Below are 110238 nucleotides of genomic sequence, written 5' to 3' on the forward strand. Positions count from 1 at the left end.
AACCAGACCCTGACCCATTCCTCTCCAGCCTGCAGGCTTCTCCATTGTACTCTTAATTAGCTTCGACTGTATTTAGCTTAAGCATGAAAAGTGGAGGACATACAGAGAGACGGGTACTGCTGCTGTGTTTTTTATCTTTGCAGGTCCAGCTGAGGTGGACAGATTCTTTTACCACGACGCCTGTCAATTCTTCTCATTATACGTGAACAAATCCCCCAGTTACTGTATTTCATGCCAGACCTGGCACCAGTCGTATATCAATATGTCTCCGCTGGGATTGTGTTTTTAGTGGTGCAGCCTGAACAGTTATCGTGGCTGTGGTGGGAGGAGGGGAGGCTGGAGCCCGAGTGTCTGTGTGCAAAAACTCTATGTGCCTTTGTTTGGGTGAGTGGTCTCTATGTCTTGCTGAGTGTGTCTGCATATGTGGACATGCATGCAAAAATGAGTGCAGTTAGGGTTTCTTTTTTTAGATCATGTGACATGTGTGTGTGTGTGTGTGTGTGTGTGTGTGTGTGTGTGTGATGGGCTCAGTGGGAGACAGGCGGTCGTGGACGCACACAGCTGTCTGACATTCCTGCGCTGGTCGGAGGACGAGCTTCTCCTGCGATTGTCTGTGTGGTTCATTAATGCAGAGAGCTCTGCTTCGCACGAACACACGTGTGTCATGTATCCGCAGTGGAGCCGCCTCGGCAAAACAAAGACAACAACAAACAGAATTAAAAGTGCAAATTATCTGTTTTAACATATAGAAGGCTTGTTTGTGTTAATGCATGTATTCATGTATTTATTTTCATACCTATAAGCACTCGTGTTTGTGTGTGTACAGCATGTGTATGTGCATTATCGACTTTATCTGCATTTATACTACAAATGAATCACCTCTCCCTCCTTTGTACAATTAGAATTGATAGAAACGGACATTCCTATTGTGTCATGTGTCCTCTACAGTGCACATTTGGTGGCTGACACATTTGTTTTAATGTGGTGGAATTAATGTGTTTGTTTTTTTTTTTAAAAGAAGCAGAGGTGCTTTTTCAGACATCTGGAAGGCACAAAGGGAGGCACAGGAGAAAAACTTCGAGGCCAGTTATAGGGAAACTGTAGCTCCACAGGCACTGTTGCATTATTTCACATGAGCAATAAAAGTTCTCGCAATGAACGGGGCCCAAAAAGGTGACTCATCCTCGGCTTTTCTAGACTTTAGCACTGTGTCGAAGCTTCTTTCCACCGCGCCGTTAAGTATAAATTTGAGACGCCAACGACTGCACCAGACAAATGATGAATACCCGTTCTATCTCTTCTAATTCTGTGCCTCACACCCAGTCCTGCAGCGAACGTTTGCAGTGCACCAGAGCCCTCGGCGTCTCTTTGTTCTGCAGAGTCCTGAGGATGCCGTAGATTAGGGCGAGGATGCACAGGATGAGCACCAGAGGAACAGTCACCATGATCAGGGTCATGACCTTTGATTCGTTGTCGGCCACCGTCACGACCACGTTCACCTCTTTGTCCTGCTCATCCTCTGTGCTGTCGGGCTTAGAGGTTCGGTCTCCCTCTGAGTTTGTGTCTTTGTCCGGCTCCTTGTGCTCATCTCTGCCCCGGTCTGAAGGGTCGACGGGTTTATCTTTGGGTTCCTGCTCAGTGTCCGTGTCGGGCTTTGGGTCGGGGACACCCACGCAGCCCATGAAATCTTTCAAGATGGAGCGAGGGTAGCCTTTATCTGCTTCAGTCCTGTGGTTGTCAAACCTCCAGTAATTAGTGCCTCTGTAGAAATAGGTGTAAGCTGCAGGAGAGGAAGACAAGAGAGATTTAAGTCAGCTACTCATGTGCGACAGACTTTTATATGAATATACTGTAGAATATGTACAGTGTTGATATCTGGTGTCTGGGCTCTGACTGCACACCTCAGCACAGCAGGGCGTGTGGGGTGTGACAAAAATAACGCCCAAATAGGACCTACAGGAGGATGCTAGAGTCGAGGTGGGGCTTTTGAAATGCAGCAGCAGCCAGCAGCCTGCTAACTTAGCTTAGCATGAAGATGACAAACAGCTCCCAGCACCTCTTAAGATCACTGCTTAAATAAATGAGATAAATGGGTTTTATACTGAAGCATAAAACGAAACAGTCCCTGTTCCCTGTGTAATGCATCAGACTACTGATGCAAGCAGTGGAGACTCCAAACGTTACTGGTCCTGACAACAAAAATAATTCAGCACATAAAAACACGATGCTTCAGTTTTTATACAGACTAAACAAACGAGCTGTAACATGAGGTGGCAGTCACCTTTGGACAGAGTCAGGCGAGCTACTTCCCCATTTCCAGTCTCTATGCTAAGCTAAGCTTATTGTATGTACGACACAGGCATGACACCGTCAATCTTCTCATTCAACTCAGCAAGAAAGTGAAAAAAAAATGTCTCCCAAAATGTCCAACTTCACTTTTGAAGCTTTTGGAGTGGTACATTTGGGCTAAATGCAAAACACAGCAAAACTGTTTGCCTTTCTGTTTGGTCAATGACTCTTTCAGCCCTTGAGTCATTTTTTCAACTTTGTTTGTAATCAAAGCCATAAACCTGACAAACCTGCACTGTTTCTACAACATGTCAGTTCATTTGTAAGGACTGCCTCGTCTCCATTTGACGAGGTAAACCTGAGTTCAACTTTTGTGCAAACAAAGAGCAGACTCAGGAATGTTTCTTAAGGGACCAGTTTAGCCTTTGCACTCTCCCTAACATTCTCACATTTTGCACCAAATGGAGTTTTGCAGGGCTGATTAGTATAATACCAGAGTATAAATAAAATGTGTTTATATCAAAGTGGAAGAAAGCTATAAAACAATAGGATTAGTTGCTCACATGGAGGTTTTGGCAACGGGATGCAAAAAGAGCCACATACAGTCTTCTTGGTCTTCCTGGGTGTAAATGTGCCTCTGCAGTGCAAACCAGGCTTGCAGAGGCATCAGAACAGTTTGGGTGGAGGTGATATTGGACTGTTACAGAGTGCATTTGGAGCAGCTCTGCAACAAATCTAATTTCCAAAGGAAGGACGGGCCAAGCCTCAAACCAGAGCTCTCATTCCTCCCTTCTCTCTCTCTCTCTCTCATCCCCTCACCCTTCTCTCTGCTCTGCTTGCTCCAGCCTAACCAGCCTCAAATGTATTTTTTTCCCTCTCTGTCAGTTACACACCCCATTTCACCCCTCTAACCTTTCGTTCTTTCTCTCCCACCTCTCCTCGCTCACGCTGTTCTCCTGCTTTCAACACTGTGTGTGCAGCAGCTTTTGCTGTCTGTTGGCGATTCTCAAAAACAGCTGTGGATGCTAACGTTTTCTCTGAATAAATGCTGTATTTGCTTTACTTAAAGTCATGTTTTTTTTTTTTTACCGCCATCATCACTGAGGAAGGCTCCTTTGGGCGAGGGAGGAATATTGCCCCATCTGCTGTTTGGCTTGGGAAAGTCGCGGTCTGAAGTTCGGGTCTCCTCATTGTATCGCCAGTATCTGAAAACAGACAGCGAAATTCAAAAAGTGCATGAATATGGTTGTTATTTTTAAATGTGTTAAAATGCACGTCATACCCCTCTCTCTCCACCGTTTTTACCGTCGCTGTCTCTGTCCAATAAAGGCATGTTGTGTGTATCTGTGTGCGTTTGCGATATACTGTACCTGTCTCCAGAGAAGAAGTATGTGTATCCGTTGGGTTCCCACCAGATTGCTGTGTCAATCTTGTGTGCAGGGATTCCGCGTCCATACTCGTGCAATGGCTGCGGGTATCCTGGCAGCACATCAGCCTCCCTGAACACCCAGTATCTATCATCTGCAGGGACAAAGGGATATGTGTTTCTCTTAAGAGACAGTAAAGCCAACAATATAACCTTACTGTACAGGTAGTCTTTGTTACCTTGCTAAAAGAGGGGAAATATGAGGGAAAGCTAGTGGGGGGAGGAGAAAAGCGGGAAGAAAATGCGACGGCCAGAGCATATGCCACATGTCACAGGGTTTACTCACTCCAGAAGAAAAGCAGAAAGGACAGGCAAGGTAGAAATGGTAGGCATAACACTTATTTTCCAAGATTTCCTCATGTGGGTGCCAATTCTTTCTCTAACCCTGACCTTTGGGCATACTTTTCAGCCATTTTCCACCCCCGCTGCCAGGGCACTGCTGTGTTGCGACATACTGTACAAGACTGAACCATAATAGCTAACTTTGTGCACAGGGGCTTTTACTAATCAGCGCACACTTACATTTTGACTTGATGTCTCTTGGGGTCATATAGCCAACATTTTGGCTATATGAACTTATAGAAGCATACATATACTGATGCATACACTGTCTACTACCTTTAGATTAGAGTCAACTCATGAAGCTCTCACGCACGTCATTCTAAGTGATGTGAAGTCAACATTAGCTAGAGTCTTCGACGGATGTCAGTGAGAATAAACCTGTGATCAAACGCTCAGAAAATCCTGAAAACGCGTGACAAATCATCATTCGGCCTGACTGTAAAAGGGAAAGCTCTGCAGCTGTTAACATCTGGAGCAGTGCGCTGCAGCGAGGGCTGATGCAATCCTCCACCTCCCTCATGACGCCTTTAGGGGCTCAGCTGGAGCCGAGTCGTGCTGGGCCAGCAGCAGCCGCCACGCTGCACAGGCCTTGTTCAAAACACCCAGTGAAGTCAGTAACACACACACATGCAGTCGAACACACATGCAAAGACACAAATACTCTATCTGCAGCCATGTTGTCAGAATGTTTAAACAGTGGATCATTTGGCTAGAGGAGTTCTTTTCTTTTTCTCATAACTTCTAGTGTTTCTAGTGTTTCACATACTTCTGTGTGTGTGTGTGTGTGTATAACTCTCCCTCCGATCTGCCAGATCGAAGAGTTATAGCTGTGCTGAATTATTCCCAAATCCTCATAAATCACATTGTGTGGGGGAAACACATGCTGAGCTTGCACTGTTTCCTTTCAGTCTGACCAGTTCATATCAAAGCACAGGTTTGTGTTTCACTCTCCATTCTGTGTTTATAGAACGCGCTCTTAAACAGCTCCACGCTGGCCTCAGCTTTGCTCGGGGAAGAGTTGCTGAGAAACTAACCAACCCTTTGTTGTGCCCTCAACCACGGCGCCTAAACCAAAAAAAACCTTCCAAGAAGGTTTTGGTGTAACACATCGCAGCGTGCTCAGCACGTGGGTGCCATGTTAGCTAAGTAACAGGTTTCATTGGTTCTAAACAGCTTTGGCATACCTTTAAAGAAGACAAATTTGCCATCGTGGCGCTCATAAGCTGCGTCGATGTCACTAGGCAGGCCGATCCAGAAAACAGATATCGGCATGGGGTAGTTATCCAAGACCCGGTTCCTCCGCACGCGCCAGAACCAGCTACCCTGCACAGGGAAGCAAAACAATGTTTATCTTTCATCAAAATTATTTATTTTTCACTTCCTCTGAATGACTTGAATGTTGTTCAACTCAGGAGGTACTTCATAGATTTTTTTAAATATTCTTTCCTAAGTAGGTCAGGGGGAGTAAAACACCAGTGACGCGCTCTGATTCACAACATGTGGAGATTTAGTTTACAGAGTTTACAGCTGTCCAATCACACAGGATACAGCTGAACATACAGGATCAACAATTCTTGAGTTCTCACCTTGAAAACAAACATCTCGCCCCTCAGCATGGTCACTGTGTCAAAGTGGCCGTCACAGATATTGGGGGCCTGGTTGGGCGGCAGCTTGGGAGGTTGGGAAGGAGCCGGGGGTCGAGGAGGAGGCCGAGGATGGGGGACGTCTTTTCTAATGTATGGGGTGACTGGTTCTGGCTGGGAGTCGGTGGGGTTGGAGGTAGGAAAGTCGGGAGGTGAGGTCGGGCTGGGATCTGGCTCCGGCCCGGCTGGGTGATCTGGGCTGCCGTCGGTCGGGTCGGGTGATTCGGGTAGGGGTTCGGTGGGAGAAGCACGGGAGGGCTCATCCTCAGGAGGAGAAGGGGAAGTGGGGGAGTCATCGTTGGGCTTGTCGTCAGGGGAGGGAGCAGTGGGTGGAGCATCAGTGACGAGGGGAAGACCTGAGAAGGAAAAGATGGAGAGCTTGATGCTTAGAACAAATAAAAGCCTCCACAGGTTTTTCCCTCTCACATTTTCACCTCAAATGCAAAAACAACTTCCATCTGAAAAGAAATAAATTCTTCCAGCCTCTCTGTGTGGCACTGGACATCAATAACGTCTTTGATTCTCTCCTCCCTTTCACAATATCCCCTCTATCTCTCCATCACACAAACAAAACTTAATTTTCCATTTTGTGCAGCGGCTAATAGCTCACTTGACTGCGCCTGTGCAGCTGCTCTTTGGAAAAATCTGCCCTGCTGGTTGCTAAGAGGAGAAAACACACAGATACAGCCAGTTATGTAATAAGTGCGGACAGCTGATGGGCTTGAAGACGTATCAAGTTACACTGAGCCAAAAATATTGCGAGGCATCTATGAAGGCTGATGTTGGCTGGTGATTCTGCTATCGGTATGTGGAGAAATTCAGCATCTGCAGCATTTTAACCTGCAATATGATTTAAGGAGATATAAGTCTTTGTTTGTCTCCAAGCCTTTCTTTCCAATGTCTTAGGGCATTGGAGAGGCAACATTTTTCAGTTTATCCAGGATTATTAGGCACTTCCTTAAATCTGTGTTTGATTCTGTGTCCTATGTGAGCCACTTTTTTCTAATTAAAGTCCCTGTACGTGGGCAGGCAGTTCTGTCGATGTGACAAAAATATAGTGCAAGCTTAAAGCTGCATTCATTGATTTTTTTTTTGCCACTTTGGTGCAGCAGGGCTATAGTAACAATAAACATAACATTGACATATCATACCCTTATAAAGTCTTCTTGCAACATCAGCATTCAGAGATCCATTCTTTCTTTTTATAGCTCTGCTTTGGTCTCCACCAACTCCTGAGGGAAATTTGTGGTTGTTCAGCTGCTAAATGCGCCACTTTGTTCCAAAGCTAGCAGCTAACTTTGTCTGTCTGCAGGTAGTGTAGGTGGGTTTTTAAAGCTTGGTAGCTAAAAACAGCTGCCTGCTCTGGCCAGAGAGGAGATTGTTGAGAAGGAACCAAAACAGTAAAGTGGGGGGCTGTAAAACCAAAACAATGTGCTGAAAGATGCTAAAATGCTGCGGAGAGCTGAGGAGAAGTGCAGAGTTGGTACTGTGATCATTCTCTGTGGGGGCTTCACTACAAATGACACCTTTCACATTACACATGGTCATTTGATCCATTGTTCATACAAAATAATCATGAGTGCAGCTTTAAAATAAACTAAATACTCAGTTTTGGTTTCACTTTTCTTTCTTTTTTTTTTTTACTTTTAAATTTTCCCTTTTTGTTAGATGCTTCATGCCACACATGAACAGAAGGTGTATTTAATTAAGTATTTTACCACCTAGTACCAACTTATACTGTCGTTCTCAAGTTTGTGATATAACTGTATTAAACTTTACATAAATGAACTTTAATCTTCACATAAATAGCTGATGAGGAAAAACTGTAAAACTGGTCTCTACAAAACACATTACAAAGGAACCCCGGAGTTTACTTCTACCAACAAAGTTTATGCTGTCCTAGTCTCTATTTAAACTCCTCAGGACCCATTTCTCCTCCAATCTGAGCTTTTCTCTAGCGCAATGCTTTAGATCTGTTTAATAAAAGGAAACTACTGTATAATTTCACTCAAAACATTTACTTTACAGTATTTACAGCAGAAAACCTACAAGATGTTTCACGTCTAATTTGCCAAAACTGTAGTTCGTTCTGGTGCCGGCGTCTTGTGTAGGAGTATCAATAGGCCAGAGTTGTGTGGGTGTGGAAAGATTTGGGGTTTGCTGGTTAAACTAAAACCACGGACAGCATTCCCAAAATGAATCATATTTTTTTATCTGTTATGTGATACCGGAGATGTGACCAGGACAAAACAATGGAGAGTAAGGAAGTGCATAAAAAAATGGGGAAAACATGAGGCTTGTTTTTGTCTAAAGATCATTCAGTGTAAACATGTCTGTAGGTTAAGAGACGTTTCGGCCTGTAATTACAGCTCCTATAACAGCAGGGACCAGCACATACATTCAGTATACACATCTCCTCTTTCTCTAACCAACACACATACACACACACACACACACACACACACACACACACACACACACACACACACACACACACACACAAAGATGACATCAATCAGTTAACAATGCCATCCATTCACGCAGGGAATGACATCACAACGGCATGCATGATTAGCAGTTTAGAGGGACGTCTCACTGGTGTCTGTGCACTTGTTCACAAAGCTTCTGTACAAGGTTTCTTGTCGTCCTTTGTCGAGGGTCCAGATGTGATATGAATGTGATATAACCTCAGATCACTGCTGACACTCTGCCCTTCAACCTCACTGTGATTTTAAAGCCAAAGCAATCTGAGTATGAAGCCAAAACATCAAAAACAAGTTCACTGGGTTGTTTTGAACTGTGCGTCACCTTCGTTGTTGATGTGTTTAAGATTCTAAAGATCACTTATGGCTAAATGTCATTTGTGTGGCTGAAAGGAAAATGAACATTCAGTCCAACCTCTGCTGGTAGAGACTTTAAATAACTGCACTGTTGAAAACAATGATAAGATTCAGTGACTAAAACAGGTGTATCAGTGCAGTGTGTGCGTCGTACCGTATATGTACTGTATCCCTTTAATATCATCCTCATGTAGTGTGAAGTTGTGTGTGTGAATCCACTGGTAGAAAGGTGCCATTATGGCACTGGGGTTATCCGAGTGCTCCAGACCCAAAGCATGACCAAGCTCATGAACCGCAACCAGGAAGAGGTCCACGCCTGCAAAACAGACAGTGACACACGTACAGGATCACCATACAAGTATTAACTTAACAAGTGCCCACACGACCCTTGCCCTTGATACTGAATAGATAAAATAGAACAACAACAATAGAATGACTTGACCAGGAGAGACCACAGTTAACGTGCTAATAGTTAGAGCTGTTATCACAGTTTCATTTGCCTCAAGTTGAAAAAAAATCTACCCACAAACCTTCTGGGTTTTGGTTGTCCAGTGTCCAAGGCTCATCAGCATCAAAGTGTGTATCCCCACCTATTCCTGGTCCGGGGTAGTAGGCGTGGGCCAGCGACCCGCCCTCGCCATCAAACAACGACATATCACCATGGAAACCAGAGGCAAACAGCAACAGGATGTCAGCGAGCTCCGCCTGGCTGCTGTTGATGCTGATGTTGTTTTCAGCAGGTAGCTCCTCAAAGGTGAGCGGTGTGGCGCGCCTCCACACATCAAAGGCCTTCCGGATGGCATCGAACGTCCGCTCCTCGCCCAGAGAGGAGGGGACGCGCTGGTCCATTATACTGGAGCCACAGGAGAGAGCATGTTAGAGTGGGTTTGCTTCTGCTTTAGTCTTAGTGTTACAGTTCAGTGTTACAAACCTGTAGGTGATCCGGTCTTTGTCCCACTGCTGACCGGTGAGAGCGTAACGTTTCTTCCTCGAACCATCATCCAGGTCCGACGCTCTTCTGTCAGGGAGGCCACAGCGAGGCCGACGCATGGCCCTACACACACACACACACACACACACACAGAGCAGATCACAAACTGTTAGCTGGAGAACTTCCTCAGTTCTACCAAATGCATCAGGTACAGGTTGTATAATGACCACTTCCTCGTGGCCATCAACTCAAACTTTCCACTGCTTGCTGTAGCTTTTCAAAGTTTTTCTTTCACTACAATACTTTTTAATCTCTTTTTCTAGATTCCTCACAAAGCTGGAGAACAATTTCTCTCTGCCAGGGCTCAAACAGTGCAGCTTCCACTCATTTTATCCCTTTTCAGGACTAATCTCTGAAAACTGAAAAAAAAAAAAAAAGACTAAACCACTAGGAAAAAACTCAATTTGTCAAATTAAAGGAATAGTTTGACATTATCAGAAATACACATTCTCTTCTTTGTCGAGAATCATACGAGAAGATAGCACTCAATTAGACCTTGTAATATTACCATAAACCGGACACACAGTTTAAACTCTGAGAACAAAGGCTCAACACAATGAACCAAGGTCACAGTTGAATGTGAGGATATTACATAATAGTCTGAATGGCCTCATTAGTCAAGTTGTGAATGAAAATGAAATGTCATCGCCAGAAAAAGTCACTGAAAGCTGGCACTGTGTGTGATGTTGAAAAGCCAGCGCTCAGAATCTTCAAACAACAAACTGAAATCCATTTATCGCATGGAATGCATAAAAAATGAGAAACTTCATTTTAGGGAAAGGAAAATAAATGAAAAAATGAATTCCTAAGTGCTTTAAAACATCCAACAAGATCCCTGGATTCAACTTGTGGTCACTGCACCCAAATGTTAAGTAATGCTGCGTGTCTTCGAGACAAACATCCTGAAGACTGTATTGTGTTGCTTACGCGACGGTGGCGGGGTCCATCTCTCCGGTCACCTCTAGGCCGTAGAAGCGCTGCATGTCGCTGATGGCTTTGGACAGAATCTGAGCCGACTGCATGGTGGACATCTGTCTGCTCGCCTGGGACAGGTAGCCGAACTTACGCAGCCATGCCTGTGAGGAGAAAGCGAGACGTCAGGCTAGCTCGGGAAAAAGTTGCTTAACACGTGTTGTGTATGTGTGTATGACAGCTACAGCTGGGAGGGAGACACTGTTATTCTAATCAAGGAACAAGCCACTGGTTAATGATGGACGGAGCATCTGAGGAGTTAAAAGAAAAGAGAAAGTAGAGATAGAAACCAGATGGCTGCCATTAACATTACGGCATTCCTGCTCTCTCATTTGCTGCTCCGTCTCCTCACTGACAGCCAGGATGAGGAGAGGAGAGGAGAGGACGACCTGGACTCAGGACAAATAAAAGGACAATAAACAAACTGTATAGAACTTCTGTAGTACACAAGACACACACAAACTTTGGCACGTCTGCACTTCAAACGACAGTTAAAGACAGTGTGGCTGACAGCGCAGTGACACATGCTGGATTTTCCGTCTTTGTTTCATGTTTGCTGACAGTGTAACTGAGCGTGCAGAGCCACGTAGCCAGGCACACGGGACTTTTTGCTTTAAGAAGCAGCACCACCACAGGGCCCTCGCACACAGCTGGATCATGGGACCTGTACGTGCATGCATGTAAAATATGAACACAGGCCGGGGGCAACACACACACACACACACACACACACACAAACTCATCATGCGTGCACACACTCAGAGACAGAAAATCCTCAGATAATTGCTGCATAGCATAGCAAGTCTCAACCGATGGAGCAGTGGAGAACAAAGAGAAGAAAAACCTCGTACACATTAGGGCAGCAGGATATGTCTGACAATCTTGACTTTCTGATATCATTACATTTATATCATATCAAAAACCTTCAGCTACAATAGTATAGACACTTACTAACACACTATAAAGTGATTGTAAGAAGATATAAGGACATCTTTAAGCATTTATTAGTGCATTTGTGAACAATTAGAACTTCCATCCACCTGTAACGGGTGCAGCCTATGAACCTGTTAATGATGGTTAACATGGAAGCCAATTACATTTGATCACATACATGAACTAATCCTGACAGTGTAATAAAGCATCAGTTGCCTGTTTATACACAAACAGTCACAGGTCAGTTTTAAACAGTCTGTTTAAACCTCATGAAGACATGCTGAGCTCCAAAGGTCATTCTTCACATTGAAAACAGCTCTGGGGAAACTTACTAGATTTCTTCTGAGCCTTTCATCTGCGTCTCATGGCCGTGAAGTATTCATATTCACATACTTTGATATTAAAAACTGATAAAGTGACGCATTAACACTTAAAATGTCCTTATTTTTGCTTACAACCATGTTACAAAAACAGTTTATATTCAGCCGATAAGTTCTGCTCATGCTAGAATAAAGAGATAAGTGTGAAGTCTGTGAAATCTCACAATGACATTTAATTATTTTTCAACCCTGGACAAGTTTTACCATATTGCACAATCTTCATGATAGGTAGATAGATGTGCACGCTTCAGTGTGAGCACCACATGCTCAGTGGTATGTGGAAAAGGGTGAGGAGGTGAGCTGACCACCTGATTCTTTGACGCTTCACCAAAACAAGCATGAAGATTTCATCCTATAACCGGCCTCACAGGAGCCATGAGCACATCACAAACTGAACACAGGACTTCCTCAGACAGATTTAGAGCAAGAATAAGACAGCTTTAAAGTCATGAGCTCCTGACAGGCTCCAAAGTGGACTTTTGGGGCCATCTGCATGGGGACCACAGCCCACAGACACGACTGTACCTCAGCACTGAAGGCCTCCTCCTCTGGGACATCTGCGCACAGCACCAGGGACAACAGGGACGGTAATGTGATGATGAGGAGAGCCCAGGGTTGTTTGGGTGCCATCTTCTTCGTGATGTTTTCAGCCTGTGGTCCCCAGATGGGAGCACAGAGTGATGAAGAGGATGGTGAGGACGGAAAACAGCCCAACAAGCTCCTCCGGCAGGAATGCAAGACAAAGTGCTGCTTTTTTTTTTTTTTTCCCCCCTTCCTCCCCCCTCACATTTAATCACAAACCTCCGCAACAAGTGAGCGATCTGCTCATTCTTGGAGTTGGCGCATCAGGAACCTCAAGAAAAAGTCACGCAAATAAAAAGGTGCATTTACAGACCGTGGGAAGGAAAACCATGAATCAAAAGCCTAATCCATCCCGGGTGGCAGGCAGTCCGGTCTGATGAGGGCCAGCAGCCTCATGGCTCATCAAGTGTTCACACTCAAGTTTCTCTCACGCACACAGCTCAGTGTAGCCAGCGGGCACATCAACTAGTCCTTGCCCCTTTCCGACGTCCACAGCGGCTGATCGGCAGCAGTCAAGTCCTGCAACAAGTCTGCCTCCACTTTCTGCAACACAGGCGTCCGTTAAGTGTCGCAGTTTCTGAACTTAGCGCAAAAATATTGCACACGAGAAAAAAAAAAAAAAAAAAAAAAAAAAAAAAAAAATTCAGAAGTCAAGTTCAAGGCTTTCAGATTTCACCTGCACCGTTCAGCACCAGAGCGCCTCTTGGCTTTTCTGTCAGACGCGTTGTGCAAATATTTGAGACCACCAACACACACAATCGTGTATCTGATAAGGTTTCACATGCAGAGAAGAACCCTCCCCCCTCCTGATAGGCACACCACATCAGAGGGCCACTGGACCAGATGTCAGTGCGCCATCTGCTGCTATTATGGGGAACTACAGGCTGCTGGACCACATGATCACAAGCAAACACAATAAAACCCTTGCTTTTATTTGTGAAACCCTACCTAAGGGGAGGGGGGGAAAGAAGTTTTGGTTGGTCCACAGGAGGGGCAGTAGCTACTGCAGCTCAGACTGAAAGAGTCCTCAACAGTCACATTCAACCCAGAAGAAAATTACATGATCACATTTTGCTCAGTTTGAGTCTCAGAACACCAGGTCGGGGCAGGAATTTTATTCAAGTTTCCAACAGCAGCGATTTTACTTTCAGTGCCCTTGCATTTGTCTCAGCCTCCTGCTGCCTGCCTTGGCCACAAGGATGAGGATGACGACGAAGAAGCCCACAGTCCAGACGGCTGCAACAGGCAGCACCACCGCCGTCAGTATACCTGAAAAAGCAACGTCAGATCATTGTGGCACCAACATTGAATGTGGAAAGACGGACAGCTGGAAGGTCTGAACACAGCATCAAGTCACTGGTCGTGCAAGGGCAAAGAAACAGGGGCTCACTGGACTGAGGTCTGTCTGGCATTTCGATCTTGATGGGTCCGTACGACAGGAGGCCCTGGGTAGGATGTTCTCGAACCGCTTCTCTCTTACTGATAGAGTTACAGTTCTGTAAAGAAACCAAAAATGAGACGTGACTGCAAAGACAGTAAATCCTGTACATTGTACAGTTTAGGTCATCAAGTAGAGGTTTGTTAGTGTGTTTGTCTCAAAGAAAACACCGAGGCCCAACGTCATACAGGCATCTCAAGGCTGCCAAGTGTGACAGTAAGGAGCTCACCGGTGTGCAGGACTGTTGGTCGTCTGGCTCACACAGCTGTACAGTGCAGTGCAGGTAGAGGTTGTGAGGCTCCGTTGTGAAGCGAAACATGTCGAAGCTGTAGTGGATGGTGGAACTCTCGCCATTGCGGCCAGGCTGTCCCACGGTGGTGTTAAGAAAGGACACCGTCTCGTCGTTCACACACCTGTATAACGGAGGTGGAGTGGGAACAGGACGAGGGCAGTTAATGGGGAAAGAAAAAAAAAAAAAGCCAAGTACTGAGGTGAGCCGTCGATACAGAGAGCTGGTCTGACCCATTCAGAAGCAGAGTGTGTGTTGATCCCTCCGTTGTGTTCGGCTGGGGGAACTGTGTGGCCCAACACTCGTTAATCCGGAGCAGAAAGAAATCTGCAGGCTCCGTGACAGTCACCTCCACATACACCTGGACACATTTCATTAAGTCATTAACTCTTCTCACTGACATTTGAGTAAACCGGTCGACGGACATTGACCTACCTTGTCTCGGAGTTCGATGGCGGGGGCACTAGTGTAGGCATTTGTGTAGGACTCGTCCGTGTACAGCAGCATCTGTATCGTGGCGTCGAGATCATCCACGCGCATCACCGTCTCACTGTCCGAGAGACAAGATGAGAAAAGGAGGCCGTCAGGGGAGCTTCCTGGTTTGGTGGAACCAGATAATGTTCACATGCATGTTGTAAGCATCCAGGGCACGGCGCAGTTATAAGTGCACTGGAGTGGAGCAAATAAATGGCACTAGCGTCATAAGTCCGTCAACTCAACATCCGTCCTTACGTGGAAAAGGGGATGACTGGGAAAGGCAGGCTGACTCTTCTGATGTATGGATAGACGCATGTGTAGTCGATCTTAATGACTGGGTCTCGGATGATGTTTCCAATAACCTGAGGGTCTGACCGGAGACTCAGGGAGTAGGAGATGTGAGTAAAGTTTTTCTGTAAGGAGGGGGGGGACAGCACAGTTGACAGGGATGAAGCAAAACAAATGTCCCTTGAACAGCAGTGACAGACTTGTGCTCGGCATTTAAAAGCAGACAGAGCACCAGCCGTACCTCCAGCGGCTTTCCTCCACAGGCTAGGTATTTGTCTTTAGAGATCCTGGAAATGTAGAACGGCACACCTTTGATGACTTCCTTGTGAGCACGGCAAGATTTGTTGGGCAAGTGCAGGGACTCCAGCGGGACATTGTAATATGTGAAGAAATCTGCCTGCGCGCCGATTGTTATGTAGTCTTTGCTGCACATAACTTTAATGTGTGCATCTGTAAAATACAAAAAGTTATTACATTAAGAGATTGCTTGGAACTCACATTAGGGGAAAAAAAAAAAAATCTAAAGTGGAAATTAAAAAGTGATGCTACTGGTTGCATTATGGGAAATATAGGACCCAATAAATCTGGGGGGGGGGCAGATGAGCAAATGTCACAGCTGTTTTAACCTCCTTAAGTTAGCTGCAGTACCAAATTGCTTAAGTGGCAATTTAGGCAAATATATTCTTGGAGAAAAAGATTCACTCTTTCCCCATAATGACCAATTGCTTCCAGTCCCTTCTGTGACAAGCTAGTTCTTCATATTAGGCAGCGTGTATAAGAGGAACACATCTAGTTTAGAGAAGAAAAAGGTGCCTACTTTTGTCACACAGGTCTCCATAATATCCAACGACACATTTGCAGCTCTTTTGGTCCTTAGACAGCAGACATCTAGTGCTGTCGGTGCAGTGCTCCACGCTGCAGGCTCCTGCACGGCCAGGACATGACTCGTATCACTCCGCCAGGTCACCACACATTTTACACTTTTTATTAAAATACAAAAAAAAACAAAAAAAACTTTTACCTTCAACTCGGTGGTACACGAAGCCGAAGAGAAGCAGGAGGAACACGCTCTGCTGGTTTGAACAATTGAGCCAAATTATTTTCAGTCTGGCTAAGCCCGGCCTAAGTTAACCTTTAGACTAGAGGAGCTACACAAACATTAGACTTAGCTTTCTTATATTAAGAATCAATTATGCTCTTTTTTTTTTATAATTATTTTTATCTCCACCCACCTTTAAGCCGAATAACATCGTTGCTGCACTGTTTTGCGTACAAAAGTGTAAGTGTTCCTTTTAAACGGGGTCTCTCCAGTCAGACAGAGGTCTTCTTCTCCTCCTCCGCCGCCCTCAGCACCTGCTGCTCTCCAAGTATGATGATGAACACCTGTGGGTACCTGCGCTTCTTAAATGCGCCAAGTCCACCATTTTATCCTGATGAATCTGAAAATTAGAATCTTTATTTATAGCTGAATACGTTGTAATAGTTTCGGCTAATTGTATTAATTGATACAAAATAAATACACACATTCAGCTCCATTTATTTTTTTATCTTAAATTTATAGTTTGGAAGCTCCACCCACAGATCTCAGGTCAGTTCCACGTGCTCTTTTCACCGTGGCTCTGTGGGCTTTAACTTCTCAGTCAGGAAGGAACAAGGAAGCAACATCTTTCAGCAGGTTCATGTCTTGCAGTCAAACGTGTTTTTATAGGACATGAGAATATGATGACTGGCACTCATCGACCCCCCCCACACCTGCATGCTGTGATCAAAAGGGACCAACACAATCGTCCCATTTGACTGAACCAAACATTAAGGTGGAGCTGGAGACAGATTTTGGTAGAGAGGGAATAGAAATCAGGGGTGCTGCGCCATGATGGTTGGAAAACTGTCTCATCGGAGAGCCATAAGTGGGTCACTGTATTTCCTACAGAGCCAACTGGGCCCACCCGGAGGCCCGGCTCCATTCTCTCCAGGGTTTGGGTGCAGACCATCTGTTTCTGATGGGACAGATCAGAGCCACAATAAGCTGCTGATCAGGGAGGCACCCTGATTGATGAGGCAGGTTTGCAGCAGTCCGTCTCCGGTGACACACTCGCATGGCCTGAGATCATGACGTGTGTGGTGTCTGTCTCTTTTCTGGAAGCTTACAGGAGTCAGATTATAGTGCAGATTTTAAAATACAGTCTTTAAATGTTTTAAAAATCTCCTCTCTCTTCTGAAGCGTCCCATTATCCACAACAAAGGCATGTGGTGTGGAGGCTCTCTGTTCACACACCCTGAGACTCCTCCGTCTGCCAGTGGATTTAATTAGCATATCAAACAGTCACATCTCTCCATTGAAACCACATTTCTGTCCTCACTTGTCCCCACTAAATTTGATCGTACTGATCAGTTTAATATCTTGTGATGGCAGCTTTTTTCCCCCCTTTGAAATTAAAATGAGCTTTAAATGCTAATCTAATTGTGCCTCTACAACCTCAGCTTCACACGTAATTTGAACAGCAATCTTTGAACAAATCTGAGGAAATATTGTTATTTATTAACACACCAAGGAAACAGTGTCAGTGGTTACAAATGTGAAGGCAGTCTGGTTCACATGATTTCATTCAATAAGCTGGAGGGAAAAAAGTCTGACACTGATGTTATGAATTCGGTGCAAAGTCAGCAGAAGAACCAACACTCATGTCAGGTGGCGAACACATAATAAGAGTCCACCTGGTGCATGTTGTACCCCTGGACATTGGTAGGATAACCCTGATTTATCTGATTGCTCAACACATTTTGGCTTCCTGCAGCCCGTGCATCACCTGAGCAGCGTCATGTAGTGGTTCTTCGTCTCGTTGGCAGTGGTGCGGTGCCACCCTGGTGTTGTGAAATAGCCGGGTTATAGGAGGTGTCTGTCATCGGCCTGATTCACAACACCAGCTGCAGCACACACACCTGAGAGAAAGGTCTTCTGCTGCTGGACATTGTTAAATACACACACACACACAGCGCTGGCAGGCTGTACAAAAACCACAGGAAATCATTCAGTAGAGATGCAGACAGGTGATTTTCAGTGCTGGAGGGGGTTTTCGGTGGAGAGTCTCTGTTTGTAGCACCGGGGAAGAATAGGACAGCATGGGTCCCACAGCACTTGGCTCAGCTCTGTCTGTGGCCGTGGATGAACTCAACATCTCCGCACAGTTATGTAGAGCAGCCAAGACAGAATGAGCCTCCATCTGTGTTCTCTCAGGCCAGACTGAAGGACAGAGAGTGTGGGCCACACATTTAACAGAGAGGATGATGGGTGATAATCTCTGAAGACTTTTGCGTGTTCTTGGTGGCCAGCAAACCTCAGCTAAAGTCAGTTATTGTTGCTAAAACAGGCTGAATTCCTTAGTTTGTGAAACACTCACACCCTTTTTCCCCCCAAACAGTCAAATATTGAAACCTAATACTACAAATCAAGAGGAATGTTATGCAGTTTGTGTGGGAAAAAAAAACAAACCCAAAAATCTCCTTCCTTCATTACCCCAGAAATCTGATACAGAAGACAGACAAAAATATCCCTCCAGTCCTGTAGTCGAGTTCAAGCCAACCAACCATCTGCCAGCGGACAGGACGTGTCACAGATACTGCAGCCTGTGGAAACAACATGGCTGCTTTCTGTAACACTCAGGATTGAAGATAGTAGACGATAACTTGCACATTTTAAAGCAGAGGGATTGCTGGAGCTCAGGATCTCTCAGATAACGTCAAGATTTAGATGTGCATGTTATGTCCACAATGTTCCAGCAAGACTGCAGCTTCTCTTGCTGTTCCTCTAATCTAACAATCAGACCGCTGACTGTCCCTGTGAACATGAACGTGAATAATCAGGCACAAAATTATGACAAAACAGCTGTACTCTAATTATGGCCAGATGTGGGTTGTTTGATCATCATTCATCATCATAAATTTAGGCTAAAAGAATGTTTCTTTAATTTACAAATGGGTCAGTTCATACTAAACACGGGAAAGTGGTCAAGTCAAAGTCAACACATATTATAAATGTCCAGTTTAAAAGGGACATGGGCTGGAAATGCGCAGGACTACAGGACTTCACAGTAGATGCAGAACCGTTCTGTTGTTCTCCAGACTTGACCGCTCTGCACATGCAACAATTACTGTGAAAATATGATGACGTTAAACTGAAGCAACGTGAAAATAAAATAAATATAATGGACATTTAGTGGTTTAAAATAAAAAGACAACTGAAAAGTAAACTTATTTTTTTTATTCCAAATCATCAAAGATACAAATATGAAAACACAAAATGGAAAAAGAACAGAAAAAAACTGAAAGACAGACAGACTCAGGAGCTCAGATGGGAGATGTAAGGACGTGTCTGTAGACACAATGATGAGGGCAGTATTTTATACACAACAAAATGGTGGACGTGTGTGTGTGTGACAAAAAGGTTTCTAGTTATCGGGAAGGGGACTGTGTGTGTGTGTGTGTGTGTGTGTGTGTGTGTGTGTGTGTGTGTGTGTGTGTGTTTGTGTGTGTGTGTGTGTGTGTGTGTGTGTGTGGACACTGTCTCAGTTCATCAGTAATTCCATCTGCACCAGTCTTGCGTTGGTGTCCCCGGCCATGTTGTAGGGAATCATCCCAGCAAAGGTGATGAGGGCTCTGGCCTGGCTGCGAAGTTGCTGTTTGAAGAAGAGGAAGAGGAATAAGATGAAGAAGATACATACTGACACTGTAACAAAAGACTGCTTCTGTACATTTCTGTACAGTGCAATGTAAATATCTGTAACATGTATTTTAAATGTAGAAATGAAAGCACCAGGTACCACATCACAGGACTGGTCGCCTGTAATTATCCTACCAATTACTCACAGACTTGGCCAAACTAAAATACAACAATGAATTGTGATAATAACAACAAATCTATTCATATTAGAACCTGAACAATACCTCAGCTTGTCACAGACATATTAGTATGTCAGTAATTGTAAAAAGGTCAGAACAAAAAATTAGGTTTTAATATGCAAATAGTTTCACGTTACATGTTTTTCTCCACCAAGTGACAATGACAAGCTTATCTTTAAATATAAAAATGTCCCACTCTGTTCATGTTTTGGTCACAATTCATGAACAATAGTTATGTTAGTGTTAGGCACTATATTGTGAAATCTGAAACTCCAAAGTATCAATATTGATATCGGCCTTAAAAATCCAGTATCTATCAATCTGTGATTTACTATTTCTGTCTTTTGTGTATTGCAGTTTGTCCCTCTGCTCTAACAGAGTCCGTCCTCTCACCATGTCTCTGTCCTCCATGGTCCTCTGTGGTCGTCCTGGTGTGCCTGCTGGCGCCCCCTTCAGGCGCTTGTGCTGAGTGAACAGGATGTTCATGGTGGCCAGCAGCACTTCAGACAGGTTGTGGCGCACCTGGAGGACACAGAGGAAGTTCACAAAATCTACCCACTTAGAAAGAGTAAAAGAAGAACGCCTGGATCTTGATCCTCACCTCATCACTGAAGTTCCTGAAAGCAGACACTCTCTCCTCCACGCTGTCCTGACTGAGAGGGAGAAGCTTTAAACGCTCCATCACCTGACACAGAAACACACACAGGGACGACATGAACAGACGAGCTTCACATATTCAGCACAGCACTCCTCTCCCTGCATCATTGGAGCCGCACTCACGTCGTAGGCTCTGTCAACGTGACTTGCATGGTACTCATCGAAGAACGTCATCAGGTCCAACAGCAGGTAGAACGTGCTGTCGACTGACTTCTCTCCTGCTATGCCCTGAGAGCGATACCTGCAGTGGAAAGAGGAAATGATTCAGTGTTAGGCATTTATATGGTTAGATTTAAACAGGTGAGAGTGTGTGTGTCGTTACCTCTCAGCGATGGCCACTGCAGTGTTTTTTAGCCTCTCCTTGTTGGACTGCGGAGCGCTGACCTGGGCAATGACTGGACTCAACAGCCTGTTCATCAGCTCCAACACCTTATCTGGGTTCTATACAGAGTCAAACAGAAAGAGACAGTGAGACAGCTGCCAAACCACAGCAGCTTTGCAGGGATCTGGGAAAAGTCTGCTCACCTTGGCCAGCTCGTACAGTTTGACCGCCTCCTCAAACAAGCCCTTGTTCTCGGCCTCTAGAGCCACTTTACTGATGATGGCTCTGGTGTCTCCGGCAAACTTGTCAATGACTCCAGGCTGGGGGGAGGAGGAGAGGAGATCTGTGTGAGACAGAGAGCACTGCACGTCTGATGGTACAGCTGAAGGTAACCAAACCTAGTCCAGAAATGTAAGGACCACGATTTCACTTCCCTGGTTTGACCTTCAGCTGGAGATCTCACCTTCTCCACATGTTTCACACATATGATGTAAAACATCTGTGGCACTGCGTTGAATCCAGAGATATTGCAACATGAACACTAAATCAGCTGCACTGTAAGTGATGGTGGTAGAAATTCGAACCTTTTTCTCAGCAAATGAAGTGTTAGTACAGAAGAGCATGTCTGTGAATGGATAATATTGGAAAAGTACTTTCATAAATCCCATTACCAAAACAGCAATAATGCATGCCCTTGATCTGGTATTGGTGACAGGCTGATTAGCCCTTAGATACAGTAACTGCTCCAGAATGGCTTGTTTGAATTTTTTAGCTAACCAAAATCTCCAGGGGGCTGGCCTAAATTGCCTTTGCTTGATAGTGGGTTCATTGCAATGGGTTTCTCTAATCAGGTAACTTTTCCTGTTACAAAATGCAGCCCGGCAAACAACAATCCTTCAGTACGTCAAAAACTACTATTCCTAAGCAAAATCACAAACAATGAACATTTTTAAACTCTAATTCTTACTGTGACAGCTTCCACGCTGTGTCTTGGCCCCACCAGAGCACAGACCTCTATTATCAATCTTCTTCTTTTTGAAAAACCTTTGTGGTCCTTTGTGCCACATTTACTGCATTACAAAACAAACTTATTGAGTTGGATCTTGGTCCCACTAAGGTCCTATTCTGTTTCAAGTCTGATCTACATGACCAGCATATCAGTGTTAAACCTAAACATATGGATAGGTCTAATGTATAGTATATATTCCTTGTATAAAATTAAATAACAAAAGAAATGGAATTGCTTTCATAATACTGAAATCCAGCAAATTGCCATCTGCAGTGTTGTACTTGGCAATCTTCTAGTGATATACTGTATGATATAATCCCGATCAAAAACCTTTAGTTAACCTAAGTTAACACAGTGTGTCCATCATGTGGGTGGGATGAAACATACAGTGACGTGAGTTTTAGGTGGATAAAAGAACCTCAAATCTTACAATGTGCAGCAGGAACAATAAGAACTGTCAAGAGACCTTGGAAGCAAAGGCTCCAATGAAGCACTGTGAAGAGCTTTTTGATCCATGTCAGTGGAACCAAGTGTCAAAACATGTAGGAGACGTAAAGATCTGACTAAAACCCCCATGTAGAGCTGAGACAGAGAGTGACTGAAGAAAAATGTGAAGCAGAGAAAGAAGAAGAGAACGGCATGGCAAGAGGACAGGTGAGAGGAGGAAGCATGTAATGAAAGAGATGAGGGGGGAGATAGAGAGATCAGACACAATCTTCCTACCTTCCTACTGCCGTCCTTCTCTAATCTTCCCAACAGCATGTCAAACTGTAAAAAAGACAAAATTACATATCAAAAACAGGTAAAGAGAAATAGGTACACCTGAATTACACAGTATAATGCAAACCAAGACCACAGCCCGGAAATAAATCCTGTTATTTAAAGCTTCTCATCTTCACTTTCTTTTGTGGTGATGTTTCACTGGATTATAGTGAAATTTCTTTCTAAACCTACATTTTGTCCACTTATACTTACAAAGGAGGCAAATTCTGGTAAGATAATTCATGTTTTCCCTTTTAAACCAAGGGAAGTGGACATTTTTTAAACTGGTATTTTTACTGTATGTTTGCAAAAGATAACAACAGATTTATAAAACTAAATCAAATTCTTTGTAAAAATGTATTTTTCAAAATCAATATTTAATACATTTTGCAACAAATATTGTTTGTCTGACTTAACTTATTTTTCTTGATGTACATTTAAACAAAGTTGAACATTTACTTGCACTACACATTTCTTCCTTAGCTTAACTGTTTTAGTAGAGAAGCGTTGGAGGTGTTATCAGGATGTCTGAGACCAGGTCAGGAACAAAGGAACAATTAAATGGAAAAACCTCTGACTCTGAAATGAGACCTCATCAACTGACATGCAGATTCTAAAAACTCATCTCGAGCCGCCACATCAGCTGCCTCGTCATCTAGTGGGCACTCATGTTAGTTGTGGCTGTATTGACCGTGTTAAAAAAGGCGATGAACGACTGTACAGGCGTTTTTTTTTTCCCCCAGAGGCGTTCTATGCACATGTGGGTCACTCACCTCTCGACTCTCAATAACGAGTTCACTGACGCAGCGCATGAACATGTTTTCTCCCTGGCTGTCTTTCTCGTTGCTGCAGAACGACACACACAGGAATTAGGAATTAGAAACACTAGGAAGAAGCTATAGTCGCATGTCTTCTTCTCCCTATACATCTATCAGAATAGTATAGTCACAAAACTTTGTTTCAATCCAACTGTGAGTGTAGGATTACCTACCGTAAGAAGTAGAAGTACTGCAGAGCTTCCCGTGGATCAGTGGACTCAAACTTGCGAGTGTACAGCATGAGCAGACGGATAAAGTTGAGGCGACGAACCATGGGAGGGTCACCGGGCTCCTGACTCACTATGGAGAAGAACACATTTGATTAAGCTAAAGGCTCTTTCTCAAGTGTCTGCACCAACCTGCAAATTAGAGGTGACTCCACTCACACAGCTGAGCGCTTTGGCCAGACGACTTCAGCAACAGCCGTAGCTCATACAGGACCAACGCCACGTGCACAGCATGACTCCGAAGTCTCTCAACACGAAACAAGAACGCCACCGCCGCCTCAAACTGAGCTGTCAGGAACAACACCTGGACATACAGGAAGGGCTGCTGGCTCGCAGAGAAATGGGACTCTCCTGTTGGATAACAGATGAGAGAGAGAGAGAGAGTTGGTTTAGACTGAATGCCAATATTAAGACTTTCATAAAGTTATGAAGGTTGCGTATTACTCAAACCTGTCAGTGAGAAATGCATCTAATATTTATTATATATTTATTTCTACCCGTTTCACTAATGAGAGACAAACACATCACATTTCAGTATTTTTCGGGCATTTGGGTGACAGGAAATAAGGGGATGATAGAGGAGGGATGACGTGCAACATGGGTCATCAGTTGGGCTTGAACTTGTGTTAACATAGTCAGTATCTTACATCTATATGCCACAAGGACAATCCCTCAAAAAGAAATCTCATTTTACACCATCTTGGAGCTCCAGTGTCTGTAAAACATGAATATTATGTTGCCACTGTAGACGGGTCTTTACAGTCCATACTTCGGTGTTTGTAAAATTAAGCTTAGAGGGAGGAGGAAACTCAAGTTTTACTTTGGTACAAATACTCTATTGACAGAAACAAGCAAAGACCAACATGGCAGCAATATTCAAAACCTTGAGCTGAACCAGCTCCTTCTGAACTGATCAACAAATCTCATGGCAGCAGTGGGATATTAAATTCTTTCACAAAAAATATTACAGCAGTAGAAAAGGAAGAGAGAAGGAAGGATCTGTTAATCAAGCACACACTCTGTACAAGACTAGACAATCCCGAGTAGAGGTGTAATAAAGGAAAATAATTGAAATTACCTGTGTTTTATTAAACTGTAGCAGCCATTTAATGGCACCAGTTTAACTCTGGGTCTATATATGCCAGGACAATGTCTGGCCGTTTCTATGGCAACTAACATGTAAGAATTTGAAAACATTTTGTCAGGCGCAGGTACTTAGTCATCAAGTTTACTTTTTAATTATAATCCTTAATCCTCTTGCTGGCTGAAAACTTTGCGGAGTAGTACAGGGTGGACCGTGTCAGCCATTTTCTAGCCTTATCTCAGACTTACAGCACTTTAGTTCAAAAAGTGAAAGCGCAAGAGAGATGAAGAGAGGGAGAGAGAGAGCAATGAAGAGGAGAAAAAGGACGCAGGAGGAGAGATAAGAGTGGGGGCGTGGGGGAGGGAACATGTGAAAGAGGGAGAAAAAAAAATCAGTGGGAGGAAAAAGGGGAAACAAGGTGTAAGGAGAAGGAGGGATAAAGGATGAAAGGAGAGGACAGAGATGCAGCGAACGAAGAACAGAGAACAGACGAGGCTGGCGAGCTCCGGCAGTACGCGAGAGAAATGAAGAGAGGCTTTGGGCTTTACGTCCCGCTGTGAAGCAAGATGGAGGACAACAAGGAACAGTGTGCCAGCAAACCGAGGGAGCCGAGCAGCAGAGAGGAAACAGAATGAGGCTTCAGGCTGTACTTCCCACTGAGCAGAGGGAGTGGGAGAGGAGGAATGGGAGAGGGTGAGGGCTACTGAGGGAGGAAAAGAGTGCAGTCTTATCTGAACGCAGCAGGATCGGCCCGTGGAGAAGGCAACACCCAGGGGAGAAAACTGTGCTTTCTCAATCTGTGGGAGTGAAGGCCTAATGCCCCCCACGCTCCGCTTTTTTGTGGATCAGGACGCGTGTGGTTGTTTATGGGGGGAGTTTTATTTTAAAATGAGTTTGGGTGGAAAATGAGAGTCAAAGTGTGTCTAACGGAGCACGGCTTCACTTCTGTTGTCGGTAAGTTAAAGGGCACAGGGTGTTTGCTCTAACGTACAGGGATGGGACTGACCAGGAGAAAAAAAATGTACACAGGTTTTGAACTTCTTACTCAAGCTCTTTTTTTTCCACAGAACTACTTCTGTCACATTTCTTGCATAGAACTCCACGTGCAACACCATGGATGCCTTTGAGGAGAGACTGCTCAAAAGGGTGCCCCTTGTCCCCTTTTGTAATATTCAATGTGTTGAGCCATCAAGGACACTAAACTGTTGGGGGGGATCAGGGAAGCAGTGTGATGCGGCCAGGAGGAGGTGTGTTTGGACGGCACACTGGATGACCTAGTTTGTTTCATGCATACTAAATATGTTTGTCCACTCTTTGCTCCCAGTTTAAGCTGCAGCTGTGTCTTTTTACTTCGCTGAAGGCATTTGATAAGGCCTATAGAGAGACGATGTGGGAGGCCTTATCTAATTTTCTGCACAGACAGCAGGTGACTGGCAGTTGCAGCACTTCCAAGCAAGAAACTGTCTTAGCAGAATTACAAGAACAAAAAGAGAAGAAACTGCCTTGCTATTTCTACATTTGGCAGTTTAAAAATCAATTCACACACAGATTCTGGCTCACTTTCCCACAAACTCATGAACTTTTGTTCCTGCCCACAATGACAAAGCTCTCTAAATTTGCTACCGCTCTGAGTCACACTTCTGGCTGACTCGTTGTCCATAGCAACAGCTGAGGCTTGTGGGTATTGTAGTGTTTAGAGACATACCTTACTAAAGGAAAAAACATGATTTCTCTCAAATAATGTTGAAATATTCACAGCTGTTTGCCTGAGTATCATTAAACTACCCAGGAGACTCGATATTATCATTCAAAGGAAAATTTCAAGTGAGAATTCACAGTAGGGAAATATATGTCATATGGAAAACACTTTGCATAAATGTCAGACAACAGGATGCAAAACAGACGCACCGCTACAACCCACCAGCACTGGTAATAAACTGACCTAATGAAGTGAATCAGGTTATGAGCCATGATGTGGCTGATCCACATTATATAGAGAATTTCTATGACTGTCAACAAAAAATTCAATGTTTCAGTTGAATTCCTTCAGTCATGGCAGACCATCAACTAGTGCCACAGCAATCCCTGCCTTCATGTACCATTATGTCACAAAATGAGGTATACACACTTAAAATTTGAGAAAAAGAATCAATCAATCAAATCAGATCAGTTCATCATTAAGTATTACGGTAGAAAGATAATGGAAAGAGCAGTAGGTGGTTATTTGTGAGTTTTTCTAAAGCTGAACCAGAAATGCAGTTCCATACCATAGTCCTCCAGCAGCTGTTTCTGTAGCTGTGGCAGGGTCAGTCTGTCCTGAGGAGAGCTGCTGCCGTCATCATCAAAACACACCTGGTTCAGCTGTGGGGACAAAACAAGTAAATAAACACAACTCCAAGTAGTATACTTACAGTGTACTGTAAGGCAATAAATGACCACACAAGTCCATAGTTTGCCAACAGTGGAGCTAATCAAGTGATGATCTAACTTTAAATGATGATTATTAACAGGGAAAAATCCAGCGTCTGCTCTAGTCAGAGTGCCAATGCTTGAACTTCACAAAAGACACCAAAAAGAAAAGCCACTAAATAAAGTGACTGTACCTTAAGCCAGAGGTAGTCTTCAGTCTTGTCTGCCACCTCTCCGTGGTTATCGCTGATGTCACACTTCCCAATCAGGCAGTACACAGCTCTCTTGTAGGGGTCGGCGCTGTTTCTCAGCACTCTGCGGTAATGGAGGCGAAGCTTGTTCTCTGAAGTCGGGGAAAGGCTGAAGGGACGGATCAAGAGGCAAAAAAGATGAGAACAGAAAGGAAAGATTACAATACAGTTTGACCTTCCTTGACCTATGTGGGCATCTCAACAGACACAAATGCTTGTGGACAAGGAGCTGAGGCGCTCTCACCGTCTGTCAGGGCTGTTCATGTACTCCTGAAACCAGGTCTTGAAGTCTCCTAGCTGATGCTGCACTCTGTTCACAACCTGCATGGCTGCATTCAGGTCTCCACAGCGCAGACAGTAGTAGATCACAGCCCACACTGGGTGACCCTCTATCTCACCATCCTGTTGCACACACAAACACACACTCTTGATACAGTGGTGACTAATTTCTTAGTTCTTCAGAATACATTTCAAATAAAGAAAACATAACCAGGATTATTGTGTCAATTACACAGTTTGTTCAATAACCGGCTTCCACATGCAAGCAGCTCTGCTTCGGTAAGTTTGGTAAGACCATGCGTGTGTGTGTGTGTGTATGTATTACCTGCATGCCTGGCAGGGGCCCTGGTAGCTTAATGTTGAGGAAGCTGCGGACTAGTTGGTAGGTTCCTGGTACTCCTCCTAGCTGGGCCTGATGGAGGTTCCCAAACACAGTCACCATGGTGTAGTTTTTATAGCTGAGAGAAGGGCGACACACACATAAACATTAAGTTCATCATCTTGGCGCAGTTCAGTTTAAAGTCTTGTTTAAAACTACTGCAAGTGCACTGAAACCTTAATCACAAAAAGAGAACTAACCACTGTACTTGAATAAATAAAATAAAAACATAATAAATTATAAGAAATAAAAACAGGCACAGGTGCAGACCTGTTCTCGAGGAAGCTGAGTGCCTGGCGGACGAAGGCCATTTGCATTTCAACGGAGGTGCGACTTTTTAGAGTGTCTTTGGCTGGAACCAGCAACACATCTGTCATCTGCTTCACCATCAGCCACATGTCTGATACATTCTGGAGGGAGGGGAGATGGTTCACAGTCACAGTTACATAAAGACATGTGTAGTGCATATTTGCACAGGACAAAAGAATAAATCTGGAAACAATAGTTCATTTCACGGTGATAGCAGATATAAAAAGAACAATGTTCTTACCTTGTCGTCCAGGCTTTCTGCTACAGAAGCACATAAATCTCCCAGATTAGGCTGAATGTGACCATTCACTATCTTCTCATTGAAAATGTAAATCTGAAGCAGGACGAGGTAGTGATAAAGAGCAAAAAAGACAAAAAAGGGAAAAAAAAGTTATAGATAATAAGCTCCCCATACCATCATATGCTCAATTATTAGGCTTAAGTTTTACATCTGGAAGTTAATGTTTACATTTCTTTTTTAAAATCTGCATCCTCAGCTTCAAAAGTAAATGCAATCACTATGACCACCGAGTGAAGTGGTTCACAACAAAAAATAAGAAAAAAAGAATCAAAATGTTTAAAATGTCATCAAAGAGGATGACAAAAACTAAACAAATGACTCCACATGCAATGTGTCGACACATGGTCGGAGGAAAAGCCACTTTTAAAGCGCTGTGTCAGGTAGCAGATCAGAGACAAACAGCGAGAGAGAGAGCGAGAGAGAGAGAGAGAAGGTTAGACAGGGTGATGATGGGGAGGAGGGGTGGTAGAGAGACATGGAGACAGAGAGAGAGAGAGAGAGAGAGAGAGAGAGAGAGAAAGAGAGAGAATTACCCCCCCCCCCCTCCATAGCCCAATCAATCCATATGTTTGATCTGCCACTTCCTGTCTTGCTGTGACCCCATTTTGACTCAACAATCAGCCAGAGGGCATCACAGACTTTGACCACAATTTACACGCCTGTGTTCAACTCACTTTAACTGCACTCAGTTCAAGAGGTGGCTTTTCTTTAGATTTAAGCATCAACACAATTATATTGGTACTTTGTTAAGTAGAAACATCTGAGCACTCTACAGCAAATTCATTTAACAGATTAAACTGGGGTGATCTCAGTTAGATACGTCATTTATTGTACCCTGTTAAAAATGTCTTGAATTTTGAAACAGATAATTATTCTAATAAAATAATTCTAAAAATAATTATTACTTTGTGAGTTTGTGACAGAGCTTGCCTGTCAATCAGTGGTATTATAAGCTTACCAGAGATATGTGATATCTGTATGTCTCCTGTTAGGTGATAAGAAAATGCAGTGCATAAATGCCAAAGCTGCATTTGCAATAATTTACAGTTAGTGTCACCATTACATAGCTTGTCCATCGGTCAGCACTCGCAAATTTATTTTTCAAGTGTAAAATGCTCCGCTCGGTACATATCTTGATCACAAATGATTCTTAGCATTTTATTTTTTTTATGAGAAAATATCAGCAAATAGTACTAAATGTTTTCCCTCAGATGAATCCCTGTGGTATGATAAGAAAAAGACACTGTGACACTGAGATGAATGGGCTGAAAACTATTTTGCACTGAGTGAACATTTTTATGTGTCCTAGATTTCAGAGTACATCAAAATGGTCAGACTGAGGCTGACTCACCTGTCGTCCGTAGGCCACCTCCACGCTGTCCAACGCACTCCTTCCTGGAGCCGTTACCTCGCTCACAAAGCTGGGCTACAGTTAACAGACAGGCAGGAGGTATCTTAATAAATATTCTGAAGACAAGCAAGAGTTTCTAACGGGAGGTTAAATCAAGCTAAAAACAACGGGCACAACAGTCACGTACCAATGAAACTGTCAATCATGTCTAATCAATGAGCATCTTATTTGAATCCTACTTTTTCCTGCTGAATATCTCAAGCCCAGATAGAAGGACAACCTGTCCACAGTATTGCCATGCCTGTTGACCAGTGCATGCTGGGATAGGCTCATGCAGGATGAGAGTCTTTTACTTTACTCAGGGAGAAGATAAAAATAGCGTCTTTGATTCTCACATGAAACACTTATTCTGGTTAGTTTAGATGTGTAGGTTTGACAGGTAAGAGTACACAGTGTCTCGAAATCAGCTTCACAGACTTGAGACTTGCTTTTAAGTTGACATTTTCAGTACAAAAACTTTAAATATATTACAATATGGATGTTTTTTATCAGTTTATATGTTGCTTAATCATTTTTGCACTAAATGAAACAATCTAATATTATATATGTTTTGTTCACTATTAATTGCTGAATTTAAACTGATTTGTTGGAAGTTAGAAACAAGCTCTTTAATTCTAAAATATAAGAAGGTAGAGAACCCGCTCGCTCTGGAAGTGAACCCTGTAAATCTCGATCCTACAAAACACTAAGGAAGGCCAAAAGCAGACATTTCTTCAGCCCTCTTCATTATTAAAAAGAAACCTGCAGGTTCTTTTAGGAATCTTATTCATTTTGTATGAAAGAGCTTGTCGAACAGAAAGTGCCTGTGCAGGGCCGAGATCACGAGGCAGTGAATTCTGCAACCTCAAATTGGCCGAATTTACTCTCAACAAAATAAATAATATTAACTTTTACAGAGGTATTTAAACCTCAGTAGTCCTAGAAGAAAATATTCTGCTGAATTGAAATTGGCTTTCCGATTAGGTATACACATTTTTTCATTAGTTGTCTCCCCTTGAACTGTGGAGGCCCTTCTTCCCACAGCATTGTGAGCTGTGTGACCTGTACCTCCACATCTTGACTGAAGTCCAGTGCGTCCTCTCCTGCTCCAAGCAGCGTGTGCAAAACTCTCTGCTTCACCTGCTCCCACTGGACCAGCATGGACTCGCGGTGGTACTCTTCAGCCAACAGGAACGTCTGAAACAAAGTGGAAATTAGGTGCCCAGTCGTACTCAATGTACTATAGCACGCAGGTTAAGACATTCTTACATCTTGCGAGTCTGCATACGGCATTCAAATTGATCACGGCAGACTAGGAGTGATGCAGCAGGATTGACTCTAAAGGCAAGCTACAGAACTTTTGTAAGTACCATGTCCATGTCATTCATTTATGCACCTATTTTCCAGTGTTTCTGGATGTGTCAAGAATTTCCTGGGGGTCTTACCTTGTTGAAGTTCCATGTATGAATGTTACCAAGTTAAACACTTCATCTTGTGCCCTACAGCCATAGTGTTGGCACAGAATAATATAATGTATATATTATGTGAACAGAGCTTACCCATGGCGTACCAATGACTGACACACACACACACACACACACACACACACTCCTGATTTAGCAGCAGCAGGCCCCTGTCAAGATTGTACTACGCCATCAGGACACAGTGCAGTCTATTTTAACCCTCCACAGAGACTCAACGTGAGATAATGGGAACAAGAGATAATTGAATCCTTCTAATCTCCAGCTCAGGGTGACACAAATGTAGACTAGAGCTTGAACTAGAGCTACTATTTACTTGGTTAATTTGGTCACTGCCTGGATGTCAAAGTGTTTATTTTTAACATACATCTCTGAGTCTCATAGCTGCAATTTGTCATCAACTATGGTCGAATGAAGATAAATGTGTTATAAAGTATGAATTTATAAATTTGAGGTCATTTTGTCTCCATCAAATAAACTGGTACTTATCTCTTTAGCAATCAAATGTAAGGGATTCTTATCAAAAATTAAAAAAGAAAATTAAAATTGGCCAACATTGCATCTTCCTTAAAATATCACAATTGAACAGGATCGTATTCATGTCAAGCTGTTGCTGAAAGAGGAAAGCTAAATACGTCATTTAACAGCCCAACAGCACCCGTTTCATGAGATATAAAAAGGTAAAGCAGTCAGATCTGAAATCTGCAACAACATCTTTAACATCCACTTTCTTCTTAATCTTCAGTGCATTTGAGTTTTCCTCCCTTGCACACAAGTCCTTTTCTCCTCTCTCAGGGAGCAGAGAGATAATGGGAACAGCAGCTAATTAAACGCAGGGCCTATTAGCTCTGCACATCAGGGAAGCCATTTCTAAACCATTCCCTAAAGGTTCACACCAGAAGGACTTTTAGATCACAGCGAGTAGAAATTACTAAAATTTGGTTAAGTGTTCTTCTATTGTGATGCGCTAATATTCATACACATTGCAGCGTGGAAAACTCATCTGATTTTGTACAACTAAATATGCATCTGTCTGCGACTGTATAATCCATTAACTGTATCTTGTCCTTTAAAATGTAAATTAAAGGATGAAAAAAAAATCACAACAGTGAGGTGTGGGTTTTGTAGACTTGAATGAACCCGTGGGTGCCTTTGAACTGGTTTCCAACACTGTAGACTTTATATATAGTCACTGATTCGTAGTTTTCTCTCTTCAACCTGAGAGAGACTCAGACACTGGGGAGATACTGACCCTGCGGCGGGACTCCTCTATGGCTGACAGGAGGGCGTTGTCCCTCTCGTTCTTCAAGAAGCCCTGTGGTCAAGACAGAGACAGACAAAGGGAGAGGACGAGACATGTAACAAAAGCAGAGAGAGAGAAACAGAGGGAGAAAGCAGGAGATATTAGCTTGAAAACTGAGAACAAATGAAGCAGAGATAAACCGTATGCAGAGAGTTCTAGGGGGACAGATTTAGCAGGCGCACCATCATTTGCTCTACGGGAGATGGAAGCTGCTTCTCATTTTTCCATCCCGTTTTTCTCTTGCCTTCCTAGACATGCAGTCCCATCCACTGTCAGGATTAGTCAAACGTATGGTCGCTGTTTTATACAGACGTGAAGGCAGGCCAGAGAACTGTCCATACGCCATTTTGCTATGAGACAGCAGGCAGCATAGCCTCCATTTTGGTGTCATCTCAAGATGGCTGCCCCTGCACGCATGCATATATACAGCCCCCTCCTCTGGTCCCCTCCTATGAAAACGATAATTATTCACATCCTACTCAAGTGATAATGAAACTACTTATCTTGTACACAAAATCAGAGCTATCAAGTGAGTGAGTGGCACTTGTGCAACAACTGGAATAGCAGGAAAGAACACGACAGCACTCTTCACAAGGAAAGTCAGCGGGCGCGGACATGCATAAGGGACAGATATGCACAGATATCTTGAGAAAACACCAAAATGGTGCCACACTGTACGAACCTTGTTACTGTCCTCTTAAAGAGTAGGTCACGGAAAACACATGGTCTCATCTCCTCATTCAGAAATATTGACAAAAGAGCCTATCCTGTTATCTTTTGGTTATATCGATAGCTACATCTGGTTTGATACCAGGAGGAGAGTATCTCACATTAAGGTGGTCAACGTCAATCACTGAATATGTTTGACCTAAAAAAAAAAAGAAACACTTGCTTGTCTTTCATCACAGCCAGGTTCACAGTTAATTGACATCACCAATACATGAGCAATGTTAATTACCACTTAGCATTACAAATCAGAGTGATATAATCGGCATGTTAAGTGATTGCTTAATCCATTCTTTTTCCTATTCATCACAAAGACCACAAAAATAATGCCAAATTGTTTTAATACTTTTACTACTTTAATGTTTTATAATAAATAACTAATGATTACTTTTATTATCAATTAATCTGCAGATTTTCTTTCTCGATTGACCATTTTGTCTACAAATTGTCTGAAAATTATTGGGCATCACAGTTTCTGAAAGCTAGTATGATTTGTCCGACCAGCAGTCCAAAATCCAAAGATATTCTACTTATCAATAAAAACAGTATAAAGTAATTAGTTTATAATATGAAATGGAGAAAAGCAGCAAATCTGCAAATTGTAGAAATTGTAACCAGCAAATAATAGTTGACCATCTAGGTAAAAAATAAATAATGAACTAACCACATGTGGATGTTAAGTACTTTGCCACACAGCCAAAAAAACAAACGGCATCATTATAATTTTAAATGAGCATTGTGTAAAATTGTTTAAGGGGTTGTTAAACACTTGCATGACACACTACTACGTTTTAGTGCTTTTCTCTTATTTTGAGACCTTGACTACAAAACGCATACAATTTAAAAGTAATTTTGCTAGCAGGAAATAATAGGAAAATTCAAACATTGATCAGGCAAAAGATCAGGACAAAAGTGGGTAATAAACCCCAAAAAGGCAAGCTTTTAACAGATAATATTGACTTTTCTGTGTACGTTGTCAGGTGAAGATGCCATTAGCTTTTGTATACCTTTGGTCATGTTCAATATCACACAGACGTAAATGTCACCGTCTATGATGCCTCACTTTTGCTTGTATCATAAAGCTTAGCTTAGATTTTCTGTCAGCTTTGTTGACTTTGAGGTCGTTACACCAGCTGAGAACTGCTGTGTGCAAATTTACATTCCTGAGATGTAAAGTAAAATACCGCCGCTACTTATTATGCAAGAAAGCCCAGAGACAGGTTGCACTCTTAGAGTTTATGTAACTATAGGCCGCCTACCTCTGACATAATAGTCTCTTAAGTTGGTGGAAAGTTATTCCCTCTGTCAGATAATGGCATTTTAATTCACTGATAACCTCTATTGCACCATTTGTCTTTGAAGGATCTTTTTTTTTTGCTTGAAGAACCAGCACCTGGTGAGAGACGCACCAATTCTCTGAACTGAATAAGGATCATTCTGCTCTACAGGGATGTGAGTGCTCTTGGCTTCCCTCCTCCATCTATTGCTCCTCTCTCATCACCTCTCTTGTGTCCCCCCCACCCCACCCCACATCGTGCCAAATTGGAACAAATTGAAAGCACAAAGGTTCATTGTGAGAAGGAGTAACTTCTTGAAACAACTTGAAATGTCAGTAGCAAAACACAATAGAGTAACTAATGATTACTGCATTTTTGTTTGTGCAACAATGAGCAATTAGGAGTTATTCTTAAACTGGATCACCAATGAGTTTGATACTGACGAAATAAAAGCTTCCACAGGCGCTGATCTGAATACACCGGTGATTCTTAACATCCTTTGGATGGCAGGAAGGGATGTGATGTGTTTAGTCCGAAACACTGCTGCAGTAGCAGGACTGGTGGACAAAATATCAAGCATAATGCATAGTATGTAAAGTAAATTTGTAGTAGTGATGTGTTTTTAATACATTCTTTACGATGATTAATCTGATATTTTTTCTCTGAGTTAACCATGTCTATTGTGACAGTTACAAAACCACAGCGGACGACGTGTGACAAGAAGAAGTCAAAACACAGTGGCTGACTGGCCAGGATGAGACACACAGAAGGAAGTCCAACCAACTCTGATATTGTACTCTGGAAAATAGGACACTGGTATATTATGATGCAGCATGGAGTCTGCAGGTGTGTGGCTCTACATAGAAAATAATTCGTGGCTAATTTCATACTGCATACTTCAAAGACGTAAACCTCCAACTTGCTCAATCATGGTGGACAGCAGGTTGCTCTTAATGGATCAGAAATGTGCCTTAAAATTTAACAAGCAGCATTAAATCTTTTAGGTCACAAAGCAGTCCTAACAGGGAAAGACAACAGGACAAGTCAAGCTTCTTTACATCTTTGCTTTAAAGCCAAAGAGAGTGAGACTGAGCCAATTCAGAGGTTCAAATATTAGGTCTAATACAACTTATTACAATTCTACTAAACACAACACTAGTTTCTGTCTAAGATGGCAACATCATGAAATGCAGTTTACTTGCAGTATTGCTGTTGCATGATATGATAAACCTGCCCATTTACCCCACTGATGCATCCCTCATACCCTTGGTTTACCTCCACCAGCCCGTCCACACCCTCCCTTCCTTCCACCCTCTGTCTTTCTCTCTCCATCTCACTGTTTTTCCCAGGAGAGGCTGGGAATAGGTCTATATTTAACCACTCTAACCAGAGGAGAGCTCAGGTCAATGCTCACTGGAGAACTGCACTGGAAAGAGGAAGAGAAAAGAATAGAAAATAAAAGAATAGCTGTAACAGAGGCATATGGTATTTACCTACTACAAGAGCACAGGCAAGTCATTGGTGATGACTCCGATTGTTATTCCAGTAAATTTGAGGAGGGGAAACAAGACGGACATATTCCAGATACATGCGGGGTGGTGGTGGGGGTTTGCTCTGCTCTTTCCAAAAGCATCTAAAGCGATGGCAGCACATTGGGCACCACTGGATAACTCTGCTGGGCAGCGGCCTCAGCATTTTTGCTTCGACTGAGGTACAACAGGAGGCAAAGATTTTTCATTGCTGTCATTTTGTTGCCCATTGCCAGCTGCACTTACACTGCCAACGACTTTGCCTATACAATATTTTTTGTGCCAAATGTAAACTGACAGCTGAGCCAACAGCTATGGCCAAAAATCCCATTTGTCTGAGATGCAAATGCTTGTTATTTTCACAAATAAAGTGTTTTTTGCCTCCAAATGTTAGTCTTAGTCACTAACACAACCCTTAAGGATGGTGTTTGATGAGGATGGCTTAGTAAAAAAAAAAAATGAAGAAACTGACCACCAGTTTTACTAAATCTGAGAAGATAGAAAGCTGCAATCAGAAAGGCACAACATGATTGCTGCTTACTAACTAACAAACTGCTGTGTCATTTTGATCAGCACAAAACAGCTGAAAGACTTGACATGTCATTTAGCCTGAGACACACTGTTCCCAGCATTGCACAGCGACGAAGCTTCGATTCCTCCTTGAATTCATTTCCAAATGGCAAAAATAAACATAAAATAGAGAAAATGCGTCGTGTTATACAGCCCTATGGTCAATTCAGTGCTGGGCAATAGGTGTATCTAAAGATGTATGTTTTCCGTTGCCCCACCCCTGTATTGTGTATCCTCAGAGATCTGCAACCCACTGTGAACACCCACAGCCTGCTGGCCAGACAGCCCAGAAGCTTCTACAGCCCAGAAGCTTCTACAGGAGCAGGAGCACAGCCACTGAAAATTATTTAATAATCAGAGGTATATCAGGAAATACTCCATTGCTATTGAATACAAGTACCAGACATGCGTCAAGAAATAAAACCTGAACTGGGGAGAGAAGGAACAAATGAGGACTAGTCTGCTTTCAATTCAAAGTACAAGTACTGCTACAAACATACAAATATTCTAAAAGATCAGTGGACATCTGAACGCCTCTCAAAATATACAATTTATTGTAAAGCAGGGGATGAAAATGACCATATTTTAGGAAATCACAAAAAAAAATCAACCATTTGAAATAAGTGTGTGTGCGCGTCTTTGAATACGCATGTTAACATGCATGTGCTCATTCTCTGTGCTGGCACATGGAGGCCCTCGCTCTATGAGCTTTGGTCAAGATAGTCACACTGTCTGCGCCTGAATGTAATCTTACAGTATGTTAGGGGAAATCAGCAAGTCTCATTTTTCACTCTTTCTGGCTTAATGCTCATTACACACTCGGAGATCTGGTGTAGAGATACATGGACTCTAGGAATCTAAAGGCTGCATAAGGACACAGTCAAAGAGCAGTTAAAGGGGAAATAAAGACAAGGGAGCCTTGCTATATGTGCCAGTCATTGTAACAGTAAGAGTGGGAGGCTTTCTGTCCTCATTTGCCGTGACAAAATGAGCCAGCCTGTGCCCAAGAGTGTGAGTGTGTGTGTGTGTGTGTGTGTGTGTGAGAGAGAAACCCCACCCTTCACTCCTTCACTTCCTGTGTAGCAAAGATATACATAAACGTAAAGCAAAACAACATATAAATGCACATATGTGTAAATATATGAAGACAGTTGCTTCCAATTATTAACAATTATCATTTTATACAATCATCATGATCTCATTGGGCGTCATACAGTAAAAGACAATGGAGCATAACCACAGAAAGAGATGGAAAAAGACAGACAGGTGACAAAAAAGTGTGACAGACAAAGCACATGCCTGTCTATGAGTGGGTGTTTGTGTGTGTGTGTGTGTGTGTGCATATCCATGTGTAAAGGCAATACTCACTCATGCTGAGTGCCTGCCTGGCAGACAGACTGACAGATGAGAAGAAAAGATGAGACAAGAAAGAGTAAAAAATAGTTTTTCTTTTCTTTGTCTGTGCCCAGGTATCTGGGCTTTGACAGCCCAGGAGACCTGCATTGCCTCTCTGCCTCTCCATCCCTCTGAGTGACTGTGCCAGGGCTGCAGCAGTGGACGCCATGCTGGGGCGTGTTCCCTGTGCCCTTTCGAGCCGGCATGGCGGTCCGCTTGCAGCCTTTCCCCGTTCAAAAGCAGGCCAGCGACTGTTGCGTGTGAGCCGGAGTACTGAGTGGAAGTGCCACATCAAGACTCACTGGAGGTGGTTTTATTGTCGGAGGGCCGTACCAACTGAGTGCTCAGACACAGGGGGGATCCACGAGGAGGAACTATGGATTCATATAGAATATCAGTTCCTACCATCAGCTGACACCCCCACCCTCATCCACTCTCTCTCTCTCCTCCTTCACTTCATCCCAGCATCTCTGACAGCCCTCCGCCTCCTCCCTCCCTCGGTCCTACTCATTTTCTTCCTTTTTTATCCATCTATGCATCCTTCCTTTCTTCCCTCCCTCCTTCCTCCCTCCCTCAGCTCAATGCAATTATAGTAATGGATTTTTTCCCCCTCGGTTGATGGCTTCCGACATCCTGTCTTGAAATGAGGCTAATCATGCTCTTAAGGGTCATGTTTAGTTAATGAAGGGTTTGGGAGGCACATGTGGGAAGGATGGGGGGGGGGGCATTCCTATATGCAGGCTGACTATCACAGCACACACAAAGCAGGCATGTTAATACACACACCTCCACTTGTAGTGTTGTGCACATGGCACACGCTCATTCACACACAGGCACATGCCATGTAGCTGCATTCATATGTGCAAGCCAGCACAGACAAGATGAGAGGAAAGCTTCCACGTGCAGCCAAATCTATGCTACACACACACACATTCATTCATAAGCACACGGAGAGACACTGCATACGCCAGCAATCCATCGCGACTGACACAGATACAGGCAAACACAGCACAAGGAGCCTGTGTACGACACACGCACACACACACACACACACACACCCTGTGAAGCTATGTCAGTAATGTTCGTCTATCTCAGCAGATGCTCTGGGCTTAGCCAACTGCATCCGTTGAACGCATGCCATCGCTGCTGAGGGATATGTGTGTGTATTTAAGGAGTTAGGTGGGGGGGGGCAGCAGCAGAATAGAGAGGGAGGGAGAGGAAGGATGTAAATGGAAAAGAGAGGAAAAAATCACAGAGGAAAGAACGTAAAGAAGGTAAGGAGAGAAGGAGCGGTAAGCAGAAAGATCAGCTGAAAGAAATGAGGAAAATGAGAGAGCAATCCCTGGCAGAGAAAGATTGAACGGTGAAAAGTGAGACGAGGACACAGGGACTGAAAAGATTGCAGCCCGCCGCCATTTTTCCACCAGCACAGCTCCCAGCCTTCCGCTTCTACAGTTTCATTTTAATGTTTTTATTCATTTCATTGTCTTGTTTCCCAGATCTTTCCCTCACCCTTTTCTCTTTGTTTCAGCCTCTCTATATTCTATATTTGTTGTCCTGCTTTGTTTGTGTGTACCATTGGAGACATTATTTTATCACATAGAAAACAAATAACCCTGAAGTGCTGAATACCGACCCACAGCGATTCATCCGAGACAATTACAAACAGACAGAACATACGGTGCATAGAGCAAGGATTTAATTGTAAAGAAATATACTATGTGGCGACACCTGGTAGTAATTCTGTACACAGATGTGTCGACAGCATTGGAGTTTGGTGTTGAAAACTGGAGGCGGAATGCCATAAGAAAAATGCTTTTCATTTACATTTTCAGATCCTGTTAGGACCTTGTGCAATTCTGTCAAAATCCCTGTTTATACACGCATCCTGTGGATAAGAACCAAAATTCTGTTAACATAATCATATTCAATGAAATCCAAATGATATCGGCACTGAGCATAAATTCAGATTCAAAATGGATGCATGTATCTGATGGATAGTTTTACTGATATCTAAACAGCCATGGGGATGACAGCTTTGTTGCAACAAATCATTTGTGCTAGCTCAAGTCCAGCAAACATAGGTCATCGTCAGATGGATGCATGGTGCTGCAATAGAGCATTACGCATTGGAATTTATCCTAGCTCATTGGTTAATAGCTTAATTTAGCTGCCAAGGTGTCAGAGGATGAACTGTGTCTGCAGTCAACAAATATGTGTTTCATTATCATGAAATGTAATCATCTGCTCCATCTGAAATCTGAAATCTGATGATGGGGTGAGACATAGATGTATCCACCTTTGAACTATAAACCAAGAGATACAGGATGAAAACCTAAATTAACAAACCAAATCCACTGCTACGTCTGAACACGTTGTCAACTGGCTATGTTGTCTGCACATAACTAACCCACTCCCCCATCCATGAAGTCACAACAACCCGGGACTCTTTACAGTCTTCTATAGTAAGATCCCAACTAATTTGCGTTCAGCCATACATGCAGACACGTTATTCACACACCAATGCCCTCAGTAAGTGTGTGTCACTGTGCGTCTTTCACAAAGGAACCACCGAAGAATTTATCAGCTCACTCATGCGAAATGCACACACAGACACACAGGCACACACAGCACGTTTACATTTTCTTTGTGTCCTGTCCATCAATCTCCTGTACTCTCCCAGTCTCTTTGCCTTGCACCATTTAAAGCAAAACTTAACAATCAAAATATGCAGTGCATTACTCCAATCTTAGCTCAGGTGAACAATGCTGGTGCTCCTCAACATAATTTTGAACATCTGGAAACTAGAGAGTCTTTTCTGTGATTTCCTCATCAGACATACCCTCAAGCTGCTACACACTGATGTCAATTCTAAAATGGTTACATTTTCTACTCAGTGTCTGTCGATTACAGTTCTAACATCCTTTCTTGTGTGAAAAAGCCACGAAAGCAATCACACTCAGTTTTGACATCTGACATCTCTGCGCAACAGCGTGCCTGCAGGTGCTGAATTTTCAGTGATTCAAAGTATCTCATACAGACCCGTTTTCCAGCCCAGGGGCCAAATATCTGACATCAAAATCTGAACCGCTACGTCTTTGAAACACAAGGATTTCATTTAATATGTCTGAGGAAACAAGATGTCTACTTGTTTATTTTCATCTGGTTACTTTCTAAGCGTTTATCAGTATGAAACAGTAGATGAATTCCCTTTGATCTCCAACATGTAACTGGTAGATCAATGCCTTTGCGGTGTAATGGATGTTGGGGCGTATAAGGCTGAGTGTGCATGTTAACAATACTATAACACTGCTTGTTCTTACTGAAAATGATGCTGTTGCCTTTAAACACGTAGTAGGTCAATCCTGTATTTTGTTGCTGTATTGTAATATCTCAGCACCAATTAACCAGTTTTCTCCTCAGTGTACTCGGTGATGTAAAGTGACTGCAACTCTCCCAGCAGGATGCTAAATGGAAATCTGTGGGAGGAATTAAAAAAAAAGTGGGCTGCAGAGTGGTTTGGTGTCGGTCAGAACTTGGCTTAGTTTTCTTTCAGCAGTCTTACTTTCAAACATAATTCACAACAAGCTTTCCTTGTTGTTCTCTCATTTCTTGCTGAGCAGGCCTCCTGAGTCTGAGTAATTTGTTGGCTCCTTCTCAACACCCAGTTAGATTAAGAGTCAAAATTAGTCACAATTTGCAATTACAGTCAACTGTTTGTATGTGATCGCATGATCTTAATTAAAAGAAAACTCCCAAAGTGCCAGCAGCCAGCTTATTAGATGAAAACTCACCTCTATTTATACAGCTGGTGAGATACAGAGTGACCAGAAAAACGCCCCATACCTGCAAAATATGACAAATACTACCTACATCCTTTAATTTAGTTGACACTGCGCTACAGAGATGTTGATTCAACTCCATTTAAATCAACACGGAGTGTGTGGTATTGCAGGTTGTTTCATTGTTGTTAATATATTTGTCAATATATGTGAAATATTAGGAACACCTCTCAGTATTGGCCATAATGCATTTAATCTACAACGCTGTTTTTATCAGAACTTCACCTTGGTTCTCCAGAAAAATTTAATAATCATGCACATAAAATATTGCTGAATTTATGGGCCTTGAGCTGAATGCCAGTGCAATTCTACTATCTCAGCTAACTTGATTCACACCACCTTCCTGGTCTTTGTTCAAATGAAGCTGCAGTTTTGTCTGTGACACAGCAGAGGAAATACCCTACTGAATGCTATGGTGGACATTTCTTCTGAAAACAAATGTGTAATGTTCTTATAAAGCAATAAAGTGAGAAGGGAAAGACCGAGAGGAAGTGTCCGTGCGTGTCCGTGCGTGTGTGTGTGCGCACGCCTGTGTGTCTAAGCTAAGTGCTCTTCCAGTCAATCAGTCAAACCCATCCAGGCTAGTTTGCATCCGGCTGACTGAGAAGAATGGAAGACATGTAGATGAAAATTACCAGTAAATGCAAAAGAATGAAAGGTGAACAGTGAGGGAAGAAAAACAGAAATACATAGAAAGGAAAACAATGAATGAGAGGTGGTGTTAAACAGCACTGACCAAACACGTTTGGGCAACAGTTCTTGTGGACAGCAAAAGAAGAGGAATGCACGGGCCAACATGCAACCGCGGAACCCATCAGCTGTCCTCTGATGACAATTTAGCTTTTAATCATCTTTCTTTTTAAATTCATCTGCATACATATGGAGATATCACATCATCATAGGACATGAGCAGAAATGTTGTCTGGTCATCTGGTATACTCTTATGTCCGCTGGCTGCACCACAAACCATAAACAATCAGGTAAAATATTCTTCAGACAATAGCTGATGGGTTCTGAGATTGTGCCACTGACATGGTCTCAAGCGTCAGGCAGAGTTGACGTACAAGCTACAGAGGTGCAACTCTACAGATTCAGATCAGTTTGAAGGCTTGAGTTCACTGTTAGGCTTAGTCCTGTTACATGCCTCCACATCGATAGTTACTAAGTTAGTAAGTAAGCAATTAACTAAGTAAAGGGCAAAAATATCAAAGTGTTTCACAAAGAAAGTAAAGCATCCAACATACATACAGACATAAATAGAAATAAATAGACAATATAACCATCATGGACCAGGCGCTGGTCCATGATGTCTCTTCTGGAGGATTAAACTGATGAGGTAAGAGACCTTAGACCAGTGGTCAGCAACTAGCGGCCCGCGGGCCAAAATTGGCCCGCCGCCAATAATACCTGGCCCGCCAGGTGAAATTAGGCGGTCACCTAGAGCGCCAGCTGCTGGAGGGGCGCTGCCGGTAAAAATTTGCATCCCCGAGTGGCGCCCCCCGTCCGTCCGCAGCTGTTGAGACGCGCGCGCACCTCCCCCACCCCCCCGTCCGGCGCTCCTCATTTTGGCCCGCCATTGAGTTGGTCAGAAAAAATTTGGCCAAACTTAGTTGCCGACCCCTGCCTTAGACCATCCCTTATCTTAGGGACAAGACTGAGTGGGGCAGAAATAAGGACTCTGGTATGACTCTGCATTTAGCTATATGAAATTATCTGCCATCCAGTTTTGTATAGGATTTAGGTAGTTTTATTTAAAACTGAATTTAAATAAACTATTTCTAAATGGGCCTATTTAACTAACTGGTGCGTTTGCACTTACATAGCTGTTACCCCTTGAGGCTCAAACTTAAAGACATTTTCCAGACCCACACGAATACTCTCTGAACGTTATTTTCAATCTGGTGGACAACCATTGCCAGCAGATTTTATCATTTAGTTAATTAATGTTACTTATACTTAAATTTTAATTGTTAGTTATCTGGTTAATGCAATCTCTCTGTAAGCCGATGTTTTTACAATGTATACTCAACCAAAGCATACATACCTGTATGTCAGTGTCCTTAACTGGCTCCAGCGGCTCGAAGGTGGTGGCAGCACTTAGACTTTCCAACCTCTGAGAAATGTGGAAGATGTCTAAACCTCTGGAACCAAGAAGGATTGACCTGAAAGTAAGACAGAGAGGTGGTGAGAACAAATTGATGTGATGGAATGAACTTAACTGAGAGCAATGAAGTGTAGTTTTGTTTGACAACCACTAGAGGGAACAAGAGACTTTTTTTTTTTTTTAATTTTAATTTAGGAATTATAAACTGAATCTGAAGACTGCATCTGTTAAACATGCTATAGATTTGTGTCACAGTATGTATAGGTTTTGACAGCCCACACAGAAACATAGTGGAACAGCAGAGATGTTCTGACTGTGAAGTATGGGACATATTCCCTTACGCTTTTACGTCAGCAGCATCTTGTGAAGTGCGGGTCAGTGTGCGGGATCGAAGCCGCTCCCCCGCCTGCTGGATCTCCTGGAGGTTCCTCTCAACGTGCGGCAGCTCTGACACGGCTTCTGTCTCTGCAGCAAGCTGCTCTGCTTGCTGCAGCAGCTCCCCGAAACCTTCTGCGTCCATACCTCTAGACAGAAAGAGTGTTTAAATGAGTAAATACAAAGACAGTACATTTGGATTACATTTAAATACAGCTGGAAGATGCAGTATACAGGTCTGTAACTTAGCATACAGTGATGCTGTTCTTCTCTGTTGTGTTTTTGAAAGCTCTGTGCTCAGAACATCTTATTTCACATGAAACAACAAGGTTAAAATGCCAACTTTCAGCTTAATTTTGAGGGCATTTACATCCATGCTGGGTGAGCTGTGATTTTATGGATTCTACCCCAAACCTTAGTGGACCACAAGTACTTGGATCACTAACTTAGCAAAAGGTCTAAGTGTTGATTCTACAATATTTGATTAAAAAGAGCATGGCCAGGGAAGTATCTGCTGATATTTGTAGGTTGTAGACTTCAAGCTGTCAATGAGTTCTGAAAGGAAGAATTTGTAAACATGTAAACAACCTCATATTCAGACTAAAAGGTACCACCATGGTCACAGCTGAAAGCCAAACCCAAGACGCACGAACACAACAAAAACACATGCCACTGTGTGAATAGATACACCATATATTGGATAATGAGGACTGCAGGAGAAAAAGTACACGGACACACCAGAAACATAACTGCATCACGTACTTTAACACACAGAACACTGATTGACCCATGTTAGTTGTTGGTGAGTGAAAGTATTAGGAGTGATTAAAGGGCATTTATGTGTCAGAACATCTTTTGACAGCTGACATAAACACAGTGACACCTGCAGCGCGCGCAAGGAGTGTCCTGGCTGTCACATTAGCTTAATGCACAATGCTAACACCTCAGCTAGCTAAAGTAGTTCAGAAACTGCCCTTACGTGACAGGAAAACACGGTCTGAAAGGTTATTTCAACTGTTGAGAAGGGGAAATGAGATACTTAAGTTACAACTACCACGACAACTTCGTGTTTAGACAGGTTTCCTTTCCGGCCTAGCTTTGTTAGTACGCCAACACTAGTTAGCTTTACGTCAAAATGAATGGCGCTCAACTGTTAGCTAGCAGGCTAGCTAAACGGCTAACGCTGCCTCGCACGCTTGTAATTGTATCAACTTAAAAAAAACGTAATATTTGATCGACAGACACGCTTCATACCTGTTGTGTGGGACAGGTGAATGTGTGGTCCTGTCTGTATTCCGTGGGTGTATGCGTTCACAGTTATAACCACTTATTCGTTTTCACTCAGCATCAGTGTAACATGCGCTGCAGTGTTATTTGCCCCGGCACTTCTGGAGCCGACGCTGATTGGACGACAGCTGCCCGGTACCGGAAGTCACACTCACTCTCCTACTTCAACACGTGACAAACCCACTGCTCTGCCAGCTGGACTGGAGGACTGGGGCTCTTAGGCCCTATTTGGAAATTTACAGTAATTCTTTCTCAAGTAAAATAGATTGCACCTTTGTTAATCACAATTTGACTAAAAGCGCATCGAAGTTCAAGTAATTTTTTCATATGCAAAACAATTACAAGTAGAAGTTATTGGCTCTTCGATCTCTGACTCCCTCTAACAGCGCTTTTACCCTGGTAACATGTAGAAAAGATATAAAAGGAAAAGTCTCAAGTGGAAAAAAAGCTAAGACATGAGCATAAAGACACGTATAAATTAGTGCAGCCGCTAAAGTATAGGAACAGTATGGTAATATATATAGTATGGTAAAATACAAGTATTTATACAATATGATGCTTTGTTAGACAGGGAACAATTGTGGTAGGCAGGTGAATAATAGTAAGATGTGTAAACTGTACGCAGCTTGTATAGTAATGGTGTAAATGTGTGTGCACATGATTAGATCAGACAGGGGATATAGAAATATAAACACTGTGATGTGAGAAGGTTGTGAACACAGCAGTGCATGAACAGCGCCAGTGTGTAGAGTACAAAGTATAACTTATAGAGTATATTAGGCTTATGTTTACAGCCCATGTCCATACGAGTAATATAATTCCTCCATCCTCCATCCATGTGCTTGCATAAATGCATTGCACTGAAGGCAGCGAAAACATTGTTCCTTTGCAGCGCTGAGATATGAATTCGCTTTCACGCTCACTTACATTCACACTTTTCAAAGAAATCTAACATGTTGTGAATATCATAACTTGTATTTTTACTATTAACCTTTTCACTGCAAAAAAGAAAGATAAAAAAGTCCCACAGTTGTTGAACTGTTTGCCCTATAAATGTTCAGAGTCCGAAATGTGAAGCAACATTGCATCACTCTACTTTGAGGTTAACTAAGTCATGTGAAATAACTTTATGGAGGCTGAAGCCATTAACTTAGGGGTCAAGGGAGTTTAGATTAACTTGGGGGTCAAGAGAGTTTAGATTAAGTTAGGGGTCAAGAGAGTATAGATTAACTTAGGGGTCAAGAGAGTATAGATTAACTTAGGGGTCAAGGGAGTTTAGAGCAATGTAAATCAGTAAATTAGTGGACTGACTTTATCTCTGGTGAGTGTCTGCTTGCAAACACTGACATATGACGATTAAAATGTTTGTTTCATATGGTGCCAGCAGAACCACCTCCAGATCAACACAGGGAAAACCAAGGAGCTGGTGGTGGATTTCAGCAGGCGCAGATGCTCTCCACCCACACCAGTGAGCATCTAAGGAACAGACATAGGGATTGTAATATCTTACAAGTATCTGGGTGTTCACCTGAACAATAAACTGGACTGGTCAGACAATACAGATGCTTTAATTAAAAAGGGAAACAGCAGACTGTTCCTACTCAGGATGCTGAGGTCCTTTGGAGTGCAGGGCCCTCTCCTCAGGAGCTTCTATGACTCTGTGGTGGCATCTGCCATTTTTTAATGAAATTTACATGATTTGATAATAAATATACCCATTTTTAATTCCTCTGCTTAGACTTAACATGGCTTAGCTATATATACCTGTTTTAAAATTCTTAATAAATAAATAAGATAATAGTTTTCTTAAAAATGTCAGTCAGTGGTATTCATTGATAATATCGGTATACCTTTTAAAATTTTACAAATCTTTCTCCTATTTATGTATATCTCATGTGAAAGATGTCATTGTTACCACTACAAATGTTTTAACACCCGGAGTTTAAGTTACAAAAAATCTTTAATGACTACATCTACTCAGCATTTTCACTTTGACTTAATGTTGTAGCGCCTTATTCCATCCGGCCCAAATGCTCGTTATCAAACACACTTCACACCTGGATTAGCACTTCAGGCTAGCTGTGTTTGCTGGACGACCGTCTGCTGGGTCCCCACATGGAGAGAGAGGCCGTCATACCAGTGCTAGACATGAATTTCCTTTGCTTTAGCTCTTGCTGTCGCCTCATGAGAAGAAACCGCCGTCTGCAGTTTAAATCACAAATCCCAGATGGCTGCTTCCAGGCTTCAGTCTGTTACTTGGTTAAGACAGATCTGGTCATGTGGAGTGCAACCCCCCCCAGAGCCGCTTATTATATAAAAAGTACAACTGTTTTCTCTCTTATACAAAACAGAAAACAAACACAGAAAGAGTGCCACAGTCCTTTGACCTAAACTGACTGGATGTCTGGTTCCAGGGCCTCTGTGATCACCAGTCCACCATGTGATAAGCTCGCTCTGGTGCCTCTGGATAGCCCCACACCATCGGGAAATATAATAAATACATAAGTCCAATGCTGTAAATCTAAGAATATATTTGCTCCAAAAGAACAAAATACATGTCATAATAAAACCTTACTGATGATTAAAAAAAACACCTTTAAAGGGAGCCTTTAAAACAGTATGACGTTAAAAAAATAATTTAATGTAGACATTTGTGGAACATCACCTACTTTCATTAGTGTCTCTTTGGTCTGTTGTTCACTGAGACAAAGAAAGGCCTAAATACTTTTAATTATGTGGCTGTAGTTCTCCAGTCTACAAAACACATTGTGCGCCTCATTTGTCCTGTATTTTTGTGACCCAGATTAAGGGTCTGACCCACATTTCCCATCCTCTCCATCATGAATCACTGCCTGTCACAGAAAACCTCAAACGTCTCTCTTATACTGTGTGTATCATTACAAATATTACATAATACAAAACCCTCTTAGTAATGTTAACTGGAATAAATTTGAGGAAGTATATTCGCATACGATTTCAAACAGTTTGACTTATTGAGGGAAAATCTGTATTTTGTGATTTCACTTCTGATCAGAATTGAAAGTATATCTCCTTTACAAAATAACTGATGTTAACTTCAGGGGCATCAGAACATGATTTTAGCCAGTAAAGCCACCAGAGAGTGACAACGTACACAGCCACCGATGATTTGATTAATTACACCCGTGCTTTTCCCACCGACAGGTCAAAATGACTTCTGTGAAAAAGGTGTAGTCACCAGCAAAAGATTATTGTCGATATTGATTAATCCTGGTGATTATTTTTTATCATACTTAGATAATGTCAATGAGAACAATGCTCATCACAAGTTCCCAGTGCCTCAGGGGATGTCAATTACTTGTTTTGTCACCACAAAAATCCAAAACCCAAAGATATCCACTTTAGACTAATATAAAACAGAGAAAAGCTGTAGAACTTCGTATTTGAGGGTGAAACCAGGCTGTTTTCACATTTTCTTAGTGGTTAAATGAATAAGTGATTATCAGAAATGGTGCAGATCATTTCTCTAACAAATGATTAATCACTTCAGCTCTGGTAGGTTTACACACAAATTCCCTTTATTCAAGTGTCTGATTGATCCGTCATTCAGCGAGTCATATTCTAGACATGTGCACCAACACACATTTTCAAGACCTGGCCGTATTTAAGATCAGCGATCCTGAACTCACAGTGTCAAACACCTGAAGACACCATAATGAAGAACCAAGAACAAAAGCTAAAAAAAAAAACATACCAAGCAGGTTCATTTGGTCTTTTAATTTTTGTACAAAATAATATTTTTAAAAAGTTTACTGAATATGCAGCGCCTACACTAGTCATTAGTCCCGCACTGATATGTCCAAATCTCTCTGTGACCTGGAGTGATGAGTGGTCCAGACAAACTAATGGACAGATACGTGGATCCACCAGTGACCTCCACAGGACAACTCTGTGTCACATTGTCTCTCACAAACAGAGTCCTCTACTTGAACTGATTATCAATGAGAGTGCCCTTCATCTTCGCCTTCTTGGCCTCCAGCTCGGCCAGCTCCTGCAGCCTCCTCTTGCTCATGCCCTTCCTCTCCAGCTGCTTCTCGATCACTTTGGCGTTTTGGGCATAGGAGTCCGCCACCTCCCGGGCCTCGATCTCCTCCTCCTCCTCGTCGATGGTGGACACAGTGACGGAGCTGAACTTGCCCATGTCTTTGGTCCTCTTGGTCATCATCACACGGACCTTCTTGGGAGCCTCGGGCTGCTTCTGGCTGTAGACGCTGGTGTTGCCGAAGCCTTGGCCGAACTTCACCACGGCTCCGTCCACGATGAAGGTGGCCGGGTTGTTCTTCTCCTGGTGCTGGTAGAAGAGCCGCAGGCCGCACTTGCCGCACTTCTTGCGGTACTGTCTCTCGATGCCCTCGGGTCTCTTGATGTACGTGTTCTCGTCCACCTCCACGTTGCAGAACTTGTGGGCATGTTTGGCCGCATCGATCACCCTGGCTCGGTCCCGGGGCCTCATGGGCAGCTTCTCCAGCTGGCAGTCCAACACCAAAACCATCTGTCCGCACAGGCAGTAGTAGACGTGGAGAGGCTTTTCTCCGTCATCGTACTCCTCTCGGTCTCTGGTGTCCGAGCACACAACACTTCTAGACACGACCTTCGGCATGTTTACACCCTTAAATGTGCTACAATGATAGTACCGTCCGGAGAAACGCTAATGAAGAGACGCCATGACGACGAAAACACGGCGAACTGTTTCTTTGAACACAAACTACGCAACGCTTCCTGTGTACGTCGCTCTTACTGCTCCCACCAGAAACCTAAAGTGTCACATGTTGTTCCGGGGGAGCCCGGGTCCAAACAAACCCATCGTGTTGTGTGAAAATTATTTAATCCCACGCAGTCCGTTCAATCCGAGATAAATCTCAGGATTCACAAAATGGAGGGGACGAAAATCTTTAAATGTACGTTTTCTTGCAAAACTCCTAACCATTGACATTCGAGGTAACTAATGTTTGATCCAGTCTTGCATTTACTTCCTGAACAAGCCTCGTTTTAAAACAGGAAGCCTCATACAAACCACGTTACGCATTTAGACCGCTTTAGTGAGATTGCCTAGTTTGATTTGTGAGATGGTGCGTTTAAAGCCTCTCAGCACAAGCGCCATAATACTGAAACAGTGACATGTTCCCACAGTTCATGTACTTTGAAGAAACGTGTAACTGAACCCAGGACTCTACACTGCAGCCTCAGAGGGACCTCAGTGTCCTGAGCTGACCTGATGAGTCTCAGCCCCGCACAGCTTCTCCCTGGTGGACTCATGGTCGGGTCACACTTGAGCACCATTTTGATCTGGGAGGTTTGAAACCAGTTCCACCGTTTAGAAACCAAACCAACGTCCAACATGAAGGAAACTGTTTTATTTCATCATTGAGAAAGACAAGTACAAAACAAATACTCAGACACTTGCAACTGCAATTAACAATGCACAGTAGCCGACACGGGCGCCATCACATGGTCGTGATGGAGGGCTGATGCTGCAGACTCCTCACTGACAGCAGCTCGTGTCGCAGGTCTTCCCTTTGCACACGCAGCCGGAGGCGCACTTGGTGCAGCCAGAAGGGCAGCATGGGCAGCAGCCTGCAGAGACAGAGAAGTCTGGTTAGTGGTAGACCAGCACTGAAGTAATCGGTAGTCTAGGGAGAAAATAAGACGATTCCACCCATAATCCCAACACACTGAAGGTCAGCAGCCTTTCGGTCATCTTGGTGGAGTCAAGGAATTGGCACCTCTTAATTACTTCAATTGGAGCCACCTGGGCAGCTGCCTACAGTTTGTTAAAAATCCTAATGTACAACCAGGCATCCGTGGGTTAACTTTACATAATACTGACATTAAGTCAAACATTTTATGAGCTGGGTTCTCATCTTTTCGACAATAACTCAGGCTGGGTTCGGTTTAAAATATCCCTCTCCACATCATGCTGTCGATAGGAGGAGGGATACTAGACTTACTCTTCTTGCAGGTTGTGCAGGAGCAGTTTGTGCAGGTGCAGGATCCTCCGCAGTTGCAGGTTCCACCTTGAAAAGAAAAGTCAAACTACATCAGCTTCTCCTTGAGCGCGTTTGTCGGATTAGCACATGATACAATTGGCACAGCGGAGCGGGGAAACACCAGACAACACTTACTCTTGGAGCAGTCGCAAGGGTCCATTTTTCTTTTGAATCGAAGTAGCTGTTTTCTCAGCGAGAAGAGGATGTCTTCAGTCCCAGGTGGGTCAGTGTTGTGACTGGAGGAGGAGAGGCGGATCTTTTATAGCGTCCTGGAACAACAGCACCGGGTGCAAAAAGCGCCAGTCACTCCGCACGCAGGCACGTAGTGGATTCATACGAAAAGGTTTGTGCACACGACTTGTTGGTTAATCACCCATGAGCGGTAACAGAAATTATTAGGAAAGGAGGAGTTGGCTTGTTGCCTGAAATTACACAAGACCCCCCCAACCAGAACTGTTTTCTCCCCTGGGGACGCTAAACTCCGGAATAATTAACATGTTGACACGGTTAAGAACATCATCATATATGGCAGTAAATAGAAGACCTGAGTAACCTGAGATCCACAGATTGATCTTCAGGCACATGGGGACCCTGAATGCCACCTGTTTGTCCCATTTGAGTTGCGCATCCTAACTTATTTAGCATACATACAAACGTGTGTGAGGTCAGTAGTGAGTTAAAGATCTGGGAGAAAAATAGCCTTTTAAAAAAATGGAAATCAATGAGCGCAAATTGCGGTGCGCACGGATCGATAAATCACGCGCTCAGTTTGCGCACGGATTTACGAAATGAAAGGAGAAGTGTGTGAATGAGTGTTCAGTAGAGATGTACGAGAAACAACCCCTGGGGACGAAAGGAGGTGAAATAAAATAATATAAAATCATAAAAGTATATTAAACTTATATCATAAAATGCATCATGTAGCATATATACTGCACACAATGAACAGTCAGCCAGTTAGTAAAAGTCCTGTTTGTTTTCTTTTTTAATTCTGGTAAAATTGTTTTCACAAATAAACTTCTGCTTGATTAATCGGAGTCAAACAGGAGTTGTTAAAATGACTAAAAGCGCCTATACACTGCTGTGTCTGCCTCATATGTGTATTAATGCAGTTTAAATACAGGATGTCAAAGGCTATTTTTTTTTTTTTTTAATTAAACATTTCCATTAATAGTAATTAGCCCGAGATTCGTTTAACAACCGAATACTGAATTACATTACTTAACATTTGTAAAATTATATTCCCGTCCTTTTATTGTGAAAGCATGCTTTATTTCCACAAATTAGCTTTAAAAACACACAGTATACTTACATTCCTTTATGACTAACTAATATTAAATGTTGTTTAATGTACTATGTGACACGTGGTTTCATGTACAGATTACTGATCTTATGGGTTCTTTATATTAATGTCAAACTCATCAAATGAACAATCAGGAAAAACATCACAGAGTAGTTTGAGCTGAGGGACATTTGTCTCCTATTTTCTTATTTCATGCACAGTCCTCCTTCAGCACCGTGTCGCCAGGACTATGCACACGGTACCGATCATCTGCTGTCTGCTGCCGCCCCTCTGCTCCCTCGCGCTCTGCACCCGGCCTCTCCATCCGGCGCTCGTGAGCAAACCAAAGTAAATAGACTATTGTGGTGTGCTGCCTTTAGGACCGTGTGCTGTAGGAAACATCCAAACCATGTGGCGAGTGCACACGACAACTGTGTCCTTTCTCTTTGCTTCATGCTTCAGAGGCCACTCGAGGCATTTTTGGAATCGAATCCAGCGAGGTTTTTATTAATATGTGTAAATATTATCACTGTTTCATGATGAAAGTGAGCGAGCTAGTCTGTGACGGCGAAGTTAGTGGACAACTAGGGTATTCCGATTTGTTTGGAGATTATTAGCATGCTCACCTCGGCGAAAAGACACTGCTGTAGTTTTACGAGAATTACTGTACGCTTATATATCAGTTTTATACGCTAATCTAGCGCACATTTCCACAAGTGAGTGACTCTTCACGCTCACCGTCCTCGGATGTAGGAGGTTGCTGTGGGACCATGAAGGCAGCACGCTCTCTGTTTTTTGCGCTCGCCACCGTCCGGCGGTGTTTTTCCTCTACAGAACAAGTCAGCAAGTTTTGAGCTGAGTCATTTTAAGATGTGACAAATGTGAATCACCGGGTGTAACAAGTGAAGTAAAAGATATAGAGCTGAGTGCAACTTTCTTAGAATCAACTGGAATATGATTGCACAGTAAAAACACAGCCCACAACACAATCTGCATGAGGCAGCATAAAATGTGAGAAATAAAAGATATATTCATACCTGTTGCATGTGTGTATTGTTGATGTTAATGTCTTGTTGAGCAGGTCAGATCAGATGGGGACAAATGACCTTTTACACTGAGGAAGAACCTCACATGTTCTGTGATGTTCAGACACTCAGAGCTTTGTTTTAGATTTAAAACATCCTAAATCCTCCAAAGATGTCAAAAAGTGTATAAATGTCACACATGTAAAATATTCCACTCTGTGTAACACAAACATGAAAAATGTATCCCTGAATCTGACTATTTCATTCAGTTTAAGTGCAGTTTACATTATATGTGATGCTGTGATGGAATATGTTGTCTATGGTAATCATCAGGGGTGATTACTGTTTACAACAGCCTGGCCTCCTGCGCTCAGCCTTTCTGTCATTTCTGATTGTGCAATCAGATATTTGATTGTGTGAACACACATGATTATAGATAGTGTGATTATTCACACAGACTCATCTGTAGTGATTGTGATGGGTTATTTAACCCTAGAACACTAACGTTAAAATTAGTAACACTATCACGGGTATATTTTACCCGGTATAATATCCCGGATAAAATACAGTTTTCATCAATTTATGTAAAAGTGCAACATTGTATGCCAAATTGTAGTATTCTTCTTTAATTTCCCAATATACAATATCACATAAAATTAAAAAAAAGGTACCATGGGGGACCCTTTAAAAAGGCAGCAAAATTATTGAAAAATCAGGTAATCCTAAATGAGAAATTTCCAAACAAAAAAAATAATGGAGCTGGGAACTTGTTCTTCAGTCCACCCATTCCTGGGACATGTGAGCCTTGTCAGGTGAAGGCACAGTCTTCCTGCATCACTGACAACTGTGGGATTTAAACACATAAACACTAACATCGGGTAAATTCCACCCGTAGAATATGTTACTCTCTATCACTAACGTCAGGTGAAAATCACACGAATGCATGCCTCTTGAAAAAACCATAGATGGGAGGAGGGAAACAAACATTCCATTAATAACATCAGTGAGCAGCCTGAAGCTACCCAAGGACCCATGCAACTCAGACAGCAGCAACACAATGAAAATCACATGACAAGAATTGTGTGGGTGAAAATCACCTGACGTTAGTGTTCTAGGGTTAAACAGTACTGGGTGATGAGTGAAATGTTCTAATTATGATAAGTGAGTCCTGATTTCTCTGTTATTCAATTACTTTCAGCTCGAGTTGTGGCACGGGAACTTAAACACAAAGGTATTCATTTGTCATTCATCCTTCGTTAATCACTCCTGTGGAAGTGGTGGGTTAAGACATTTAAACTTGAGGTTTTGATTCAGAAATTCTAACCAGGGTCCAAACTGCAATGATTGTCTCTGTTGTTGTGGGCCGCTGGAGGTAATGACGTATATAATTTTAGAGAACGACATTAGGGCATATTACTCAGAGAGGTGCTGTTTGTATGGGAGAGCTCTAGAGGGAGACATCTGCAAATTTTTAAGGAGAGAGATCTTTGAACTGTTTGCTTCTTAATGTCCTCATCATGTATTTGAGCCATTTGTTTAAAAAAGGTAATCTACATTTTACTTTGTGACAAATAGCAACCTTTTAACTTACTTTAATATGCAGAGGTTAATTTATGGAAATCCGAAAGGACGCAAAACACTCAAGTAAAGTGCTAGCAACACAATGTAGTACAATTTGTGCTTTTACTTTGAAGGGGCATATAACAAAACATATACCAACACACACATTTAGTATATTTTATTATCAGTTGTTGGCAATTCAGAAAACTACAGGCAATTGTGTGCATATGTATAAAGTAATATGAATAAAAAAAGGAGCTCTTTGCATGAAAACATTGATCATCTTGTTCAAATTCTCTGTGAAGGTTGGGGAATGACAAGAGGCAATGACATCATCCACTTGTATTTCTATCTCATTGACAGTTCGCACGTCACAAGATGTTTGTGTGTGACAGGTTGGAAGAGTTCAGACGCCCCACAGGTCAGGTGTGATGGGATGTTTTAGGGTGATCATGAGGTGATTAGTGTCTTTTTCATGACTCACACGTCTTACTTTTGCTGTGTGTGTGTGTGTGTGTGTGTGTCTGTGTGTAAAGGGCAGACAGGTCAAGGGGAATTTGATCTTACAGCCAAGCACGAGACAGAGCACATGCACTTCACACTAATACATGCACAACCTTGCAAGTGAATTTATTTAGCACTAAAAGAGATCGAGGGTGGCTTACAAATAGGACATTTTGAGGTTTAATTGCTATAATGTCATTTCTGATGACTGAATGTGAATATATGCTACATAAAGACATCCGACTGGAGATTATGTCACTAGTTTCATATCAGTGATCTAATAAGATGAGGTCACTTCCATTATCAAATTCATTAAGTCAGAATAGATGGATTATTTCACTGAAACTCTGAGTGGAGGATCAGGTCTTCTGTCACTGAGCTCCTTGTTATTTGCTGAGCATGCTGGGATCTTATTCCACCAGGCCCAACACGTGTGTGTCTCCCTGGGCTCCCTCAATATACTTACTGCCTCAATAGAATGGAGCGAGGAGGAGTTTCTCTCTGAATCAGTTTCTAGGAAAAATAATAAATATCCACATTTGTTGGGAACCTACTGGAATACACGGTGAGTTCATATCAGCGGCGTGTGGATTCATCAGCTTTCAAACAGCTTTCTACATTAGGTCATGGTGTGTGCGGAGGAAGGAGGACTCATCCACTTTACAGGAAGGCCGACACACTTTTGACGTCCTAAAGCGGGTCAGTTCAGCAGCAATAACCAAATCCTGACAAAATGATGCTCGAAAAGCATGAAACACCCTTTTGGAATATTTTAAGAGTGACCACAGAGATTAACACTGAAATAATATCAGTTTAATAATAAAGCTTACACCAGGCTGAAAAGGTTTTCAGTGCATGTGGTATGTTTGCTTATTTAGTGAAGCATGATATTTGTTTCCAAACCAGTTATATTTGTAGGCTATGTATAACAGTTCATGCTAATGGTTCTTATTTATTATTCATTATATTTGGATTAAGCAAAACTAAGTTATTCTGCATTTGAAGCATAAATAAAACGTGTCAGGCATTAACACATCATAAAATGGGATATAAATCGTTATAAAGAATGTAAAAAGGTCAAGCTGGGAAACTTCTACAATGTCACAGCAGCACTTTGAGACAGTTGTTTTCTGTGAACAAATTCCTGTCGAATGAACACGTAAATCAGTGCTGTGTTCATAAATGTGGCTGCTTTACAGCTTCCCCGTTTCCACGCTGATTAGCGACAAATGTCATTCGACAGCGAGACGTTGGGGAATCGTTTTCACATAGTCTGACTGGGTCTGAGAAAAGCTCATCAATCAAGTTAAACAGAAGACATCAGATGCAGCTTCTGATAAGCACAGAAACAAGCACAGGACTTTGGTCCAATCATCATCAAAGTGCTCACAGAGGCCTCGTATGAACAGTCGGTATTGGTGCAGGACCGCAGCAGCCAGGGTGAAGAGGTGCTGGTGTCACTTTAGTTAACACAGTTGGATTAATAGAGGGGTGACACAAGGGGAAATTGGAGAGTTTGAGTCATTATGGTGCAGGAATAGTGTCACATCAGGTATGATGCTTCAATTTGATTGTTCTATAACAACTCTTGAGTTTTTCTTCTCCGTCCGTTTTGCCTTATCATGTGTTGCATTGTTAAAATGTGTGTGTATGCTGCCTGTTTTGGACAAGTTAGTCTCAGTGAAAAACAACTAGCTCAGAATAACCCAAAGAAATAAAATGAATGAATGCCACACTGACGTATAAAACTGCATAAGCTCTCGCAGAAGTGGATCCTAGCATGTGTAGCACAGACACAGGACCTACTGTGGGTTTAAATTACAAAGCTGTTCAGCTCTGATTGGGATTTGAAAGCCTCTAAAAAATATTTTCACAAAGAACAGACTGATAAGCGCTAGCACAATACTAACTACCTTTGCCTGTATGTGGTTTTTTTTTAGTCCTGTGGCTGGTTTGTTCTCTTTCACTCACATCTTTAGTACGCTGCGTCTTGGTGGGGAAACACTGGATCGGTCATACTGTGCATGTCACTATCTTCACAGACTATGCCATGGATCATGTGCTGAACACTGCAGACCATTACATCTTCACTCCGTACGTTTACCCGGCCTCATGGCCCGAGGATGGGGCTCTGCGTCAGATCATCAGCCTGTGGGTGGTGACCAACCTTGGTGCAGAGCTGATTTACCTGGTCTTTGGTGCGCTTAACTTCTACTATGTGTTTGACCATAAGCTCATGAAGCATCCACAGTTCATTAAGGTAAACTGTTTATTGGACCAGACCCTCACATTTGTAGACCAGTTATAGGTCAATGAATAGAGTATCATTATTATTCAATTATGCTCAATTCTCTGACAACACCATCACAAACTTCTCCCAAATCCCAACTTTGTGTCTTTGATCATCACAATAGAACCAGATAAGAAAAGAGATTCAACTAGGAACTGTCTCCATCTTCTGGATGAGCTTCCCCACAGTGGCCCTTTTCTTCTGGGAGGTCAGGGGACACAGCAAACTTTATGACAACATCAGTGACTCTCCTCTGGGTGAGACAACGGTTACCTGAACACCCAGGCCAGGGCTCATTCCAACTTCAGTCAACTCAAAATCCAAATGGAAGTTATTTGATTACCTGACTAAAAGTGAGCTGTCAATAGACATCAATCAAAGACAGCTCATCTGTTAAAACAGGTTGTAAAATAATTAGTTTTAATTAGATCGGTCTAATTAATTAAAGTGGTTTGTCTTTGTTTCAGGGTGGTCCGGGGTGTTCCTGAGCATCTCTGGTTTCCTGTTCTTTACGGACATGTGTATCTACTGGATACACCGGTCCATGCACCATCAGAGCATTTACAAGGTGAGCTTCACCGTGTTTATGGCTAGCTTTAAAGCTGCTCTGAACAATATCTTTATGTTAACAATGAACAAAATAGTTGTGATGGGGAAAAAAAATTATTGCCTGATTCTGCAGTTTTTTTAAACAGGTGTAGGTTTCCTGCAGTGATGTTTTATGTGACCTACTTGGTGTTCTGGGTGAATTTGAAAATGAAACGTCTTTTATTTTAGTCAGATCTAAACTCACCTCTCAATATATGAAATTAGTACAGTGAGATCATTTGATATTAATAAAAGTTACAAAATAGGTGATGATAGATGATTTTCCATTTGAAGGCTGTTTTTTTTAGTCATACTTCCTCATTCTGGCTAAAAATCACTGTCAAGCTTTGTGCACCTTGTTTACCTGGGGCGTTTTGCACTAAAACAGTCTAAATATGTAGACCCTTTGTGTTTCTCCCCCTCAGCACTTACATAAGCAGCACCATATATTCAAGATCCCTACGCCTTTTGCCAGCCATGCCTTCCACCCACTGGATGGCTTCCTTCAGAGCTTACCCTATCACATCTACCCTTTCATCTTCCCCCTCCACAAGGTGCTGGTCTACTTAAACACACTTTTCAATACATGTTGATGTTAAATCAGAGGAGTAAGTGTATTGCAAATGATGCCTCATTTCTTTTTTCACAATGCTGCTGTTGTCAAGACAACTTTTGATGACAAGTTGCGTATAAAAGCAATAACTTCCAAATGTATATTATTAACATGATGGTGTTTTTAAATGATATTGGGGATATTTACATTACAGGTGGTCTACCTCTCACTCTTTGTCTTTGTCAACGTCTGGACCATTTCCATACATGATGGAGACTACCGCATCCCCGACCCCCTGATATGCCTGATCAACGGTGCTGCTCACCACGTAGACCATCACCTCTTCTTCAACTATAACTACGGACAATACTTCACGCTCTGGGATCGTCTAGGGGGCTCCTACCGACACCCCTCAGTCCTGCTGCAGAAGGGGCCACATGACCACATTCGCAGGCTCAAGGCAGAGGCTGCACAAACGCAGTGATGATGGAGCTACATGGGTGGATGGATTTTCTTGTCTGCGTTGAAGCTCTTAGAGAGGTTTCTACAGAGAAGCTCAGCCTGGGCCGTGACGCAAGAGACGATTGCATTAGATGCAAAACAGAAGCAAGGATGAAACAGTGGATTGCCAGCCACAGTCCACCTGCTTGTATATCAGTGACTTGGAAGAGCATATTTCAGTAGCTTTGACCATCGCGTTGGTCAAAATAAATACGTGTGTGTGTGTGTATCTTAGGGGTCTCTTCTAATTGACAGAAACTAAAATTAACATTATTTGCCATTTCCCCACAAATTGAGCTAAGAGAAAACATAGGAGTGATGGTAAGCTGACAGACAGATTTTTTTTAATAAACAAAAAATTGTTTTACACGGAGCCTTGTACAGGCACACACTTTATCTTTGTGAGTGTCTACCATCCTTCTGCCTTTTTGGATTCAACACAAAATAAGTTTAAGATAAAGGAGTATTTATGAGGACTGCCACCTGGACTACAATCAGCACTGCAGTCTCAAGACTGCTTTAATCACACAACATACAGCTGACAGAGGCAGGGCATTTGTCCTTCTTTCCCATTTGTGTTATTAAATGATTGTTTTTTCCACATTTAAAAAGAGTATAAACTCAATACCAATACAAAATCTATTTTTGCATCATTTCTGCTAAGCTGGACATACTGCAAATCTTCCACTGTCCACGTGCTTGTGTGTTTTTGTCCCACAGTCTGATTCCAGATCAGTCTCTCAGCTTCCAGTGTTTGGTGTGTTTTCGTGCAGGCTCTGCAGGGCGAGGTCTGTCCACTTCATCTCCTGTTCTTTCACTGACTCTGTGGATCCTCCGTTGTCCTGCTCAGCCTCGGGCAGTTCACTCTGACAGAGAAAAAGGGGAGACAAGATGGTATTAAAGACAGGAATAGGTCACTGAACTTTGTATCGACAGTATGATGGTATCAGGACAAAAACTGAATGTTTAAGGGAGGCAAAGATGAGCCTAAATTAAGATAAACTGGAATGCTTTCTGTCTGTTAACAATGGTTGTTCCTTCTTGACAAAACTGCATAGCATGTATGCAACAAATCTGTGTCAGCAAGCTTGTATGTCCAGAAGAACCTGTGAAAGTATGATTCAAGATTCAAGATTCTTTATTTGTCACATACACAGTTATACACTGTCTAATGTATGTCTGTAAGGCCAGAATCGCAATAGTCATCCATGTCTTGAGCCTGAGAGAGGACTACTGACAGCTTTGGCCGCTTGTGAGCCACACTTACTGAGAGCACATCCACAGCTGCACAGGGTTCCATGACACTTGAGGCTGCTTCCTTGTGCGCCTCATCAGATTTATTATTTATCTAAAATACCTGTTAGCCCCATTACTACCATTACTAAGCTTCCATTTAGGCTGAATTGACAGCATTCTTTTAGAAACGTTTTAGCTCAAAATATCGATGACTAATTTCTGCACCTGAATGTAAACGAAGTCTATAAAAGCTAGTTGTTTCAAATGCTAACAACAATCAGTTTGTTCAGCATTTACCAGAGGGATGGTGACATCTTCATACGGCAGTCTGTCTTCCCTCCAGGCATCATCAGTGAGGTCCAGGACTCTCCCATCTCGTTGGATTTCACTGTCCATCCTCTGAGCTGGACTCGAGCTGCTCGGATCTTGTCCTCTGACTGAGTTAGCCTCAAGCTAGCTGCAACATTTAGCTTAAAACAGAATGGCAGAAGTTGGAAATAGCCGGTCAAAGCCTTCTGCTAACCGTGCAAATATATACCAGTTAGCCTACCGAACAATGAGAAATTGACTAACGCACAAGTGCGTGAAGAAAAGGGTCTCAGTTTCTGTTTTTAGCAGCTTGAGCGCACCATGGATGTATAACGGAAACAACCCAGCAGAAACATTTAGCTACCAGCGGACGCTTGGTGATGATGTAATCAACGATGCTTTCACGTTCCTGGGAAAATGCCGAATTATGTGTAAATTCTGTAAATTAAATAACTAATATGGCAAATTCAGTCCCAGCCAGTTAATAATACTACTACTGACAACATTATGTCCATCATCATCATCAACTTCAACAACAACAATTATTCTTATAACGTCAAAATCAAGTCGTCACCGGCCATATCGCACCTAATGTTTCGTGGTTTCCATGGTAACCATTCCCTTTTTTTCCCCGTCGTGCTCAAGAAGATAAAGACTTAGTTGTGTTGCTTTACTGCATTAAGGTAAATACACTATGTTGATAACATATTGTGAAGAGTAGAGTTTCATTCAGGTAGTTTTAAATCAGCGAAACGGTACATAGGAGATTCAATATTAGCTAACGTTGACATTACTGTAGTGGGTTAACCTGGCTAGCCAACAGTTAACGTAGTTAGCTAGCTTAGCTCGGTTAACTGTCACCATCAACCTAAACCTGCCACCATCTCACTCCAGCTTTATACTACAACAGAGAGAAATCTCCCTCTGGCGTCATGTGTGCGACAACATTTTCTTTTGGAGAAGGTTAACTTATTATACTCAAGTGGAAAAAACAACTTTTATCCAAAAATATTTTTTTAAATCAAAGATTGCAGAGAAGCACCATGCTAGTAGTAACAAAGTTTTATCCTTGTACATCGCTTGTGCAATGTTAAAGATTCCTAAAATGTTTTAGAACCGACTATTTCCATTGGCATCAGGTACATGTATTTCATGCATCTGGCCTCTGATGTTGATTTCCGTGGTAGTAATGGGGAAACAAAATGAGGGAGGACCTCTGCATCAGTCAGTTCTAACACACATCTGCCAAAAATTAGCTTGGATTTGTGTAATCTCTGAGGTCTAAAAAGTCTCTAAGTTGAGGTCTGTGAACCCTGAAATCAGTTTCTCTTTTTACAGGCAGTGCAACGATGTCGGCCTCTCAAGAACAGAGGGAAGAAACAAAAACATGTGCCAACCCTGGAAACCCAGTGTTCTCCTGCATGATGACTCCAGCAGTGAAGGATAAACTGCCAACGCAGTGGGCAAAGCCCCAGAGCCTGTTGTACAGGACCACCTCCAGTGACTACGGTCTGCTCCCTCCAACCGCTGAATGCTCACCATGTACTTTCCACCCTAAATCAGAAAGGTTCTCTGGAGACCTGGCCAAGAGCGGGATGTATCGTAACAACTCCTTTAATACAGCAATAGACCGAAGCAAGGTGCACGACTGTCGCAATTTACAGCACACCACCTAAGTGGATGGGTGGCCTAATGTAAGAGTGTTGGTTTTGTGATATTTTTAATTCATGTGAAGTCTAACTTTAGAGTGTGCAATGTTTGCACGACCCTCCTCTTTGATAATGAGCTAAGACCATTTTATTACAGTATTAGCCTGGTTAACAGGTCAGAGCTGGTGAGGTTACCCACTGTTTGAACTTCTAGGGAAATTATTCATCAGACACTCTTTAAGGCTGATAATGTGAACAAATTCTGTGTTTGCTTCATGACTTTGGGGAAAGAACAAAAACAGATTTTTTTCCCCTGGTCTGTCACATTTGTGGATGCTGTCATTGCTTACAGGTCTTTTTGGCTTACATTAAAGGACCACAGCCTGGATCATGGAGATGGACCCTGCTGCATGGAGTCACCTCACCCACCTGTTGTATCCAGCTGCTCCACTGCAAGATAATATTGTGATAATATTGTTCTAAAAGTTGTTACATCTAAATTAAAAGTAAAACTGGCCCATTTGTCTTGTGCTTCTGTTTGCAATCTTGTGACTTCCTTTGATTGCGTTCATGCACTGTGGGAAAGTTTGGTTTCGTAGGCTTCTGGCATTTACGTGCGTTCTATCTCTTACTTGTTTGATTTTCAAAATCAATAAACAATAATAGTAGCACACTTGTTTGAAACATCCGTGTCGTGCTGTTTAATGTTGCCACTACAAGCAACTTTACTTTGTGAATTTTCATCTGATGCAATTTTATCGATTTAACTTGTTGCTTTTTTTCTTATATCTTGCGGTCATAACACAAATTGTAGAAATGTAACACACAACACGCTGATTTCCAAACAGATAATAAATAATAGATAGTCAAAGAGAGAGAGAGATTTTATTTTACAAAGAAAAGGGGGAAACCGTGGTGTCTGCTGACGGTGTATTGAGCAGAAATCCTCCTCCGTCAGCCGCGCCTCCGCAGCCACAGCTGATGAAGACAAACCTTGTAGCTGCCAACGCTACGGAACTTAGCCAGCAGCTAGCGGTGTAGCGTCGTCAAAATGTGTCCGAGATGTTAGCTAACCGTTTTATGGATGTGCTGGTTTAGACTGAAGGAAAGGTGTGTTGCGGATTACAGACGGGGCACGTAAATGTGTCTGTGTGTTCACCGGTGTGTGAGCACCACGCGTACTTCTTTGCTACTCACATGAGCTAACTTGTGTTGTTTGACAGGAGATCACAGGAGCGTCCAGCTAGCCGGGCTAACAGCTAGCGCGGTAGCTACAACACAACGTAGCTAGCTAGTTAGCTGTCTGTTTTGTTAACTACTTCGGTCTGACTCGCCTGCGTTTGAATGCTGCGTTTTCTCAACTGGTAGCGCGTAAGTATGTGTGTCTGTTAAAACTGAATAATCAGTCTACTAACGAAATGATAAGTGTGAGTTTGCGAGACTTGGTTTTCATCTGGAACTGCCAGTTACAATCATTGCTTGTTGGGTGGCTAGCTTGCTAGCCAGCTAGCTAACTGATAAGCTCTTGTTTGTCAACAATAATGAAATGTCTCAGTAATTGAGCACATGATGAGCTTATTCTTGATGCACTGTGACCATCTACTTCAACAACATAACTTTAGATTGAAACAGAGAGACATCGTGGTGTAGCTAACATACTTAGTTTGAGGAACCATTTAAATGGCCAGTTGTTTCTTTGTGGTTTTCACTATTCTATGTCTTTCAGACTTGATACTTTTCCCATGGGGTGTGTCACTTAAGCTAGTTCTAAGCTTTGCTGTTGGCAGAACACAATCAGCAGTGAAATACACAGCTCTGAAGTACTTAACTGAGGGGCAGAGTTTCACTTTTTCTCTCTCACTTTTTGTTTTTGTTGCTTCCCCAGCTATGCAAGCCCTGGATGAGAACTGGACCTGAGGCTTGAGCCGTCTATGATGCTTAGAGTTTTCCTCATTTCATCACCTGACCCCTCCTGGTCCATTTAACCAGCCGTATATAGTTACTCCCAAACCAGTCCCACATCACTGCTTGGCAACAGTATGATCATTTACGCCGACCCCTCCAGGCCCGCTGGGATAAAGATCCCTCAAAACCAAGCTCTCCAAATGATATGATAGTAGCCGCCTGGATCACTTTCTGTGCCTGCAGGAGCCTTGCACGGGTTCTGCTCTTCCTCTCCTCCTCAAACTCCCTTCTTCCACTCTGGGAGACTCTTGCCAGTGCGGTCTCCGGCACTGGAACCATGGGTAACAGCTGTGTGTGCCGGGAGGACAGTGACTTGGAGGACCATCACCATGGGTCATCGAGGGCAACCCGAGGACAAGCTAGGCGGGTGGATCACGGTACAGGAGTGGGTGCTGATGCAGCGGAGCCTCGGAGCAGTCGACCCAGGGACCCAGTCAGGCCGCCACGCCGAGGGCGAGGCCCCCATGAGCCAAGAAGGAAGAAGCAGAATGTGGATGGCCTGGTGCTGGACACACTGGCTGTCATCAGGACACTTGTAGACAAGTAAGTCCAATAAGAGTATTGATATTAAGATGATAATGGGGGGAAGAGTCAGAGAAGGCTGTGCAGTTTGCAAATCAATATTCTGTAGTTTCAATTACGGTTTCTGTAGTTAGTTCTGACTTCATTTGAAGGATTACAATCTGTTGTTATTATTGTGGTCGTGCTAGCAGAGTTCAATCTATACTTTTTAAATTACTGTTGTCATTTACCTGTAGATGGTACCTAAACTAGTAGTGTGTACACGTAGAGCAGCAATAGGGTGGATACATTGCCCTGGAAGAGTAATCAAGGATATAAGTTTATTTAGTTGTGTTGGTTTGCCACATTTAGACATTTAGACATTTACACATTTCTCGATCCTGTGTCTCCATTTAATACTGTGGCATCTAAATTAACTCAGAGTTGTGGTCTTATCAACTAGAGCATTGGGGGTTAAATACAATGATCACTCACTCCACAGTAGCTCTCCATGAAACACCAACTCAGTCAAGCTCATGTGCTTTATGTTTTGTTTTTTCTTGTCCTTAACAAACAATCATTGGATGCACAACTTTGACAAGGATTCTTGAAGGAGTAGTGGGTACAAAGAGAAGTCATACTTGTTGAGATGACTGAATCCTGTGTCACACACAAGCTCAACAACAAACAGTGCCGCACAATACTTTGTGAAGATATCTGGGCAACACTTCAAAACCCCCTATGCAGCATTCTCAAGCAGTATATAGAGCTTTAGGAAATGGTTTACACACACACTATAATGCAGTAGTAAGCAGATAAAAGTGTTGACTAATGTATTTATGAACGCCATCGATGCGGTCCATACTCTGCATTTTCATAATTTTGTTTGGGTTGGCTGGGAATCGCACCTGACTGGCTGACTGTGCCAAAGCCATCAAACTTCACTGTCTCATCAAAAAATATATCCACTGTCAGATCATCTTGTCACTCTTTCACATTTTACAGCAGATGACCAGCAACGAGGTGAAACGGCTTCACAAATCACACTTCCTCTGCCTTTACCTAAAATCATCTGTGTAGTCTAAACCAGGATTGTATGTTTTCTTGTGGTTTTAAAAGCACAGACATTTTCTGTTGTTTTCTCCAGGATTTCTTACCATAAATAAAAGCTATTGAAATGCACAGCAGACTGTGTCATTTCAGTCTTTTCTCACTTGAACTAACAAAGTACAACAAGCAAGATTGTCCTTAAAACAGGGCTCATCTTTATTATGATGATAGGATTTTTCAAAAAGTCCACCCTGCAGTTAGATGCCTCAGTAAATCAATGATATGCTGCCACCAGAATGAAAAACACTTCTTCATTCTCCACAGAGGTGACTTGACTGATAATAAATGCTCCAGGACCTGCTGCAGATATTTGTTCACTTAACTGTGGTGTCAAGCAGGTAGAACTCTTGAGAGACTTTGGCTGTTTCCTTTATGTACTGCATTTCCTTCTTTGACGTAATGATGACTTGCTGCAATGATGTAGCAAGATTTGTGTTGCCTGCTAGATACTGAAGCGCTGTCTTCTGTCTCCTCTTCTTCCACTGAGCTGTCGTTGTCCTCAGAGGAAAGCAGTTCTGCATGACCGTTTGGGGTTTTCATCCGCATGAGTTCAGCTGGCTTTGAGAACAAAATATGGGCAGGATGACCTTAAAATTTGGCACAGTTCAGGAGATGTTTAATTAAATCACAAGCAGTGTTGTCCCTTTTGTCTGGTTATTAGTCTGGCCCTATCATTAGCAGCAGCAGCAGTCTAGTAGTATACTTTCAATAAGAAACCAGTTTCAGTCTCTGCCACTAAATGTCACTTATGTCCAGGCACAGTGTGGACTTTTATTTCTTGAGTTCATGCAGTAAAAAGTGAAAGATCCACCTGTGGAGGGACTCCACCTCCTTCTTCACCCGCTTTATGCATGAATGAAGTTTTGAGTATCTCCATTATATGATTTTAAATAATGTTGAAATACGTCCACCAGGTTACAGCTCTGTGCAGCCTCATGTACCTCCCTAAGTGGCTACATGACTGTCCAGTTTCAGCTTGATTTAATTTCTAAATTCTTCACTTTTCACATATCCCTGTAACTATTCACTGATCTTATTCTTATACACTGTCTGTGTGTCAAGATATTAAAGTCTAACAGTGGCTGTATCACTGTTTTACTCCTTGACCCACTTTCTGTTTTTTTTGAATACTTATGCAGCCCTATCTGAAATATGCATGTAGATTTCCTAGAATTTGTTCACAGTTTGACTTCTAAATGAAAGAAAATTCAGTTGCAGTATTAGTCAGTTGTGTCCTGAAATCGGAGAATCAAGCTGACTGAAGGTCTGGTTGTCAAAACGAAAGCAGTCTTCAGCTTGGGATGAGCCGTGACAAGCACCAGTTACAGCGGCATCATCAAAAACAACACCCACTGAAGTAAATGTATCGCAATTATGTGCTTGCCTCAACCTCTCCATGGAACATCTCTGTCCATTATCACACAAAGGCATGAATCATTTGTTTACATAATTTCAGATGCCGTGGGTCAGACAAGCGTTGCAAAGCATGCACATAAACAAACCCAGCAGAGTTTGTGATGTATGCCGTTCACGTCAAGTGAAAACGACATGAGAAACCAACCTAAACCAAGCTGTTATCATACTGTGTGCCTACTCTGTTTTGTTTTTCAGTGACCAAGAGCCCCCTTACTCCATGATCACTTTGCACGAGATGGCAGAGACAGGTAAGAAAAAAAATTAGAACTAGCATTCACACACTGAGCGTGGATTTATCAGACAGCACTTGTCCATGAAGCAAATGAAATGAGACAAGGTTAAAAAGCTGGAGCGAGATACAGTGAACAATGGGAAGTAATGTGACGCAAAGGCACTTTTGCCTGTTTTCAAATGAAAGCATTTGAGGTTATCCGATGGGCTCAGAAACGGTAATTTCCTGCGGTGGTGGTTAATGTCTCAACTGACCAAACCATTTCTTGTTTGGCTTTTAGTCGTGTGCACAACTCTTCAGACACGGGGTCAAGGTTACTGTTTGTTGTGGTTGAAATGAAACTACCCACAAGTCTGCATCTGTACAGATACGGCGTTTACCAAATTATCCAAGAGATTTATCATTTCTACTGAGTGGTGAGGAGTCTCAGGAATTTAAACAAGTCTTCTCTGAATGTCTCATCCCCCTCGGGCTGAGCTGGTGGGCTGTTTGAGAACTGCTGAGGCATTGATGTCACAGTTGCTCTGTAAGCTGAAGACAGTCGCATTTCCTCTTCTTATGTTCAGTGACAGTTTTCTCAGTGTATGTGTCCCCTTTGACACCACTCCCATACATGCATGCATATGTATTTTCATTGTAGTTAAGTACATTTGCTTTTTGCTGTGCTGTTATAAACAAACACAGTTTTGAGGACTAAAATATACAAATCCTCTACTGTTAAAATGGAGAAACTTTCACTGCAACAGCCTTTGTCTTTGCATTTCTACCCTGATCTCATGAACTATGTCTAAATAGGATTGAAATATTCTTCTATTTTGAATGTTCCAGATGGATATTTGTGCTTGTATGTGCAGCAAGTGAATAACATAAAGTAGAATAACCGCATTCTTAGTTTGACAGTAACTGACAGATCTGATGCTCGATGCTTCAATTGATGTTTGTGTGTTTTTGGTTTGGTGTGTGTGTGTGTGTGTGTGTGTGTGTGTGTGTGAGCTTTCTTGAGCATATGGTGACTGATGCTTCCATGCTGTGTGTGTTTGTGTGTATGCCTATGCGATAGCCTTTGAGTTTTCCTGTTTGTGCCTTGTGTCATGCACATATGGTGTTTGATGCGCACATGGCGTGGTGTTGTGTGGTTTCACAACAGCCAAGTTGGGTATTTGCTTGCAGATACTAAACCCCGAAGGCAGCCAAGTGGCAAGTCGTCCAGTCATTTTCTGTGTGACATGTGTTATGATGTTCCATTATTCATCAGCCACTTGGCTGGAGCTTTTGTAAGTGACAATGTCAGACAGTGAGAGTTCCTTACTGAGTCATCTAATGGACAGGAAATGGATGTTTTTAGTATTTCTGTTGTATCTGAAGCTATAATTCAGAAACTTGTCTCATGAAGTAATTTCACTTCACTTATCTTTGTTATCTGGATTTATTATGTTTGATTTATTATAATGACAATTGTCTGTTGCCATGAAGAAATGAAATTATAATTAAAGAATAAGTTGTACAGAGACAATGGAGCCAAATTGTACCAAAGAGGAGAAATATTATTTCTTTAGATGAAGATGCACAAAGGAAATGGAAGTATAGTGGAAAGCATTCTCCAGTTACAAGCAACAACTTTGGCAAGAAGATAAAGTGCTTGTAGGGGTTTCCCAAACAATGTTCTTGGCACACATTTTTCTTTTCATCAGTGGGGAAAAACACCTCTCCGTCTGTCAGAAATTGCTGTTGAAAGTGTTCCCCATCCGAGAAAACTGACTTGAAGGAAGTAACATTTTGAAATGCAGCCAAGGATACAACCTTATCCATTATAAATACAACAGGAAGGTGAATTGTTTCCTTAAATTGCTGGATGCAGTCAGGCTGAGTGGACTTGTTTGTATGTAGTAGGATATATTACAAGAGTGAATGGTGTGCTGAGTCTCAAATCAATTTTTTTCTCCCTCAGATGATGGTTGGCTGGAGGTTGTCCAGTCTCTGATTCGAGTGATCCCATTGGACGATCCGCTTGGCCCTGCAGTGATCACCCTTCTGCTGGACGAGTGTCCCCTGCCCACCAAAGTGAGTGAGAGTGAGACAGATATTTTAGGGTGTTAAATTTAAGATAATCTAGAAGATTTTTAACCAAAGCCTGAGGTGAAATAGATGTAATCTCAAAACTGGCCCTGGCCTCTGTGTGTGTGACTACACCTTTAAACAGAAAACCAACCTACATCAGCAGCTTAAACCTGCAGATGTAAACCATATACTGTATATAAAGATGGATGGCACGTCATCCTGGATACAGGCGCAGCCATCTCTTGCTGTTTATATCATGTTGGGTCAGAGTCTGCACAGCAGTGACTGGGAGTTCGAGCTGCGATACCATGGTTCAGCATGTACACCTGCCTGACTCAGTCGAAGAACAACACATTTTGCCGGTTTGAAACAGACATTCATGGTTCTGGAAAGTTAAAGTTACATCTCCTTTCAATGTTCCTTCTCTACGTAATTCCTGAAAAGAAGTTTGTAGGTGAGTGCTACAACTCGTAGCACCTGTCAATCGTGAAGTCACACCTGGTTTTTATTGCATCAAATAACTAATTTAAATCTAACTTGTCAGAAACATGAACACTTGGACAGACATCAGTATGATAAAAACTACCCAAAGAAATAGAGACTATCTTTGGGAAATTTTTATTTGAGGTATAGTTTGGCCCATGTCCCATCTTCCCCTTTTGTCTTGACTTTTGGGGAGCTGTCATGTCATCCATCTTTAAATACTGTCTATGATGTCTTCACTAGCAAGCAATTTCACCACTTATACACTATTGCAGTAACGTAAATGATTATTGAACTTAAAACATCATTGTGTTAAGGTAATCTCCAAAGATAGAGCTTGGTCACCTTTCTCTACTACTACCCGTATTGGCTTTTTTTTTTACCCTCTGTTTTCCAGCCCATCTCTCCCAGTCCACCTCATTACTCCCCTTTGAACAAATAAAATCTGGTTAGAACTCCCTGGTCCTCTGTTCAGAGTAACCTGAGGACAGAGGACATACTGTGACACTCTGAGCAGCACGAACTCTGCACTCTTTCCAGTATCAAACAGAAATCTGCTCCACCTAACGAAGCTTGTTGTGCAAGTTTCAAACGAGCACAAACGGCAGCAACAAATAGGATAAAACTGTACTTGCCTGCAGGTGGAACAAGTGTCATAAATGCAGAAGGTGTTCCTTCTCTTGACTATAGATGGCAACATTGACATTTTACATCATGCCTAAAACTGCGTACGTGTGGTACAACGTGAAGTGCATGTCTGAAGCAGTTGGATGATACTGGCTAATCCTGGTCTGTGGTGCAGCAAGGACGCTGTGTGTCCTTGCTAATAAAGTAAATTTAATTTACATGATGTGGTGTTCTTTCCAAAGGGTCACCTCTGCCTTTCCCTGCAGGTTATAGCGTATGTGTGTAAGAGAGAGCGCATGCGCACCACTGTATTTCTGAACTGTTTACAGAATTTTCCAATCACAATGATGTGTGGACTTGGAAATATTATGACTGAAAGCGTAATGTGAGAGAGAAAGAGAGACTTCCACTAGAGTAACTGCTCCATCTCCTCTCTCCAGGACGCTCTCCAGAAACTCTCTGACATGTTGAGTCTGAGTTCGGCTGTAGCGCGACAGGACGCTCTAAACCCTGCTAAACACAGAAACACCACCGCTGTCCTGGGATGTCTAGCAGAGAAACTGGCTGGTACAGTCCTCATTAACACACTCAATATTCGAGTCAGAAGTCTTGAAAGATTCTTTTGTTCTTTCATTCATTCAGTGCAAGAAGCAGCAGCATATTTAGGACATAATGCAACAGTTTGTTTAATTTTTTTATTGGTATTCATGAGTAAACACAATTTTCCGTCATTCATTAAAAGAGGGTTGGACAGAAACATAGACCAGAAGTCGAGGTTCTAATCTGTTTTCTTTCTCTTTAATTTTTTTAAGGTCCGGCCAGTATTGGTTTGTTGAGCCCAGGAACCCTCGAGTACCTTTTGGAGAGCCTGGTGAGCAAACACACACCGGTACTTCAGCAACCAAGCTAGTTTTTGTTTATAACGTCCTTAAACCTTTTACAAACAACTTTTAAATGAGTGGACTTCCAACAAAAAGCAACAAAAACCAAAAGTTGAAGTGTTTCGATACATTATACACAGTAACCTCTAGGTTATCCTGGGAGATAGACATGGTACACTGTATACTTATGAGACCACGTGTGTTATTGAAAGTTTGCATTGAAGAAAATGTTTTTCTGACAGTCAAAATCATAACCTGAAAAAGAACAAACCGATGACAATGTCTTTTCTGTAAATCTCCCTCCAGAGCTCGGAGGCCCACCCTACTGTCATGCTGTTTGCTCTCATTGCTTTGGAGAAGTTCTCCCAGACCAGTAAGTTCACTCACTTTTACTCACTTTTTTTTATTAAGACTCATGATGATATGAGTCTGACATGCCTCATGACTTCTTTACAAAAAAATACCAAATTGCAAGTGACCTTATTTAAGGAATGGGTAAAGAGGCTACCACTGCCCTGACAACAGACTTGGCCTTGGCCTTAGTTTCTGCTTCCTACTACTTTCCTGGTGGAGTTTTGTTTGTGTTTGCATGTGAAATATTAGACTGTGAGGCAAAGACATGCTGTTCTTCATCAGCTTCTAATGCTCCAAACCAAAAGAGAAACCGTGATGCTGAAGCATATCAATAAACTAAAACTAATCTAAAGCTAAAAGAACTAAAGCCAATCACTTCCATCAGCTTTGTTTACACTGATGCAGCGTTTTTCTACATTTTAAAGCAGTTTGTTGTGAATTTTTGACCTGGCATTTACACTCAATCTTAACATTGCTTCTCCTACATAGGCCTTTGAAGACTTGCTTCACTGCAGTCACTGTGTCTCTCACAGAGGTTTAATTTGTGATTTGTTTGGCTGTTAAAAACACATGCCTGGTGCATCTTCTTGCCCTCAGGTGAGAACAAGCTGACCGTGTCTGAGTCGTGTATCAGCAAGCGACTGGCTGTGCTGGAGTCGTGGGCAGAGCAGCCTGACTACCTAAAGAGGCAGGTCGGATTCTGCTCACAGTGGAGCCTTGACAACCTGTGTGAGTATCCCCATGTGTACAACACTGTATGTTTGTGTAGGATGTTGAAGAGACAAAGGGCGCATCAGTCTCTTTTAGAGTTATTTGTGTACGCGGCTCACTGAAGAAGGACATATGATAATGTTTGTTCTGTCGTCCTCTGTCCAGTCCTAAAGGAAGGTCGTCAGTTCACCTACGAGAAGGTCAACCTCAGCAATATCAACGCCATGCTCAACAGCAACGACGTCAGCGAGTACCTCAAGATTTCCCCCACTGGACTAGAGGTTTGTGTGTGTGTGGGTGTGTGTGTGGGTGTGTGTGTGTGTGGTATGTGTAGTTTGGCCTCTGAAAATAGCCACATTCGACAGAATTGAATGATTAATGTTTTCATCAATGTTGCTCCGCTCCTCAGGCTCGATGTGATGCCTCGTCCTTTGAGAGCGTTCGCTGTACATTCTGCGTGGACTCGGGAGTTTGGTACTACGAGGTGACGGTCATTACATCAGGCGTGATGCAAATCGGATGGGCCACCAAGGACAGCAAGTTCCTCAACCATGTACTCATCCTCTGTGTCTTTACTCCTCTGCCTCTCCACATTCCGTTTTTCTGCAGTCACGCAATTTAGCTTTTTGTGTATGTGTGTGTCACAGGAGGGCTATGGGATTGGAGACGACGAATACTCATGTGCGTATGATGGCTGCAGGCAGCTCATCTGGTACAACGCTCGCAGTAAACCTCATTCTCACCCCTGCTGGAAAGAGGGTATGCAACAGACTCACAGACACGCACAAGTAATGTTTAAATCGTTGTCAGTTTGGAGATAAGAGAGGGGACAGCACACTTTAAATGTCAGACTTTTGTGTTGTTTAGAAACTGCTGTATTGTTTTTGGTGTCTCCGGGGTGTTTTGAGATTTTTAGCTCCCACACGCTGCTGCCACTGCCAGCATTCGGGCTCTGCTTTACCGCCTACACAGAGGATAATAGTAATAATGGCACACCAAGACTTTATTCTCCTGTGTGTCCTGTTTAGGAGATGCCATCGGCTTCCTGTTGGACCTCAGCAAGAAGCAGATGATCTTCTATCTGAACGGACATCAGTTGCCACCAGAGAAACAGGTCTTCTCCTCGGCCACGTAAGTCCCCACTCACCTCTAGTTTCACTGGTTAGTCTCCCTCATGCATTCCCTTTCCCCCCCTCTCCTCCCTTTGTTCCCGTGCATGTCCCTACTCTTTCTTCAGTCGTTCCATCATTTCTCAAACACACCTTCTTTTCTTTCCTTCACATATGCTTCTTGTCAGGTCCGGTTTCTTTGCGGCAGCCAGCTTTATGTCATACCAGCAGTGTGAGTTTAACTTCGGGGCCAAGCCTTTCCGTCACCCACCTTCTGTCAAGTTCAGCACCTTCAACGACTTTGCTTCACTGCAGCCCAGTGAAAAGATCATCCTACCCAGGTGAGAAATGTAGCTGGTCCTCAAAGTGATTGTCATAGCAGTGTCTCAGTCTGTTGTCTTTTCCCCACCGTCCTCTGACTAGTGAATCATTTGTTTGCACACAGTGTCCAACATGTTGGTTTGGCCTGATACAAGCGTGGGTTTACTCCAGTGTACATAGAACATTTTCGTCACTTATTAGTTTGTTGGCTGCATTAGACTTTTTGTAAATGTTAATAAACAGTTAGATGTAGTGATATGAAGAGAGCCATATCTGTACAGGAGCTGATCACTTCTCACCTTTACAGTCTAATGTTCTACTATGCAACAGACCTGACTTATGGCAGGCTCTGAGAGATTGCTCTATGCAACTTTTCTCTGGAAGTGATCCAGCATCCACAATACTGTGGAAGTGGAACATCAAAATGAGATGCACCTATGACTTTTACTTATTACACCCGAATATGACAAAGCGAGACAAAGTGGGGTCTACATGAGAAATAACAGCTTTGTGAAGCTTAAAATGGTCAGATTTTGAGTCATTCAGAAAGCTGTTGACTTTGGCAGCACCTCTCAATGCCAGTGTCTACCAAAATTGAACATTATAATCTAGACAAATAAATGTATTATTGCAGAGTTATTGGTATCAGATAAAATGGGTGCACTTGCCATTGATTTTTAAAAAAAAGTGCCTTGAAAATGTATTGACTTGCTCCACATTTGGTGCTTAATGACCTGTTGGCCAGCTGCCCCACAGCAGTCCTCTAGTAGCTTGGTAAAATAACCGTAATGCAATACATCATCCACATGTATCCAGTATTTGATGTCTAAATTGCTCCTGCCTTCAAAATGGATTCTTTACTCAGACATCACAGATTGCCATCGTGTCAGTCCTTATATCCATCTCACTTGCTTATTTTAAAATTGGTCACTGGACTGTAGAATTTTGTCATACAGTAAAAGCATCCAAATGAAATGTGAATGTAGCTAAACCTACACTCTACGAGTTTGGTACATAATAAACAGCTTGTGATTATTCATCGACTCTGTGGAGTAAACATATGGCATATGAGTGAAAGCATTGCATGTTGCTGCAGTTTCCCATAAAAAGTTACTTACATTGACAGAAGTAAGAAGCCAGTAGATGGCCACAGTACAAGTACATCAAGTTGATCTGCAGTGCACTGTTGACACTTACCTGCTCTTGTGTGTTTTCCAGACACCGGCGTCTGGCCTTACTAAAGCAGGTTAGCATCCGAGACAACTGCTGCACATTGTGCTGTGACGTCATGGCTGACACGGAGCTGCGGCCCTGTGGACATGGGTATGTGTGCATCTGACGTGGACTAACTATGCTTGACCATCTCAAACTATTCAGGCTGTTTAAAAGATGTTGTCGATCAGAAAATCTGGATGTAATATCTCAGCGTGTTAGACTAAATCAGTCCAGTGTTCTTCTGTTGAGCATTTTGTGCAAACTAATAATAACCTCCTCTTCTATGCTTTCCCCCCCCATCTTTCTCCAGTGGTATGTGTATGGAGTGTGCCTTACAGTTAGAGACGTGCCCCCTGTGCCGCCAGGACATCCAGACCCGCGTCAGACTCATTTCACATGTCTCCTGACACACTTCCTGTCCCTCGTCCAATCAGGAGAGACACGCAAACCCTACAGCCTCCCCCTCCTCCTCCTCCTTCTCCTCTAATCCCCTCTCACCCAACAGGGCTGCGAGGAGGGTGCCACAATGTTGTGACGATACCAGAACTGTGACTTCTGGTACGAGGAGGCGACGTTGGAGAGGTGAAGAGGAGACAGGGAGGAGATGAGAGGAGGGGAAATTTAGACCACAGCTGAATCCCCGGGAGCTCTTCCCTCATTTATCTACATCTCCTCTTTTGTATCCTTCTGATAACTCACTGCAGAAGCTGGGCCAAGAATCATCAACTTTCTACGAGCAGTGTGTGTTTTTCAGACAAAAACAGCAGAAGTGAGGAGCAGGAACATTTTAATGAGATTACAGACAAAACCAACCTCTCATCTGCAAGCCCCTGCGTAGAGTCATCAGGCATCCTTTCTGTGACACGAGGATCCCACTGCGCTTTCAGCCCAGAGGCTACGACTATTTAATCCCATCAACACCATGCAGACGTCTGCAGATCTAAAAAGACCGGGTAGCAGAAAAGAACTCAGCCTGTAGTACAGTATTAAACCCAAGGTACAGATATATTTGAGAAGTTTCTCACCTTCATGTTTTTGGGTCTAGATATGCGAATTATGGTGTTCTCCAGGTAGCATTCTCCTTTCTCAAGTTTGTACCAACACCTTCTTTGGTCAGCTTCACTGTATGTACCGACTACCACTGGTAGGATTTTATCAGATTTTGCTCTCTGTGTCAAAAAGCTTAAAAGTTGCAGAATAACTCCTAGAGTTCAGTTTTCTGATTGGATTTGCAAAAGCATATGTTACAAATCAAATCAGCTGTTACGAGAGAGAGCGTTAATGACATAAGTTTTGTTTTTTCAACCAATAAAAAAAAGAAAAAGTGAAATACTTGAATCTGTATTAGAACTAATTGGTTTTCAGCACGGCTGACCCTGCTGCTTTTTGTGCTTTATTGTCTTTGCTCAGATGTTGATATTTCCTCAGTCTCAGTCATGTATGTAACAACCACAGCAGATGAATACACAGGGATTAGATTTTACAGAAAGTTAATCTGTAGCTCAGATCAAATGTTTTTCTCCCCCCAGTTCTAAGTGCACACGTTTGAAGATCCAGTGAGGAGATTGTATGTTGTGGAATTTTATTGATAGGTGCTATCAATTTGGCAACAACATGTAATGCAGCTCCACAGTGAGTCAGAGTCATTTGATGAAGTAAATATGTCTTACTTTTTTGTTTGTGATGACAAACACGTGCGTCTGTATCAAGACGACTATTTTCAGTCCACAAGATGTGCTTAAATTTTGTATTTAATGATGGCGAACACTGATTTAGAGACTTGGTTGAGAGGTACAACAGGTTCTGTTGATTGACAGCGTTGTATCAGGGGAACAGTAAATGGTTATAACACATGTGAAATGTTTAAGTGAGTCATTTTTCCTCACTTTCAGTTTACTAAGTATCCCAGGGTCTTTGTTAAGGTTTTGTCATTTTGGGCCTGATTTGGCAATCAAATACTTGACTTTCATAGACTACCCTGTTGATTTATGTTTCACTTTCTACACACTACACCCAAAGCAATCTTAGTGGGATTTCTTGCATAGAGAATTGATTTTGTCAAAACACCAATTGGACGTGTATTTTCCAGGTGACTGGTTCAGACCGAGTAAAATGTGGTTTCCCTCTTTGTGCTTTTTCGCACAGCACATCTCTTGTTCTGCTCTCGTTTATGCCATTTCTCCTCCTTTCTCTCTCTCTTTCATGTTTTCTGTCCGTCTTTCCGGCCATCCTTTACTTGAAGCATCTCTGGGTTGACTGACATTTGTATTTTGGCAACAGGTGACAAAATGAAGATAATAATAGAGACTGATTTGAGGAAAATTTTATTTGTGCGATTTTGAAAAAAAGTAACATTTCAAATCATCACACTGAATAATTTTGGATTTATTATGGTCAAATTGTTTATGAAAGAGTTAGTACTCCTCCAAATTGCAGGAACAGAATCTGTAAAATCATTCAGACTATACTGGAGTTATTTCTAAAAGATAACATGGATCCCTCAAAAGACTGGTCTGGTCACTGTTTGCCATCTTGTATTTCCTGATGCACCTTATACATGCAGGTGAGATGTCTCTTACTCAGTTGTCTCTATGGTTGGAGATAAAGTTCAGGATTGTAAAGAATTAAGTCGTGAGTTGTATTTAAAACATCTATAAAGGAATTTTGCCCCAGAGTTCCCAAAGATGTGATTGATTGAAGAATTGTTGTTTCCTGGGTTGTGATATTTGTAATAAATGTATGTTCATGTGATTGTTTTTTGTATGACTGAGTGGTGTTTATTTCCATCTGAAAGATCTTTGTCTCAAAGACAGAGGCGATGATCATTTGATTATTTAACACTGACATTCCAGTCATCTTGATGGAAAAACTATATATAATATATAATATAAATGTAACAACACAGAATTCTTCTTGATATAACGTGTATGTACCACACTCAAACTGATCATCAAGACCATCAGATTCAAACTATTTAATCTAATTTGAGTGAAACTACAGGACAAGAGGCGAGAGTGCTTCCTGGAAGCAAGTGCTGTCTCGGTAAAGTCTCCAAAAATGAAAAAAATATTAACACAAAATGTGATTTCTATGATCACACCGGCGTTTTTCACAGGTAGGAACCAACATGCATTCATTGTTTGTTCTTCCGGACGGGACGTAAAGACGCACGCATGTTCGCCGTTACCCTGGCAACATCAGTACGTTCGCTTTTTAACCATCCACGTTAACGAGGTATTTAAGCAACATGGACATCCAGGAACGAAGTAAGTAAATTAAATGAACTTAACGAACATTAATGCAGTCTTGTAAAGTTGAAAATGAAAACTTTTAGTCAGAAAAATGCGAAATGTAGCTGTCAAACCTCCTCAGTTCGTGTTCGTTTAACGCTAACATGTGTTTAGCTAATGTTAGCTAACTACTTAGCCAGGCAGCTAGCTAACTAGATTATTGTTTAGTAACGACCAAAACAAGTCAGGCCTGCAGAGCAGTTTTATGGTTGAAAGTCAATATTGCGTTTGTTGGAAAATCTGCCTCCCCCCATTCTCCAGGTGTCCGGAGCTGCGGAGAAAACATCGTAGAAATGGTGGACATGGACGATGAAAACTTTGCCATTTCCAGGTGGGTTGTTGGGAGCTGGGATATTCCTAAATCTGTCAGGTCTTCATTACCTGTCAGACAACTCTAAATCAGGACTTAAAGGGCAAATTGCAATTGAAGATGCAACTCAAGTATTTGGGATATCTAAACGTTGACACAGCATGTCATACCAAATCTGAGGCTTTGCTTTCCTGGCTCATGAGAAGTTTTAAATATGTCAAGTGTCAAAGCAGACAAGTCCAAGTTAACTAGTTATTTTTTAGACTCACGTCCTCAGCCAGGGAAAGCTCAATCAATACACATCTGTATGTTGTGATGTACTGCATAATATTTCTGATGGCATGTGATATAGTCTGGACAACAACTCAGTGTTCGCCTTATAATGGACCTCATACAGTTTGATGCTGTGAAACCAGTGTCACAGCTTTTGAGCTGTCAGGTTTACAGCTGCAGTGGCTTCTACAACAACAGTTCTTAGTGCTTTTGTGAGTTTTATCAAGTCAACTCTTCAGTGTTATAATCTTCATTATTTTTTGTTCTCCTACCTCCAGTTCCTCAGCTGCAGACGCTGCTTTTGACGCTGTTATCGGCTGCATTGAGGACATCATCATGGGTAGGATTAGTGATGAAACAATTCTACTAGTACTTTTTCAGTCTCATCTAAAAAAAAAAAAAAAAAAAATACAGTTTTCTGACATTAAGAAATAATTGCAGTTGTCTCGTGTAGCAACACACATCTCACCAGTCTTTGTGCTTACAAAAGAAATGAATAGAGCCTCTGAATGTGAGAAAAGTGGCTTTTATTCTGAAAATGAAGGCCTCTCTGGTTTTTGAGACAAATTACACAAAGAAATTGGGATGTGGGCTCTTAAAGTCCATTAAACAATTCAGTCAATCTGGCCTCTCTCCTGTGATTCCAAGACATGTAGACCAGTCAAGCACCTTTGAATAACAAGATAATTCAAAGTGCTTTTCATAGGACATAAAATGCGTTAAGAAACACACAAGGCTATATACTGTATATATATATATATATATATATATATATATATTTCCAGTATGCTAAGCCACCTGATGACAGTGTTTCACCATTTAATGGTGAAGATATGCAACCTTTTGTTTTCCTTCAGAGGAGGAGTTCCAGCAGCTTCAGCAGAGCTTCATGGAGAAACACTACCTGGAGTTTGATGACTCTGACGAGAACAAGCTCAGCTACACGTCCATCTTCAATGAATATGTGAGTTAGTGGGCATCTCGCTGTGGTCTAATGTATCTCTGACACTTTTACACACATTTGTCTGACTTATACAACCCTGTCCATTGCTTTTATTGAACTTCTGCAGTAGTCAGAGAGGTAAGTTAAGACCACATTCTTAATAACACTCATGGCTGTTGTGTAGGTTGACCTGCTGGAGAAATACCTGGAGCAGCAGCTGGTGGAGAGGATCCCCGGCTTCATCATGAACACTTTCATAGAGCTGCTCATGTAAGATGTGACAACAAGACACTTTAATCCATTCATTCGGTGACAGAGATTAAAGAGTACGGTCTTGACCTGATCTATATGACAAGTGTCTTGACATTGAACATATGAACTGCCGATATATACATATAGATTGACTGACTGATAAATGGTGTCATTGAAAGCAACCAGTCAGCTCTTACAATAGTTTGATGCACCTGTTGCACCCAACAAATATTGTTTTGCAGTGGGCCACTAGGTGGCACCAAAGTACACTGAACATATGATGAGATCAGCATGTGTGCAGCATGTTTTTTCCTCAATCTGCAGGCAACACAAGGAGGAAGTGCCAGGTGACATCTTTGACATGCTGCTGACGTTCACTGACTTCATGGCCTTCAAGGAGATGTTTCTGGAGTACAGAGCTGTGAGTCTCATTTAAATCACAAGTCGCAACGAGAATCACACCAAGAGGCTTTTGTAAAATCTCTGACATTAAAGTTTTCTGTTTTTAGACGTATCAACTATCGGTTCCACATTCCATAGTTATAAACTAATCTCTTTCTTGCTGCAAACCTCATGTCTGGTTTCAGTGGATTCATTAATAAAATAAAAGTGTTTAGGCCTCCTGTTTTTAGTGCTTTGCTTTGATATCAGCTGTATGAATCTGTGTGTTTCTAGGAGAAGGAGGGCCGAGGTCCAGACCTGAGTCAAGGACTGGTGGTCACATCTCTGATCCCTGCAGGCTCCAAACACAGCGGCTCCTCTGGCTCGCTGTGACGCTCACACGCTCAAAACATCAGACTATTGAATTGCCTCCTCCTCCGTATGTTTATGTAACATTTTGACAGTGGGCCTTCAGAAAATAGGCCCACAAAAGCTTTTGGCTTTTGTGACGGTGAGCTGCTGGATACACTCCCCATAAGTCTACAGGCTGTGCAGAAACGGGCCCAACAGCAATTTCATATACACATTCCTCTGTGCTTCAAGTGGTGGGATGGTGTGTGTGTTAAAGAGCGTCCCAACCACTGCACTGGACACTATGACTACCTGAAATATTCAAATTTGTATAACTGGAATTTACAAACAAGCAATCCTGACTGTACAGCCGTCATCTGATTTACACACATTTTTATGAAGATTTAGCATGAATTAATTCTGCCTGGTTGGGGAATAGGAACCCAAAACTCTACTCCCACTACTGGACCTGTGTTTTGCAGATCATCTTACTGGTTCTTATGTGGTTTCCCCTGCTTACTGAAGTAAGTAACCATTTGATATGATTAAGTGTTTCAATCCGCTCTCTTTGCCTGGTACGTCGTTTCATACAAAAAGAATATAGAAGAACTAATATATGTTTTCTGAAATTTTAAATTATTTGGTTAGCTTGAAAACTCATTCAAATGAGTTTTGTGCCTGTGAAAGTGAATATTTTTTATGTTTATAGTGATGGTGTGTGTGTGTGTGTGTGTATGTGTGTGTGCGTGTATGTATGTGTCTGCTGTTGGAAATAAAACCTACAGTACAGTTTTTAGTACAGCGCCAGTGTCTTCTACTTGTCGTAACATGACAGTTGTAAATGTAAAAGCATATTTATGTCACTGGTGAAATACTGTTGATGTCACATTTGTTAGTAAGAAGATATTTTGAAATAAACAGCTAAAAACGCTACATTGAAATCACCACGTTCTTTATTTGAACAAGTGTGTGGCTCAGCACTCAACACAGGATTTCACAAGCGTTCAAATTCTTGGTACAAAAAGACATACTTCATAAAGGCACATACAAGAGGTGTCGAGCACTGTATCGTACAAATCAACAAAATGTTACACACTGTTTCCACAGCTCTGTGAGTCCTTAGTGGAACACTAAGTGAATCATTAAAGGAGTCATTAATGTCTATATTTAATTAATGTTTGATTAAAACAATCAGGTTTTTTTACATGTACGCTTTTCAATTGATTATCTGTGCTTTGGCTTTGGTCTGTGAGGCATTATGAGCGACTGTACAAGTGAACATTCAGGAGAGGAAATCAAAATGGGTTTCTGCAGGACACGGATAATATGTAGTCATTCTTCACACCGTCTGCTCTGCCATATTGGTTATAAGAGCAGCATCACAGTAACATCACTGAGCGCTAACACAGGAGTCGGGCATGTTGCGTCGTGGACCGGCGGTGGTACAGGTTCATCAGTGCTGTACTCACCAGCCTGACCAACGCTCTGTAAACAACTAGTACTAAACAAACTTCCAGTGATGGTGCTTCTTCATGCTTCTCCTTGATAGATGACACAGCATGGTGGAAGAAATGTTTCATGTCTGTGGTCAGGCTGTCAGGTTTGGAGTCAGAGTGAGTTCTTGTAACCCGGGTGTTTGATGCAGTCTTCTTCTTGAACACAGGAACACCACACAGTGTAAAACTGATCTTCAGGATAACTAAGGGCACAACCCTAGAGCGCTGTAGACCCATACTGAAATTCTGAGGGGGTTTTCAAACTAATATCCAAGCTGTTTCTGCAGTATATATTTTGTTTATGTTTAGAATATAAATTTGTGAGAGTGGCAGTGTGGAGTGTGAACAAACAACTTAACTTTTCGTTGTAGAGTCTTGTTCCATAGTGTGGCGATTTTACTTGAAGGAATAGGTTGACATTTTGGGAAATAAGCTTATCTGTTTTCTTGCTGAGAGTCATGCGACCTTAGAGTGGAAGTCTGGAGCTTGTGGTCACCACATGGGAAGTCTTGTTCACAATGTGTTTGGTGTTCAAGTGGTTCTGTGTGGACAACACTGTTGCTAGGCAGCATGGACACCAAAAGACTCCTCGCTGGCCGTGTCCCAATCCACAGTTTAGTTAGCTAGCGAGCGGCTAATGCAGCATTAATATGGGAAATGTGAAGACGCTCCTCTGACATAAAATTACGAAGAGAACCTCGACACAACTAAGAATGTAATATATTAAATTAACATCTACTGAATAATTAACTCCCACGGCCTTCCTGAAAACTTTAACAAAATGTCACAACTTGTGTAGCCTCCTCCACGCTTTCAGAAAAATTCCACCTCCAAAGTCATGAATAGCACAAGAGGCGAGCGTTCACATGGATTCTTATCATGAACACAGTAAACATGACCCCATGTGAAGGCACCATTAGTCGTGAAGATCAATACCACTCCCACGTCTGCACACAAGTGTGAGGCGACAGTTAGCTTAGCTTAGCTTAGCACGAGGAAAACAGCTGGCCTGTCCAAAGGAAATAAAATCCTGTCACCTCTACCTCTAACGATCTCTAATTAACATCTCATATATTGTTTGTTTAGTTGTACAAAAAGCAGAGTGTGATCACTGGTTGTTTAATGTCCTCATTTGCTGAGCTCCACCTTAGCTCCAGGGAGCCACCGCTCCCAGCCAAGGACACTTTGGCAGACAACCCTGTAAACCGGGAAGTTGTAGTTTTTGTACTAATAGATTACTTGGTGACCTTTTAGTGGTACTGGTGAGGGGATTTGGTCACTTCCAGACAGAGCCTAGCGAGCTCTTTCTCTTGTGTTTCGTCTTGATGCTAAGCAAAGCTAACCAACTGCTGCCAATGACTTCTTATCTATCTTACAGACGTCAGAGTGATGTCAAATATCTCACTTTTTACCAGTGGGTGATACTATGTTATGCTTACACACCCATGCAATTATGTGGTATTTAAGGCGCGGTTGACTGTATTTGTGGATTTATAATAATATTATTAAATATGTTACTTTTTGGAAGTCCCTATGTGCAGCCCACCACAGCTCCTTCAAGGAAGTAATGTATTGATGAAATACAGTATCAAGAGCCACATTTTTACGTGGATAATTCTGTTCTGATATACAATTTATTTTTTAAATCTCTTTATTTATTTCTTCTCTAAGTCCAATGGCTGAAAAGTTATGTATAGACGTTGCTTGTCTGAATCAGATTTCATCTTATATTTAATACTAGGGTAATACGAAGGTCAGGATCAGGGTCGCCAGAGTCAGCAGGAAAAGTCAAGTGACACTGTTTTGAGTATCTGCAGTATCTTGAGGGGAAAGGAAACACGAGTCTTTACTATTCCAAGAACAGAGGTGACTGGTTTGAGTCCTAGGTCGGCACTGTGCTGGTGGCAGCGTTTCCTCCGTCTCCCTTCCAGTCCAGGTAGGAGAAGAAAGCACTGGCACCGTACGCCACAGTCACCACGGCACCGAAGAACTGAAGAGACAGACAGACAGGCAGAGAGACAGGAAGTGGAGAGACAATAAAACTTTTTTAATGACTTCAGGAAGCACAGCAAAGGTCTCAAATCTTCAATAGCTGACATAGATCAAAGATTACAATTCCTGTATTCTGTAAATCTAATCTCACTATCCCTGGCTAATGCATGTTGACTGGTGTGTCTCAGAGGCACTAAAATGCGACTGATAAGACTTTAAGGCAGGGATCGGAGTGTGTGTGTGTGTGTGCGTGTGTGTGTGTGTGTGTGTGTGTGTGTGTGTGTGTGTGTGTGTGTGTGTGTGTGTGTGTGTGTGTGTGTGTGTGTGCGTGTGCGCGCGCGCGTGCGTGCATTTGAGTGTGGAATCTTGCCATTTGCTACCGCCTAGACTTTAGCCTGTGGAAGAGATTATAAAATGAGACTATCCAGCCTGCATCACCTGACACATTACCTGGTCTTTAGTGTGGAAAGTTTTGTCTCACACACAGAAACACACACATTGCCACCTCACTCTTTAGCTCCCTGTCATAAAGTCTTTTCTGTTTTTGATTGAACATTAAGTCATTCAAACCGCCAGAGGATGAAGGGGCGATGGAGGCGGCTACAGTCCAAAGGTAACTGGTCTTATAAACACTTCCAGTCACATGACATGCATCCCAGCCGTGTCCACTCTGTCTCTACTCTCACATTCTCCAGCCTCTGGTGTGTGTGCCTGCCACAGCCTAATAAGCAAACAGCCATCTGAGACACACCTAACCAAACAGTGACAGCAGTGAGAGGGAAGTGTGACCACCGTTCAAGTTTTGGATGAATTACTCTCAAATCAAACTATAGTTTCCAGGCACATTTTCTCAGAGTGTTTCTTGCATATCTAAGCAGCTCATTGAGTGAGTGTCAGTGGTGTCGGGCGCCTTACAGCAGCGGCTGCCATATGTCCATAGAAATAACTGAGGTGGAAGGGCCTCACAGATGCTGCATTGGCCAGGAAGGCGGTCAGATAGAGGACCGTGGCTACGCCGTGATACACCATCACCTAGCAGAAGAAGAGAAACATTAGCATTTCCTCAGAGCACCCCCTCTCTGTCTTCATGTCCCATTTTGTAACCGTTGTCTTCACTCACTGGTGTCAGTTGTATCATTTTTAGAGAACCTGATGATTTTGATGATTTCACATGACAGAAATCTCACAGGTTAGAAGTTTTTAGTGTTTTCCAAGCTGTGACTTTTTTTCATATTATGTAGAAATTGCTGAGATGTGAAACCAGGTTTTCAGTAGCTTCAAGGTGACACATTGCTAAATAAAAGCACATTTAATCTAGTTTCTGACATCATTTTAGAATAGCATTGAAGTAAAACTTCGTGACTGCTATTTATCTAACAAGGCTCTCTCCCTCATTGTTCTGGTTGCTTCATCTGCATGAAACAACATTTATTTTGGCATTTGAAAGGTGTTTCTATGCCATTAGAACAAATTCGAAAACCTGTCTTTCATTCCACTTCTCTTTCCCTCCCTCTCTCTCCCCTCCCTACCGTCAGGGGCCAGGGGACAAAGGTGAGTTTTTGCTGGGCGCCAAACAGGATCATGCAGAAGAGGATGGTGGTGAGGATCCACAGAGTGACGGCCACAAACATCACCCAGCCGTACGCCGGCAGCAAGGTGTAGGGGGCGCTGGCTATCAGCGCCCACTGGAGCAGCCCCAGAAACTGGAGAGGTGAGAGAAAACAAGACAGACCGACTCAGAAGAGCTGAGAGATGAAGAGGGGCAGAAAGAAAAAACATTCAACCCTTAGTACATGAAAGGTCAACATTAACCGATAGATATGAAATACCTTGGTGGTATTTGTGTATTAATGTCACTCGCTTCCCCTTGTCAATCACATTTATTAGTAATTCAAGATGATCAGAAGATAATCCATGAATTTCCGTACAAAATGTGACGTCAATACATTTTTTTTTTTTTGATATTTTAGTTTGGACCGACTGACAGAGAGAAATTGTGAATCGAATGTAAAAAATATAGAAGGAGAGCTGCTGGCAGCATTCTCCAAGAGGGTCTAATTTGTTTACATTTACGTCTAAAATACGAGCCTAAAATTCACCATATAGGCTCTTTAATACAGAAACATCATCCAGACAGAAGCCACACAAGGCTCCTCTCTGTGACTCCGAGTCTCTCTGCTTCTGTCCTATGAGAGAGGACATGAAAGGACAGTCTATTATGTCTGCAGAGATCAGGTTTCACTCTTTACGCACCTGATACATACACACTAACACAGTGGGCACTCTGATGTTGACCTTTACAAAGCACCCATCTTAACAAAGACCTCTGTTCTGAACCTGAGGGACAGAGGCTAACTTTAACTTCATGACCAAAACTGTAAAATGTTGCTTTGAACTTATGTATATGTCCTTTGAATACTTTATCACTGACTCACTGTTATTTGTGTAATATAGCTTCAGGGTTGAGTATGTGAGTGGTATGTAATGTCAAATCTGTGTGATAAGGAGAACTTTATCTTAAAACTGCTCATAATTACACATCTATCAAGATAAACCATGCACTCGACAACAGTCTCCGCTATTGATATATTATGTAGATGTGATTTATAATGCAGTATGCGCGGGGCAAGTTATTTATTAATATTGTATCAGAAGCTGGAAGTTTGAAATAGGAAACCAGAGGCTCAATAAATTCCACACTTACTGTGGATTAATGAAAGTAGTGATGAAGAAAGAAAGACGGTTTCAGAAATGTTTCAAAGAATTATTCTGGTATGTCCTTTTTTGCTCTTTTTCCCCTTTTTCTCGTCCTATTGTTGATGCTCAAGTATATTTAGAGAAAATGGAAAATGATGTTGTCACACACACACACACACACACACACACGCACAGGCTACTGGATATCCCATCTCTGAAGATCAGGCTTAAAGGCCACAAAAACAAACCTTTCAAATAAAAGAGCAGCAGTAGAAGGCTGTTTTTGTCAAAACACACCTAATGTCTTTGTTTTCTGTCATCTCTTACTGCAGCAAACTAGTTAAATACCCTGGAGTATCTTTGCCATCACTGGTTTTGTTGCTACCAGCTGGCAGGAAATTCCCATATAAAACTGACTGGATGAATTCAATTTAAAATCAAACAAATGAGTACTTCTTGGACAAAAAGCTGATGGCTGATACCCATTTTTCTCATCTTTCCTCAGTTGATATGAATTTTATTCATTTACCAAACTGTTATTGTGTGATTATGAAAACGGTGCTGTACATATTTACTGCCCTTGGCTACCTCGGAGTAGCTGACGTTGAAAACAAGTCAAACCAGATGGAACAAAACTCATTCTGGATAAGACTTTACTTGGAATACAATAGAATAGCAAGAGTAACTAGATTTTCAGAGTATCCAACTAAAAAAATATCCCATCCCAACCCTTTAGGCTTCCCTCTAACGCCACTCCCCCACAACAGATGACCGTGTGCTGCCTGACTACTGCTTGAGGATGAATCCATGTAGTGATGAGAGGGCCGACACAACTGCTGACTGACAGCCTCTCTTAGCTTTTATCAAATAAACAACTCTATTGAGTTACACAATCACATAAACACAAGCAAAATAGGATTCACAAGCATAACAGTACCTTTAGCTCAGAGTTACTGCTCACTTGGCTCAGAGGCTGTGCTCAAGCCCTGGTAAACACACTATGCCCTACCGCCCGTCATCAAACAGCAGTGAGACAAATTTAGCGACTAGCTGGTGAACGTAGTGGAGCATTTAGAAGCTAAAGGGACAGATATTTCCCTGCAGCAGTCGGTGGGGACCAAAAACAGAGCTAAAAGACGTTATAGGGATATTGGACTTAAATTTGTCGCGTGGTCAGAAACATGACTCCAAATAACTGCTAATGTTGCTCCATGTCTGATGGAGGTGTAAATAGGTAGTATAAATCGGCAGTAAACTGTTTTGCCATATCAACTGTGTCATGCGATTAAAAAAATTCTTAAAACATCAGTTCAAACATAACAGCCTGTGTTCTTGTACATGTTTGTTCTTCTGTGTCTAAAGAAGAATGATTATACGCACATCATGTAGGTGCAAACGTCAGTCCAGTAAGAGGAAATGCCTGCACACTTGCTCCATGCCACAAAAATGTTTTATGATTGACAACATTTCAGTCCGTTTTAGGATCTTCTGACAAACAACTTTAAACTTATGCTATTTTAATATTGTGTTCACAGCATATTCACCTCTAGCCATTAACATTGCAAGAATAACAATCCCATGTGCCACAGCAGCAACTAATGAGTTAGCCAAGTAACCACCGTGTGACACTAGAGAAAGCTGTACAGACTGCGCTCCTGTATGGGTAGCTTAGACCTGGACACAAAGATTAACTGTCAAGTTAGTTATTCCTGATTTATTCACAAGGGAACAACAAGGAGATCCTGTTCGTCCATACGCAAACACACCACCAGAAACAGTCATTATAGGCCAGGGAAGGCAAATTGAACCATGCTAAATGAGGTTTATTATTACTGAATGATTAAAAAAGTGGGTAAAGTTCTGCCTAATTCTTACCTCAACTGGTTACCCACCACATATTTAAACTTATATAAATCTTTAGAGTAAAACAAAAGTACACTACTGCTGTTGACTGCTACCTACCCAGCCCACCACTGCAGCACTTTCAAAAGTCAACAAAGGTCACAACCCGTTAAGTGTAGAGAGGTGACAAATGTTTAACACTCAGATCATATATAGAATGAACGTTGAACCGCCGTTGTTGCGGACCAAGCTATATGTTCAGTGTAAAAATGGGATGGTCAGAGGGGTGTGACAGCAGGGGACGGGGCCTTCAAGGGACAAAGATCTTCTCCAGCCAGTCACATGTCCTCTGTGTGGACAGAGCTCAGTGCAAATACATCAGTGGAGGTGAGCTTATCTTTGTAACAAACCTCTCCTGCTGCCTCTCGCAATCACATTTTATCTCACTAATGTACATAAGCACCTTATCAATTTCATTTTCAGCTCTCAGCTGACTGTAATTATCCTGGCACACACACAAAACAGCGGAGGCTTTGACCGATGACAGCTTTTTTTTTTGTTGTTAGATAGGTGGTGACATTTATGGTGCACAAAGTAAAGCTTGTTGACACACATTCAAATTCCTGTGGGATCAGATACAGAGTGCAGATATACAAACATCTTAATCTAAAGCTGCTGCAATGTTGACTGAAATTTAGAGTCTGCTTTGTATTTAACTCCTCCTCAGTAATGAATATAAAAGCTTTTATATTTAGCAAACTTACTGGTCCTAGATTACCAACAGCTTGTCCACACTGTGGTTCTTCAACTTTAACATACTGCTGCTGCTGGTATAGTAGTTAGTTTGTTTGTTAGTTTGCTCTGAAGGCGATTAAACCAGGATAGACCAACTTTTATTTTTTCTATATTATTTCATTAACAGCAATGATCATGACAACATCAAAACCAACAATAAATGGTTCCAATAAAGTATTGTCTGTGTATCAAAGCCTGGTATATCTTTTTCCTCTGGCCCACAGAGATCCATTATTGTCTAAAAGCAATGAAAACACACTGGGGACATGTTCCCTCATTATGATGAACATGGGCATTGTAGTTGTACTTAGAGTTGCTCCCACATGCACCATCCTGCCTCTATAAATACTCTCCAGGTGTGTATTAATCGGCAACTTAAACTAGTACCAAATAAATGCAATATTCACTTCTGTTTTCATAACATTTGCTAAAAACTACAACGCCCAGCTGTGTTTTTTATTGTTGGTTTTGATCTTTTTACAGGATGTTGAATATCCAATTATCCTTTAGTAATGAATCCACTAATAGATTTGATCATAATGTAGAACAGAAAGAACAGAGCACATCAGAAAATATGTTTGTACCAGATAGAGTTGATTACAGTAAAACCAGCTCGGGGTCTGTTACGTACTATTTCAGCTATCATGAGGATGGCCGGGATGCTTCGGATAAAAGACATGTCCACCATAGTGGTGACGTTAGCCGCCAGCCCTCGGAGGCTGTTGCCCCCCTGCTGGGAGCCCTGGGAGTGAGGGGAGCTGGTCTCCGTGGTAACCTTGGATGGGAAGTCTGCCATGATCGTGCAGCTTATCTGAAGATGGGAGTCTCAAAAACAGCCACTGCAACAACAAGCTCCTCGAGGGCTTAATGTTCCTCCTCCAGCAAGTTTTCACTCACACAAAAAATACCATTGACAACCTCCAGTGATGGCAGCAGCAAGAGGAAATCTTCAAATGAAAGTTCAGTTACGTCCAAAACACTGATAGAAAATAAAACACAAATGTACAAACTCTTGATAGTTAAAAAAAAAAAGAAAAGAAAAGCAGTCCAAAGAGTTAAAGACCTCCAGTGAAAGCTTCAGGTTCAGATATCCACCTGTCACTCTCTCCACCTGCACTGACAGATGTCTAATGGTGGTGTGTGAGTCCTTGCCCTCTCTCTCTCTCTCTCTCTCTCTCTCTCTCTCTCTCTCTCTCTCTCTCTCTCTCTCTCTCTTTTACACACACACACACACACACACTGAGTGTTTCGTCGCCCTCTCTCTGTCTGCTTTGGGCTCTCCTTGTTTTATCTCCACCATTGCACCTCCCATATGGCCCCACAGGCCTCTCACCTGGATGACTCATTAATGTGTTTGAAAACTGGGAGGAGGAGAAGGAGGGGCGAGGGGAAAAAAAGAACACGGTGAAAAAGACTCTTGTGTGCCAGTGTTTCAAACTGGGCCTGGTTGTTACATTAAGTGTGACCAACACTGAATAACACAGGAGTAGGATTGAAAGTCCAGAATAAATGAAATATATATCAAAAATAAATACATCATAATATAACCAGTCACACACTGATATGTCCTCAGACGTAGGAAACAAACAGAAACATGCTGTCATTGTTATTACTGTAATAGTGATAGTTATACTAACATGTAACTGGAAACACAATGTGTACGACTGGTACTTCGGACATAATGTGGAGCTCCATAGTTGTGAGAAAACATTGATGTCAGAAGTGGGATTCGAACCCACGCCTCCAGGGGAGACTGCGACCTGAACGCAGCGCCTTAGACCGCTCGGCCATCCTGACTTGTAAGATCTGGATAAATACACCATTTAATACCCTAAATCATACAGTTATTCTAGAGTCACTGTGTGTCTTGCTCTTACTGACATTATTTGTGCCTTCACCGGAGAGCAGCGTTGTTGTGCGGCTCAACTTCACACGCGGCTCTCTTGCTCCCTCTGCTGGTGATTTAACTGCAGTGGCACAAAAGCCTGAGTGCACCGACATCCGGGAGTAGGCCTACAGTTGTTTGGCTGCTACTTGACCCTCAGCTATAGTAAAAAAAAAAATTATTTTGTTGCATAAGAACAAGAGACAGTATTTCCTCTTTCCCCAGTCAGTTTAAAAAAAGACTCCCTGCTTGCAGCTACATGAGGAGACAGACTCATTTGCGTTATAGAAATGACTTATTCAGAAATTTCTTAACAAATTACTCACACACACACACACACACACACACACACCCACTTACGCACAACATTTCATAAGGTGTGATGAGTGAGTTATGCAGGTCACAACCTTTTCTGGCAACTGATCTCTAAAATACAACAAAGAAGCAGGTAATGATTGACAGGGATACTGTTTTGACTGTGGAGTTCAACCAGCGCTTTTGTTTCTGTGCTTTAATTTTCCAATCATTTGTTGTCTGAGATTGTTGTGTAATTTTATGGCTGTTTTCATGGAAACTTAAATAGTTTAGTCTCTAACAGATACTCCAACTGCACATTCTCTCCAAAGGAACACATTAACATAACATAACATAACATAATATAATATGTTTTTTTGTTTGTTTTTGAAGGAATCATTTTTGAGACGGAACAAACTTCTTGTGAAATCATGAGGAAACTAAGGGACACTGAAGATAACGTTTAGTTCTAGATGCACTTTTTGACTGTGCTCCCACAGAGAAGGTGACATTTCACAGGAATCTGACTTTACTGGTTACTCACTCTGACTGTGACTGCACCATCCGGTCAACCTGAAATCTTTGTTGGGAAGAACAAACCCAGACAGACAGTAGCAGCATTATGCTGGAAACAGCTAAACATCTCACTGAAGTTTAAAATGTGGCTTGAATTTCTTCTGCAGCCTGCGTGGCAGAAGATAGAAATATCTATGGTTTATAGCTTCTCCTGGCTCTCACCTCCGTGTCATGATATCATGTTTTAGCCCAAAAAACGTCTGTATGCTATATGCTCAGAGGACGACAACAATGGACCCAGTCATTATGAGTATTCAGATCCTTTACTTAAATAAAGTGGATTAATAAGTTAATAAAAGTGAGGGTCGTAGGGGGGCTGGAGCCAATCCCAGCTGACACACTGTAAAAATACTCTGTTACAAGTAAAATGTGCATTTTATGTATAATATTAGTTAAATAATAATAATGTTATCAGGAAAATGTACTCAAAGTATTAAAAGTTAAAGTACTCATTGCATTTAAGTGTCCAATGCCACTGTTATATTGTCATATGTGATATCATTTATATAAGATCAGTCACTATTATTCACACTTACACACACATGTGCAAGATCAGGTGGAGTGAGTGTGAGTGTTTTGGGGTGAGTGTGTGTGTCAGAGAGGCGGGAGGGCCAGTCTGTATAAATACAGGACTACCTATCTATCTATGCTGTCCCTATTACAAACCTTATGGGAGATTATGATATGCATGAAAAATGTGCTGATGGATGACGTGACACACTTGGGTGTGATATGACCCATCCTAATTCCTGCAGCAAGCACAAATCTAACAGGGACCAGACTGGGATCAGAGGAGGCTACACTTTATTTACCAGACACAGAACAGCAAATCTGCCGCTACAGTGAGGAGACGGATAGCTTAGCTTAGCATGAAGGAAATGGGAGACAACTACCTTGGCTTTGTCCAGTGGTGATTAAATGTGTTTAGCAGCACCTCTGAAGCTCACTAATCAACAGGATTCATCTCACTGAGGTCTCCCCTAGTCGCAGAACTATGGAACTATCCCTTTAAAGAGGCCACATGCATTGAGGATGATACCTTAACCATCAAGTTCAGCTTGTGACTTGTGACCACAATGCAACTGTCCATCAACTCTGTGAAAACTCTCCCACCACCGTTGACGTTTCATTGAGTTGACCACAGAACACAGAGTTTTCTGCAGACTGATGGTTGAACTGTGTCTCTGTTGGTCCTGTTAGGTTTGATTGTTGATGTGGATCTGAGAAGTCGTGACAACAACTTGGCTCACCGCACCAGGGAGATTGATCGGAGGCGGCTGATTGTCCGCAGAGGTCAACCCTTCTCCATAACTCTGCAGTGCTCTGAGTCTCTGCCCCCCAAACACCACCTGGAGCTGGTCCTGCACCTTGGTGAGTACAGCCCGACTCTGGAGGAAAACTAAAGTTTTCATCCTGACGTATGTGCTATTTTCTTCCAAATAAGCACCACATTTGATAGCTACAACAGAACAATCGGGCCTGCAAAATATGGGGGATTTTAGGTGACAAGGCTAGACAAGAAGATTAGCTCAGAGTTAAGATCACTAGTCATTTTAAAATATAACATGTTTCACACATCAAGCTATAACATAATATTAGCTGGATATTCAAAAAGAAGACTGAAAACATTTGGATAAATTAGGATTAAAGCCAATCTGTTGAACCTCAAGCTTGTGAAGAGAAAAGGATACATCAGTCCTTTTCCTCTGTAAACTGCTTTTAATTCATGTATTTCTCTCACTGTTCTTACACTGAGCTCTACTGTCATTCTAGTCCAGATAAACAGCAACAGGACGAGCTCATGAGATCACTGATCCAGTTCATTGATTATAATAAACTTTTTTTCTCTGTTTCTTCAGGTAAGAGAGACGAGGTGGTGACCAAGGTTCAGAGGGAGCGTGGGGCCGGAGACAAGTGGTGGTTTAACCAGCAGGAAGCGCAGGATGAAATGCTGCTGACTCTGCACAGTCCAGCGGACGCTGTCATTGGCCACTACCGTCTGGCTGTGCTGGTGATGTCACCAGATGGACACATCATAGAAAAGAGCAACAAAATTGGGTTCCACCTGCTCTTTAACCCGTGGTGCAAAGGTAAACACTCTCTGTTATCTGCTTTCTCCCAGAGGTCAGACTAACTTGAACGCTCAAAGAATTCATATTGTTTTTGTTTCTGCTTGTTTGCTGCTTCTGTTTGCTGTGAATGTGTCTCTCAGTCTGCAGAGTCTCTGCTGTGGAGCTTCTGAGACACAAAACCTAAAAGAATCTGCATTGAATGTTTGTTATTGCACACAAGGACAGAAGGATACTCACGGACTGCTGTGTGTGTGTGTGTGTGTGTGTGTGTGTACCAGATGATGCAGTGTACCTCCCTGATGAGACTCTGCTCCAGGAGTATGTCATGAATGAAGATGGAGTAATTTACATGGGGAGCTGGGATTACATCAAGAGTATTCCCTGGAATTATGGACAGGTAACTCTCTCTCTCACACACACACACACACACACACACACACACACACACACACACAGTGTGACTGTGTCTGTCAGACCAGTACCTGTGTGAATTGTCGCAGCAGTGTGACAGCAGAGACTCGGGGGCTTCGGCTGGATCAGGAGACCTGTTTGTTGGATGGAGGAAACTTCTGGACGGGAGGTGTCAGAATGTAACCAAACCACATAAACAAGGGCTTGTTCCTTCACAGCTCTCTGGGAGGGCAGAGAGGAAGACCAACAGGCAAACAGATAGATGGCAGATAGACAGACAGGAGGTGGTGTAACAGACACACACGTGCACACAGAGCGACCAATGAACACATGAGATGAGTAAAAAGGCTGAGAAGCCGCTCCTGTTCAACAAACAACCTTTTCTTTTCTTTGCTGCTCTCTCATGTTTCCTCTCCTTCTCCTTGTTCACTCTCTCTCTCAGTTTGAGGACTACGTGATGGACATCTGCTTTGAAGGAAGTGCTGCGTCTTCACTAAGACAAATATACCAGGTGTGTCTCTGAGCATCACCTGATCAGGGTGAAAGCGCTCTTAGAGGCTCCAGGGGACGAGCCCATGATGACCGTGGCCAACATCCCACTGAGCATGCCTGAACTCCTCGTACAGGTGGGCGCACACTGGGCACACCCAGACATCATAGTTGGGCCATGAAAGCTTATATGGAGACTAGTACTCTGCATACATGACGTCAAGAGTTTGATGTTTCTTGCAGTAAGAAATCCCACACATCATTCTCTGAGGTTGTAATTAAGAGTTACCACACTCGATGCTTGTTTTGCCACTATGTATTACAACAATGTTCATGTCAATATGTCCTATTTAAGTGATAGCTGTCTTCCACAAAGAAACACTGAACACAGTGTTAGTTTAATTGCCTCTAAAGCCACTCTGTGTCAGATTCGAACATTTCTGACTGCATTACTCCTGACACTCGATGCCCACGTTGAAATGCACAAACATCAGGTGACTAGATGGTAAATGTGAAAACACAGAATATATTTTTTTGCTTTTTAATCATGTTCCTCCTCTGTACTATTTCATTTCTCATATTTCTTACTTGGCCGAGTTGCCAAATGCAACATGTCTCCTTCTATCGTTTTTTTTTTTTTGGTCTCTGATGATTAAATGAAGTGAAAACCACCAGGGCCCTCAGCCTGAGTAAAAACACTGTTCTACGTGCTTTGTTATGTAGACTTGTTGAAAATGATCTGATTACACAAAATCTGTTTGTTTTGTCACTTAATTACCTTTTTGCATTGTATCCAATCTTATTTTAGTCAAAATGAGATTGGAAGAAAGCTTTTCTCACTATTTAATCCTAATATTTATATATTTTTTACAATGATTTGGTGTGTTTAAGGTGATATGAAATATATGAACAGTGTGCTTTCAATAAAGATTTTTCTTTTACAAGTATTCATTTCATCTGACATGTTGATTAACTGTGCAGAACAAGGTATTCGTGAGCGGGAACATGAGGAGGACTAAAGGACTTGCATTAAAAGTAAAGTGTCCATTAACGTTGGGATTTCTTGGGTACAGTGGTGGTTAAAATGACACTTGTTGCCTTCATCTGCAAAGACCGAATACAATAGTCAGAGTAACTTTAGGCAAAGTGAAGACCTTGATGTGGATCAAAATAAGGTGGCACAAATTGTCCACCACCACACAGTTTACCACAATTTTACAATAATCTAAAGTTCATCTAGCTTGGATATGAATGTTTGAGCTGCTGAATTGGAAAGTCCGAAGTCTGAAAGCTAAAACCATTTCCATAATTACCATTTTCAGAGAAAAATGACACAATATTCTTCTGAATCACCTCTGTTGAGACCTTCTAAAGAAACGTCATCACGTCACATAAAGTTCTTTTGTAGGCTGGAGTCTTGAAATCTTCAAACACACGTACCCCAAAACAAAAGAAACCTGCATTTTAAGAACTCAAACCAATCTTTATTAACATATCAGCATTATCATATTGAAATCACGCAGTATGCAAAATGCAGTAGGAAGTTTTACATAAGAAATGCTGGTCTTTGTTTCTTACAAATGGTGCTTTAATTACCACAGTTTAATCCAATTTCACCAAGAAACAGTGCAAAAAATGAAAATCAAGTAACAAAACATACATCAACAGATTCTGTGGGACATTATTTTGAGACTGACAGCACTGCAGCGTGTGTTGCTATCAGCCACAGTGTCTTTTAGTCCGCCTGTGGTACCATTAAATATCCATTGTCATCAGGACAAAGTTCGTGGTTGTGTGAAATTGTTTCCTTAAGCTTCAGCATATTCATGTCAACCGTATCTCTTGCGAACAACCACAGTGGCGACTCCCTTCACATCCTTCAGCCGGTCAGAGTCAAAGTCCACCAGGAGCTTCCTCACCCCGGTGCGTATGGGGGAGAAGGAGACCCTGACAGACACCTTCTGGCCTGGAGCTACATCACCACTAAAAAAGAAAAAGAAGAGTTGTAGGACGCTTTTACTTTTTACCTGGACACCAAGAGCATAGGATGAAATGACGGAAAAGTAGGACAGAGGAGGTGACGAGGATGTCAAGATGTCAAGTTACATTACATGCATGTCGTGTCTTTATTTGTCTACAGAACAAACCAAGACTGGCTACAGGTACATTTGTGTTCTACCTCTTGGTAGAATGGCAATTTTAGTGGAAAGCAACGGTGCAAAAACCATGAAATAGTGAAACTTAACAGCATTTGATGCTGCTGGCACACCAGCTGTTTCCTCTTTATATTTTTATCATTATTTCACCCTATAATGAAATTAGGACTTCAACAGGTTGAGTTTATAATAAGCAGTATGTTTCATATGTTATCATCACTGCCTTACTTAAAAACATATGCATACTGATTTAAATTGCTATATCTTTATTATGTGTAGATATTATTTTATTTGAGATATTCTAGATATTATTTTTCTCTGCATTAGATACATATTTAAATAATCAGGGTCCAATTTTCATCCAAGTCAGCTGCAGACAGAGTTCCCAACGTACATACAGACATAGAGTTAATGTTAATAAGTTAAAATACAAAAAAACTAGCTATAAAATCAGCAGTTACTGGGACCTATTGTTTAAAGGCCCCATATTATGCACAATGCACTTTTTAATGTCTTTTCTACAGAAATACGTGTCTCCAGTGTGCTTACAGACTGCCAAACTATGAGGAAAGACCATCCACTCTCTTTTTCTCCTGCTCCATCTTTCAGTGAATTTTTGTGAAAGCACACGTGACCTCATCCAGCCCTTCAGCAGGCCGACTACTGAACCAAATGAATCCACCCCGTTGTTTTTCCTCACTAAGAACAGGTCCTAATAAAACGAAGATGTCTAAACGAAGAGTAAAGCATTGGCCATGTCTGCCATGAGAAAAATAATGTGTTTTTTGAACATTAGACCATGTAAATCTTTTGTACTAAGATCTGCAAATACAAGTATGAACATTAAAATGAACTCAATATGGGAGATTTAAAAAGTTACAATGGATTTTGAGAAGTCAGTCTCTCGTTGTGCATTCATACTGTGCTGGAGTGCAAAGCTCGACAGGTGTAGCAGCAGTAACTAGGGGGGGTTTGGCTTAGCAGAGAGGTAATTCACATTCATTACTTACTTGATGTGAATCTCAGTGGCCGACAGAAGGCCGGCCCCCTCCACGGTGAACACGCCACCCTTCAGAGGAACTGGTAGAGGATTGGCGAAGGAGATGAAGGCTGTCACTTGTTGCCATAGAAAAGCCTGCCCAGGCACCTGGAGACAGAGGAGACTATGGGTCTATGGGTCGAACTAGACATTTCTGTATTTCTTTTTATTATTGCTAAGGTGAGTGGAACCAGATCAAATCAGTGTGCACCCACCTGTACGAGGAGTTCAGGCATGCTCAGTGGGATGTTGGCCACGGTCATCATGGGCTCCTCCCCTGGAGCCTCTAAGAGCGCTTTCACCCTGATCAGGTGATGCTCAGAGACACACCTGGCATATTCGTCATAGTGAAGACGCAGCACTTCCTTGTGGGCTGCACACACACACACACACACACACACACAGAATTAAACAGAGGAATGGTACGTCATGCTTTTATAAAATAGGAAAAAGTGTGGAGGTGCGACATGGCAGCAGCATGTCTGCCCCAGAGGCCTTTGTGGGTTCATTAGAGCTGCTAACCTCTGTGAGCAGGTACGGACACACTGATGGTTTGTCTCTGACACTCCCCCCGGTGGAGAGAATTGTAAGTTACAGCCAGGACCAGCATGGTCAGCTGAGCATGAGCGTCTCTGTCTCCTTTATTCTTCACCTGCGGACAGAATGAACTCATCATCACTCGGACATTGATTCACTGAACTTACAGAAACCGAGCACAAGATAAAAAGGAAACTCAATCCACACTCCAGATTCACTGTGTGTGACTTAATGTGCTCATTTCATCCACTCATCCGCTCATTCAGCTCCACTCTGAGCGCTCCATACCTCAACAATCACATCAAAGTCTGTCCCAAACACAGGCTTAGCGTGCTTGATTGACAGCTGCAGTTGGCCTGGTTCTGGGATCTCATTGGTCGGCTCTGTGACACGGCGTCCCGCCCTCTCGTACACTTCCCTCTCCTTCTGGGAGCCTGTGGAGAAGATGTTGGTCCATGACAACTAATCCTAAGCATGAGTCTCAACAGGTGACTGTGAGCAGACAGGAGGAGCATTACAGCAATAATAAATGTGATGTATTGACTAATAAAGGTTTATCAGTATGGCTGCTGGAAGGTTCTGTAATTCTTTCTATGTTCTCCTGTGTGTACAACAAACCTTCAGGATATTTGTAGTGTTGAGTGACGTCTTCTCTGAAGTCGCCGTAAACACTTTTGGTGCTGATGTTCCTCCCCACTGTCCCCTGGTCCTCCCTGATCTGGATCAATAATAACAATCATCATCGTCATTGTTGCTTTTTAACTTGAGCAAATAGGAAATCAGTCAAAAACCAAAATCAGCCACCTTCTTCCGTTGGCCATCTCGTTGGACGATCCAGTGGATGATGTCAGCGTTCACCTCAGCAAACACAAACGAAGCGTCGTACTTTACTCCCACGTTTCCCTCCTTGATGGCCGTCACTGGACACGGACCGCAGCAAAACTCTCCTGAAGAGCAAACATTGATTTTGGCAGTTTGATTATCAGGCTGATGGGAAACACCAACCAGCTTTGAATCCAAAATGTCACAATTATATGATGTGTTACCACATAATTACACTATATGATGTCAAAGACAGACAGCGGTGAACGTCCTGAGAACAGCTGCTGTTGACAACAGGCAACATCAGCAGTTGGGACGGACATGTTTCTGTTTTCAAGGTGGATTAAGGTGAGAAATGTCTTGTAAAACATGGACAGACAGATAAGAGGAGGAGAGAGAGGTGAATAACGGAGATTAGGTCAAAAATTAGGAATGTACCATCGCTCAGTTCTTGAGGGGTGGGGTCCAAAACCTGCCAGCCATCATTTCCTTTGGAGAGATCATCTCTCTTCATCCAGGACTCGACCCAACAGTGGAAGTTCCTGAAATCACGAGGAGACGAGAGGAGAGAAGGAGATGATTCAGTACATTAGATAATGTGATTTTTTCTCCTAATCATCTTATCAAAAACGTGTGTGTGTGTGTGTGTGTGTGTGTGTGTGTGTGTGTGTGTGTTCGTACCAGCTGCTGTCTTGCTTGCCTCTGCTATCCAAGCTCTCCAGTTCCTCATTCAGCAGGATGTCCACAGAGAGGTTTCCATCGACATCGTGGGCTGAAAGGAAGTTGGTGATGAGGCGTGTTGGGATCCCCAGACAGCGCAGCACTGTGAAGACAACCCACATCAGACTGGGGCCATTCATTCCTCTGTTCCTACTTTCCTTTCTTCCTCCTTCTTTTCAGTCTTTTTAGTCCCTAACGGTGATATTTCTGGTACACATGTGCAGCTGAATGGCCTCAGGGTGCTCCTTCTTGCTAAAGACAGATACTTAGAAACATGTGTGGTCAGTGGTATTTTCTCCTTCAGCACTGACGTGTGTGGAGGCCTCACCTGTGCAGGCGACAGCAGCAAACACCCAGCACTGGCCGTATTTGACCGGCCTCGCTCCGGCGTTGCTCCACTGCTGGAGGATGGGCACGCTGCCGGTCCATCGGTGCGGCGCCACTCCGTCAGAGTACGGCTCATGCCAGCGACCCATCAACACCCCCCTGTCACCGTTAGAGTTGACCTGGACAGGTGGAGACAGCATGTTGAGGAGACATCTTTAAAGCTACAACATGTTTCCTGTCACTTGTCCCTCAGACAGTAAAAGCAAGTGTCATGACATTTCCAGCACATGAAGTCTCTAGTGATGAAGTTTGAGCTTTCAGTTTTTCGGGATACTTCCTGGGAAGGAGCTATAACACTTGAATGTGAAACCTTCCTGAACTGCATGTTGGTTGGATTACTAAAGTATCATGTGTGACAGAGAAAACTGAATGCAAATGCTGATTTCTTGTTGTGCTGTTAAACTGTCAGTGTTGTCTCAGCAGTGAGCAGAGGGGATCATCACCATCGCAGTGATCATCCTGCTGACGTAGACGGGGTCAGATCTGTGCTCAGTGTCCATCTCGGAGTTTCTCAGGGCTTCCTTGGAGTTGTCCAGGATTTCAAAGCAGATGTCCATCACGTAGTCCTCAAACTGAGAGAGAGAGTGAACAAGGAGAAGGAGAGGAAACATGAGAGAGCAGCAAAGAAAAGAAAAGGTTGTTTGTTGAACAGGAGCAGCTTCTCAGCCTTTTTACTCATCTCATGTGTTCATTGGTCGCTCTGTGTGCACGTGTGTGTCTGTTACACCACCTCCTGTCTGTCTATCTGCCATCTATCTGTTTGCCTGTTGGTCTTCCTCTCTGCCCTCCCAGAGAGCTGTGAAGGAACAAGCCCTTGTTTATGTGGTTTGGTTACATTCTGACACCTCCCGTCCAGAAGTTTCCTCCATCCAACAAACAGGTCTCCTGATCCAGCCGAAGCCCCCGAGTCCCTGCTGTCACACTGCTGCGACAATTCACACAGGCCCCCTACTGGTCTGACAGACACAGTCACACTGTGTGTGTGTGTGTGTGTGTGTGTGTGTGTGTGTGTGTGTGTGTGTGTGTGTGAGAGTTACCTGTCCATAATTCCAGGGAATACTCTTGATGTAATCCCAGCTCCCCATGTAAATTACTCCATCTTCATTCATGACATACTCCTGGAGCAGAGTCTCATCAGGGAGGTACACTGCATCATCTGGTACACACACACACACACACACACACACACACACACACACACACACACACACACACACACACACACACACACACACACACACACACACACACACACACACAGCAGTCCGTGAGTATCCTTCTGTCCTTGTGTGCAATAACAAACATTCAATGCAGATTCTTTTAGGTTTTGTGTCTCAGAAGCTCCACAGCAGAGACTCTGCAGACTGAGAGACACATTCACAGCAAACAGAAGCAGCAAACAAGCAGAAACAAAAACAATATGAATTCTTTGAGCGTTCAAGGCCCCCAGTTATAAAAACATGACGCTGTTGTTCTGTGAAAACTTCCATCATTTGGTGTTTAGATGGTGCCGGTAGAAAACGCTGTCTCAGAGTGACGATTCCTAAATGTTCAGTCAGGCTGACATGAGGGACGGGGGCCTGTCAAATGGTTTATGTCTTTGTCACATGTGAGGGGATGAGGATGAAACTCCTGCAGACCTGGCTCATTATGAACTTGAGACAATGTAAATCAGGGAGGAAACACGTCCAGTGATTGAACCAAGACGGACGTTTGATTGTGACCCTGAGTACAAACTAAACATGTCAGAGGCTGCATGGCGGAGTTTAAAAGCTGCAGCATGTGAGTGCAGTTAGTCTGACCTCTGGGAGAAAGCAGATAACAGAGAGTGTTTACCTTTGCACCACGGGTTAAAGAGCAGGTGGAACCCAATTTTGTCGCTCTTTTCTATGATGTGTCCATCTGGTGACATCACCAGCACAGCCAGACGGTAGTGGCCAATGACAGCGTCCGCTGGACTGTGCAGAGTCAGCAGCATTTCATCCTGCGCTTCCTGCTGGTTAAACCACCACTTGTCTCCGGCCCCACGCTCCCTCTGAACCTTGGTCACCGCCTCGTCTCTCTTACCTGAAGAAACAGAGAAAAAAAGTTTATTATAATCAATGAACTGGATCAGTGATCTCATGAACTCGTCCTGTTGCTGTTTATCTGGACTAGAATGACAGTAGAGCTCAGTGTAAGAACAGTGAGAGAAATACATGAATTAGAAGCAGTTTACAGCCAGTTTACAGAGGAAAAGGACTGATGTATCCTTTTCTCTTCACAAGCTTGAGGTTCAACAGATTGGCTTTAATCCTAATTTATCCAAATGTTTTCAGTCTTCTTTTTGAATATATTTTAAAATGACTTGCGATCTTAACTCTGAGCTAATCTTCTTGTCTAGCCTTGTCACCTAAAATCCCCCATATTGTTCTGTTGTAGCTATCAAATGTGGTGCTGATTTGGAAGAAAATAGCACATACGTCAGGATGAAAACTTTAGTTTTCCTCCAGAGTCGGGCTGTACTCACCAAGGTGCAGGACCAGCTCCAGGTGGTGTTTGGGGGGCAGAGACTCAGAGCACTGCAGAGTTATGGAGAAGGGTTGACCTCTGCGGACAATCAGCCGCCTCCGATCAATCTCCCTGGTGCGGTGAGCCAAGTTGTTGTCACGACTTCTCAGATCCACATCAACAATCAAACCTAACAGGACCAACAGAGACACAGTTCAACCATCAGTCTGCAGAAAACTCTGTGTTCTGTGGTCGGCTCAATGAAATGTCTACGGTGGTGGGAGAGTTTTCACAGAGTTGATGGACAGTTGCATTGTGGTCACAAGTCACAAGCTGAACTTGATGGTTAAGGTGTCATCCTCAATGCATGTGGCCTCTTTAAAGGGATAGTTCCATAGTTCTGCAACTAGGGGAGACCTCAGTGAGATGAATCCTGTTGATTAGTGAGCTTCAGAGGTGCTGCTAAACACATTTTATCACCACTGGACAAAGCCAAGGTAGTTGTCTCCCATTTCCTTCATGCTAAGCTAAGCTATCTGTCTCCTCACTGTAGCGGCAGATTTACTGTTCACACTAGAGACATCTTCTCATCTAACCTTCTGCAAGTAAGTTAGTAAGTGTCTGGTAAATAAAGTGCAGCCTCCTCTGATCCCAGTCTGGTCCCTGTTAGATTTGTGCTTGCTGCAGGAATTAGGATGGGTCATATCACACCCAAGTGTGTCAAGTCATCCATCAGCACATTTTTCATGCATATCATAATCTCCCATAAGGTTTGTAATAGGGACGGCAGAGAGACAACAAGCAGACAGACAGATAGACAGATAGATAGATAGACAGATAGATAGATAGATAGATAGATAGATAGATAGATAGATAGATAGATAGATAGATAGACAGATAGATAGATAGATAGACAGATAGATAGATAGATAGACAGATAGACAGATAGATAGATAGATAGATAGATAGATAGATAGATAGATAGATAGATAGATAGATAGATAGATAGATAGATAGATAGATAGATAGATAGATAGATCACGTACCCCTGTGGTTGGCCATTGCAGATCTTCCTCTTATTAAAGTCTATGAAAATGTTGCTTGCAGTGTCCTCAAGTGTCTTCACACTCTTCTTCTCAGGCTCGGTGTCCATCACAGTCCTGTATTTATACAGACTGGCCCTCCCGCCTCTCTGACACACACTCACCCCAAAACACTCACACTCACACTCACACTCACACTCACTCCACCTCGTCTTGCTCTCCGTGACCTCTGACATCACCGACCAAAAACCTGCAGTCCGCTGTGTGTTTGCAGTGTGTGAGTGATAGTCTAAAGAGAGTTTCACATCCCTTTTGAGACACTGCGGTCTTTGTTGCTGTATATGTTGAAGGGTGGATGGTCCTGGTGTGTATTGTCTGTGTGGTGTTCACAGATATATGTATGTATGGGAGTAAAGGGCCGTGACACTGAGTGCAGTCACAACACTTTTCCAGTCAGTGGAGCAACATCCAGTAACTTCTTCACTTGGCAGACTCTTACTAAAGTAAATATGTAATGGTTGGCTACACCCCAAATAGCACACCTCCCACAACATCCCCGCCTGACTGCTTAACTGATTTATCTGATTTAACTCCTATTTAGACTCTTTCACGTTCACTGAAGAGGGAGGCCTTAACCTGCCCTGCGGGCTGAAGTCTTTCATGATGACTTTTACTTGTATTTATTTTAACAGCAACCTATACATTGTAATGTCATGGTGGATAAATATAAGACACGTCTGTTCATATCAGCAAAATATGATTAGGACAGATATTTCCCTCACAGTGTGAATCAAGTCAAATGAAATGTGTACAAATTATCGTAATCTTCTTCACAATCACTCTCTTTACCTGGTTGATGTAAACCAAAATATGTTGCAACTTTGACTCACAAGGTGGCTTCAAAATCTGGCCCAGGTTTGTCAAAAACAAGACCAAGTCACTGATTGACTTTTTTATGATTAAAAATGCCCTATAACTTTGCACAGTCGTTAGTTCTGCTTCGCATTACGCAAATATCGCTAAGAAAAATGTAGATAAACCTATAAACTCCTAATAATGGAAAACTTGTACTCATGTTCCTTTGTGAGAATTTGGAGTATTTGTCTGCGAAAGTGAAACAAATCTTACCTCCGTGCAATTTAACTTTACAATACACACGGTTAATATGCTGTACGCTGCATTAATAGGAAGAGCTAGACCCTTTGTGTCTTCATGTTACTTGAAATAATAACAATATCTTAACCAAATCCTCAATCATCTTTAGAAAATGTAGAAGTTAAAAGCTACATATTCAAACTAGTGACCAGTCATTTATCATTTATATATATATATATATGTCATAATATGTAGCTGTGTTCATGCTGCATGTTTTTTTGCGTTGGTCAGTCCACCACTTTGGTCCAGGCTGGGATATCTCAACAACTATTTGATGGACTGCCATGACAGTTTGTACAGATATTGATGGTCCCCAGAGGATAAATGCCTAAAAACCTTGGTGATCACCTGACCTTTGTGACCTTTGAGTGAGGTGGGAAGGTGATGTTTGGGTCAAAGAGTCGTTGATGCTGTTCAAAGGTGGTCAAGCTTAAAAAGGTATATGATATACAGTATATAGATAATAACATTATTAATGCTCCAACAAACAGCACCTCTATATTTGTTTCTATATTTGCATGATTCTCTCTCACCCCCTGTTCTCCTAACAGAGTCTGCAGCCGCATTATTTAACCTGACCTTCTGTCCATGTTGTTACAAATGCATTCCACAATGCTTTTTAGTGCTGGTAGGGCGATGGCAACTTGTGTTTGTCTTTCATGCCTGCCAGTTAATTATATCTAGTAGTTATTACCTGGTAACATAGTGGAGCATTTCACAGCTAAAGACCCAGAGAGCCAGACATCAGAAACCAAATGGAAAGTAAATTTCAGACGTATATTTGTCAGGTGGACAGAAACATTACTCAACATTATGCTAATGTTGCTCCATGTGTGCTGGATGTGGACGTTTCTCACTTTAGGATGTTGTTTCCCAACACTTTGTATGATTACGCTCAGTAGTGACTTGTTGTCTATGGTTTTTTTATGCCTCTCTTAGTGGCATAAAATGTAGAACGTCTGTGCACAGGCAGGTGTTTAAACTGGACGGTGTGATTGCGGACTGACACACAGTGTCCGTTGGTGTGACTCGAGTCCTTACTGCGTCGTGTTACATATCTCAGTGGCCACAGTGAGCTGGTGACGGCTGCTCTATTGTCTGGGTCAGAGCAGGAAACAGGAAGATAATGAGGTCTGTGACACACGGATAGAACTAAGAATAAACACAGACATACATTTAACACAGTACAATAATGAGCACAGAGAATAGACACAAGTCCACACGTAAACAGACATTAAGTAGCCTGGAGGATTGTCACTACTGTGCTATGATGACGACGTGCACTGACACACTAGGTGTTTTACTGTAGACAACGTACACTCACACACTTTCACTGACACTCATAAAGTGATATAACACATACACACCACTGTTAGTGAATGACTCAGCTGAAGACACACATGCACTTGACTTCATTATAGCTATTCAGGGTAAACTCACTTCTAATTGGACCAGATTGAGATAAATCTGATGGAGGTGAAAAGGCAAAATACAAATCCCGCCCATCACCTGGTTAGTTACTGCTCCCCTGCTTCTGCTGTGAACAGGACTCATGTCGAAACGACACCTGCAGCCTGCTGCTGCCTCTCTGAGGGTTTCAGTCGTCTACTTCACGTGTCCGTTCTGCTGAGAGAAGCTGCATGCCTGCTTGCTTGTGGTGGATCAAGCTCTAAAAATGCTAGATCCTACACTTTCTATGAGGCAGCTCCCTAGCATTCCCCTCTGCAAGGTAAACATCCGCATTTTTTAATGTTAATGACCTCAGACTTTCAGCCGACCCTGACTAATCTGGGTGAAGTCACTTGAATAATTTTCTCAGAAAGAAGACATTATACAACTGTTCTAACGGTGTGTGTGTGTGTGATGGCCCCCAGTGCAGCAAAATGACTCTGACATGTAGGATCTGTTTTGTTCACACAATGTCATTTGAAACACTTCCCTTTATACAAAGTAAATATTTACTTTGGTGTGAGTGCATCTGCCTGACTGGAAACTAGTGTTTGTATCAGTGTGATGCCGAGCCGTGGAATGCTGGGATTGTCATGTTTCAGGAAGGCCTCTGACGGACCTCATGCTGGTCACACTAAAGTGTCAACAGTGTGACACATTGACGGGCAGCGACTGAGAGTGCAACGCACTTTAGTCTCTCACTGTCTTTCTGCACAATCCTCACAGGCACACACACACACACACACACACACGTATGGCTCATACATATACAGAAATGTAAACTGTGTGGCAGACGAGGAAGTTTTTCACTGCCAGCAGCCTTGTTTCTAACTGCAGCACAGTGGTAGTGGAGACTTGTGTCAGACGAGTTCATGACATGGACTCATGGTGTCACTGGAGGGGTTGTGCTGGGGGCACAATTTTATGGACATGTATCTAATTTGTGTTGCATGCCTTTACATGGAGAACAAAAGGAAATAATCCTTGAATGCATATACATCAAGTGGGTGGTTATGCATAGTGTATGCATGTGAGCATGTCTATAAATCAGTATATACAGCATGCAGGATTAACGTATGGTAGTGATAAACTGTAAATATGCCATTTATAACTTGTAGGGAAGTGGGTGTTATAAACAGGGTTATCGACACCACTGACACACTGCAGAACAAACACAGATGAATAATGGAATTTTACTAGTTTGCAGGCTATAGTGCAGTTCATTTAATACATATTAGTTTATTTTTGCTTTAACACAATTATAAAATAACAATGAATCAACATTTTTATCCTGCGTCCTCTGACACACTGAGAGTCACGAGCTTAAATCTCATTAAATCATCCGCTAACTTTTATAAATATGTGCTGGATACAATTATAGCAAGTTCATACACAGTTGATTCATTAAAGAAATCATTTATAAATTCTTAAATAATACTGATAACTATAAATATCAGTGGAACTTTGGTTGGAGTAAAATATTTTCAATACCATTAATACCACTTTATTCTTAATGATATAAATTGTTACTATGACAATATAAGCAACAAATCTATGAATTATGGAGTGAACTTTTTTATTTCAATGGGGAGATTCTTTATCCATATACAGTCATTATTAGGGTCCCAACCCTCTTTCCCTCCTTTTTGATTGAATTGGATTTAATGATTAAATCTCTTACTCAAACAATAAGAAAGCAACATGTTCTTAGAA

The 110238-nt window shown here is 42.4% G+C and overlaps 12 protein-coding genes and 1 non-coding gene across 15 annotated transcripts; 4 read left to right on the forward strand and 9 right to left on the reverse strand.

Annotated features, from left to right (window-relative positions):
- Positions 1-686: 686 nt before the first annotated feature.
- mmp15a (matrix metallopeptidase 15a) lies at positions 687-12590 on the reverse strand. Its single transcript, XM_070830185.1, has 10 exons — positions 12342-12590; positions 10459-10607; positions 9472-9594; positions 9071-9393; positions 8695-8856; positions 5644-6056; positions 5242-5380; positions 3660-3810; positions 3379-3494; positions 687-1780 (listed from the first exon to the last, which is right to left on the reverse strand). The coding sequence occupies exons 1-10, from the start codon at positions 12444-12446 to the stop codon at positions 1314-1316; spliced, it is 2148 nt and encodes a 715-aa protein (XP_070686286.1). The 5' UTR covers positions 12447-12590; the 3' UTR covers positions 687-1313.
- Positions 12591-13536: 946 nt separating this feature from the next.
- On the reverse strand, positions 13537-16218 carry zpd (zona pellucida glycoprotein d). The gene is made up of 10 exons (XM_070831363.1): positions 16123-16218; positions 15912-15963; positions 15708-15815; positions 15132-15340; positions 14858-15015; positions 14561-14675; positions 14359-14486; positions 14066-14249; positions 13789-13894; positions 13537-13667 (listed from the first exon to the last, which is right to left on the reverse strand). Exons 1-10 carry the CDS (start codon positions 16138-16140, stop codon positions 13546-13548), a joined length of 1200 nt encoding a protein of 399 aa, XP_070687464.1. The 5' UTR covers positions 16141-16218; the 3' UTR covers positions 13537-13545.
- A 2915-nt stretch (positions 16219-19133) lies between these two features.
- nup93 (nucleoporin 93) lies at positions 19134-45967 on the reverse strand. The gene is made up of 22 exons (XM_070830281.1): positions 45840-45967; positions 44552-44732; positions 44151-44268; positions 32717-32779; positions 31052-31180; positions 29945-30019; positions 28534-28626; positions 28254-28393; positions 27930-28062; positions 27570-27727; positions 27269-27434; positions 26933-27026; positions 23741-23932; positions 23528-23654; positions 23310-23382; positions 22498-22542; positions 20969-21085; positions 20766-20884; positions 20567-20684; positions 20388-20471; positions 20180-20308; positions 19134-19563 (listed from the first exon to the last, which is right to left on the reverse strand). Exons 2-22 carry the CDS (start codon positions 44728-44730, stop codon positions 19453-19455), a joined length of 2463 nt encoding a protein of 820 aa, XP_070686382.1. The 5' UTR covers positions 44731-44732; positions 45840-45967; the 3' UTR covers positions 19134-19452.
- A 3646-nt stretch (positions 45968-49613) lies between these two features.
- Positions 49614-50630, reverse strand: steep1 (STING1 ER exit protein 1). Its single transcript, XM_070830964.1, has one exon. It carries the CDS (start codon positions 50509-50511, stop codon positions 49834-49836), a length of 678 nt encoding a protein of 225 aa, XP_070687065.1. The 5' UTR covers positions 50512-50630; the 3' UTR covers positions 49614-49833.
- Positions 50631-51250: 620 nt separating this feature from the next.
- On the reverse strand, positions 51251-52177 carry mt2 (metallothionein 2). The gene is made up of 3 exons (XM_070830311.1): positions 52034-52177; positions 51860-51925; positions 51251-51485 (listed from the first exon to the last, which is right to left on the reverse strand). Exons 1-3 carry the CDS (start codon positions 52056-52058, stop codon positions 51394-51396), a joined length of 183 nt encoding a protein of 60 aa, XP_070686412.1. The 5' UTR covers positions 52059-52177; the 3' UTR covers positions 51251-51393.
- A 6142-nt stretch (positions 52178-58319) lies between these two features.
- LOC139201446 (lathosterol oxidase-like) lies at positions 58320-60548 on the forward strand. Its single transcript, XM_070830764.1, has 5 exons — positions 58320-58529; positions 58684-58816; positions 59027-59127; positions 59573-59701; positions 59915-60548. Exons 1-5 carry the CDS (start codon positions 58320-58322, stop codon positions 60182-60184), a joined length of 843 nt encoding a protein of 280 aa, XP_070686865.1. The 3' UTR covers positions 60185-60548.
- Positions 60524-62094, reverse strand: anapc13 (anaphase promoting complex subunit 13). 3 transcript variants are annotated; one of them, XM_070830766.1, is made up of 3 exons: positions 62011-62094; positions 61735-61907; positions 60524-61067 (listed from the first exon to the last, which is right to left on the reverse strand). In XM_070830766.1, the coding sequence occupies exons 2-3, from the start codon at positions 61831-61833 to the stop codon at positions 60942-60944; spliced, it is 225 nt and encodes a 74-aa protein (XP_070686867.1). In that variant the 5' UTR covers positions 61834-61907; positions 62011-62094; the 3' UTR covers positions 60524-60941. The 3 variants fall into 3 exon arrangements, with proteins under 3 accessions (XP_070686867.1, XP_070686866.1, XP_070686868.1); XM_070830765.1 differs by having other exon boundaries at positions 61988-62094; XM_070830767.1 differs by having other exon boundaries at positions 62015-62089.
- Positions 62095-64364: 2270 nt separating this feature from the next.
- On the forward strand, positions 64365-79129 carry rspry1 (ring finger and SPRY domain containing 1). Its single transcript, XM_070831130.1, has 15 exons — positions 64365-64766; positions 65281-65903; positions 68583-68635; positions 70568-70680; positions 72228-72354; positions 72600-72658; positions 72975-73041; positions 73620-73751; positions 73899-74014; positions 74143-74286; positions 74381-74492; positions 74762-74864; positions 75031-75183; positions 76382-76486; positions 76689-79129. The coding sequence occupies exons 2-15, from the start codon at positions 65506-65508 to the stop codon at positions 76783-76785; spliced, it is 1779 nt and encodes a 592-aa protein (XP_070687231.1). The 5' UTR covers positions 64365-64766; positions 65281-65505; the 3' UTR covers positions 76786-79129.
- A 448-nt stretch (positions 79130-79577) lies between these two features.
- On the forward strand, positions 79578-82385 carry arl2bp (ADP-ribosylation factor-like 2 binding protein). The gene is made up of 7 exons (XM_070831050.1): positions 79578-79644; positions 79930-79999; positions 80530-80591; positions 81109-81215; positions 81379-81464; positions 81771-81867; positions 82122-82385. The coding sequence occupies exons 1-7, from the start codon at positions 79626-79628 to the stop codon at positions 82218-82220; spliced, it is 540 nt and encodes a 179-aa protein (XP_070687151.1). The 5' UTR covers positions 79578-79625; the 3' UTR covers positions 82221-82385.
- A 2879-nt stretch (positions 82386-85264) lies between these two features.
- pllp (plasmolipin) lies at positions 85265-92180 on the reverse strand. Its single transcript, XM_070831027.1, has 4 exons — positions 91632-92180; positions 87196-87369; positions 86582-86698; positions 85265-85664 (listed from the first exon to the last, which is right to left on the reverse strand). The coding sequence occupies exons 1-4, from the start codon at positions 91794-91796 to the stop codon at positions 85557-85559; spliced, it is 564 nt and encodes a 187-aa protein (XP_070687128.1). The 5' UTR covers positions 91797-92180; the 3' UTR covers positions 85265-85556.
- A 534-nt stretch (positions 92181-92714) lies between these two features.
- trnal-cag (transfer RNA leucine (anticodon CAG)) lies at positions 92715-92797 on the reverse strand. The gene has a single exon. It is a non-coding gene; the product is annotated as a tRNA-Leu (tRNA).
- Positions 92798-93986: 1189 nt separating this feature from the next.
- Positions 93987-96761, forward strand: LOC139201294 (protein-glutamine gamma-glutamyltransferase 2-like). Its single transcript, XM_070830572.1, has 5 exons — positions 93987-94005; positions 94956-95126; positions 95615-95845; positions 96106-96224; positions 96681-96761. The coding sequence occupies exons 1-5, from the start codon at positions 93987-93989 to the stop codon at positions 96759-96761; spliced, it is 621 nt and encodes a 206-aa protein (XP_070686673.1).
- Positions 96762-98265: 1504 nt separating this feature from the next.
- LOC139201438 (protein-glutamine gamma-glutamyltransferase 2) lies at positions 98266-105992 on the reverse strand. Its single transcript, XM_070830752.1, has 15 exons — positions 105925-105992; positions 104898-105068; positions 104225-104455; positions 103426-103544; positions 102832-102960; positions 102330-102507; positions 101963-102104; positions 101720-101823; positions 101264-101406; positions 101078-101177; positions 100748-100893; positions 100445-100574; positions 100138-100295; positions 99894-100030; positions 98266-98710 (listed from the first exon to the last, which is right to left on the reverse strand). Exons 1-15 carry the CDS (start codon positions 105938-105940, stop codon positions 98557-98559), a joined length of 2058 nt encoding a protein of 685 aa, XP_070686853.1. The 5' UTR covers positions 105941-105992; the 3' UTR covers positions 98266-98556.
- Between the last annotated feature and the right edge of the window lie 4246 nt (positions 105993-110238).

Source organism: Pempheris klunzingeri, chromosome 5 (assembly GCF_042242105.1).
Source record: "Pempheris klunzingeri isolate RE-2024b chromosome 5, fPemKlu1.hap1, whole genome shotgun sequence".
Taxonomy (NCBI): domain Eukaryota; kingdom Metazoa; phylum Chordata; class Actinopteri; order Acropomatiformes; family Pempheridae; genus Pempheris; species Pempheris klunzingeri.

Coding starts and splice junctions, on each gene's coding strand:
- mmp15a (XM_070830185.1), bottom strand. CDS start 12,446: ATGGCACCCAAACAACCCTGGGCTCTCCTCATCATCACATTACCGTCC. Junction 9,595..10,458: donor ATGGACCCCGCCACCGTCGC/GTAAGCAACACA, acceptor GTGTGTGTGTAG/GGCCATGCGTCGGCCTCGCT. Junction 3,811..5,241: donor CAAATTTGTCTTCTTTAAAG/GTATGCCAAAGC, acceptor TTGTCCCTGCAG/ATGATAGATACTGGGTGTTC.
- zpd (XM_070831363.1), bottom strand. Junction 15,816..15,911: donor CGTGTACCACCGAGTTGAAG/GTAAAAGTTTTT, acceptor CTGGCCGTGCAG/GAGCCTGCAGCGTGGAGCAC. Junction 15,016..15,131: donor GTGGAGGAAAGCCGCTGGAG/GTACGGCTGGTG, acceptor CCCTCCTTACAG/AAAAACTTTACTCACATCTC.
- nup93 (XM_070830281.1), bottom strand. CDS start 44,730: ATGGACGCAGAAGGTTTCGGGGAGCTGCTGCAGCAAGCAGAGCAGCTT. Junction 27,027..27,268: donor AAGACTACCTCTGGCTTAAG/GTACAGTCACTT, acceptor TTGTCCCCACAG/CTGAACCAGGTGTGTTTTGA. Junction 23,655..23,740: donor TGGCCAAAGCGCTCAGCTGT/GTGAGTGGAGTC, acceptor TCTTCTCCATAG/TGAGTCAGGAGCCCGGTGAC.
- steep1 (XM_070830964.1), bottom strand. CDS start 50,511: ATGCCGAAGGTCGTGTCTAGAAGTGTTGTGTGCTCGGACACCAGAGAC.
- mt2 (XM_070830311.1), bottom strand. CDS start 52,058: ATGGACCCTTGCGACTGCTCCAAGA. Junction 51,926..52,033: donor CCCTTGCGACTGCTCCAAGA/GTAAGTGTTGTC, acceptor TTTCTTTTCAAG/GTGGAACCTGCAACTGCGGA. Junction 51,486..51,859: donor CTGCACAACCTGCAAGAAGA/GTAAGTCTAGTA, acceptor CTGTCTCTGCAG/GCTGCTGCCCATGCTGCCCT.
- LOC139201446 (XM_070830764.1), top strand. CDS start 58,320: ATGGATCATGTGCTGAACACTGCAGACCATTACATCTTCACTCCGTAC. Junction 58,530..58,683: donor AGCATCCACAGTTCATTAAG/GTAAACTGTTTA, acceptor TCATCACAATAG/AACCAGATAAGAAAAGAGAT. Junction 58,817..59,026: donor CATCAGTGACTCTCCTCTGG/GTGAGACAACGG, acceptor TCTTTGTTTCAG/GGTGGTCCGGGGTGTTCCTG.
- anapc13 (XM_070830766.1), bottom strand. CDS start 61,833: ATGGACAGTGAAATCCAACGAGATGGGAGAGTCCTGGACCTCACTGAT. Junction 61,068..61,734: donor AAGATGTCACCATCCCTCTG/GTAAATGCTGAA, acceptor TTTCTCTGTCAG/AGTGAACTGCCCGAGGCTGA.
- rspry1 (XM_070831130.1), top strand. CDS start 65,506: ATGATAGTAGCCGCCTGGATCACTTTCTGTGCCTGCAGGAGCCTTGCA. Junction 73,042..73,619: donor GGAGAAGTTCTCCCAGACCA/GTAAGTTCACTC, acceptor TCTTGCCCTCAG/GTGAGAACAAGCTGACCGTG. Junction 74,493..74,761: donor TCACCCCTGCTGGAAAGAGG/GTATGCAACAGA, acceptor TGTCCTGTTTAG/GAGATGCCATCGGCTTCCTG.
- arl2bp (XM_070831050.1), top strand. Junction 80,000..80,529: donor GAAAACTTTGCCATTTCCAG/GTGGGTTGTTGG, acceptor TCCTACCTCCAG/TTCCTCAGCTGCAGACGCTG. Junction 81,868..82,121: donor TGTTTCTGGAGTACAGAGCT/GTGAGTCTCATT, acceptor GTGTGTTTCTAG/GAGAAGGAGGGCCGAGGTCC.
- pllp (XM_070831027.1), bottom strand. CDS start 91,796: ATGGCAGACTTCCCATCCAAGGTTACCACGGAGACCAGCTCCCCTCAC. Junction 87,370..91,631: donor TCCTCATGATAGCTGAAATA/GTACGTAACAGA, acceptor TCACCTCTCCAG/TTTCTGGGGCTGCTCCAGTG. Junction 85,665..86,581: donor GACATATGGCAGCCGCTGCT/GTAAGGCGCCCG, acceptor CTGTCTCTTCAG/TTCTTCGGTGCCGTGGTGAC.
- LOC139201294 (XM_070830572.1), top strand. Junction 95,846..96,105: donor CTTTAACCCGTGGTGCAAAG/GTAAACACTCTC, acceptor TGTGTGTACCAG/ATGATGCAGTGTACCTCCCT. Junction 96,225..96,680: donor TTCCCTGGAATTATGGACAG/GTAACTCTCTCT, acceptor TCTCTCTCTCAG/TTTGAGGACTACGTGATGGA.
- LOC139201438 (XM_070830752.1), bottom strand. Junction 101,824..101,962: donor GGCAAGCAAGACAGCAGCTG/GTACGAACACAC, acceptor TCGTGATTTCAG/GAACTTCCACTGTTGGGTCG. Junction 101,407..101,719: donor CCCTCAAGAACTGAGCGATG/GTACATTCCTAA, acceptor TTTGCTCTTCAG/GAGAGTTTTGCTGCGGTCCG.